General features: G+C 43.1%; 3 protein-coding genes across 9 annotated transcripts; all 3 read right to left on the minus strand.

Annotated features, from left to right (window-relative positions):
• Positions 1–833: 833 nt before the first annotated feature.
• Positions 834–73,701, minus strand: LOC129554835 (mitochondrial carrier homolog 2). Of its 5 annotated transcripts, XM_088843334.1 has the most exons (29): positions 72,753–73,242; positions 72,443–72,579; positions 72,115–72,178; positions 70,910–71,044; positions 67,701–67,754; positions 66,304–66,489; positions 64,915–65,022; positions 59,885–60,038; positions 56,081–56,863; positions 54,502–54,658; positions 52,269–52,395; positions 51,406–51,506; positions 50,234–50,364; positions 48,465–48,531; positions 47,116–47,238; positions 46,145–46,252; positions 44,800–44,889; positions 19,138–19,222; positions 18,880–18,986; positions 12,183–12,209; positions 11,926–11,988; positions 10,371–10,428; positions 10,062–10,113; positions 9,671–9,730; positions 8,409–8,502; positions 7,425–7,472; positions 4,687–4,754; positions 3,204–3,279; positions 834–1,043 (listed from the first exon to the last, which is right to left on the minus strand). In XM_088843334.1, exons 2-29 carry the CDS (start codon positions 72,476–72,478, stop codon positions 957–959), a joined length of 3,249 nt encoding a protein of 1,082 aa, XP_088699460.1. In that variant the 5' UTR covers positions 72,479–72,579; positions 72,753–73,242; the 3' UTR covers positions 834–956. The 5 variants fall into 5 exon arrangements, with proteins under 5 accessions (XP_088699460.1, XP_055280088.1, XP_055280090.2 ...); XM_055424115.2 differs by lacking the exons at positions 834–1,043; positions 3,204–3,279; positions 4,687–4,754; ... (7 more) ...; positions 18,880–18,986; positions 19,138–19,222 and adding an exon at positions 41,756–42,834 and having other exon boundaries at positions 72,744–73,701; XM_055424114.2 differs by lacking the exons at positions 834–1,043; positions 3,204–3,279; positions 4,687–4,754; ... (7 more) ...; positions 18,880–18,986; positions 19,138–19,222 and adding an exon at positions 41,756–42,834 and having other exon boundaries at positions 72,753–73,700.
• On the minus strand, positions 12,218–18,872 carry LOC129554833 (bifunctional phosphoribosylaminoimidazole carboxylase/phosphoribosylaminoimidazole succinocarboxamide synthetase). The gene is given in 2 exon segments (XM_055424112.2): positions 12,218–16,190; positions 16,193–18,872. Coding segments are annotated over 2 exon segments (1,293 nt in total). The 5' UTR covers positions 17,337–18,872; the 3' UTR covers positions 12,218–16,041.
• A 2,224-nt stretch (positions 73,702–75,925) lies between the features above and the next one.
• FNBP4 (formin binding protein 4) lies at positions 75,926–104,809 on the minus strand. 3 transcript variants are annotated; one of them, XM_055424122.2, is made up of 17 exons: positions 104,482–104,807; positions 103,450–103,548; positions 100,336–100,472; positions 99,842–100,025; positions 99,099–99,246; positions 98,873–98,993; positions 97,538–97,873; positions 96,757–96,967; positions 93,367–93,491; positions 92,299–92,403; positions 91,018–91,151; positions 89,834–90,021; positions 84,844–85,157; positions 84,589–84,733; positions 83,857–84,179; positions 79,500–79,657; positions 75,926–76,983 (listed from the first exon to the last, which is right to left on the minus strand). In XM_055424122.2, exons 1-17 carry the CDS (start codon positions 104,705–104,707, stop codon positions 76,893–76,895), a joined length of 3,045 nt encoding a protein of 1,014 aa, XP_055280097.2. In that variant the 5' UTR covers positions 104,708–104,807; the 3' UTR covers positions 75,926–76,892. The 3 variants fall into 3 exon arrangements, 1 of the variants encoding a protein (XP_055280097.2); XR_016039017.1 differs by lacking the exons at positions 75,926–76,983; positions 79,500–79,657; positions 83,857–84,179; positions 84,589–84,733; positions 84,844–85,157 and adding an exon at positions 90,589–90,691 and having other exon boundaries at positions 89,878–90,497; positions 104,482–104,809; XR_016039018.1 differs by lacking the exons at positions 75,926–76,983; positions 79,500–79,657; positions 83,857–84,179; positions 84,589–84,733; positions 84,844–85,157 and adding an exon at positions 90,589–90,691 and having other exon boundaries at positions 89,884–90,021; positions 104,482–104,809.
• Positions 104,810–106,670: the final 1,861 nt, after the last annotated feature.

Here is a 106,670-nt window from a genome sequence, read left to right on the forward strand (position 1 = left end):
TTATGTTTGAGTGGAAATTTATTTCCTTCTAAAATGATTTTATCCCCCTACTATGAATGTTAACATGCCTAACTGAGGGTATGACATGCGAGCTGGTCAATAGTCAGACGTGAGGTTACAAGTACACCTTCCAAGGGTGTCATGAGGAATGAAAAACGAACTATTCACCTTCTGCAATGACAAAATGCAAACAAAATAAAAAACTGAAGAACAAAAGGTTATATACAATTAGGGCTGTATGATGGTGTAATTTAGGGGCCAGCAAGGCTAATGCTACAGTGTTTGCTTTTCATGCTTCGCCTGACATAAGAATTTCTTTGAGGGGCAAAAAAGGAGACATTACACTTCCTTTCCAAACCCTGCTTATTCTCTGTAACTGTCCTTTTTTCTTGTTGTTGGCAACACAATTTCTGCTTTGCAATAATAGTGTGCAGATTTTCTAGGGTAGGTTAGCTGTGTATTGTCCTTTCTGTGAGGTATGAGAGACAGGGTTAACTGAATGTGCTAAGAAGAATATGCTGGGAGGCAGGTTCCAGTGGATGCCGCCGAGTTTTAAGGTCTACCAAAGAAAAGGTAGTTTATAGCTTCCTGTATCATTTGCCTTATTCATTTTCTTATGTTTTACAGAATTATTTCTTTCTTCATGGGACTGTACTCTCTTCATTTTACAAAGCCTTAAATTGAGACTCAAATTGCCTGACAACCTACCGGTACCTTTAGGTAAATGCAACTTAAGTAAAATAACCTGGGGTAAAAATATCTCATTTCAGGGGGAGTATCAGTGGTAAATCACGTGCTGGGAAAAAGAACAAAAAAGGCAGACACCAAACACCTCCATTTTCCCAAGATTAAATGATTATTAAAAAAGCGCGCCACACTGTATAGAAATCAACATTCTCTCCCATAATTCTGTGCGTCTGGGACTATGGAAATGTCACTGTCCCCGCCCCGCATCTTCAAATTAACATTCTCAGGTCACAACAGTAGGTCTTCCCAAAGGGGACCTTCCGGAAAAACAAGCTATTTCCTCGGCTCATATTTCCCTGAAAGAAAAATAAAAACAAATGAAGTCTAGTGTGAAAATGAGGTCAGCTAGTCCAAAGCAGCAAAGACATCCAACTGGACATATTTCTGGGAAAAGAAATGACAAAAATGACCAGACTATCACTATGGGGCCGCAACGTGTCATCTCTGACGCAAGCTGAGCCTCTGTGGAACTACCTACCACTGTGACATGTGGATAAAGGCAACTATTTCTTATTTAGATATTCCCAGTCCAGATTCTGGCTCTGCTATTTGTTAGTGAGCTGGGCTATAGTGTGTCAATTCAAATCAAGTGTCGTGAACAGTCTTAACATGTAGTTAAGCGCCAGCTTGTATTTGTATTTTTTTTTTTGGCTGTAGGCCAAATCTTAATTCCCTGATCAGGGTTGGAACCCGTGCCCTTTGCAGTGTAAGTGCAGAGTCAACCTCTGGACCACCAGGGAAGCCCCCATGTCAGCTTCTTTTGTTTTGAACGGAATGGTCAGATCTCTAGGGAGTACTTATAAAACCTTATAATTAAAGTAGTCATGTTGTGAATTTAATTGAGCAGACTCTAAGTTAGACAGCCTGCAGGTAGATCCTGCTCTCCCAAATGCAAGCTGTGTGACCATGGGTTACACAATTGGCATGTGGTGCTGGAGAAGACTCTTGAGAGTCCCTTGGACTGCAAGGAAATCCAACCAGTCCATTCTAGGGGAGATCAATCCTGGGTGTTCATTGGAAGGACTGATGCTAAAGGTGAAACTCCAATACTTTGGCCACCTCATGCGACGAGTTGACTCACTGGAAAAGACTCTGATGCTGGGAAGGTTTGGGGGCGGGAGGAGAAGGGGACGACAGAGAGTGAGATGGCTGGATGGCATCACCGACTCAATGGACATGAGTTTGAGTGGACTCCGGGAGTTGGTGATGGACAGGGAGGCCTGGCGTGCTGTGATTCATGGGGTCTCAAAGAGTCGGACATGAGTGAGCGACTGAACTGAAGTGAACTGTTCAAAGTCCCAGTTTCTTCATATGTGAGGTGGAAGAGTAAAGTATAGTATTTCTCCTCACAAGGTTATTTTGAAGGTTGCAGGAGCTGAAACATGGAGAACTCTTAGCATGATGCCTCGTATACAGTGAATGATCAATTAACATTTGCTGTTGTCTTAAGCACTTAAAGGTTCAACTGTAAAGTGTCTGATACCCTAATAATTTTCTACTTGGTTTCTTTCTATAGCAGAGGGTTGAATGTTCATGTTAGGTCTGTCTGGCAACCATCCAAGCGTCCTGGCCTGGGTTCACAGAGGGGCTTGTTGGGCCCACTGAGCAAAAGCCCCCAACTTACGTCTCTGCATTCAGAGTTCAGGCTGGGAAGCCTGAGCCCCGTGAACAAAGGCCTTTCTCATCGGTGTCAGCAGTGCCGTAAGAGCATGCAACAAAGAGCTTCCTCACACACTCTTCTCCACAGTCCTTTACCAAGGGCTTCCCACTCAAAAACAGCTTTCAACTGATGGTCACTCTAAGAGATTCCATGTTAAATTCAGCGCACAGCCACTCATTATTTTGGATCCTATTAAAGCTCTGCCTAGACCGATCAAGAATTTCTGGTTGGAGATCACCTACCCCATAGCAAAAGCAAACCATACACTGGAAGCTGGACACCGCACCCACTAACACGACTACAGAGGTAAGAGAGCAGTCCTGCTGACATCCCCGTGACAAGTAACGTCGTAAACAAACAGCGGTCTATTCCTCAGCTTCTCTAAATGCACTAGAAAATGTATTTCAGAATATATCCTGACAAGTTACAACAAGATGAGGTTGGACAAAGTAATCTGAAATCGAGGGCATCATTTTAACAACCAGAATAACTGACTGCCCAGACCTTATTTGTAGTTTGAATGTAACCACTCAAACGGGTTCCAGATCACGTCCAGGAGTTCATTCCTTCTTTACCTCTCCTGAGGATTTCTGAGCAGCATATTTTACAGCTATGCCAGAATGACATATGGACCACTGAAAAGGACACATCTAACTGGCAACTAAAGGACAACCTACAAGAATTAATCTGGGATCCCAAAGACTTTTAAGAAAACAAGCAAAAAGCCCCACAAAATATGAAGAGGGGAGAAGGAAGGAGGGAGGGAGGCAGAGAGGGAGTGGGGAGAGAGAAGTACCTCTTTCTGGAGCATGCACCAGCAGTCTATCCAAGAAGAATATATTGGGGCGTAGGGAGGGCATCCACCAGCAAGCCTGAAATAGAAAAAGGGGTTAGTTACTGAAGTCAATGTTTATAAAACATTCTCTCCAGGGCTCAATAGATCTTGGTCAAAATATTCTGCCTGGAAGGCTCCCTGAGAAGCAATTTTAGCGGTTCTGTAGAAACAAATACTGTTGGCACAGGGGAGAGACCAAGCATCCAGAACGAGTCCCACTTTCTTACATTTAGGTTCTGAATCAACACATAAAGAGAAATTTAGTGATGTATTTTCTAAAACATCTAGGTTTTAAATAGTGGACAAATGAAATTCTAGAATGCAGTAATTATACGATTAAAGAGCTGAGAAAGGGAATTTTAAACTATGTGGTGTTCAAAAGATTGCAGACACACCAATGGTCAGCAGTGTGAGCTGCAGTGACGACACGCTCTTACTCAGGGGTAACTCCTACCCACGACTTCTCTGAAAGTGGAAGTTAGGCACTGAGTTGTGTCTGACTCTTTGTGACCCCGTGGACTGCAGCCTGCCAGGCTCCTCTGTCCATGGAATTCTCCAGGCAAGAATACTGGAGTGGGTTCCACTTTCTTCTCTAGGGGATCTTCTCGACCCAGGGATCAAACCCAGATCTCCAGCATTACGGGCAGACTCTTTACCAACTGAGCCACCAGGGAAGCCACTTCTCTCAACTGCAAATAACAACACACTTAACTCATCCTTCAAGCCTACTCTGGGCTACAATGTGGCAGCCGATCCACAAATCACAGAACAAACAGAATATGGTAGCTGTGCTCAAAACTCTACCTAGCTATCAACTGGGTACCTTGTTTGAAAACAGTCGCATGCTGTGACTGGCACCCTAGTGGAACAGAATTAAATCCAGAGGCTAAAACTTCCGTCCAACCTGGTAGTCACCTGGCACCTGAGAATAAGCGGTGTCCGTCCCCACCCCCAGCCCTCCTTCCCAGTCAACACATGAAAGGTCAAGAAACTTTCCATTTTCAACCAAATTTTCTACTTTTCTTACTTTAAAACACTTTTTCCATGAAGCCCTGATGAAAAACAGGTACAGGTTGTCATTCAATCCCTAACATACCTTTCGTAACATTCATAAGAGAGGATAAGGATTTAGTATAAAGAAAAGATGTGCAAGTAGTCTGATCATTATTCCACTATTTTCAGAAAAGAACCGAGACTATTGGCAAGTACACACTATTCATAAATACTTGAGAAATATTATTTGTGCCCTTGTCTATCTCAGAACAGGACACGAAGAGACTGCTTACAATATAAATCAGTGGCATTGCTGGTGTATGGGGCAGACAGAAGAAAATTAGGAAATCTAATCACCGGTACTTATCCTTGCCAAATTGCTACCAGGACTGCTCTGCCTGTCAGGCATACAGGCAGCCAATTACTAGGATAAGAAACGCAAGGCACTCACCCACAGTTGTTGACAGCCATGAGGTTAGAGACAAGCACAAAGGGGTAGGTCAACATACTGGCGAAAAACTGCGAAAGAGGAAAAACAGCCACGTTACGAAACCACTCCTAGTCCCCCCTTCCCCACCCTCAGGCCTAGGGCCACTGCGGTCAGATACGCCGGCACCGCTTCTGCCTTCTCTGCATCCCAGGTGAGGACTAGATTACACACTTTTGAGTCTGGAGATGTCTCTCCCCTTACCATGCAACCTTTTAACCAAAGGTCAGAGGACTCCTCTTATTCTGTGACTGAGCCTCGTTCAAATACAACTGAACTTCAGCATTTAAAACTAAGTACAATAAGCATTTCTAAACAGCCCTGAAGAAAACAAGAAAACATAAACATCTTTTCAAAGACAATGGAAGCTACTTCAAAAGTCAACCACTCCACATGAGTAAAGAGACTGAAGTTTTCAGCGCACGTTCAGGACACAGAAGGAAACAGGGGCAGGTCTGTGTTGAGAAATGCCCACTGATTCCCTCTGAAAGCTGAACAGCACCAAATTATGTGGGCTTGTTATTTCTACTACTGTGATGTAGGGACTCTGGGTTATTCATCAGTTCAGTTCAGTCGCTCAGTCGTGTCCGACTCTCCGCGACCCCATGAATCACAGCACACCAGGCCTCCCTGTCCATCACCAACTCCCGGAGTTCACTCAAACTCATGTCCACAGAGCGGTGATGCCATCCAGCCATCTTATTCTCTGTCGTCCCCGTCTCCTCCCGCCCCCAATCCCTCCTAGCATCAGAGTCTTTTCCAGTGAGTCAACTCGTCGCATGAGGTGGCCAAAGTATTGGAGTTTCACCTTTAGCATCAGTCCTTCCAATGAACACCCAAGATTGATCTCCCTTAGAATGGACTGGTTGGATCTCCTTGCAGTCCAAGGGACTCTCAAGAGTCTTCTCCAACACCACAGTTCAAAAGCATCGATTCTTCGGCAATCAGCTTTCTTCACAGTCCAACTCTCACATCCATACATGACCACTGGAAAAACCATTGCCTTGACTAGACGGACCTTGGTTGGCAAAGTAATGTCTCTGCTTTTTAATATACTATCAAGGTTGGTCATAACTTTCCTTCCAAGGAGTAAGCATCTTTTAATTTCATGGCTGCAATCAGCATCTGCAGTGATTTTGGAGCCCAAAAAAATAAAGTCTGACACTGCTTCCACTGTTTCCCCATCTATTTCCCATGAAGTGATGGGACCAGGTGCCATGATCTTCGTTTTCTGAATGTTGAGCTTCAAGCCAACCTTTTCACTCTCCTCTTTCACTTTCATCAAGAGGCTTTTGAGTTCCTCTTCACTTTCTGCCATAAGGGTGGTGTCATCTGCATATCTGAGGTTATTGATATTTCTCCCAGCAATCTTGATTCCAGCTTGTGCTTCTTCCAGCCCAGTGTTCCTCATGATGTACTCTGCATATAAGTTAAACAAGCAGGGTGACAATATACAGCCTTGACGTACTCCTTTTCCTATTTGGAACCAGTCTGTTGTTCCATGTCCAGTTCTGACTGTTGCTTCCTGACCTGCACAAGGTTTCTGAAGAGACAGGTCAGGTGGTCTGGTATTCCCATCTCTTTCAGAATGTTCCACAGTTTATTGTGATCCACATAGTCAAAGGCTTTGGCATAGTCAATGAAGCAGAAATAGATGTTTTTCTGGAACTCTCTTGCTTTCTCCATGATCCAGCAGATGTTGGCAATTTGATCTCTGGTGCTTCTGTCTTTTCTAAAGCCTGCTTGAACATCTCGGAGTTCACGGTTCACATACTGCTGAAGCCTGGCTTGGAGAATTTTGAGCATGACTTTACTAGCGTGTGAGATGAGTGCAACTGTGCGGTAGTTTGAGCATTCTTTGGCATTCCCTTTCTTTGGGATTGGAATGAAGACTGACCTTTTCCAGTCCTGTGGCCACTGCTGAGTTCTCCAAATTTGCTGGCATACTGAGTGCAGCACTTTCACAGCATCATCTTTCAAGATTTGAAATAGCTCAACTGGAATTCCATCACCTCCACTAGCTTTGTTCGTAGTGATGCTTTCTAAGGCCCACTTGACTTCACATTCCAAGATGTCTGGCTCTAGGTCAGTGATCACGTTATCGTGACTATCTTGGTTGTGAAGATCTGTTTTGTACAGTTCTTGTGTATTTTTGCCACCTCTTAATATCTTCTGCTTCTGTTAGGTCCATACCATTTCTGTCCTTTATCGAGCCCATCTTTGCATGAAATGTTCCCTTGGAATCTCTAATTTTCTTGAAGAGATCTCTTGTTTTTCCTATTCTGTTGTTTTCCTCTATTTCTTTGCATTGATCACTGAGGAAGGCTTTCTTATCTCTCCTTGCTATTCTTTGGAACTCTGCATTCTGATGCTTGTATCTTTCCTTTTCTCCTTTGCTTTTCGCTTCTCTTCTTTTCACAGCTATTTGTAAGGCCTCCTCAGACAACCATTTCGCTTTTTTGCATTTCTTTTCCATGGGGATGGTCTTGGTCCCTGTCTCCTGTACAATGTCACGAACCTCCGTCCAGAGTTCATCAGGCACTCTATCTACCAGATCTAGTCCCTTAAATCTATTTCTCACTTCCACTGTATAATCATAAGGGTTATTCATACCTCTGACCAAAAAACAGTAATGACACATTCCAAATTTCAAAGAAAACAAAACTACTACTAAAAGGTTAAGAGGATGTTTAAAAACTTACCCCTGTGACAGCTTGGGAATAACTCTTCATTTCATTCATGGTGGAAACCTGTAACAGGAAGAAAGCCTTTATTAGAACAAGTGAGAAAATTAAGTAACAGCTAATTGTCCCCCCCATATCAAAACAGTCTATTTCTGAATTCAAGTTCTTTGACAACCTGAAAATTAATTTACAGCATGAAAACATAAAAGACTGGCTAGGAGCAGAAAAAGGCAGTGGTCAATATGATCCCCTTGACTCAACATTAATAGGCAAGTTCCTATAAGACTAGGAGGGCTTCTAGGAACTAGTATAATGGCCTCAGGATTTCAAAAGCACCAGGAAGTGAGATTGGGAATCTTTTCCCATGTCCTAGAAACACAACCCCCGGAAACCACGCTGATGACACTCTGAGGGCCAAGTCACTCCTTCTGTATACACCCAGCTGTGTCCCAGATGCTGTGGGGAAGATCGGTCTCTATAAACCGAGCACATGGGTTTTTGGTCCTGCCTCTGGCCTGGGTGTGTGCTCGTTTCCACCATGCTATGGAACTCTCTTGTGCTCAAAGAGGTCTACGGCTGCTGAGGCTACAGAAACATGACTTTTAGGGAAAGCTGATTCTCAACTCCCCGGCCCAGGCTGAAGTTTCCAGAAAGCCCAATACGAGAGGCCCCTTAGCACTTCCAATTAGATGAAACATCTGAATACATGATAGAACTACCCTGCTTCATGGTGTCCTCTAACATTGGGTGTCAGTAAAGACGAAATCTCCTTGCAGACTCAGGCTCACTCTGCCACACCCTGCCACACCCTTTCTAGGAGCCTCTCTCTGAGGTAAATAGCACAGATCATTCCATTAGCCTTTGAAAATCTGACTGTTCATATTTAGCTATATAATGGCGAGTCTCATATAACCAACTGCCATCTTACTGTAAAGCTAACCTAGCTGCCAGGTGGGCACTGTGAAGTCAGCGCCAGCACAGCTCATCAAGAGCCCAACCTACCCCACTGTCCAGTGCATAGGTATTGACGAGGTAGGCCAGCGAGTTACAGAGCCACAAGGAAATGATGTCACCGAGCAGGCGAGGAATAAGACCCCTGCAGGAAGAAACAAGAAAAAGAAGAACCAAGAGGTGTGATCAGTTGAAAGATAATTCACTCATTTACATTTATTTATATAAATCATACAATAATTTATTTATCCTTCAATTAAAAAATAAATAAATAAAAGATTTAAAAACATTCTAGAGAACTGAAAGGAACCGAATACCAGAACGTAACCAGTTCACTCTAATTAATACAACTGTTCTTGAGGCTAATCTCTAATTACTTGTATTCTCATTTTTAAAATGAGAACTTTAAAGGCTACATCCCTCTAAGCTATGGCCAATGGCTCAACTTACTATTAAATAAGTATAATCAGGGAGGCAAATAATTTGCCTACTTTAGAGAAAAGACTTAAATATGATTATTGCTAGACTACTTGATATCTAAATTTGGCCATGCAAAAGATGAGAAAAATGACAAAATGAAAATGGCCCAAATGTGGACACAGGTGAGAGGCATCAGAATACACATTTCCAGGGCCTAGGTTAGCTAGGCGAGGCAATGTGGAACAATGGGACAAGTGTTACCTCACAGACTGAAGACCAAGGGTTATATGCCACTTCTACCACTTATCAGCAAATGAACTTTCCAGAGCATCAGTTTTGTTTTTTTTAATCTCTAAAATGAGAATAATAATAGCTATCTTGTCTATTTCCCAGAATATTTATGATACGCAAACAAAAATCAACGATGTGGAAACACTGAAAATTAAAAAGCACCACTTGGTTAATAACGCAGTTTTTGTCATCAACAGAACTGAGGTGGTGGCCTAAGTTCTTCTAAAGCAAATTCTAGGGGATGAGCACAGCGCACAAACACACTCTGAGGACAGGACAGACAGCGACTAGATGGCTGCCATGCCTCCAAAGCAGACTGTCCTCCTTTCACCACCTGTACGCAGCTGAGAGCCACCTCTGAGGGCAGACGCCTGGCATGGGTTTACTCACTAAAGGCCTCCTCCAACCATTCAGGTGTGCAGAGCGAAAGTCTGCGCTCTCCTACAAGAGCGTTTAAGTCCGAGGGGCCAAAGCAGAGTTCAACATGAAATAAACCCAGAGGTACATCTTCCCTGAGGCTGAAACAATGAGTCGTGTCCTCGTTCTCATTAGAGCTTCCTACTCACACAAAGAATCACACCACAAATCAGTAATTTACTCACGCAAAAAATCCTAGGATGCCCTCTTCCCGATAGATTGTCACTATGGAGTCGCAAAGTCCACTAGGTTTGGGAGGAGGGAAGGAAAAGGACACTCAGATTACAAGGCTTGATCTCCACTTTGGACAAGGTGAGATTTATACCCCCTCCCCTCCGCCTCCTTCTACCTCCCTCATTCCGCAAAGACAGATGAATTCAGAAACAGAAGGGGAGATGCTGCTACCAAAGGGTGTAGGCACATGGAGTCAGGGTGAATTCTGGCTTCAGGGGTTGTGTGTGTAGTCAAATGATGTAAGATATATGAATTTGCTTTGCAAGCTCTAAGGCATCACAGACATATAAAGTATTTGGCATCAACAGATCTCCTTGAAGACTTGAAAACAGAAACACTTACCAGTACTTGGATTCTCTGCCAATGAATTGTACCATAGATCTCAGAGTGATCACTAAAGAATACAGAGCAAAGATTTTTAAGCTACATCCAGATACATTTTAATAGCCCTGAAAAAAAAAAGTTTTGCCCACCTACAGACACTTTTGGTATCTGGATAAATTGGATAAAAACCAAAATAAGCAAACCAAAAACACACAGGCAAGGCAAGGCACTTTAGTGAACCCTCATGTCAACCTATGGAAGTAGACAGGGGAGATCATGATACAGAGAGAGAAAAAGTCGAGTTTCAGTTGTCCCCTGCAAACCTACCGTGGAAGGGATGAGTGATAAGAGTAGCAGCAGAACGAGCCATCATCTCCCGAGTTGTCTAGAAACAATCAACACACACACTTGTGAAATCTGAATAAATGACACTTAAATTCCTGCGAGAAGTCACGTGGGTGGACACTGCAGAGTACGAAAGTGGGTGACACAGCACTCCTGCCCTTCCCGGAGTCAGGTGAGTAGCCCGGATAGGATGCAATATGATACAATATCACTCTAGCACGGCTTTCACCCAGGGATTTCAATGCTATGTCTCAAAATTTCTCTGTAAAGCAGATTTCTATTATCATCTAAAGAAAAACAAAAGCAAAGAAACAGGTAAAGGGACTTCCCTGGCCGTCTGTGCTTGAAATGCAGGAGGTGTGGTAACCTAGCTGGAATAAAACTATGAGGACTGTATTTAGATTATTAAGTGGCTCTCTCATTGTGAGTGATTTCAGAGACTCTGATATCCACACTAGGCAAATGTCAGGCTCTATTTAATCTACACCAACATCTTGAGGACAGCAGAACAACTCTGGTTTGGTCTTGCGACCACCACCCTATAACTAACTGCGCAGCATCCTGGAGCTCCTGTATTTATCCCAGTTTATCTTTCTTATGCAGGAGTCTGTAAAGAGGTTAGTAAGAAAATTCAGTCACAATACTTGGAGGCAGGCTGTAAACACAGGGGGTCTGTCATTCATTTCTGCCCTTAGTTGAGACCCCTCACCTCTACTCTAATGGTAGTTCTCAGAGCCACAGGATGAACTGAGTTGAGAAAATACAAAACACATATTAATACATGTATCTCCGTGCTCCATGCTCAGTCACTACTCAGTCGTGTCCCACTCGTTGTGACCCCATGGACTACAGTCCGCCAGGCTCCTCTGTCCATGGGATTTCCCAGGCAACAATACTGCAGTGGGCTGTCATTTCCCTCTTCAGGGGATCTTTCTGATCCAGGGATTGAACCCAAATCTCTTAAGGCTCCTGCACTGGCAGGTGGATTCTCCACCACTGTGCCATCCAGAAAGCCACAATATATGTTTCTGAAGGCAGCTTTTACTGAAAATCATGACCTCACTATAGACAATTAGATAATGTCAAGACTAAGAAATAAAAAAAAGTATTATTAAGTTAGGCATGCAACCAACTCCAATGGCAGAAGACAGGGGTGGGAAATGAATGATGAAGGCATTTCAAAGTCAGAATAATGTTGTAAAAGCATTTCTAGATGTATAATGTCCAACACACGCAGGGCCTCGGCTGCTATATGCTAACACTTTCGGGCCAGAGATTTTCAACTCTATTATAAGAAGTTTCAATAGAAACCTCTTCAATATTAAAGATGAAACGAGTGGGCAAAACATGTTTCTTTGAAATGCATCAATTCCAAACAGCAAGTAATGCTTTTTTCTCTCTTTCTATTCTGCATGCAGTAAAGCCCGTATTAAATCGAAAGTTTAATTTCCCCTGGAACACTGGACATACAGGCCTGATGATCCTGATTCCATAACTGCCACTTCGCTCCGATTTAGAAAGAACATAATCATCTCACCTCCTTGATAACCCGGTCAAAGGAAGATGAAACTTCTTTCTGTACATTTCCAGATCCTGACTCCTGGAAATCAAAATGAAAGACCACTGCTATCGTGATGGTTTTCAAGAGAACTGGTCAAACTGGTGGCCACCCTATATAAAAACATTCTTCACAATGAAAGGAAAGCTGACTGCTTGTCCCTTTTCCTAAAGAGGACAGAGCAGCAGTGGCTCACGGGGAAATGGGCTCAGGCACACACACTGGCTTCAACATACCTCAGCCTTGTCACATTCCTGGTAATGCTACAAAGGAAGAGAAAAGAAAAGAATGATTAGGCCTATCAGAGTGCCACTGAGACAGGACACAAAAGGAAAACCCTACTGATTGGCAGAAATTAAAATGGTTGATTTTCGGGGCGGGGTCTGTAAATTTCCCATTAACTTCTATTTCTAATTAACACTTGGAAATATTAACATTAACAAGCGTGTTTAAGATGATCCTGATGCTAAGTTTAACACACTGATTGGGCAACTCATAAAAACTCATATCGAAAAGAAGAAAAAGGAGGGACTTCCCAGGTAGTCCACTGGTTAAGACTCCATGCTCCCAGTACAAGGCCCGTGTCCTGATCAGGGAACTAGATTCTCCCGCTCCAACTAAGAGCTTGCACGCTGCAAGTAAGAGATCCCGCACACCACAACTAAGACTGTTGCCGCTGCTGCTGCTGCTAAGTCGCTATAGTCGTGAAATAAATTAAATAAATATTGAAAAAGAAGAAAAAGGAAAACAAAACTCCAAGAACATTATTTACTGAACACACATTAACAAAATTAACTGGTAAAAACAGTGCTTCCCAGGCGGCGCTAGTAGTAAAGAACCTGCCTGTCAATTCAGGAGACGTAAGTGGGCCTTAGAGAGCATCACTACGAACAAAGCTAGTGGAGGTGATGGAACTCCAGTTGAGCTATTTCACATCCTGAAAGATGATGCTGTCAAAGTGCTGCACTCTGTATGCCAGCAAATTTGGAAAACTCAGCAGTGGCTACAGGACTGGAAAAGGTCAGTCTTCATTCCAATCCCAAAGAAAGGCAATGCCAAAGAATGCTCAAACTACCGCACAGTTGCATTCATCTCACACGCGACTAAAGTCATGATCAAAATTCTCCAAGCCAGGCTTCAGCAATACGTGAACCATGAACTGCAGATGTTCAAGCAGGTTTTAGAAAAGGCAGAGGCACCAGAGATCAAATTGCCAACATCTGCTGGATCATGGAAAAAGCAAGAGAGTTCCAGAAAAGCATCTCAGTTCAGTTCAGTTCAGTTCAGTCGCTCAGTCGTGTCCGACTCTCCGCGTTTATTGACTATGCCAAAGCCTTTGACAGTGTGGATCACAGTAAACTGTGGAACATTCTGAAAGAGATGGGAATCCCAGACCACCTGACCTGCCTCTTGAGAAACCTATATGCAGGTCAGGAAGCAACAGTCAGAACTGGACATGGAACAACAGACTGGTTCCAAATAGGAAAAGGAGTGCGTCAAGGCTATATATTGTCACCTTGCTTATTTAACTTATATGCAGAGTAAATCATGAGAAACACTGGGTTGGAAGAAGCACAAGCTGGAATCAAGATTGCCAGGAGAAATATCAATAACCTCAGATATGCAGATGCAGAAAGTGAAGAGGAACTAAAAAGTCTCTTGATAAAAGTGAAAGAGGAGAGTGAAAAAGTTGGCTTAAAGTTCAACATTCAGAAAACTAAGATCATGGCATCTGGTCCCATCACTTCATGGGAAATAGATGGGGAAACAGTGGAAACAGTGTCAGACTTTATTTTTGGGGGCTCCAAAATCACTGCGGATGCTGACTGCAGCCATGAAATTAAAAGACGCTTACTCCTTGGAAGGAAAGTTATGACCAACCTAGACAGCATATTAAAAAGCAGAGACATTACTTTGCCAACCAAGGTCCATCTAGTCAAGGCTATGGTTTTTCCCGTGGTCATGTATGGATGTGAGAGTTGGACTGTGAAGAAAGCTGATTGCCGAAGAATTGATGCTTTTGAACTGTGGTGTTGGAGATGCCTCTTGAGAGTCCCTTGGACTGCAAGGAGGTCCAACCAGTCCATTCTAAAGGAGATCAGTCCTGGGTGTTCATTGGAAGAACTGATGCTAAAGCTGAAGCTCCAATACTTTGGCCACCTCATGCGACGAGTTGACTCACTGGAAAAGACTCTGATGCTGGGAGGGATTGGGGGCGGGAGAAGAAGGGGATGACAGAGAATGAGATGGATGGATGGCATCACTGACTCGATGGACATGAGTTTGAGTGAACTCCAGGAGTTGGTGATGGACAGGGAGGCCTGGTGTTCTGTGATTCATGGGGTCATAAAGAGTCGGACGCAACTGAGCGACTGAACTGAACTGAACTGAAGAGACATAGGTTTGACCCCTGAGTCAGGAAAACCCACTGGAGGAGCGCATGGTAACCCACTCCCAATATTCTTGCCTGGAGAATCCCATGGGCAGAGGTGTCTGACAGGCTACAGTCCATGGGGTCGCAAAGAATCAGACACAACTGAAACAACTTAGCATACACACAGAGAACTAAGGCTACAGAAAAAGCCTCAGGACTTTTTCGCGGAAAAACTCAGGTCCAATACCAAATTAGGGCAAGATGCTTTCCTTCCCTGTACAAAGAACAGAGAATTGGTACTAAGTCTGAATAGCTAAACCTGCCTCACTTTTCCTTTTGAATTTGACTGTTTCTGAGCCAAACAAGAGAGAAGATGCTTTCTTAATTCTGGTAAAGATACATGAAACTGCCACAGCTTAGGCTGCATTGGAAGAAGAAATATTATTTGTGGGATATTTCAGAAATAGAAGATGGGCTAGGTGAAATATAAGAACCAGACAACAGACTTCCTAGACATTTTTTAAACAAGGTTTAAAAAATAGACAACACTTGTCTTTTGCAAAAAGAACTGCACTCTTCACAGGAAAATCCGAGCGAAGAGGACAAACGTCACAAAGCACGATGATGGTTTGGGCCAAATTCCAGCTCTTTGGCCAGAAGTTCACTCTAACAGCTTTAGGCGTCTTCAAAAATCCTCACTCATTTCCAGACGTTGGTTTTCACTGTTACTAAAATTTTCAACCAGCTCTTCTACATTATCCTGAACAGATTTCAATTTAATTCTTGTTTGGATATACAGAACTCTTTCTAACAAAGTCTAAAACAGTTTCCTCAATCCTAAACTGCTCCTCCTTCTTGACTGTGTAAACTGCGCCCTGTTCTATTTCACTTATTCCAGGTACCTGGCTACCTCACGTTTGTCTTACTTTTCCTTTACATAAAGGAACTTGAGTAATTACAAGAGTAATTTCACTCTTGCTCTAAGTCACATATTAACCTCTTTGAACTAGATGACAACTGTTTTCCCACATGAAAACTTCCCAGGCGGTCCAGTGGTGAAGACTGAGCTTCCACTGCAAGAGGCATGGGTGTTTCCTGATTGGAAAACTAAGATTCCACATAGTGTCTGCAGCATAGATTTAAAAAAAAATCTAAACCTCACCTAGGTAACAGCAACACTTTCACTGCACCAGATAATGGTGTGGCTGGAAAAACAGAGTAGTAATCCACCAAAAATATCAGCCCGTTAACACTCCATCACTCTAACCCATATCAAAGTCACTCAGCTGTGTCCGACTCTTTGCAACCCCATGGACTATGGAGTGCATGGAATTCTCCAGGCCAGAATACTGGAATACCATTTTGGGTGACCCTGACCCATGGGCCACCCAACACAGTGGCTCATCAGTCCACAGGCATGATGACAAGAGTAAGTATAATGAATAACAAAACAGCTTCCACAAGAGGAACTGACTGGAAAACCTCTCCAAATCAACTCAACAAAGTCTGAAGGGAATTTAAAACCTAAGCTAATCAGATCATGAAACTGTTCAACAAAATCATGATTTGCTCATCAAATGATAATACATTTTTTTTTTTCACTTATAAATTTTATTTTTCTCTCAATGATTTAAAATCTTTTCATCTTGATTTTGGCGGAGGGGGCGCAGCTAAACTAGAAAATTAGTCTTCCTCCTAAAAAAATGCAGTGATGTTCTTTCTTATAAATTGGCCTCTCTGATTTTCTTGTCAGCCTGCTTCAAGGAAATCCATGTGTTTAATACACTTGCTTGCAGTCGGGCCCAGATCAAATGGTTATTTAATCCGAATATCTGAGCAGCAAACTGAGCTGATCCTTCTGGAGAAAGGAACAGCCAAGACCACTGGGTAATCGAAGAGAAGACCACACATCCTGAGCTCCCCAGTCTGGAGTGAGGGGAGGACAGCTGATAACTGGATATGCAGTGTTACCAGACAACACCGGCCCTAAACCATTGCTTCTGCCTGCCACTGCCACAAATACAGTAGGAATGCCATCCCCTTCATACTCAGCTTTAATCCTCAGAATTTCATCTGGTCCTTTATGGGCAGAGGTGACCGTAAGTTCACATGGAATGCCAAAATTCCCACAAGCCTTCTTAATTTTTTCACAGTGATTAAGATCAGAGGTTGAGCCCATCAATACTATAACCCTGCACTGACTTTCTGGTTTCAGAAGCAACTCTACTCTTTCTGCAACCCACTCAAAATTTTTCTTTACCATCTGTAGCCCTTCAGGAGTCACTTCCTTGAGCTCACGATACGACTGTTTGTCTTTTTGCTGGCTTCGATCTCCTGATGGCCAGAGTCTCCAGGAATCATTATCAATAACATCAGCAAGAACAATTTCTCTGGTGATTATATCAACACCAAATTCAATCTTCGTATCAACTAGTGTACAGTTCTGGGGCAACCAGGGTTTCTCCAGCATTTCAGAAACAGCCTGCGTAGCATGACTCCTGATATCCACTTCAGTTTGTCCTATAACAAGTCCAGCAAAGCAAAAATTTGCAGCAATTAGCTGTTCCTCAGACCATTGTGGATCATTATTGGCATCATCCTTAAAAAACATCTCCACTTTAGGTGGGTAGAACTTATATCCTTCCTTAACACCAGGATTTCTTTTGAGAAAAGAACCAGTTGCTATTCTTCTACAAACCCATTCAATTGGAATCATTTCACACTTAAATGCAATAAAAGCTGTCTCCCCACATTTTCTGGTGAAAGCAGTTTTGATACCTGCTTCCTGTAACAACTGAAAAATACAGTTGGTAATTTTATTTGCGATTGCAGCTTTTCCTTCAAGGTGATTCTTTCTGGCTGCATTTCCTGCTGTAATCTGGTCCTTGGACTGCAGGAGGACTTTTCCTGGACTATCCAACAATTCATAGACTTCTTTTGTTTTACCCTCATTGAGTTTTTTACCAATCTTCAGTACTTCAACTGCCGCCATTGTCCGGAGTGGCTGATAACACATTTTTATCCAGCAGAACTGCGGCACTGTTAAAGCCTACTTTAAAAAGCGCATGGAGGACTGTACCGAGTAGTGCTTGAAATAAACAGTTTGTAAACATCTGGAATTTAACACATCTGATATATAGGTTGAAAATACTACATAGATTTGGTTAGCAAATACTGCTACACTTTTAAGAACTAGAGCACAGAAGGTAATATATCTTTGGCGCCAGTGGGAGACAATAATGAACAAGAAAACCTATTAATTTTATATTCTCAACCCTACTCATCCTGAACAACCTTCCCACGATCTGTTCTAAATGGTAGAGAATCTGTGTGTGTACCACCTCTGCAAATATACCAAGAGGTGACTCTGCTGACCTACACTGCAACCGGCGCAACTGAAGACAGGAACAGTCAAAGTGTCTAAAATTCAAAGAAGACAGGAAAACACAAGGGTAACGAGGGAAGAAACGGAACTGTGACGTTTTTAAAAACACTTCACGAAACAACTCAAACACACAGAATAATTAAGGAAACGATTCATTACCTATGTATTGCCTACTAAGCTTAAACAGATGTTAACATTTTGACCTTTCTGCTTAAAATTTCTTGCCTTTGTAAAATAAACTGCCACAGATACAGCTAAAGTTCCACCCTTCATTTCCTTCCCTCTTCTCAAACGTAACCATTACCCTTGTAGTCAATGCACACTTGGGTGAGGTTTTCTTAAAAAACAAACATCAAATTTACGCAGCATAACACAAAAAGAAAGAGTGCACAAAATACAAATGCGCAGCGGAATAAATCATTAAATAACAAACATCCACAGAGCTGTGGTCCAGATCAGGGAAGGTCACTGCCATCACCCTAGTACCCCACGCCTGGTCTCCCTTCCTCTTCCCATAAAGGAACACTATCCTGACTTGAACGTTTATCTTGTTAAGTTTAAAAAAAAAAGTTTGTCACAGAAAATATTTTACTAAGAGTAATACTAGGAATAAGAGGAAAATAAAATCAGAAACGTATGTTTTAACCAGCTTCCTTCATCTTTTGAAGAAATAAGATGAGCTATGCATGAATGCTTAGTCTTTAAGTCAAGTTTGAGTGCAACCCCATGGTCTGTAGCCCACCAGGCTCCTCTGTCAATGGGATTTTTCAGGCAAGATTACTGGAGTGGGTTGCCATTTCCTTCTCCAGGGGATCTTCCCAACCCAGGGATTGAACCTGAGGCTCCTGTTCCATCTCCCCCATTGCAGGCGGATTCTTTACTAATGAAGGAAGCCCCAAATAAGCTATTCAAGAGCTCGAATAAGTGCACTTAATTTCTGCTCAGAACACCTGGTCCAGAGGAAGCTTGTGTAGATCAAAATCAATTACTTCATTTTAGACAAATTCTCCTTGCTTCCCAGGAAAGAATTAAGAATGAGTATTTCAAGCACACGTTTTTCAAGAGGAAGAAAGGCCATGGATATAAATATATCTTTGCAATCGCTCTTAATCAGTAGGACAAACTGTAGTTAAAAGGTAATCTCAATCTATGGGAAGATGGATTTTCTTATTACCTGTAAAACTTTACCATGGACCACAGTTCCAAGGACGCCTGAACACAGTCTTGGAGTTAAGCCTGTGAACAATCCACGCTTCCCATCAATGCTCGCAATGTGCTGAGCTAAGAACACAAATCAGAGATTTACATTCTAGCTGAAAAAATGGTCACACAGAAATTTCAAGAAAACATGCTCGCTCTCTATTTTTTCCAGGGACTCCTGCCTATCACACTTGCCAATGTCGTCCAGTTCTAAATAAATCAAGACACTCACCGTAACAAAAGAGACCAGGAAGTTGACAGACTTGCCGCCCAAAAATATTTCGTCCTACTGTTGGAGCGAGAGGCTCATATCCCACCTTTGAAAATAAGAGCATATATCAACACTAGGCAACATTCCCCGGAATGCCTGGGTTGCAAGGTCTTGAATAAAGAACAAACTTAGAATTACAATTTTTAACACAAGTTAAAATGCAGTGTATGTTTTCCAAGACAGTAACGAAGCTATCACCCCTGTCCATTTTTTTTTTTGTCTTGTTTTGTTTTAAATTTTGGTACTTGGTTAAGACTGGTTTCAATAAACTCCAAGTTTTCTTTCAGTTCACATTCTACAAAAAAAAAAAACACATATAGCTGTGATAGATTAGCATTAAACTGAAAACAGAATAAGGGAATTTTTGTGTTAAGAAAGTTACAGTTCACTGAGGATGCGCAAAAGTATTTTCTAAAGAAAATCTTTTTTTTTTTTTTTTAAATATTTGGACAAAGTGAGATGACTAAGCCAGTGTCAACTTCATATTTGGCTAGCAAGACAAAGCACTCAAAGGCAAACACAGATACAGCTTGAGAATTCATTTGACAAACAATTATAAGCTAAGTCTGTATTAAAGGAGCAGACAGTCATGAAAAAATCTAATCAAGGCCATTTTAGAGTTAATTTCACCATGTTATCTCTACAACATGTTCAGAGTCTTTAGTGCCAAAGAGATCCTTGAGGGAATGAATGCTGTTGGACATGGTCTTGACTCTCCACTGCTGTGATTCTCAACCTATTCAACTGAAGAACTCCGGAAAGGCTCACAGTGCAACTATTTTTAAAACTGAGTATTTGGGAATTTCACCAAAACCCCTGAGACACTTGGCAACACAAGGATGTTGTGCAATCAGAATTAAGGAGTTTCTGAGGCAACAGTTCTGATTGTCACTAGAAAACCTTGCCTCCTGGATAATGACTGGGTAATGGGCTTATACCAGATTTATGGCAAAATGCTTTCATCTCAGATATTACCTAGCTAAAAATGTGCCAATTTTGTTTTACATGTCAGAGGACATTTCAAAGATTTGTTCTTTTTGTATTTTTTGGCCACGTTATGCAGCTTGTGGAGGATCTTAGTTCCCTGATCAGGGACTGAACCTTGGCCCTAGGCAGTGAAAGCGTGGACCTCCAGAGAATTCCCTTTGTTCTTAATTTGAAAAAATATTTATTTACTTGGCTGTGCCAGGTCTTAGTAGTAGCACTCGGCAATCTTTGTTGTGGCATGCAGGATCCAGCTCCCTAATCAGGGATCCCCCAAGGGGGGACGGGTGGGGATCTCCAAGACTTAGCCACTGGACCACCAGGGAGGTCCCCCCACTATTCTTAATTTAAATAACTCATTTTACAATAGTTTTTTATTTACAGGTTCTGAATCCACATGGGTCAAGTCAGCAACATGTTGTATGAATGAGTATCACAAACTCAAAAATAAGAAATGGGGCCTTCCCTAGTGTCATGCCTATTTTTGACAGAAAGGTGGATGGCGGGGTCAGGGCTTCTATCCTTGGTACCATGCATGATGTAATGACCTCAACACACAACAGAAGTTTCAAAAGTTAAAGACCTGTCCAGGAAAGTCTAGAAAGGCAATTGAAAACACTATCATCAGTTAAAACCTGGCATACCTGCCTGTGAATAGAAAATACCCCTTAAGAATTTTTTCACAGAAGATTAGAAACTAATACATATACTTAAAACTCTCTAACAAAACTGATGTCCAGCTCTGACAGATGGGATTTTCACTGTCATGAGCCACATGGGCTGCTGTTGGAGAGCGCTCAGTGCATCCTTCCGAAATTTGACTCAGCAACCACTTGATTATCACTTCTGAATGAGCTCCTTGTGTTTCTCTGGGTATCTGGTGCTAAAATCTCGGAACAGAAAAGCAGCAATAACAGTAGCCAAAAAAAAAAAGAAGAAGAAGAAAAAGAGGAAACAAAAGCTAATAAAACGTGGGCTCCCCTTACATCTCAAATTTGTCTTTAACAGATTTCACACCTTGCGTTCGGGGCGGGGGACAAGAGAAGAACGCTCATTTCAGGGGAGCGGAGAGGGAAAAGGCTGGGAAGTCCTTGGCGGCGCCCGGCCAGGATCGACCTCGGGGAAGAGAAAACAAAGTTCAGGGGAGCCACCGGGCAGGGCAGGGCAGGGCGGCAGTTGGGCTACCGGGAAAGGAGCGGGCCTCACGGCTCGGCTGGAAGGCGAGACCTCGGGAAGGCCCACGGCAGTGGGAGCTCCGCGGACGACGGGAGTCGTCCCTGCGGGGAAGGAAGCGGCGAGCAGCAAAGGAGCAGCAGCATCTCAGGAGACTGAAGGCCCGGAAGGCTGCAGCCGGTCCTCGGGCGCCCTGGGCAGCGGCGACCGAACAGGGTGCCGAACGGGGCAGGGAATGGCGACGACTCATACCTGGATGAGCACCTTCACGTACATGAGCGGCTGGGACAGGATGGTGAGACCGGAGCCCAGGAGCACCTGACTGGCCGCGTCCGCCATGATGGCACCCGCGGACGGACAGACAGACCGAGCCACCAAGCGACCGAGCCGGTCCCGGGTCACGTGCCTGGGCCGCCGGCTTCACTGGCCCGCCCGCGGCGCGCGCGCATGCACGCCCCGGCGCGCGCCTCCCCGCTCAGGCCCCGCCCCCCGCCCCGCCCCCAGAAACGGCAGGCTCTCGCGAGCCGGCGCGGACGGCGGGGCGGGGCTTGCGGGCCCGGGCGCGCGCGTCACGTGCCCTCCACTGGGAACGGGCCGTTTCTCCTGCGCTTGCGCAGGCAGAGAGCTTCCGGGTGGGGAAGAGTGGGCGTGGCGATGGGGCCTGACCCTGTCAGCCACCGCAAGGTCAGCGGAATAAAAGGAATTGTAACAGGATTCTTCGACGTTCTGGCCTCTGCACTTGAGCTTGTGGGATCAGCAATGTAAGGTCCAAAGAATATTCAGCGTCAGAATCGTAAATAATCTCAGTTCAGTTCAGTCGCTCAGTCGTGTCCGGCTCTTTGCGACCCCATGGACTACAGCACGCCAGGCCTCCCTGTCCATCACCAACTCCCGGAGTTCACTCAAACTCATGTCCGTTGAGTCGGTGATGCCATCCAGCCATCTCATTCTCTGTCGTCCCCTTCTCCTCCTGCCTTCAGTCATTCCCAGCATCAGGGTCTTTTCCAATGAGTCAGTTCTTCGCATTTCAGTTTCCGCATCAGTCCTTCCAATGAATATTCAGAACAGATTTCTTTTAGGATGGACTGGTTGGATCTCCTTGCTTGCAGTCCAAGGGACTCTCAACAGTCTTCTCCAACACCACAGTTCAAAAGCATCAATTCTTTGGCACACAGCTTTCTTTATAGTCCAACTATAAATAATCTAATGACCAGCAAAACCTAGATGAGTTTGAATAATGAACCCATCAGGGGGTTGTTATTCATGAACTCATTCATTCAAGGTTAGCTTCTCGGAAACATCTTCTCTGACCTGTATTTAAATTTACACCTCCCCCCTTTATTCTTACCACAGCGTTTTGTTCAGTTCAGTTCATTTCAGTTCAGTCGCTCAGTCGTGTCCGACTCTTTGAGACCCCATGAATCACAGCACGCCAGGCCTCCCTGTCCATCACCTACTCCCGGAGTTCACTCAAACTCATGTCCATCGAGTCAGTGATGCCATCCAGCCGTCTCATTCTCTGTCGTCCCCGTCTCCTCCCATCCCCAATCACTCCCAGCATCAGAGTCTTTACCAGTGAGTCAACTCATCGCATGAGGTGGCCAAAGTATTGGAGTTTCAGCTTTAGCATCAGTCCTTCCAATGAACACCCAGGATTGATCTCCTTTAGAATGGACTGGTTGGATCTCCTTACTTAGAATTATCTGGAATTTATCTTTTAATCTCCTCCACCAGAATATAAACCACCAGTGAGTTCAGGAGCCAGGACAGTTTTTGATCCTTGTCTAGCCAGTGCAGGACACATATGAGATGCTCAGTAAATACTTATTGCATAAACAAACAATTACTAAAGTGACTACCAGGCCACAGGTTATTAGGGGCAAAAATTTAAAAAAAGCATTGTCCTCGACCTTTCAGTCCCAGCTCATACTTTCTAAATCAAACAACACTTAGAACCTGGTGCACGAAAGAAGAGGAGACTCGTATTTCAGTCCTGGCTCTCCTTTGCATCAAAATGATTCAAAAGTCATTTCATCTTCTATTTTCAGTTTTTGTATCTAAATCTAAAACTACTACCTGCCTCTCAGGATTATTATGGAGCCTTAAATGAAATTGTGCATAGGATAAGATTTTTAAAAACTGTATATTGAAATCCAAATGTTAGTTTTAATTAATATTGTTCTGTACTCAGCACAGTGCTAGGGAGGCAGTTTACAGAGTGGGAGGGAGAATGGACTTGGAAATCTATGGTCCAAATTTCACCTCTACCAATTATTAACCGTGTGACCTTAGGCTGATCACACGATGTCTTTGAACCTTAGAAAAATGAGTATAGTACTATCTACTTCATTCCGTTGTTGTGAGAATTGAGTGAAATGATATGCCTACACAACTTGGCACATGAAAGTATAATATCAAATTGTAACTTTTTGAGTTATAACACACAAGTTGATTCTAATTAAATCCAGAAACTGTTTCGACATCAAAATGATTAATGTCTAACAGCACTGTCTAACCAGAGGATGTTTGATGTCTAACCATAGAGACCATTTAGCAAGAGGACTTTTTTTTCTGATTTTTTTGAAGTGTAGTTGATGTACAAAATTATATGTTACAAGTGTACAACCTAGCGATTCACAACTATTAAAGGTTGTACTTTCTGGTTTCCCTGGTAGCTCAGCTGGTAAGGAATCTCCCTGCAATGTGGGAGACATGGGTGCGATCCCTGGCTTGGGAAGATCCCCTGGAGAAGGGAATGGCAACCCACTCCAGTGTTCTTGCCTGGAGAAATCCATGGACAGAGGAGCCTGGCAGGCTACAGTCCATGGGGTCGCAAAGAGTTGGGCATGACTGAGCAACTTTCACTTTTCACTTTCATACTTTATTTGTATAAATAGTTATTGGGCTGGCCAAGGTTTTTGGCCAGCCCAATATTATAAAATATTGGCTATATTCCCTGTGTGGTACAATATATACTTATAGTTCACTTATTTTAATCATAAAAGTTTGTACCTCTTAGTCCCCTACCCCTACTTTGCCCCTCCCCGCATTGAGTGGACTCTTTATTCATGGATTTGTGCATTAGTGGTGCCCAGAATGCATGTTTGCCTTAATGATGTCTGTGGGCTCTAGGAGGTACAGAGACTCTTGCAAGAGCATGTGGTTGAGTTGGGGTGTTGCAGGCTGCTGCACCACGTTCTCCAATGGTGTAGGGTAGAAGCTGCCCATGAAATTTCGGGAAGAACCGGTTGAGAGGGAACTAAAGTCAGTGGCATAGATAAGGGAAGTGCAAAAGTATAGGGCTGCCGTATACAGCTCCCCAAGCTGTGCACTGTACGGCTCCAGAGCGTGCCATTCTCAAGGACTGTGATTCAAATGAGTGGTGCTGGACTTGCCCCGGGGTTCAGTGCTTAAGACCCCACCCTTCCAATGCAAGGGGTGCAAGGTTCAATCCCTGGTCGGGAACTAAGATCCCACATGCCGGAGGGTGCAGCCAAAAAGTAAGATAAATAAAATAAGTAAATAAAAGGTGTTCCCAATACAGTTCAATATGGTGACCATATTTGGTGACCCGTATTCAGGTGATGAGAGGAAAAAGGGAAAAGAGGCAGAGATAATTGGGAAAGGGTTAGGACAGAAAAGAGTCACTGAAGTCAAAGGTTTGGAAAAGAAAGGAAGTGAGTAATGTCAAAAGCTGCTGAGAGATCTGTAACAATGATGGAACCCAGAGAAAGATTCGGGGACTTGCCAGATAAAAGACTCCTGGGGTGGAAGGCAGTTTGAGAGAGATCAGAACTCCTGTACCTTTTTTCCCATTTTCCAAATCTGATTCTTCCACTTAGCTAGTTGACAATCTTGGGTAAGTCATTTAAACACTTTGTGCTGTAGTTGGGGTGGATAAGCCCTCCTCCAGTGGCTCACTGTGATAAATTTCAAAAGCTACCTGGCATTTCCCTATTTCCCCTCTCTTCTTTATTTTTCTAGCCTTTATCACCTTCTAAAGAATTATATAATTAATTTTAAAGTTTGTGCCCTCCCACAAAATACTAAAATATGAGCTATTCTAGGAGGGCAGGGATTTTGTCTTTTTTGTTCACTGCTCCATTCTCAGTGCCAGGCACATAGGTACTCAGGAAGTATTCACTGCAATAATTATTACAGTGGAAACCTCTAGATTTTACTAGACAATGAGTGTGTCAGTTTCCTTCCCACTGGATCACCAGGGATTTCTCTCTGTTGGCTTTTCAATGGGGAACAGACAGTAGATGGGAAGCCCACATGGCTAGGAGTCAGAAACCCAGAAGTGCTGAACTTATTAATAACACTTGCTTTACGACCTTGGGTTCATGCCCCTTGCCAAGCTTGAGTTCCCCCATCTGACAAAATCAGGAGGCTGAGGAGCTCCAGTATTCCGTGCAGGTGAAGATCTCTTGAGTCGTAGGACTTTGGCAGAAGACGAGTCCTGGGCTTATAAGAGGGGTGAACGGGACAGCAGAGATGTGGTCCTGCTTCTTTCCCAAGAGCACCCTCACCTGCAGGCTGGCTTTCCAGCCCTGCTCCTCCCGCTTCAAAGAGGAGCCGTCCTCTCCCTGAAGCTCATCTTGCACTGTCTCCAGCACTAACACAGTCAGAGAAAGACAAGGGTAGGGGGGTCTTTTTCTATGTCTCTCTTTTTGGAGAAAGAAAACTTTTCCTCCCCTGGTAGACTGCTCATAAATCACAGGGCAGAAGTGGGTCATCTGCCACCTGCTGACCCAGTTGTTGGCAGGGACCAGTGATTCTCAACAAGGAGTGATTTTGTCCCCTGGGGGATATCTGGCAATATCTGGACACAGCAGGAGTGCTGTTGAGAAATCCTGGCCTAGTCTAAGGTGTGTTATTCTTTTAAATTCTCTTAGATTCAATCTGATAATATTTTCTTTGGGCTTTTAGAATTTGACACGATTGATACTCAAAAGTGTGGCTGGTCGTAACTTTCTTTGTGTGTGCTGGTATTGTCATTTGGCATCAGTGTTATACAATACAGTATTTTTTTTTAAAGAAGATATTCTTTTTTAGGGCTTCCCTTGTGGCTCAGTCAGTAAAGAATCTGCCTGCAGTTCAGGTAGACCTGGGTTCGATCCCTGAATTGGGAGGATCCCCTGGAGGAGGGCATGGCAACCCACTCCAGTATTCTTGCCTGGAGAATCCCCACGGAGAAAAGAACCTGGTGGGCTACAGTCCATGGGGTCAAAAAAGAGTTGGACACGGCTGAACGACTAAGCACACACACAGCACACATTCCTCTTTAATCCTCGACAACATTTAAAATAATAATTCTTAAAGTTGTGGTAGAGTAACCCTATGAAACTGTCTGGACTTGGTGCTATTTTTTTGGGGGGGGGATTGCTTTCTGACAACATTCCTTATTTCTTTTAAAGTACTTTGTTCTAATTTTCCATCTCTTTTGATAATTTGTATTGTCTAGAAAATTATTTCGTCCATGTTTTCAAATTCAATCACATAGAGCTAAGCAAAATAGCCTCTTATGATTCTTTTTTTTTCAGTTCCTATAACTTCTTTTTCATATTCTTTTCCATTATGGTTTATTATCGGATATTGAATATAGTTCCCTGTGCTATACAATAGGATCTTGTTTATCCATCCTAAATGTAATATTTTGCATCTGTTGTTCCCTAACTCCCAATCCAGCCCTTCCTGACTCTGCCCCACCCTGGCAACCACAAGTCTGTTCTCTATGTCAGCGAGTCTGTTTCTGTTTCACATATAAGTCCATTTGTGTATGATTTCTTCTTAGTATATGCTGAATCTGTGGTTATTTCCCATTGGAATCATTGTTTCTTTGGTGTCTTTATATGCGCTCTCTTTTTTTTTTTCCTGATTAGGTTTTCCAACATTTTAACTCTTTCATTGCCCCTTTTTTCTCCCAAATGATCAGTATACTCTCGGAAAATCTCAGTGAGGGTAAATGAAAGCTCTTGAGACTGGCAGATAAATACAAAACAAAAATTTTAGAAATGTTTGTTTATTTGGCTGCACCAGGCGTCAGTTGGGGCACGTGGGACCTAGTTCTCTGACTAGGGATTGAACCTGGGCCCCTGCATTGGGAGTGTGAGTCTCAGCCACCGGATCACCAGGGAAGTCCAAAAACAAAAGTTTTAATACAGGAGACAGAAAAGTTAGAAAGAAGAGGGTTAAATCAACTTGCTAGAATCAGAGCCCATACTCACAGCTCAGAAAGACAGAAGACCATATAGCCGAGTGAGTGGCACTTACAGTTCTTCTCTCAGCAAAGAGAGAAAAACTGTTTAAGCAGCCTACCTACTAGTTAGGCTTACTTTAGAGATTACCAACATGGCTATTTTTAGAGCAAGCTTGCCTGTTTTATGAAGGCTTTTCTTCTTTAAGAATATGCATTTTGTCCTTTACAGTTTTGCCCGTCCTTGGCCACTGGTGCAGTAAGGTTCATGAAACTGAGGAAACGCGCTGAACTCCCTGCCAGGTTGTGAGGTTCGTTACAGTTCAACCAGCTCTGACACATTGACTGCTTTCCGTTGGCCTCCCAATTACTTATGTCTGTTACTGACTGCAGTAATTCCTTCCACCTGCTTTCTTTGACTTCATTTAGTTGTTCTAATTCCTTCCGTTAGATGCTGTATTCACTGTCTATTGCTACCATAATGAATTGCCACCGATTTGGTGGCTTAAACAATTCAGTTTATTATCTGACACTTCTGCAGGTCAGCAGTCCAGTAGGAGTGGCGGACATCAGCTCTGGGTCCCACAAGGTTGAAATCAAGTCACTGACCCACCGGGTGCTTATCTAGAAGCTCTCGGGGAGAAGTTACTTCCAGGCTCATTCAGGTTGTTGGCAGAATTCAAATTCAGTTCTGCATGGTCACAGGACTGAGGTTCACATTTCCTTGTTCGCTGTTGTCCAAGGGTTTGTCTCAGCGTCTGGAGATTGCTAACATTCCCTGACTTCATCTTCATAAACTGGCAATGATGGATCCAGTCTTTCTCATCCTTCAAAAATCTCTGGTCTCCTGTCTGCTAGGGCTTCCCTGGTGGCTCAGATGGTAAAGAATTTGCCTGCAGTGCAGGAGACTTGGGTTCCATCCCTGAGTCTGGACAATTCCCTGGAGAAGGGAACGGCAACCCACTCCAGTATTCTTACCTGGAGAATTCCATGGACAGAGGAGCCTGTGGGGCTGCAGTTGATGGGGTTGCAAAGAGTCGGACACCTGAGTGACTAACACTTCTACTTTCTACTAATCTCTTCTCTGTCTTATTCTACCCCACCTCTCTGATGAAGTCTTCTGTTTTCCTCTTCTAATTTAAGATTTCATGTGATTATACTTGACCTACCTGGATAATCCAGAATAATCTCCCTATTTTAATGTCAACTGATTAATAACCTTAATTCCATCTGCAAAACCCTTTTATAGCAGTACCTAGATTAGTGTTTGATTAAATAAGCAGAAGATGGGGATCTTGGGGGAGACTTTTACTTTGGGCCACATGGCATGTGGGATCTTGGTTCCTTCTACCCGGGATCAAACCTGTGCCACCTGGAATGGAAGCACAGAGTCTTAGCGACTGAACCGCCAGGGAAGTGCCACGCAGACCTTTAGCATTCTGCCCACTGCTCTTTGTTACCCTCACGCCATTCACTGTTGCCCTTTCGTGCTCATTACTAAGAATTGAAGTGTCAATTTCCTTTCGAACCCTGCTTTAGCTTACATATTCTAATACGTCCTTCAGTAGTTAGAAATTTTGGTGTTGACTCTTTTTTGACAAAAGATTTGCTTGAGAGGACTTTTTGATAGCTGAATGGCAGATCAAATTCACGGATTGAAATTTTCTTTTAATAGACAAATTTGGTCAATTTACATTTCTTGATATGACAGATACTTTTGGTCATAGTTATATTATTATGTTTTATAATTTTTTTAATATTAAAAAAGTGTTTACAACTTTAAAAATAGGCTTTTGTGGATAGTGTCAAAATAAACTTTTACTATATGAACTATTTCTTTTTGAGTGTGCATAGGTATATTTGAAAGGTTCTGTTGTATGCATATGAAACAAATTTATACTCATTGTTTTCCCTTCCCCATCTCCATCACCTCCCTTCCTTCCAGGTCCCACACAACTGTATTCTTGCATTTCACAGTGTTCACACAGAGTACCCATAGTGTTCATATTTATATCTTTAAACATACTTACCACTTATCAACTTTACATTTCTTTCTATGAATCAGCATCATCACAGTACTTTGCACCTTTACTCCTCCTTCTCTCTCAACTATTATTAGAAATATAATTAACATATTGCTGCTGCTGCTGCTGCTGCTGCGTCACCTCAGTCGTGTCCGACTCTGTGTGACCCCACAGACGGAAGCCCACCAGGCTCCCCCGTCCCTGGGATTCTCCAGGCAAGAACACTGGAGTGGGTCGCCACCTCCCTCTCCAACGCGTGAAAGTAAAAAGTGAAAGCGAAGTCGCTCAGTCTCGGCCGACCCCCAGCGACCCCAGGGACTGCAGCCTACCAGGCTCCTCCAGGTTTGGGAATTCCCTGACAGTCCAGTAGTTAGGATTCTGCACTTTCACTCCTGGGGGCACAGGTTCAGTCCTGGTCGGGGGACTAAGATTCCACAAGCCGTTTGGCCAAAAACATATTGCTAGGTTTATAATATTTTCATTCCATTTTATAATAAAAGTCATTTACATTTTTTAAAGACTAGAATAAAATAAAATGGCTTTTATATTCTCTACGAGTTCTTTCGGTGAAGTTGTCTCTATTCATGTCTTGGTTGACTCAAGTTTATTTTGTAATAGATTTTTCAAAAAAGGAGTATGGAAAAAATATATGTTTATAATAAATGCATATTAAAATTTTAATATTTCTGCCTGGATGCCTTACTTTCACCTTGAATTTCAATAACCTCACTAAGGCAAGTCTTACTTTTGTTGTTGTCATTAATTTTTCTGAGAGAAGGTGTGATCTCACTATGCAGATTTTTTAATACTGGTAGATTGAATTATATCTTTTTAAAAATAATTTAAGGCTATATTTTGAAAGTAGGTGATAAAGCAGTGTGTAGAATATGATCTTATTTAACAGAAAACCATTTTTACAAAAGATTTGAAAAGATTAAAAATAATTTGTTAACTATGATCATCTCTGGGTGACAGCGATATTGTGTTTTTATTTCCTTAATATTGCTTAACTGATTCCTTAATTTTCTGTAATAAACCTATATATATTTTTACAGTAATAAAAGGCATGAAGGGGACTACCCTCGTGATCCAGTGGCTGAGCCTCTGCGCTCCCAATGCAGGAGGCCAGGGTTTGATCCCTGCTCGGGGAACTAGATCCCACAGGCCACAGTGAAGATCCCACATGCTGCAACTAACGCCTGCAGCAGCCCAATGAATAAACCTTTTTCTTAAAAAAAGGCATGAAAGGCAATCCTCTCCAAGGCTTTTGGGAAGGCTTTCTCAGCCATCACCACTGATGTCATGTGGGCAGCAAGTGTTCCTGACCTAACATGATGAGAAGGGCACTTCGCCTCTATGGCATTCTTTCTAAAAACCCCTGAAAGTGAAAGTCTCTCAGTCCTGTCCGACTGTCTGCGACCCTGTGGACTGTATAGTCCACAGAATTCTCCAGACCAGAATACTGGAGTGGGTAGCCTTTCCCTTCTCCAGGGGATCTTCCTACCCCAGGGATAGAACCCAGGTCTCCTGTACTGCATGTGGATTCTTTACCAGCTGGGCCACCGGGGAAGTCCAAGAATACTGGAGTGGGTAGGCTATCCCTTCTCCAGGGAATCTTCTGGACCCAGGAATCAAACCAGGATCTCCTGCATTGCAGGTGGATTCTTTACCAGCTGAGCTACCAGGGAAGCCAAAAACCCATCAGTTCAGTTCAGTTGCTCAGTCGTGTCCGACTCTTTGCAACCCCATGAATCACAGCACGCCAGGCCTCCCTGTCCATCACCCCAATCAAATTATAAGAAAATCTTTAGACTAGACCAACTGGGGGAATCATTCTACAAAACACCTAACTGGTATTCTTCAAAACTGTCAAAATCATGAAAAATAAGGAAAGACTGGAAAAGGGTCACAGACTGTGGAGATAGGACAGGGAAAAGCACTGTAATGTCTGGACTGTATCCTGGAATAGAAAAAGGACATTAAAGGGAAAACTGGTGAAATTCCAGTGCAGTCTGGAGTTCAGGCCATAGCAACGCAGCGGTGCTTTGTTGGCTGTGATGGGCGGTAGCGCGAGGGGAAACTGAAACCGCGTGGGGGGTGTAGGGAGCTCTACAGCTGGGGCTTTTCTGTAAATTAAAAATCAGTCCAAAGTAAAATGGTTACTTTAGGACTTCCCCGGTGATCCAGTGGTTAAGGATCTGCCTGCCAATGCAGGGGACCTAGTTTCAATCCCTGGGCTAAGAAGACTCCACACGCTATGAGGCAACTCAGCCCTGCACACCACAGCTACTGAGTCCACACCCTAGAGCCCGTGCGCCACAACTAGAGAAAGCCCGCTCACAGCAACAGGAGCTCAGTTCAGTTCAGTTCAGCCGCTCAGTCATGTCTGACTCTTTGCGACCCCATGGACAGCAGCACACCAGGCCTCCCTGTCCATCACCAACTCCCCAGAGCTTACTCAAACTCATGTCCATCGAGTCGGTGATGCCGTCCAACCATCTCATTCTCTGTCGTCCCCTTCTCCTCCTGCCCTCAATCTTTCCCAGCATCAGGGTCTTTTCCAATGAGTCAGTTCTTCGCATCAGGTGGCCAAAGTATTGGAGTTTCAGCTTCCGCATCAGTCCTTCCAATGAATATTCAGGACTGATTTCTTTTAGGATGGACTGGTTGGATCTCCTTGCAGTCCAAGGGACTCTTGGAGTCTTCTCCAGCACCACAGTTCAAAAGCATCAATTATTTGTCACTCAGCTAATACAGCCAAAAATAAGTAGGTAAATAAAATTTTTTTAAAGAAAAAGACATCCAGAAACAGAGGTTCTTTCACTAGGTGTTTTTGGATCTGGTGGTTTGCCTGGATTTGCTATAGCCATACAACTATAGGGCAGAGTTAACTTGAGAACAAAGTTGGCATCAAAGGTGACAGATGGAAGATGGTAATGCCTGGATCTTTGATGGTGCTAGTGAGCTGCTAAATAAATTAAGCACTCCTGGAGCTGCCTGACATCTAGACTGATTGTATGAAGTAACAACTGTTTTGTTTGAAATTTGTTTTTCTTCCTGTGGGCTGTGGTTGAAATCATTGTAGTTGGGAAAGGCAGCTGAGTAAACAAATTGGTACAGTGAAGTGTTTCAGGTGCAGAGGTCAGAGCCTCCAGGTGAAGGAAGGACTGGCAAGTTCTGCCCGCGAAATAGCATCAAACAATTTCGCAGGGTCAGTTACTGTTTGACTTGGTCTTGAAAGGTGACAGGTGTTTGCTAAGTGATGAGGTGAGGGGGTGGTATGCAGGGATCTGGGAGGGGCGGTTAATGTTCCTAGAGAATCACAGGGAGCCTGAGGGGGCAGAAGGGCCCTGTCAGAGATGGGCCCCTGCGAGGGGACCAACGCGATCAGACAGCCTTGTAATGTGCTCATCTTGGCGGCTCTGCCAAAGCTTGGATGGGAGACCAGAGTTAACAGTGGAGACACCTTGAACCCATGCGTGTATCCTCCTGTATTTCCTTCTAAATGTAGCTTCCGTTGATGACTCCTGCCTGACCCTCACCGTGGTGCTTGTGAGGCGTCGGCCCCGTCTCCAGCGCCCCGTCTGCGCTCACTGGCTCACTCTCACCATTCGTTCTGTTGGGTTGGTCAAAAAGCTCATTCGGGTTTTCCCATAAGATATGGAAAAACTTGAGCAAACTTTTTGGCAACCCAATACTTTCTTTCTCTTCTCCCTCTCTCCCTTTTTCATTAATATGAAATCATTGATTCCTGATTTTTCTAATGGGTTATTATTTATAAATGTCCTTAATCATTTTGGTACCTAATATCCCATACAACAAACTGTGGAAAATTCTTAAAGAGATGGGAATACCAGACCACTCTACCTGCCTCCTGAGAAACCTGCATGCAGGTCAAGAAGCAAGTTAGAACCTTTGGATTGGTTCAAGATTTCAAAAGGAGTATGCCAAGGTAGTATATTGTCACCCTATTTATTTAGCTTATATGCAGAGCACATCAAGTGAAATGCCAGGCTGGGTGAATCTTGAACTGGAATCAAGATTGCTGGGAGAAATATTAACAACCTCCGATATGCAGATGAAACCACTCTAATGGCAGAAAGTGAAGAACTAAAGAGCCTCTTGATGAGGGTGAAAGAGGAGAGTGAAAAAGCTGGCTTAAAACCTCAACATTCAAAAAACCTAAGATCATGGCATCTGGTCCCATCACTTCATGGCAAATAGATGGGGAAAAAAAGTGAAAACAGTGACAGACTGTCTTTTCTTGGGCTCCAAAATCACTGCAGACAGTGAATGCAGCCATTAAATTAAGACTCTTGTTCTTTGGAAGAAAAGCTATGACAAACCTAGACAGCATATTAAAAAACATATCATTTTGTCAACAAAGGTCCTTATAGTCAAAGCTATGGATGGAGAGTTGGACCATAAAGAAGTCTTGAGTGCCAAAGAATTGATGTTTTCAAATTGTGGGGCTGAAAAGACTCTTGAGAGTCCCTTGGACTGCAAGGAGATCCAGCTAGTCAATCCTAAAGGATATTCATTGGAAGGACTGATGCTAAAGTTGAAGCTCCAATACTTTAGCCACCTGATGTGAAGAGCTGACTCATTGGATAAAACCGTGATGCTGGGAAAGATTGGGGGCAAAAGGAGAAGAGGGCAGCAGAGGATGAGATGGTTAGATAGCATCACTGATTCAATGGCCACGAATTTGAGCAAACTCTGGGAGACAGTGAAGGACAGGGAAGCCTAGCATGCTGCAGTCCATGGGATTGCAGAGTTGACACGACTTACTGACTGAACACCACCACTACCACCACCTAATATCCCAGATTTGGCTGGTGGCAGCCTCTTCAAGCTGGCTCCTTTCTCTTGTGAAATGCTTCCTAATATTACTAATTTTTTAAGTGCTTTCTTACGTTTTGGCATAACAAAATGTTCCAGACTGCTCATCTCATATTTGCAATGTACTAGCCCCTAGAGAAGGAAATGGCAACCCACTCCAGTGTTCTTGCCTGGAGAACCCCAGGGACGGGGGAGCCTGGTGGGCTGCTATCTATGGGGTCGCACAGAGTCGGACACGACTGAAGCGACTTAGCAGCAGCAGCAGCAGCAGCCCCTGGAAGCAGCCATTTCTCTAATGAACCCTGATTCCTTTAAGTGCAAAATGGTATGGAAGAACAAATCTCCGTGCAAAATATGCTTATTGCTAATGAGGTGTTTGGTTTTAGACCCTCCTTCCTAGCAGACACAGCTGAATATATATACTTGTGAATATACATCAGTTCAGTCGCTCAGTTGTGTCCGACTCTTTGCAACCCCATGAATCACAGCACACAGTCTTATGCCTATACAGACTTGCAGTGTCCTGTCCATCACCAACTCCCGGAGTTCACTCAAACTCATGTCCATTGAGTCAGTGATGCCATCCAGCCATCTCATTCTCTGTCGTCCCCGTCTCCTCCCGCCCCCAATCCCTCCCAGCATCAGAGTCTTTTCCAGTGAGTCCATACATATTTTAGAAATCATGAATGCACACTGATATCTCCAATTCCAATCCATTTCCAGAAGGTTTTTTTTTAATCGGTTTGTTTCCTTCTGTTAAATATTTGTGTTTCTTCTTCCAGAGTAAACACTCTGGCTCTTAAAGCATCAACACATTTATTGATTTGCCCAATCACATAATATATCAAACACAGTTTCAGAACCATTTTGCCAGTACGAGTACATAGACAAACCTGCACAAAGGGTTCACAATTCCTTAGCAGTTTTCTCCCTATCCCCAGCCCACCAGCACTTAGCTTCTAAACCATTTCTAACAAGATTGTTTGCCATGGGGCTTCCCTGGTGGCTAAATAGTACGGAATCTGCCTGCTAATGCAGGAGAAACGAGTGGGATCCCTGATCTGGGAAGCTCCCACAGGCTGCAGAGCAACTAAGCCCGAGCACCCTAGAGCCTGTGCTCCACAAGAGAACCCACTTCCATAAGACCGCGCGCTGCAACTAGAGAGGAGCCCCTGCTCTCTGCAGCTGGAGGACAGCCTGCAAAGCAGCGGAGACCCAGCGCGGTCAAATAAATAAAATTAAACAAAAATTACTTTAAAAAAAGATTGTTTGCTGGAAGGGGGCAGGGCACTTGAGGAAAGGGAGGAGGTGTGAAATAGCCATGGAGGAGGAAGGGAAGGAGCTCTTCGGTTTCAGAAGCAGAGGCTACACTTCCGAGGCTGGAGGAGACACACGAGCAGGGGCCCCGGTGCACTTGACGCTGGTTTTGCTGCAGCCATTTTGGCAGCCTGGGTGTGGGAGTAGAGGAGACAGATGGTCAGTGGGGGCAGGGGGGGCTGGAAGGATCCAAAGCTGGGGAACCGCCAGAAGGATGGAGGGCGAGGAGTCTGGAGCACTGGCAAGAGAGTGGTTGACGTAATGCACCCTGGGCTCTGGGTCAGAGAGAGAGAGGAAGGGGAGTGGCTGGAGCTGGAGCTCAGCTGAGAAGGTGTTTACTGACTTCTGGTCACCAAGTCCAATGGCTCAGGGGACTTGTGGGAGACATGGCTTGGTGGGGACAGGATGGGAGGGGATCTACTTAGAGCAACCAAAGTATCTTTGTTTCCCCAAGGACCAGAGGCCGTGAGAGAGGGTCTAGCTGGCCCAGGCCAAAGAGGGATGTTGTTTCAGGCACCTTACTGCAATCCCTGATCAACAGCTGGGAGAAGTATTCAAACCATCGTGATTTTGTGAAAAATGAAGGGACCTTAGGGATCATTTCACTTGGACCGTCACTTCACTTTTCAAGGCAGAGAATGAAGGTTCAGAGCTGCTGTTAAGCAACTGCACTCCCTCAGCCCCGAGCCTGGGTGGGACTCAAACCCAGGTATCCGACATTCCAGTTAGTGGCTCTCTCTAACCCGTGACGGCGTTCTCGAGCTACAGCAGAATGTCTTACTGGCGGGCTTGTTTGGGTTCACTGGTCTTTTCCCAGCTGGGCGTGGAGCAGAGGAGTGGAGTCTGACACAACACTGCCCTCTCTGTGGCTCCTTGGCCCCTGTCCCCTGCATTCTTTCTGACCAAAGAGTCTGGGGGAAGAGACGATGACTTGGGGGAGGAGTGCCAACAGGAAGCTGGAATTTTCATGGAGCACTATTTCCTTCTATATTCTGAAGGGTCTTCCTTTCTTTTGACCCTTCCTAAGCAAGAATTAGTCGGACACGCGGTGCACACTTTGTCAGTAGGGCTTTGTCTATAAACGTACTAATTCAATACTGCCTTCCTGAATATCATTTCACAAGAAACCTTGCTTCTCAGAGACCACGCGACTCAGCTGCACAGAGTCAAGGTGAAACACACTGAAAGGGGAAAATAAATTCCAAGCTTCTTTTGAGCTGATCAGATCGCATCGAGGTGAGGAGAAGGGGTAACGTTGTCAGACCTCGGGAGGCTTTCAGAGATGAGCTCATCTTCCCCAGGAAGATTCCACTAGGAATGGACAGAGGTGTCACTGGTGGGATGCAGTTCAGTGAAGCCGAGCCAGGCCACACAGATTTATCTTTGTTGTTTACAAGGGACAGAATAGGCTTTGCAGCTTCCAAGCCATCCTGGGCAGGTGCCACCAAGTCTCTGTGCTCTGGGAACATCGCTGCTATTCTAGGTAATTAACACTGAGCTGGTCTGAGAGCAGCCTGGAAAACCAGAAGTTAGCAGTTCTATTTCCGCAAAGCAGAGTCTTTCGTGTGACAGTTTTTGTCAACAGCTGGGATCCAATCTGGTGACCGTAGGGACTTCCCTGGTGCTCCAGGGGTTAAGACTCTGTGCTTCCACTGCAGAGGGCATGGGTTCAACCCCTGGTTAGGGAACTAAGATTCCACATGCTCCACAGCCAAAAAATAAAACATTTGGTGACAACATCGTTAAACCAGTGAGCAAGGGTAGTTTCAGAGTGGCTGGGTGCCAGATTTCTCAAATTCTCGCACTTTATTTGGGCCACACCACACGGCTTGCAGGATCACAGTTCCCCCATGAGGATTCGCACTTGGGACCCTAGCAGTGAAAACTCCAAGTCCTAACCACTGAGCCACTAGGGAATCCCTTAGTACTTGTACTTTAAAAATGGCAAATGGGAAAAACACCTAGACTTCTTGCTTTCGAGGAAACTCTTATGCCTATACAGACTTGCAGTGTTTAAGTGGTCCATCAAGAAACTTCTGAAGAGTAATGGTTACCACGATCAGCTTACCTCATGAGACTTCTACCAATGTTGTCACGTCTCAAAAACAGAAAGGGGTATGCTGCCATCAGATGGTGACAGGAGCTCAGCTGTGACCACATGGCCCAAAAAGTGAGGCTTCTAAAGAAAGCCTGTTCACCTGAAATCCATTCTAAATCTTAAAAACACTTTTACTGACTATGCACTCAGTTTATAAAGAAAAAGTTTACTCAAAAAGCATGAAATAACTAAAAAGAAAACCAAGCATAAAGCGCATTATTATTTCCCCATACCTTCACCTTTGTTTATAACTGTCCAGCGTAGGCTTTTTGTTTCTCCTTTTCTTTTTTTAATTGGAGGATCATTCCTTTATGTTCAGTAAAGTCGATCTTGTTCTCTGACCCAACTAAAACGCTATTTTTCGACTTCTCTCATTTCATTCTCAAGGTTCACTCTTAGAGGTCAAGATGCTTTGTGCTGTTTCTCCTGCACCCTGAGACTTATCATAGTCACACAGAATTAATTATCTGTTTGTCATTTCACACTTTCTTCCCAGGGTCATCTCTCCCAGCTTCCTATCAAAAGCAGGAGGAGAAATGACAGGCATGGTGGTGGCTTAGCTGCTGCAGCATGTACATTCCCTGTGGGGCACTTTTTCTTAATCTAAGCAGGAAGATTTGCCCATCTTTTCTAAAGAAAACAAGTAGCTTTTCCTTTCCGGAGCTGACTGTGGGCTGGGCGGGGTCCAGCACTGAATTGCCAGTGTCTTTTCACAATTATTGGATGTGGAGATTGTGCCTGGACTACATGGATTCTCTCTTTTTTGCTCCTTTGGTATCTTAGCAGCCAAACCACAGCTCTTAGGAAACTTTTCACTCTCAAAAAGCACTTCTAAAAATCTGATCATGTATTCTGACTTTTTATTCCAAAAATATCATACAGGGGTGCTTTTCTAAAATTCAGTCAGTTCAGGTCAGTTGCTTAGTCATGTCCGACTCTTTGCAACTCCATGGACTGTAGCACACCAGCATGCCCCACAGGGAATGTACATGCTGCAGATAGACAGGCTTCCCTGTCCATCACCAACTCCCAGAGCTTGCCCAAACTCATCTCCATCTAGTTGGTGATGCCATTCAAACATCTCATCTTCTGTCATGCCCTTCTCCTGCCTTCAACCTTTCCTAGCATCAGGGTCTTTTCCAATGAGTCAGTTCCGCGCATCAGGTGTCCAAAGTATTGGAGCTTCAGCTTCAGCGTCAGTCCTTCCAATGAATATTCAGGACTGATTTCCTTCAGGATGGCCTGGTTTGATCTCCCTGCTGTCCACGGGACTCTCAAGAGTCTTCTCCAACACCACAGTTCAAAAGCATCAATTCTTCAGGGCTCAGCTTTCTTTATAGTCCAACTCTCACATCCATACATGACTAATGGAAAAACCATAGCCTTGACTAGATGGACATTTGTTGGCAAAGTAATGTCACTGCTTTTTAATATGCTGTCTAGGTTGGGTCACAGCTTTTCTTCCAAGGAGCAAGTGTCTTTTAATTTCATGGCTGCAGTCACCATCTGCAGTGATTTGGGAGTCGAAAAAAATCAAGTCTCTCACTGTTTCCATTGTTTCCCCATCTATTTGCCATGACATGATGGGACCAGATGCCATGATCTTAGTTTTCTGAATGTTGAGTTTTAAGCTAACTTTTTCACTCTTCTCTTTCACTTTCATCAAGAGGCTCTTTTAGTTCTTTGCTTTCTGCCATAGGGTGGTGTCATCTGAGTATCTGAGTTTATTGATATTTCTCCCAGCAATCTTGATTCCAGCTTGTGCTTCATCCAGCCTGGCATTTTTCATGATGTACTCTGCATAGAAGTTAAATAAGCAGGGTGACAATATACAGCCTTGACATATTCCTTTCCCAATTTGGAACCGGTCTGTTGTTTCATGTGCAGTTCTAACTGTTGCTTCTTGACCTGCATACAGATTTCTCAAGAGGCAGGTCAGGTGGTCTGGTATTCCCATCTCTTGAAGAATTTTCCACGGTTTGTTGTAATCCACACAGTCAAAGGCTTTGGTGTAGTCAATAAAGCAGATATTTTGCTGGAACCCTTTTTTTTTTTGATGATCCAATGGATGTTGGCAAATTTGATCTCTGGTTCCTCTGCCTTTTCTAAATCCAGCTTGAACATTTGGAAGTTCATGATTCACACACTGTTGAAGGCTGGCTTGGAGAATTTTGAGCATGACTTTGCTAGCGTGTGAGATGGGTACAATTGTGCAGTAGTTTGAACATTCTTTGGCATTGCCTTTCTTTGGGATTGGAATGAAAACTGACCTTTTCCAGTCCCGAGGCCACTGCTGAGTTTTCCAAATTTGCTGGCATATTGAGTGCAGCCCTTTCACAGCATCATCTTTTAGGATTTGAAATAAGTTTAACTGGAAGTCTATCACCTCCACTAGCTTTGTTCATAGTGATGCTTCCTAAGGCCCACTTGACTTCTCGTTCCAGGATGTCTGACTCTAGGTGAGTGATCACACCATCGTGGTTATCTGGGTCATGAGGATCTTTTTTGTACAGTTCTTCTGTGTATTCTTGCCGCCTCTTCTTAATATCTTCTGCTTCTGGTAGGTCCCTACCATTTGTGCCCTTTGCTGTTCCCATCTTCGCATGAAATGTTCCCTTTCGATCTCTTGATTTTCTTGAAGAGATCTCTAGTGTTTTCCATTCTCTTGTTTTCCTCTATTTCTTTGCATTGATCACTGAGGAAGGCTTTCTTATCTCTCCTTGCTATTCTTTGGAACTCTGCATTCAGATGGTGTATCTCTCCTTTTTTCCTTTGCCTTCAGCTTCTCTTCTTTCCTCAGCTATTTGTAAGGCCTCCTTGGACAACCATTTTGCCTTTTTGCATTTCTTTTTCTTGGGGTGGTCTTGATCACTGCCTCATGTACAATGTCATGAACCTCTGTCCATTGTTCTTCAGGCACTCTGTCTATTAGACCTAATCCCTTGAATTTATTTGTCATTTCCACAGTATAATTGTAAGAGATTTGATTTAGGTCATACTTGGAATGGTCTACTGGCTTTCCCTACTTTTTTCAATTTAAGTCTGAATTTGGCAATAAGGAGTTCATGATCTGAGCCACAGTCAGCTCCTGGTCTTGTTTTTGCTGTTTATATAGAGATTCCCCATCTTTGGCTGTAAAGAATATAAGCAATCTGATTTCAGTATTGACCATCTGGTGATGTCCATGTGTACAGTCATCTAGAAATTAATTTTTAAAGTTAATTTCCTCCAATTTTTAGAGTTTTTTAAAAGTAATTTTTAAAGTTAATTTTGTTACAAATAAAATTATTTGGAACAAAAACAAGTGTTTCTGAACAGCTTTCAAACAAGGTTTTCCCTGAGCCGTTTGTTTTGGGACTTGTCCTTTAACGATATCCTTTTCGGAACAAAAAGTGGGGTTTTTGGTGATTTCTAGATAGAATGTTGACTAGTTGACAGTTTCAGGGGGTAAGGTGTGGACTAGAAGAAGGCCATTTGTAAACTCCTATGTAAAAAGCAAGGGCAGATATTCCCCCTAAAAACACACAGTGTGTGTGAGGGGTTTCGGGGAGGTGGGCAGTATATGGGAACTCTCGGTACTAAAATCTTCAATTTCTCTGTAAACCTAGAACGGTTCTCAAAATAAAGTCGCCTGGCCTTCCCTGGTGGTCCAGTGGTTAAGAATCCACCTGCCAATGCAGGGGACGTGGGTTTGATCCCTGGTCTGGGAAGTTTCCATGCGTCTCGAGACGCCCAAGTGCCACAGCTACTGAGTCTGCGCACCCTAGAGCCCATGCTCCGCAGCAAGAGGAGCCCCCGCGGTGAGAAGCCCATGTGCCCCCACTAGAGAGCAGCCCTGGCTCTCTGCAACTGGGGACAGCCCACGCGCGGCCACAGAGACCCAGTGCCGCCAACAATACACAAATAAATAAATCACGTAAGAATCAACTGATTAAAAAAAGAAAAGACCCTGACACTGGGATTCTAACAAAATACGTTGCCATGTGGTTCTAATCTCTAGTCATCCAGGTAGTGGTGGTGGCTGAAAGGATTTAAAAGTGATAACACAAAACATACTAGGAAACTTTCAACCCAACATAAAAGGAAACAGGTAAAGTCAAAACAGGAAGCCTGGCATGAACTGGAGTAACCCTTCTTAACATGACTCCAGCACGTTGACATGACAGGCTGAAGTCGGCAGATGGGGCCTGGTACCTGCCGAGGACAGAAAATCTAAAGTATCTATTCACATGAGATTACGCAGTTAACCAATCAAAGGGAATAACTTGTAGGAGAGAAAGAATTTTAATCAATGGGTTAAAAAACTTACATAACCATGCTGAGCATAATATATGCAACACTGACTTCCAGGTAATAACACGAGTTTTTTCCTCTGTTTGGGAACACCTCACCCTGAACAAACCTGATATACTGCAGCCTGACTGATCATTCGTCACTAGGAAGCTCTGATGCAAGACTTTTTATTTAATACAGCAAACTCCCAGAGTACGTTTAAAATAGTCTGCTCTTTTAAAGCTTATTTGCATATAATTTTAGAGAGACTATATAAACTGAGATATATCTGTGTTATAGTTTCATGAGCACACACTTCAATTTTTGATAAGGGAAGCTTTTCGATACATCACAATAAAATTTCACTTCATGAAAAAATAATTTAAGGCGTGAGGTATGCGTCCTGAGATCCTGCATGCAGTGTAAGCTCCTGGGGTGAGGGTGGTTCACTATGGACACACAACACAGAATACAGCAGGTGAATGGAGTTCCTGAGCATACAAATCCCTTCGTTACAAAACGTGCCTAGCCCAAAACACAGCAAGGATGTGCCTGTGTGGCGTGGTCCAGGCACTCTACGGGTAGGTGTATATGTGCAAGGATGGGTATGCCACGGCGGTCCTGTGGCTTCCCTTTGTGCCAGGATATCTATTCCTGGACCAGCTTGGCTTCACTGGTGGAGGTGGCTCTTGGCTGGGGTTGGTGCTTCTCTTTGGATTGCAAGATACTGTAAATCCAGGCTTCTCTTTCTGTGCAAACAAGATAGAAGAGTTGAATCACTTTGTGCTGCAATTCTGAGAATTATAGTTAGGATTGGGGTTGCTGTTACAAGAAGTTAGTGAGACGTAGTTGCATTTCTCCTCAAATACCAAAGTAGCTGACATTGTTAAAGGGCAGAGGTGAATCAAGCATTTGCCCTAGTCCCTGAGATGGCCAAAGAAAAGTCCACAGGTAATAGCTTAATTGCTCCGAGAAGCTCAGGGATTGCATTTTATAAGCTGTTTAGAAACATTACACAAAGAAAGAGAACTTGATTTACAAGGCTGGAGACTGCCCAGAGTTTTTAAACTCTTCTCTGACATACCATGGAAGTTAAATGCCTACATCTCTGTTACAGGAACATTAGAAATTTAAAGAAAAACGAAGTAGAAGTAAAGGCTTGGGTGGCAGTCAGCTACTCTACTGGGTTTAAATGACACGTGAATCCACGCCTCCGTGGTGGGATACGGCTCTCGCCACCTATAGACGCCTTGCGGTGGACGCTGCATGAGGAAAGGGGACGGTCCACACTGACCAGCGCGTCAGGACAGGGGCCTCTCTGAGCTGACTTTACCCGCCTCTCTGCTCCCTGCTCTGGTTCGTGATATCATGGTGGCTGGACTATCGACCTCGTTACCCCTCCTAGGGGATCATGGCCTTAAGGGAGGGTTCATGTTGTGCAGCCATCAGAGGGCCCCACATGGTCGGACCTTCATAAGATACTGATGTGTAAATGAGAGCATCATTTTCAGAATCCCCAAGCAGCAGACTTGAGAAGACGGCAGGGATCTGATCTTGAGAAAACCATCCATTCTGTACCTCTGAGCGTGTGCATACTTCAGCTGTGTCTGACTCTTTGCAACCCTATGGACTTATATCCAGTCCGCCAGGCTCCTCTGTCCATGGGATTCTCCAGGCAAGAATATTGGTGTGGGTTGCCATGGCCTCCTCCAGGGGATCTTCCTGACCCAGGGATCGAACCCGCATCTCGTATATCTCTTGCGTTGGCAGGCAGATTCTTTACCACCAACGCCATCTAACTACAGTAATCCAGTGGTCCTCAATTTTTGCTACACCTGGACACACGTGAGCAGCACTTTCCCAGAGACACAGCCAGGGCTATTTGAAAGCACCGTTTACCAGCTGTTTCTCTATTTTTTCTCCTCCCCTCTAAGGAAGAAAGGGGCTTCCCTGGTGGCCTAGTGGTAAAGAACCCACCTGACAATGTAGGAGACACAGGTTCGGTCCCCGGGTCAGAAAGATTCCCTGGAGAAGGAGAAAGCAACCCACTCCAGTATTCTTACCTGGGAAATCCCATGGACAGAGGAGCCTCGAGGGCTACAGTCCACGGGGTCTCAAAAGAGTTGGGTACAACTGAGTGACTAAACAACAAGGAAAGAATATGCAGGTACAAATGGGCAGGAGAGGTGTTATTACAGGGGTAAATATGAATGTATTCAAACTTATTCTTTTAAAAAAGCGGATCATTCACACACCTCTGCACTGAACGGTCACTGTAACTGGCTGTGAGACGCCCCTCACAGCTGACGGTGGCACCCCAGTTCATAGTTGCCACCTCCTGGGTTGAGGATCGCTGCATTCACTGTCACTTTTTACTGGAAGCGTTGCCATGGAGTTACAAAACAATAGTGGCCTAACAAATGTTCACTGAAACAAAATGAAATTCGCCGTGGCAAGTGTCCAGCCCTGGGTGAGCTTCCTCAGTCCTGAGGTGCCTTGTGGGCTGTGCCCCGGGCTGGTCAGGTGTTTGCACCCTGAGGCGGCAAACCGCCTGAGATGTTCGCCTTAACAGGACAAATCCACAGAGACAATACTGTGTGGACTGTGGATCACCACCCTCCGAATCATATAATACATTTGAAAAACAAATACAATTAACTGCGGGCACACACACTCACACACGCACACACACACACGCACATTAGGTGAAATACCTGTATGCTGTCTTCATTCTTAGTCAAAATCAAGGTGGTCATATTTGCTGGGTCCACGGAGGTGCTTTTGCCTCTTCCGTTTAGCTGGGACTAAAATAAAGGAACATATTCTCACTAACTTTTCCACTTGGACATGTGTGTGATTGCATGAAACACACAGAGGGCTTTCTGTTCACGCGTGTTGATTCATCATGGTCCTCTCACTTTGGAAAGAGAGGCAGGATGCAAATACAGCAATTCAAAGAAAAGAAGGAAACTCTTACTGAATGCCTACTATGTGCTGGGCACTTCACACATGGTTTCACATAGAATATTCTCAACAATCTCATGGTGTAGATACTACAACCCCAGCATTTTAGATACAGGAACAGAGCCCCCGGGGGGTTAAGAAACTCCCAGATGACACAGGGGGGCTGGGATTGGAACTGAAGGCAGCCTCCACAGCGTGCGCTCCTGCCGCTATCACACTGGGCGCCAAGTGGCCCTCGATACTGAGCGGAGATGGCCGTACTCTGCTCCCTGCGTCGTAACGCTATGGGGCCTCATTCCATCATCCTCACCCGTGGGGCAGCACTCTGCACAGGGAAGGCCGCAGGCACGCTGTTTGGCTACTACCGTACCCAAACCCACTTTTATACATAGAGGAATCGAGGATTTTACAGCCACGCTCCAAAGCACTGAAAAGTTGGTTGGATCTGTCTCTTCTGTTTCCTACCTCAACCTACTCTGGACCTCAGCTTCCTGCTTACTTGTTAAAGCCCCCAGCAGACTCCAGGGTCCCTGAGGCAGGGAGGGTGTTTCGTTCGACGCTGCCCACCCGGTGTTCAGTAGATGGCCTGTAGGTAGCGGCTGTACCGTACAGTTTGTTGAATGGATGGATGGGGCGTCCAGCAGCCTGCTCTTATGATTTGGGTATAAAAATCACAATTCACCAACGCGTGTTATCAGACTTCAGTGGTGTCCAATCCAAAGCAGTGTCAGTGTCCCACCAATGCTAATGTCCCCCTGCTCCCAGCTGCACTGTCAGGGTGACGGCGGCGATGGCATTCGTCACCCTGAGGGGGAGAGGCACTAACAGGAAAAATCAGAGCAACTGTGTGACAAAGACTAAAAACGGAACAGAACAGACAGCCCCAAACTTAAGAGTTTTCAGGAAAAAAAGTCATATTGGAGGTGATGGATGTGTTAATGAACTAAATGGTGACAATCCTTTCTCAATGTGTATATGTGTGTTGTGTGCGTGTGTGTATAAAATCACATTGTACACTTTAGACATATTACCAAAAAAAGTTTTAATAACTTTTCTATGAGTGAGTTAAAAAAAAAAGTCAGGCAAAAATCATACCTTATTCAATCTTTGTTTTTCATATTTCATCATTGAAGAACTGGCATTCTCTGAAGTTCTGAAAAAGGCAGGATGTTTTTGCAGAGCAGAAGGAAATCCTGCCCTTTCCTAGAAGGATTGCAAAGAGAACAGTTTTCAGTTGCTCTGTTATAATTCATCTACTCATAACAGACCCAATTCACCAAAGAGCAAATCTCCTGCCTCTGAAGGCATTTTCATCTTTAGAGAGCAGGGGTTGTGGTGTGGGTGTGGCCGGGAGGAAGGAGGTGCCCAAGTGACCTTGGCCTGCACCAGGCCTGATCTCTCACCATCCAGCCACTCTGGACTGGCTCTTGCCACCACTTTTCCATCACTACCTCCTTCCTTTGCAAATCCAGACTTGGTGGACTCCTGGACTTGCTGTGCTAGAGTCTAGTGGAAGGGCCAAGCTGAAATATGCTCCGGGATGTCCAGAGGACCCAGGTCAGTCGTGTCCCACTCTCTGCAACCCCATGGACTGAAGCACGCCAGGCCTCCTTGTCCATCCCAACTCCCGGAGTTTACTCAAACTCATGTCCATTGAGTCAGTGACACCATCCAACCATCTCATCCTTTGTCGTCCCCTTCTCCTCCCACCCTCAATCTTTCCCAGCATCAGGGTCTTTTCCAATGAGTCGGTTCTTTGCATCAGGTAGCCAAAGTATTGGGGTTTCAGCTTCAGCATCAGTCCTTCCAATGAATATTCAGGACTGATTTCCTTTCGGATGGACTGGTTGGATCTCCTTGCAGTTCAAGGGACTCTCAAGAGTCTTCTCCAACACACAGTTCAAAAGCTTTTGCTTTTGAGGACCCAGGTAAGAGCTCTGAAATCCACATAGAAAACGGCTCCCCGTCCCATCTCCCATTCCCTTTCTGGTTTAGAGTAAGCCTCAACTCTGTCTTGCACCCACTGTGGAACACTCTAACCAGACAGCAGACGTTGGCTTTCTTACTGGGGCATCTTCAGTCAACTTTGACTCTGGCATCAAAGTATTTCTCTGATACTGTTTGTTTCGCTGTTTTCTCGACTTAAGTGGCTTTTTTTTCTTCTTATACATTGTCTTCTTCTGATTCAACTATTTCAGAAAATACAGAGAAATTAGCTATTGAGAGTTTCAGAGAGACACCCACCCATCAGTTCAGTTCAGTTCAGTTGCTCAGTCGTGTCCAACTCTTTGCGACCCCATGAATCACAGCACACCAGGTCTCCCTGTCCATCACCAACTCCCGGAGTTCACTCAAACTCATGTCCATCGAGTCGGTGATGCCATCCAGCCGTCTCATTCTCTGTCATCCTCTTCTCCTCCTGCCCCCAGTCCTTCCCAGCATTAGTGTCTTTACCCACCCATAGGGAGCACTCTTTTCACACAATGCTCAAGACATCATTGCTAACCCAGTATGCGGGCCCTCACAGTGTGTTGAGTTATTGTTGGTTTAGAGAACCACAAAACAGTTCAGTTACCTCATTACTAGAGATCCCTCCCCACTTAACACGCCTAAATCCCCCTATTATAGATATACTGCCAAAGAGGCACCTATACCAATAACCAACTTAAGGCAATATTGGCAAGTACACATGATACTGATTATTAGCTGTGTGGTCGACTGATATAGTTTGCTTGTTACCATAAGGCAACTTTAATAATTAAGCAAATAAAGCTTGGTACTAATTTTCCAGTTACTCATGGTGTGGTGAAGCTTATTCTGATGCTGCTGTAAATCTAGCTGAAGAAATTGTAGGGTCTAGTCTGATATGGCTGGCTCATCCGACATAGCCTTAAATTCACCCTAGGATGAAGATATTTCTTAATGTAACTGGGAAATCAGGTGCATAGTGAACCACAACAAATATTTTGCTGTCTCTAAAGCTCTTATAATATCTAAGTAAAAAAAAAGTCTGTGAATAGACAGGGCAAAAATATCACTTAATATATAGGAATATAGAAACCTACCTAAGACCATGTAAACAAAAACACTTTTCAACACTTTTTAAAATGTGTGGGTCGTTTTTAACAACCTCTATCTCTGAACATGGTTTTCACTTTAAGTTAAACATTTCCCCCTCACTGTTTGTTAAATTTGGAATATATGTGGAGTCCTCACATTTTTCCTCTCTAGGTTTTAAAGAAGAAAGTTACAAAGGACAAAGAGAAAGACTCCAGGGCAGGGTAACCAGTTAGGATGCTATTACTATATTTTCTGCAGATATTAGGACAGTTGCAAACTCCTCCAAACTATTCAGCAGTGTCAGGCTTTTGTTTAGGCTGCTGCTTCCCGGGTGTCAGAGCCTCTACAATCTCACCTCATCTGCTATGTTCAGTAGGTGAACAGGGAGGCCATCTGAGAGGGAGCTGTCAGAACCGCTGGTGCTGTTTCCAGAAGGAAAGGAAAACGGAAAGACCTGTCATTAATTTCCAGCATGTATAACACCAACCAGAATAGTGGCATGGGGTGAGGACACCTGGTCTGCTATTTGCCCGCAATGTGTATTTCAATTACTAAGAAATCAAGACAAGCACATCCATTCATTCACTGCGAATACCTCCAGCATGCCAGGCAGTGCCTCAGGCACAGGAAACAGAGATGACCCGTGTGGCAAGACAAATGCTGGCCAGATGGACAAAGCTGCCCTTGGCAGTGACTGTGAGAGGCTGTGGGATTCTTAAGGAGCAGCCCGAGAGAACAGCAGGGGGCTGTGGTTTGTCTGAAGACAGGGGCTTTCTCCAGTGTGCCATGCCTGCCTAGTCAGTACCAGCTCAGAGAGCAAGGAAGTGACTAGTTACTCTTTCAGAATGCGTTGAAAATACAAATAGACACATTTAATAACAAAAGATCTGTAGGTCACAGATTAGGAGCATTAAACACCCCAAATCCCCCTTCGAAAGTTCCGGATGAATGTCTAGACTGATCTGAACTCCCCCTCCCCCCGCAAACCGTCCTCTCCCCCTTTCTTCACAGGCAAGGATGAGTGAGGACTCAGATAACCCATCCTTTCTCCTTTCATTGGTTTCTGTGCCGCGTTATATTTTCCCCTTTCCAGGGGTGTGGTTGGCGAGAACTGAAAGCTGCGCCCTGTGACACGTCCTGCGTGTATGAAAAACGTCTCGCGCACAGAGCTCAGCTCTCCTGGGACAGGACGGCATCTCCAGCCGCTGTGCTCCCTTCCAGCCCTTTCATCCGGTTTGTGCTCCCCTCCCTCCCGTCAGTGCACAAAGACGAGCCCTGCAGTGAAGCAGCGGGGAGAAAGCTCTCGCTTCTCTCGTTAATTCCCAGCTCCCTGTTCTCACCGGGCTTTTCCAGTCTGAGCAGCAGCCTTTGAGGCCGCTAGATAATAGCCTCTGAAGTCCCTTTTGGAGATAACACAAAACATTAACAAAGGGAGTAGAAGCGTTAGATGTGGTTCTCCCCAGAAGATGCCTAAAACCATGTCCGTGCACACTGAGACACAGGTCGCACCGGGCCTGCACACGCAGCCCGCTGTTCAGTGTGATGCCGGGAATGGACAGAGCCCCATGGAGGCTGGTGCCGAGGCTGACAGACTGGATTCAGTAATCCTTCACTAAATCCATCAGGGTATCCCTGCTGAGCCTGTCGGGATGCAGTCAGGATGCTTTTGACTCAGTCCCCACTGGGCCGGATGTGTAGGAGTTGATATGCAGGAGGTGCTTTGTTGCTGAGACTGCAAGTGAAGGGGCCTTGGTGCAGTGGTCCTTGTGGGTTAGGCAGAGGCCTCTGGGAGAGTGGAAGAGGCGACATGGCGAATGGGACGCCCCCCGGCCTGATGGTCTGCTTTTCAAGGTTCCTAAAGAGACTTTTAGGAGACTGAGTCGACAGAACTACTTTGGGGCCACAAATCAGGGCTCTATAACCCTTTCCAGAGCCTAGAGGAGAGGCTAACGAGGACCAGGCACTTAATACCTAGCTGTTCAAAGAACGACGTGTATCTAAGTGTGCCATGATTTTATTCAATACTTTGCATCCGAGGTTCAAAACCAACACAACAGAGCAAGCAAGACAATGATTTTAAAAAACAGACCCTCTCTGGGTTTACTTTGAAATGAAGTTTGTTACCTGGATTCAACATCAGACAAAGAGATGTCACTCCAGCTTCTTTCTAAATCTGTGTCTTGTCCAAGTTCCTTGAATTTCTTATGGATTTCCTGTTGTAAGAGCTCTTTAAGCTCTGCCAGACACTGCATGAACTATGGAATTGAAAAAAACAAAAGCTATTCTTGATTATTCATTTATTTATTCACATACTAACTATGCTGAAAGGCACTTTGTTTATTGCTGGGAACATAAGGATGAGTAAACTGTAGCCTCTGCTACTAAAGGCATGTTAACAATAAGTTACATGAGCTGTGGGAACAGGCAAACGCATTTTTAGGGAAGAATGTCAATGAATACTGCTTTAGCCATTCCCGTGGCCAGAGCTAATAATAAACTTGAACAATGCAAAGGTCGGATTTGCTTCATTTTTTTGAGTAGCAAAGAAGGAAAGTTAGAATGGGGTTGTTCAGATTTTGGCCTCTGGCAAATCTGATTTAAAAGGCCCTATGCTGAGGTCAAATTCTCCTTTAAGTATTTTTTTTTCTTATTGTACAGTTGCATCCAGAGTGGTGTACATCACGTGTTCCCAGGGTGGACATTTAAGAGGAGGCATGAGAGATGAGTTAGAGACCATGAGTCCAGGCTCCCTTTTAAGAAGGTGAACAATAAAGGGAAATAGAAATAAGCTCCTGGAAAAACAAGGCCAAAGGAAGCCTCTGCGATTTAGGATGGGGGCAGCTTGAGAACATCTGCAGTTGAGAGGAAGAAGGAAAAAAAAACAGGCCCAGAAAAGAAAAGAGGTAATTAATAAGGCAAGACCTCAGGGAGACCACAGGGGAGGCTGGCAAGTGCACCAAGGGCAGAAACAGGTTTGGAGAAGAGAAAGGACACCTGATTTTCTGAAACAGGAGGGAGGGAAGCAAGCATTGGTGCTGCCACAGGGAAGGCCAGAAGTGAGGGAGAGGTGGCTGCACAGAAGGGGTGCCGGGGCCCCCACTCCCGAGGAAGTACGAGGTCTTACCGTCGGCTGGGAGTGTGCAGACTGAGGTTTTCTTACTTTCTTTGATTATAAAAACTTCAGAAAAATATGAGAAGGAAAATAAAGATCACCTGTCACCCCACTGGGCTGACTTTGGACCGGTGTGACAATGATCACGGTGACATCACTGCACGTCTTGAAAGCCCATCTTTACCTTGCTTCGGTCAGGATCACAGAAATCCAGAAGGGTGTCACAGACATGATAACCCAGGGACTTCAGATCCTCAGTGGTAAAGTGAGTGTCTCTTTTATCGCCTGGGGACAAAAAAAAATCCATAGGACTTCTCACTAAGTCTTCATGAGCAAATGCAAATCTAATTTATGAATAATATCTCATTGAAAACACCACCTCTGATTCTAGAATATTATGCTTCTGGTCAGGGTCTCTCTCTTAGTCCATTTCAGGAGAATCTTTGACAATGGTCAAGTTTACAATTATGATGCCTAAATTACTGAGTTTTTGCTTTGTGATAAACGCTAGGCCAAAGATATACTATCTCATTAGGTGGTACCTGTAATACAAGTACTATTATTATTGCCAGTTAAAGGAAATGCACAGGGCTTCCCAGGCGGCTCAGTGGTAAAGAACCTGCCTGCCAGTGCAGGGGTCACAGGAGACGTGGCCTTGATCCCCGCGTCGGGGCGATCCCCTGGAGGAGGAAATGGCAACCCACTCTAGTATTCTTGTCTGGAGAATCCCACGGACAGAGGAGCCTGGCGGGCTACAGACCATGCAGTCGCAAAGAGTCAGGCACGACTTGAGTGAGTGAGCACGCACGCAAAGGAAACCCAAACTCAGACCTGCTGCATTTCCAGGCCCTGAGCACCCACTGTGCTGTACTGCCCCATCAGTATGATATTTCACACTCGTATTTTGGGTTCTCAAATTTAGCATTAAAGCACAGACAACAAAATCTTCTAGGTCAATTATCTCCCCAGCATTCAAAGGGATTTCACCTTGTCAGTGCTTGGCTTCCTCTTGCCATAGTGGCCCGTGATCTACGAAAGACAGCTTACCCAGGGTGGACCCGCCAAACGTAGACTCCATGGTGTAGCTGTTTAGGATTCCCATCCGCCACATCACAACTCGTCCTGTTCCTTCTTTGCACTTTTGGACTTTAAAGTTACAACTGTGAAAAGAGAACTAAAGAGAAATCCAAACCCTCTGTTAATCATGAACTGGCAAATATGTCTAAAATTCACTAATATGGTTAAAACAAAAATGGAAGTCTCTATTAGTTTCTAACATATGCTCCATAAAATACCAAGGGGTTTCAGAGATATTACAGAAGGAACAATGAGTCCTGCAGTCATGTTGCTCGGGGAGACGAAGGTTTAACCCAATTACACAGGCCTTCTCTGCAGGACCTCTCATTGAATGTGTTATCGTGGACTGTGGCTCTCACTAGGGGAGAAGCAGATTCTGATTTTCATCGCCTGTGAACTCTTCCTTTCCTTTCCCACCTTCCCCAGGGACATTCTGTAGGACTAGGGTTCCTTCAACACCTGTGTGGGAATGCTGGCTTACTTTAGTATTCAAGGTACCAGCTAGCCTGAGATTTACTTTCTACCCCTCCCCACCTTGGATCTAGAACCCTTATCCTCTGTCTGTGATTTGTGTATCCCTCACCCCATAACCTCTGCCCAGACTCTCCCACCTCCTAACACTAATGTGGTCCTGGCTTGGAGTTCAATAGCCTCCATCGTATTTCATGATCACCCCCAACTCTTCCCTCATTTGGAATTTGTAAACATATATTGGGTTGGCCAAAGAGTGTTCAAGTTTTAGATGCTGGGTTCTGGATGCAATTTAATTTGAAGAAAGAAGGAGATTCCTGGAAAAAATAGGAAGGTTAAAAAAAGAAAAGAAAGAACGGAGGCAGGGAGGGAAATAGGGCAGAAGGAAGAAAAGCTTTTCCTTTTTCTCACAAATAAGTCACAGATATAAAAAATTTGTCCTATTTGTACTTTTTCCAGCCACACTGCACAGCTTGTGGGATCTTAGTTCCCTGACCAGGGACCGAACCCAGGCTACAGCAGTGAAAGAGCCAGGTCCTAACCACTGGACCCCCAGGGGATTCCTTTGTCCTATATCTTTGATTTTTTTCAGGACTAATTATTTTTCAAGGGCCATTTTTATTCCTATTCTATTTATTTTGACTGCACCAGAAGCATACAGGATCCTAGTTCCTTGATCAGGGATCAAACCCTCGCCCCCTGCAGTGGAAGTGTGGACTTTGAACCAGAGGACCACCAGGGAAAGTCCCTGTCTTAAATCTTTACGTGAGAAAAATCTACACTATCATTTAAATACTTTTCTAAACCCAATCTAACTTCTTCTTTCCAATGCCAGTTACACTTCATGAGTCTATTTATGATGCTGAAAACCAACTTTTAAATCAGGGCAGATACAACGTCACAGAGCTCTTACTCAACCAACTAAAGATTTTTAAGTTGTTTTTATTAGTTCTCTACTGTCTTACAGTTATTTGTGATCTTGTATTACACAAATGTTTCTGTAGAGGCTCATACAACATGAGCATTTTGTTTGTCTTTCAGTCCCTTCTTCCATTGCCAGCCACAGGATGGAAGATGGTAGAGAATTCTACCTACTGAGAGTTTGAACTGACACCCAGGGCAAAGCAGCCAATAGCAATTAAAAAAAATCATCTTTATGGAGATATTATTCACATACCATGCAATTCACACATTTGAAGTACACGATTCAGTGGATTAAATATATTCACAGAGTTGTGTAACCATTACCACAACCTAAGTACAGAATATTTTCATTATTCCAAAAACAAACCCGGAACGCATCATTAGCTGTCACGCCCCATGCCACCCTCAGCAATCACTCAACCACCTTCCGTCTCTACAGATTTGCCTTTTCTGAATGTTTCTTAGGACAGAATCATATAACATGTGGCCTTTTGTGTCTGGCTTCTTTCATTTAGTGTAACGTGTTCAAGGTTTATCTCAGTCCGAGTGTATAACGGCTCAGTTCTTTTTAATGCCAGATAACATTCCATTGTGTGGATACAGTACAGTTTTATTTATCTTTTCACTGGTTGATGAACACAGTGTTATTCTTAAACCCACACTTTTCTAAAGTCTTGAAGTCCAGCTTTCTGGGATTTACCCAAGATAATGAAGAGCAACAAAGTGGCAAATCAGACACTGCATTTAGGAATGGATGAGTTATCCTTCTCCCCTAGTCAGTGGACAGGAAGTTACCTTTCATGCTTACCTTATCTGGTGCATTTTTGCTTAACATTAAAGGAAAGACTCGTTCATGAAGCCAGAACTGGCGATTGGTGTTACTGCAACCATACAGGAAGATGTTATTCTTCCGGCTGTGGCCATGGAAATCACAATACAAGAGAACCTCCCTTTCTTCAAGAAGTCTATGGGGGGGGTACAAACACAGGACTCAGTGGGTACACAAAGGCATGAGAATAGTCAACGATCCCTTGGAGTCTCTTCCTTAAGCATGTCTGTTGATACTTTCCCTCCTAAGAAAATTTCAGCCCCTAATGACCTTCAAAGGACCCCTAACCTCATCCCTGATGGAAACGTGTCTGCAGCACTCTTTGCCCTGCCAGCCACGGAAAGCAGATATGGGTAGGCCTTGTGGAAGGAGAGGAGAAAAACCACTGAAAGAAAGCCCACCCTGGTGCAGCCCTGTGGAAAGAGGGAGACAGGCAGAGGGGGAAAGAACCAAAGACAGCCCTGGTTTCTGACATTCCAGCGTTAGTTCCTCTAAGACTCAGCTCTTGTCTCTGGATGACCAGGACACCTATTCAGTCTTCCAAACAGTCACCGTTTCTGTGATGATGGTAACAACGCCACACCTTTACACCATGCAGGGGACTGTGCTAAGTAGATAACATGGATTATCTCATTTAAGCCTCACAGTAACCACCCAAGGCAGGTATTATTATCCCCACTCTACAGATAAGAAAACTGAGGCTTCTGTGGTCACAGACGCAGTCAGTAGTAAAGCCAGGTCTCAGACCCAGGCCTGCCCACCTCCACTATACACTCTGAGCCGTTCTGCCTATCAACCCAAAGCTACGCTCAGCCGTTCACACAGACGCGGTGAGAAGGTGCGGGAGTCCACGTATCTCATGTGCTGCAACTTCAGGTCCAGCGAAACGGAGGCTCCTTTAAGGAGGCTGCTGTTACATCATCAGCATTTAGCTACTTTTACGTTGGCTTGAAAAGTGAAATCGCTCAGTGAGTCCGACTCTTTGTCGACCCCACGCACCAGGCTCCTCCGTCCATGGGATTCTCCAGTAAAGAGTACAGGAGGGGTTGCCATTTAATGCAAGTTGATTTATTATTCTTTCTTTTATAAAAGAATAACAAGGAATTCAGACTCTGCAACCAGAGAACTAGCGGTACAACCTTGGGCAAGTCTTTTAACTTTTCTGGGCCTTAATTTCCTCATCCTATATAAAACGGGGACATCGACTGTGCCCGCCTCCCAGAGCGAATGTGAGATTCCATGGGGCATGTGGGAAGCACTGAGAATATTGCCTGTTGTACACAAGTCTCATCACGAAGACCTATGAACCCCCTGACTTTTGACCTTTTACATTCAATCATTTCACTTATAAGTAAAGCACCTCTAGTGAAGTACTGCACGTTTAGTTTCAATCCAGAGATAAGACATGATTTAAAACTGTGAAAACTAACAAAGCCACATGGCTGCAAAGAGAACATTACAGATGTCCCCCAAACCATTCCTGACTCCTATGCCATTGGGAAAGATGTCACACATCAGATAGAGCGGACAGGGTAAGACCAATGGCTGGAAGCCTCACCTCTTGATCATATTCCTGGTGTGCCAGATGCAGGGGAAGGATTCCTTCAGAATGGTTTTATAATGCCGGTTCAAGTCCCTTCCAGCCAGCGAACACCGATAATTCCCCACGATCACTCCGTCTGGATTTAACATGGGGACCACTTTGAAGATAAAGATATCTCTGAGGAGCTGAGCATCTGGGGAGTTGCTTAGGATGAAGTCCAAAAAGCCTTTCATGATCCAGGAGCCATTGCTTTCTCCGGGGTGCACGCGGGCAGTCAAGACCACAGCCCTCTTCGCAGCTGCCTCTTGAGGGGTCCGGGCCGGGTTGGTGATGGTGAGCAGGTAGACGGTGTTTCCTGCTAGGCTCCTACATAAAGTGCGGAGTTTGCAGAACTGAGATTTGACGGGGCTGTTTGCCACCGACAGGAGGAAGCGCTGCAAGTCAGTGTACGTGTATGGGTAGAAGTGTGCAAAGAAGCAAGTGTCCTGGTCGTGTGGAAACTGAATGGTCCACGTGAGACAGTAAAAGGGCTGCTGTCCGTCATCCGTGTTGTTCCTGAAGTACTTGATTTCATCTCCTTCTCTCCGCCAGCCAATGCTGTGGGTGCTGGCATCCAACTGGGAGTACATGAGCGGCTTCATCCCTACAGTATAGAGGCTCTTGGGTTTTAGCAAGTTGACGATGGTGAAGCGATAGGTAACATCTTTTCTGGTGTTCTGAACTCGAAAATAAAACCACTGAGTGTGCTTATTTGTGTAGAGGTCAGTTCGCAAGGTGAGTTCATACTCAAAGGTGTTTCTGTAATAGAGAACACAGAAGCATATCTCTGTAGCTCTACCCGCCCCTCAAAAAACAAATACTGTTTTCTTCTGATAAAAACAGATCTTACTACAACAGAAAAGCCTGCTATGTCAAACATTTATTTTCTATTTTCCCCAGTTTTCCAATTCATGTATCAGGTTAGCAGGAACTTGGAGAAAGAAAACTTATGCAGAGCAGGACAGGAAGAACCTCAAAACTGCCACTGCCGTGCAGCATGGTGGGGAGCATCGTGAGCTCCTCGGTATCTTCCAAGAGTACCCAACAGCAGCCTCTAACTACCTCAGCACCTCTCCCTGAGACACACTAAGCAGCAGTGAAGCCAGAGCCAGTGCTGACGTGAGTGACGCTCTGGACACCCTCTCTGCAGAGAGGCCTGTGAGCCCTTTGCGCTATCTTTAGGTCTGATCCTCACTTACTCGAAGACGAGGGGACGTTTCTGGAAAGCGTTCACCTTGTTGAACTTGCAGAAGACAAAATACAAACGCCAGAGATCATGGAAAGATACTCGTCCACAAGCATAACTCGTGAAGTATGGACTAAAACGGGATGTCCCTTCCGCCTCCATCTCAGTGGCATTCCAGAGCTGGGAAACAAGCACTCTCACACACTGCTGGTGGGGACTGAAATCATGTTGGGAGGAAAACTGGACAGAAACTAGCATTACTGAAGTGACCAAACCCTGACCTACCAATTTTACATCTAGAATTTGTCTCATGACACCACCAATACTTAAAAATACGAATGCAAAGGGGTATTAATTCATTAAGCCAAATATTGTAAACATCTTCATTTCCCATCAGTTGGGGAAAAGGTGAATAAGATACAGAGCATCCATATGATAGGACAACACGAGCTATTAAAAATAAGGAGATGCACCTGTGGTAAGGCCATAAAAACATCTAAAATTCATTAAGTGGAAAAGAGCAACATGCAAAACAGTACATATTTAAAAAAAAACAGTATGTGTTACTATTTTTTAAAACATGTAATCTGTATATATTACATCTATCCAGAGAGAAAAAAGTTAATGCACATACACAAAAATTAATACATATAAACAGTTGCTGCATCTGGGAGGTGTGATTATAGGACTTCAACTTTTTATGTTAGGTATTTATTAAGGAGCTTCCTTCGTGGTTCAGCGGTAAAGAATCTACCTACTAACATGAGAGAGGTGGGTTTGATCCCTGGGTTGGGAACATCCCTGAAGAAGGAAATGGCAACCCACTTCAGCCTTCTTGCCTGGAGAATCCCATGGACAGAGGAGCCTGGCGGGTTAGCAACTAAACAACAACATTTTTATTAAGATTGTAAAAAGTTGTATATTGTCACCTTTGCTTATTTAACTTATATGCAGAGTACATCATGAGGAACGCTGGGCTGGAAGAAGCACAAGCTGGAATCAAGATTGCTGGGAGAAATATCAATAACCTCAGATATGCAGATGACACCACCCTTATGGCAGAAAGTGAAGAGGAACTCAAAAGCCTCTTGATGAAAGTGAAAGAGGAGAGTGAAAAGGTTGGCTTGAAGCTCAACATTCAGAAAACAAAGATCATGGCATCTGGTCCCATCACTTCATGGGAAATAGATGGAAAAACAGTGGAAACAGTGTCAGACTTTATTTTTGGGGGCTCAAAAATCACTGCAGATGCTGATTGCAGCCATGAAATTAAAAGACGCTTACTCCTTGGAAGGAAAGTTATGACCAACCTTGATAGTATGTTAAAAAGCAGAGACATTACTTTGCCAACAAAGGTCCATCTAGTCAAGGCTATGGTTTCTCCTGTGGTCATGTATGGATGTGAGAGTTGGACTGTGAAGAAAGCTGATCGCCGAAGAATCGATGCTTTTGAACTGTGGTGTTGGAGAAGACTCTTGAGAGTCCCTTGGACTGCAAGGAGATCCAACCAGTCCATTCTAGAGGTGATCAGTCCTGGGTGTTTATTGGAAGGACTTATGCTAAAGCTGAAACTGCAATACTTTGGCCACCTCATGCGACGAGTTGACTCACTGGAAAAGACTCTGATGATGGGAAAGGTTGGGAGCGGGAGGAGAAGGGGATGACCAAGAATGAGATGGCTGGATGGCATCACCGACTCTGTGGACATGAGTTTGAGTGAACTCCGGGAGTTGGTGATGGACAGGGAGGCCTGGCGTGCTGTGATTCATGGGGTCGCAGAGAGTCGGACACGACTGAGCGACTGAACTAAACCGAATTGTAAAAAGTTAATGAACAGAAACCCTAATTAAATAGAATTGGGAGACCAGAAGAGGGAGCTCTCAAGCCCTGCAATGATAGTGGAGCCCAACGGGAAGAAATCTTTCCTTCCTGGTAAGGACGCAGCCAATGAAAAGCTATGAACCTTTTACTAAAGCCTCTCAACTTTCTTCTCCTTCCAGTTAAAGTGTTCTCCCTCCCTTGCATTACAGGGCTTTCGTGGCTCCCTGTGGCTGCAGACCCTGAACTGCAATTCTCTGTCAATCTTGAATAAGGGCATGTTTGCTGGAGAAATATCTAACAGTCTATTTCAGGTCCATAAAGCAAATTTCATATGTGCACTAATTTCTTTTAGAAGTGAAGTGAAGTCGCTCAGTCGTGTCCGACTCTTTGTGACCCCATGGACTGTAGCCTACCAGGCTCCTCCCTCCATGGAATTCTCCAGGCAAGAGTACTGGAGTGGGTTGCCATTTCCTTCTCCAGGGGATCTTCCCAACCCAGGGATTGAACCCGGGTCTCCAGCATTGCAGGCAGACACTTTAACCTCTGAGCCACCACGGAAGCCCTCTTTTAGAAGAAGAAAAAACAGTCTGGATAATTTTGTTTTCTGGAGGAAAATATGAGTCACAGTTATTTCATTCTTCTTCACTGTCCTCACAATCATCTCCCGTCACTTTTCTCTTTTACATAAACACTCCTGACCCCTTAACACGATTCCTGAAGACACTTCTCGGTCATCTCACTCATCGTCCCTTTGGGAAACCCCTGTTACTCACACTCTGACAGCTTTCTGCAGGTTTCCACTCTCGAACCTTGATTCAAACAGCAGAGTGTTATCTTCTGGTCCTTGTAAGGAGACAGAAAGTTCCTTGATAAGTCCCCGTTTGCCTCCCACTCTGGAACTGGTAAAACAGGAATCTTCGGTGGGCACTGTGGATGAGATAGATATATTTAGTCCAAGTCCCACTCAGAACCCATTCATCCAGTACACGTTTATTAAGCCTCTCTGTGTTCAGCACTATTCTAGCTTAACAACAAGGGGTATTTACATAAGAAATTTCTATATTCTCAGTAGTCAGTGGCTTTGCAAGTGAAGCGAGTAATTATTAACATTCATCAACTTCATACAATCTTGCACCACTTATATGGATAATTTCACTTTGTAATTATTTTTTACTATACTTGCATTATGTTGTTAGACGTTAGGATTATCTATCAATCAACAAATGCCTGACATCAACAAAGACCCTGACCATGGGGCAGGATAGACACATGCGTTAAACAAACAGAAACATGCACAGGGCCTGCTTCTATAAGTAGGTACTTCGTTAGTAGATAGACTCACATTATGACTTTTGCTTCTATATGTAACCTTGTCACTGTGGAGACTTAGAGAGGAAGTAATTTGTATAAAATGGGAGTAAAAGCACGGAGGAAGTAAAAGCAGAGAGAGCAGCAAGAGTACGTATAACCCATTTAAGAGCTGGAGGCCCATGTTGTTCAATCTTTTCAAGGAACCATAATCAATGTACAGACCAGCAACCAGATGTCATTAATATAGGAATTTCAACATTTTCTTGAGTCTCTTGAAGTGAAGTGAAGTGAAGTGAAGTGAAGTGGCTCAGTCGTGTCCGACTCTTTGTGACCCCGTGGACTGTAGCCTACCAGGCTTCTTTGTCCAAGGGATTCTCCAGGCAAGAATCTGGAGTGGGTTACCATTTCCTTCTCCAGGGGATCTTCCCGACCCAGGGATCAAACCCAGGTCTCCCGCATTGGAGGCATACACTTTAACCTCTGAGCCACCATGGAAGCTTCAGTTCAGTTCAGTTCAGTCGCTCAGTCGTGTCCGACTCCTAGCAACCCCATGAACCACAGCACGCCAGGCCTCCCTGTCCATCACCAATTCCCAGAGTTCACTCAAACTCATGTCCACTGAATCGGTGATGCCATCCAGCCACCTCATTCTCTGTCGTCCCCGCCTCCTCCTACCCCCAATCGCTCCCAGCATCAGAGTCTTTTCCAGTGAGTCAACTCATCGCATGAGGTGGCCAAAGTATTGCAGTTTCAGCTTTAGCATAAGTCCTTCCAATAAACACCCAGGATTGATCACCTCTAGAATGGACTGGTTGGATCTCCTTGCAGTCCAAGGGACTCTCAAGAGTCTTCTCCAACACCACAGTTCAAAAGCATCAATTCTTCGGCGATCAGCTTGCTACTGCTGCTGCCAAGTCACTTCAGTCGTGTCTGACTCTGTGTGACCCCACAGACGGAAGCCCACCAGGCTCCCCCGTCCCTGGGATTCTCCAGGCAAAAGAACACTGGAGTGGGTTGCCATTTCCTTCTCCAAGGTGTGAAAGTGAAAAGTGAAAGTGAAGTCGCTCAGTCGTGTCCGACCCTTAGTGACCCCACGGACTGCAGCCTACCAGGCTCCTCCATCCATGGGATTTTCTAGGCAAGAGTACTAGAGTGGCTTGCCATTGCCTTCTCCGGGCGATCAGCTTAGGTAACATTAAAAATGATCCAATTCATAGCCCACAGAAACATATCTCAAAAACAAAACCTCCTTCTTACTTAACCCTCAACATTCCTACAGCATGCGGTTGCGCTAGGACTCCTAACTTAACTAAATCCCAGATTCTCCCTGGAGCCCCATCTTCTCAGTTTTCATTTTCTTCATTCCTCCAGGAGGGCAGGCTTAACTCCACTTGATGAATCCAAAGGCAAGATCAAGACAGCTGCCACAAATGTGTATTAATAGGACAATTCACAAAAGCTGTCGTATAAGGAGAATGAGCTCTCGGCCTCAGGGTTTCTCCCTCTGGAGAAATACATCTGGATAGAACTGATGAGGCAGTGGGGATTCATGGTCATCTGGTTTACTGAAAATGACTTCAGGGTCACTGACAGGTAAAACAGGCTTATGATACCAAGAATTTCTTGAGGTCCTAGGAGTGATACATCCCCTATTACTTATAACTCAAGTCAACTGACTTACAATCTCAGATTTTATTAAAAAAAATTTTTTTTTACATGGACCATTTTTAAAGTCCTTATTGAATTTGTTACAGTATTTTTTTCTGTTTTGGTGTTTTGGCTATGAAGCATGTGACAGCTTAGCTCCCCAACCACAGATTGAACCTGCATGCCCTATGTTGGAAGGAAACTCTCAACCCTGCACTGCCTGGGAAGTCCCCTGATCTTAGATTTTATAAGTCTCCCAAACTCCTCCTCAGACGTTCCATAAGGTGGAGCTAGGTAGTTGCTTCATCTTTTCTACCTCACTGAATATAGTAAGTTATGCCAAAACAGTGAGATGAGAGTCCAAAATCAAGGCAACTGGGAGTAGAGCGTGTATAACCACATCTCAGGTGGCCCCTCTCTGCTAAAATCCGCTCATTTTTCTCGTGGTAGGAATGTAAACCCATTGCAGCTTCCTCTTTCCTATCTCGTGCTGTTTCTTAACCTTCCCGCATGATTTTATTAACTTACATTCCATTTCTACTAATTACACTTGGTACATATTCCTCCTCTAATAAAACTGACTTCTCTTCTGACCGTTTCTACTGAGTCACAGCTCTCTAACGTGACGTCTCCGTTCTGCCTTCAAGGTTACTATTGCCATCGGCTCCGCGTCCTCCCAGCACCTGTTCCTGTCTCTGTTACTTGTTGCTGTTGTTACGGCTGTTTTAGTGAGTTTGAAGTCGATTCATCCTTTCCATAAATACGCTTTTATCAATAAATACCCAACATCAATAAAGGATATTGAACAGAGGAAGTTCTCCGTCTCCAGTTTTCGGGATGCTATCAGGAGCGGCTGGACTGTCACGCGCTTTCGCTGCGGGGACTGAGACGACTGCGAGTGCTCGCCTCTTTGCTGTTAATGTGGCCTGTCACACCAGTTGCATGCTGAGTGCTTGCCTCTTTGCTCTGTTAATGTGGCCTGTCACACCAGTTGCATGCTGAGTGCTCGCCTCTTTGCTGTTAATGTGGCCTGTCACACCAGTTGCATGCTGAGCCACGCTTGGCTTCCTATAACAAGCCTCCCCTGGTCACGGTGTACAATCCTTCCAGTACGCTGCTGAAGCTGGTGTGCTGGTATTTGGTTGAGGATCTTTGCGTTTATATTCATGAGGAATACTCATCTATAGTCTTCTTGTGATGCCTTTGTCTGGCTTTGAATACTGGCTTCATTAAGAAGAGGTAGGAAATGCTTCCTCTTCTTCTGTTTCCAAAGTTTTTGGAGAATTAGGGCTATTTCATCTTTAGATGTTCGGTACCATTCAAATAAATCCTGTTAAGCCATCTGTGCCAGGGATTTCTTCCCAGGAAGATTTTGAATTACTCATTCAATTTGTTATAATCTATTTAGACTTTTTATTTCTTCCTGAGTCAGTTTTGATAATACATGTTTTATCCAGCAACTTTTCCTGTTTGTCTGTGTTGCTTAATTTGCTAGCATAAAGTTGTTAACAGCACTGCCTTGTAATTGTTTTGATTTCTGTAGAGTTGATGGCTGTGTCCCCTTTCACTCCTAATTTTGATCATTTGTGTTCTCCTCTCCTTTTTCCTTGGTTGGTTTGGCTAAAGTTTTGTCAGTTTTGTTGATGTTTCCAAAGAACCAACCCTTGGTTTGGTTTCCTGTATTACTTTTCTATTTCACCGACTTCCATTTTTCTCTTTAATATTTCCTTCCTTTTGCCCGCTTTAAAAAAAGTATTTATTTACTTATGGCTCTGCCGGACCTTTGTTGCTACACACAGGCCTTCTCCAGGTGCGGTCATCAGCGGCTGCTCTTCACTGTGGTGCGTGCTTCTCACTGCACTGGCTGCTCCTGTTGCAGTGCCTGGGCTCTAGACCACAGGCTCAGCAGTTCCAGCTCACAGGCTTAGTTATTCTGTGGCATGTGGGATCTTCCTGGACCGTCAAACCCATGCCCCCTGCATTGGGAGGCAGACTCTTAACCACTGGATCACCAGGGAAGTACCCTTTTGCTCACTTTGGACGTAGTTTGCTCTTATTTTTCTAATTTATTATGGTGGAGGCTTAGGTAATTGATTTGAAATCTTTCTTCCTTTTAAATACAGGCACTTAAAGTCATAAACTGATCTTGCAGTGCTTTAGCTACATCTCATAAATTTTGATACGTGGTTTTATTTTCAATCAGTTCAAAATATTTTGAATGCTTATGTTTTCTTTAGCCTGTGGGTTACTTAAGAGAAATGTGTTATTCAATTTGCAAATATTTGTAGATTTCCCAGATTTCATTTTGCTGTTGATTTCTAATTTAATTTTGCTGTGGTCTGAGAATATATTTTGTATGACTTCAATCCTTTTCAACATATTACGACTTGCTTTCTAACCTTATACATGGTATATCCTGGGGAGTTTACCATGTACCCTTGAAAAGAGTATGTATTTTGTTCTTGGGTACAGAGTCCAGCACATTTTTATAAAAGACATGAATTATACCAATAGGATCCTGCAAATTAATGCAGGAAAGTACAGCATAAATGAGAGTGCTCACTGCAGCACAGGAGGTGGAGAAGACGCGCAGTTCCCCAGAGACCCAACGTCTGAGTTTCAGGAAGAAGAACAACAAGCGGGAAGATACGAAGGGGACTCAGAAAAGGTACTATCGCTTTAAAAAGGAGACTAAATATTTAAAACTGATCAGTTACGAATTTCAGGGCTACCACTCAGTTTACCGCTAAACTATGGATTTTTGAAAATCATTTTTATTATAGAAAATATGTTTATTGTAGTTTGGTCATGATTAATTACTCACTGTTTGGTGTGATATCAATACCTGAATCTAACTGATAGACAACTGTGCCTTTTTCTTCTCCTACAATTTCTGGTATCTTTTCATTTCCTGTAGGTTGATAGAAATACTCTGGTTGAGGTGGAACCCACTCTGAAAGAAGACATTGAAAAAGTACAAAATAAGAACATAAAAGGTACTTTATTAGAACTGATATAAAATAATAATAATGTTTATTCAAATGGCTAGTCTGGTTGAATCAAATCAAATTTCAATCCTAAGTTTCCAGTGTGTTTGTAAATTAACTATATCTTGCTTCTTTCTATAAAGACTATGGAGAAATTTTTAACAAAAAGCATATACAGCAGAAGTATAACACTTAAAAATAAGCCAGAAAGTCAGGACAATACGATCAGCTACATTTCTCTTATTACTATAAAGGAACAAGTACAGCAATTTCTTCAGAGGAAACAAGGCTTTTTCATTAACATTCAGTTCTGAAAGATTTCTCATATGGGACTTGGGCAACTTCCTACCATTTTAAGTACAGGAGCCACTGATGAAAGCCAAGGGCATCTAAAGACACAACTTGAATTCAACAATACATAAAAGAATCATACACCATGATCAAGTGGGCTTTATTCCGGGGTCGCAAGGGTGGTTCAACGTTCACGAGTCAGCCAACGTGATGCATCACAGTACGAAAATGAAGGGTGAAAACTGCAAGACTGCTTCCACACGCGGAGAAGCAGCATCTGAGCAACGCCCAAGCTCCTCTATGACAGAAATGCTCAGCAAAGGGGTAGAGACGGGCCACCTCAGAAGAACAAAAGCCATGAACGTCAAGCCCGCAGCTAACATCACACTCAACAGTGAGAAGCTGAAAGCTTTTCCTTTAAGATCAGGAGCACAACAAGTATACCTACTCCGACCACTTTATTCAGCCAGTACTGGAGATCTGAGCCAGAGCAATCAGGCAAGAAAAAGAGAGAAAAGCTCTTTAAATCACAAAGGAAGAGGTAAAACTACCACTGACATATATTATATATAGAAAACCCTAAAGACTCTATCAGAAAACTGTTAGAACAAATTCAGAAAACTTGTTAGAACTAATTACAAATTTTGTATTTTGCAAAATACAAAATCAATATACAAAATTCTGTTACATTTCTATACACGAATAATGAAAGAAAAATTAAGACAACATTCTCATTTACACCTGCATCAAAGAGAGTAAAATACCTATGAATAAATTTAAACATTAGTGTAACTTGTGACTTTGGGGAGTGTGTATCAGTTTCTCAGAGCTTAAACATTTTCGAGTGAGCTAACAGATAGTGAATCTGTCCTGCCTTGTACTTTAGTATGCACAGAACTTAAAACTATCATATGGACTATCCGAACAGCAAGGCCATGATGCATAAGTAACGTTACCGATGTGATGAATGCTCTCCTTGATGACCTCACATTCTATTGGCCATCTTGGAGCCTGTAGCAGCGCGCTGCCAGAGAAAAAAGCAAAGAGATCTCGGGGTTCTCTAAGACGTGGGTTTACTTCGCCAATGTCATCATAAAGAAGCTGTCTGCTCTTAACAAACGGTGAACTCAGCATAAGAGAATCTGCCAAAGGGAAAGGTAAAGAATGAGCAGTTTCCTTTTCCTTTTGAGGAACTTTACTGCTCAACTGTAACAATTAAGGGATTTTAAGCATTGTATTAACGTATTATCACAGATGTGCAATCCTATGACATCTTTCTCCTTCAGAGAGATTTAGTCCAGGCTGACAACATCAAAATTATGAAACGTTAAGCTAAAATTCCCTCGTAGCTCAGTCGGTAAAGAATCTGCCTGCAGTGCAGGAGACCCGGGTTTGATCCCTGGGTTGGGAAGATCCCCTGGAGGAGGAAATGGCAACCCACTCCAGTATCCTTGCCTGGAAAATCTCATGGACAGAGGAGCCTGGTGGGCTGCAGTCCACGGGGCCCCAAAGAGTAGGGCACAACTGAGCGACTAACACTTATTAACACTTAAGCTAAAATTCTGCTCTAAAGTACTTACATGTAAAGTTTTAGAGTTAAGTCAGAAGAAACTTTTGTTTTTTAAATCAAAGTTAATGGGTTGAAGACATTTCAACAGTGGGTGACAAATAAAAGTTACTTAATGTATGTTATTTTTGTCTAGAGAGAGGCAAAAAAAAAACAACACAACAACTTTCAATTTGACCACCAGCATTTTAGAAAAAAAGGACATAAAACTTTATTATCTACAATGTAGCAATCTACAAATTAAATTTCAAATTCTTGCTGCTGCTGCTAAGTCACTTCAGTCGTGTCCGACTCTGTGTGACCCCATAGAAGGAAGCCCACCAGGCTTCCCCGTCCCTGGGATTCTCCAGGCAAGAACACTGGAGTGGGTTGCCATTTCCTTCTCCAATGTGTGAAAGTGAAAAGTGAAAGTGAAGTTGCTCAGTCGTGTCCGACTCTTCGCGACCCCATGGACTGCAGCCTACCAGGCTCCTCCATCGATGGGATTTTCTAGGCAAGTTCTTGCTATAACCATTCAAAGGACTGAGAGAGATTTACAAAACAGGCTGGAAAGAGTAGAGGCAGGAGAGAGACGAGCTCTTAGGAAACGAAGAGGAAAAAAAGGAGGAGAAGGAAGTTTTCAAGGAGAAACGGCAGGAGAAGGAAATGGGAGAAAGAAAGAAGAGAAAGGGAAGGGGAAGGAAAGGCTCCAGGGGTGCTAACCCCCAGCTCTGGTGGGGAGAGCAGGGAGAAGACACATTCCCGAAAAGGAGTTTGCATTTTCTGGTCTGGAAGGACGTGCAGTACCTCTGCTCACAGCTCCTATCTGTCTGCACACAGTGGAAGGTAGACAGGTAGGCCCTAGAAAGAGGACAGAAGAGGCCTGGTTTGTCCTGTGGATCTTTCTTTCCTCTTCCTTTCTCCCCTATCCCTTTCCATCCCCCCACCTTTGGGTCCCTGCATTTCGATGTCTAAACATTTCCCCCACTGTTTAATGGTGGCAGTGGGGGGAAACATTTGAAAAGATGGTAAAGCTACTCAATCTCACTCAAAGCAATGTAAGTCAAAATGACACGAAGACATCAATTTTTTAGCTAATACAGAGGAAAAACATTTACCTGTTTTACACTCACCCTGACAAGGGTGTAAGTAAACAACTATCCTCAGAACCTGAGGAGAAAAAGGCAAATTTGGTGGAATCTTTCTGGAAAGCAAATTTGGCAGTGTCCAGTAAGGCTTAAAACACTTACCCTTGATTCAGCAATCCCACTGCTAGGAATTACCTTAGAGACTTTCTTACAAAAGCTTATCAGCATACATATGTAGAGATGCTCCCTGCAATAATGCTCAAATAGTAAAAATGTGCAATCAAAGCATCCATCAAAAGGGAAGTTAAAATAACTATGACATATTAACGAGATGGAAAACTCATTCATAGGTATTAATTAATAGGTACGTGCTCTTAAAAAGAATGAGGTAGATATTTTTTGTGCTCATAGGAAAAGCGTCTATTATTAAACAAAAAAAAGCCAAAGTAAAGTTTGTGTAGAGGATCCTCTATGAGCAATCAAAAAGAAAAAATATATAGATACTTGAGGGTATAATTTTTTTCCTGAAAAAAATGATTACAGTAGTGGCTATATTAAGGCTGGGGCTGGGAGAGCTCTTCACTTCCTTTTGTGTTTTTTCTACCATTTGAATTTTCTAACCTTATATTTTCTTTCTTTCTCTCTCTTTCCCCCCTCCTTCCCTTCTCTTTCCTTTCTTCCCTTCTTTTTCCCTTTTTGAAACAAGTATATTGTAACTCATTCCTTTTTTACTTCCTTTGTACTTTTCTGGTTTAAAAAACAACACAATAAATGCCTTGCTACAAAGATAAAGGAAAATATCTTCCTCATCCCAGTGACCCAAACGGGGGTGGGGGTGGGTAGGTGTCAGGTTACCAATTATACTCTAAAATTCATTTGCATTGTTGTGTTACTTCTGTAGCTTACTTTGCATTTTATGGTTTTTGTTTTTACTATATGAAGACAGGCAACTGTTTCTTATTAATGTTATTTCAAGCATCAGAAAATGGGACAGGAGGAAACGGAAGGTGGAGGGTTGCTGGCTCCTGAGCCACCCTACCCTGACAGTCTTCTTCACTCAATCTTTGCCTGCCAGGAGCTCTGGGACAGAATGGAAGAGCCTTCCAAGCAGCAGGATGAGCAAAAATGTAAGATACATATTTGAACATGAAAATGGAACTGCTACATCAAAGGTTAAGAACTGTCACATTTCCCTCCTACTGCCAAACTGCCATCCTAAAATAGTCCATCTAGGGGCTTCTCTGGTGGCTCAGTGGTAAAGGATCTGCCTGGCAATGCAGGAGACAGCTTCCATCCCTGATCTGGGAAGACCCCACACGCTGCAGAACAAGCAAGCCTGTGCGCCACAACTACGTGAGCCCTCATGGCCTAGAGCCCACACTCCAAAACAAGAGAAACCCCACAAGGAGAAGCCCATGCACCGCAACTAGAGAGTAGCCCTGCTTGCCGCAACAAGAGGAAAGCCTGTGCAGCAATGAAGATCCAGCAGTCAAAAAAATAAATAATAATAAAAACTTTAAGGTTATGTATTCACATTCCTAACAGCAGTGTGGGAGGGTGTTCTACCATCTCCTGACCTATACTAGGTATAATCATAAATATATTTTTGCCCAAGTCTCATAATTTACAAAATGGTACTTTGACAAACTGATTAGTTATCTTTAGTTAGGGGTGAAATTGAGCATCTTCTCATAAAGCTTCCTGTGTTTGCTTTTCTATGAACTCCTAGCTCGTGTCCTTTGTCCATCTTTTCTATTTGGTCATCTTTTACATATTGATTTGTAAGAGTTATTTTGTGAAGGAAATCAATCCTTAGACATGCCTGTGTGCTCAGTCGTGTCCAACTCTGCAACCCTAGGACTGTAGCCCACCAGATTCCTGTGTCCATGGGATTTCCCAGGCAAGAATACTGCAGCGGGTTGCCATTTCCTCCTCTAGGGGATCTGATCCAGGGATTGAACCTGCATGCATCTCCTGCACTGCAGGCGCATTCTTTACCACTGAGCCACCAGGGGAGCCCACGGTGCATGTTGCAGCGACTGTGTTTGCTTTTCTACGAACTCCTTGCTCATGCTCTTTGTCCATTTTTCTATTTGGCCATCTTTTGCTTATTGATTTGTAAGTTATTTTGTTAAGGAAATTAATCCTTTGACATATTTCTCACAAAAAATTTTTTTCAGTTATTTTTCTTTACTAATGGAACTTTTTTCTAAAGTTTGCTGTAAAAATGATTAGTGTTCTATTTTATGGCTTTTGGGTCTTGTGTCATTCAAAGATTTTTAACCAGAAAAGGGATACAATCAGATTTGCACATTAAAAAGAAAAAAAAAACACTGCTGTGTGGAAAGCGGATTGGAAGAGGGCATCATGGAACCAGAAACCAATGATGAGGCTGCTTCAACAGTGAGATGATGGCAGCCGGGGTCGGGGAAGGGGCATGGGAGGAAGGTCGTGCAGTAAAGTCGAGTGAATTGATGTTTGGCTGGACACGCATGGAGGGAGAAATTCAACTGCGCTCCTACCCTTGGATTCTAGAAGAAACCTGTGGAATCCCTGTAAAAAATTGTTTTTGTTCAAGTTAGCTTGGCTTGGTTTCCACCACTCCTATGCAAGGAGCCTCAACAAATATATCCATCAAAACTGCATAGAAAAAAATCAACGTGTCACTCTTGACCAAAGAGTTTTAACAAGTATTCCAACAATTTGGAGGAAGACCATGCAGAATGCAAGGTACTTTAAACCTACAATCCAAAGCAGATCTACAAAATATTTTTTTTGTTTTGTTCTTTTTAAAATTTTTCTTTTTTTTTAAGACAGAACATTTCTGAGTGACGTCAGAAACAGTGTCCGAGGGTGCTCCCCAGCTCCTCCCACGCTAGGCTCAAGGCACTGAGGGTTCCAGGGACATATGACATGATCACTACTCACATAGACGCTTCTCCTTTTGCAAGTGGTCCGGTATCAAAGCCTCTCTTTTTCCAAAAGAGCCGCTCAACAGGTATCTAGGATTCTTCTTCCAAACATGCTGGTGCGTAGCAGAGTTTGGTAAACTGCCTCTCTGAGCTAAGAACAGGCAGTTTAGTGAAAGATGTTGAAGGCTAGTTCGTCATATGCAACATTGAGGTCAACACCCAAACAATTACTACTAGCAAACTGCCTTCTAGTCACCACCTGCTACACCACAGGCCTTTACAACCGATATAACCCATTTTACAAAGAGCCTTCACATTCCAGTTTATGTGAGTTAAACATAATTTTCTCCATTTCACGCTGAGGAGAAGACTTGAGAGGCATATGGTAGAGTGGAAAGGAAGGGCTGGGGAGGCAGAAGAAAATCAGCAGCTATATGAGCAAGTCAGGGTAAGTGCTCAGAGTGGAAGTGGAGCACTCAGAATGAGAGGTGCTTTGTCCTGAGGGCTCTGCTGAATCTGGCAAACTGGGAATTCAGTTTTCAACAAGTGAGTGATCACTTACCAAATGAAACAGTTAATAAGAAAGTTTAACAAGATAGAAATAAAATCAATACAAAAACTTAAATTTTATTTCTAAATACCAAGAACGAAGTTAGAACATCAAAATTTTAAGACACCACTTATAAAAGCATACAAATAAGCAGTTCCATGAAAACAATTTATAAATCTTATTGGAAGACATTAAGGAGAACCAAAGCAAATTAGAGAATTAGAAAATACTATTAATAGATTGGCCAATGTGGTATTGGAAAATTCTCATTTCTTGTCAAGTTTGATCTATAGATTAAATGCAATGACATTTTTTAAAAAGTATCTCATGCCAATTCTAAAATTATATAAAAAGGTAAGGTTAGCCAAGACAATTCTGAAAACGACAATATGGGAGGACATTTCTTTCCAGATATCAAGACTATTTTAATGCCATGTCATGTCATTAAGAAAGGGTGGTACTGGTTCAAGGACAGACAGACAGACAGACCTCTGTATAAACGGACACTCAACAGAAGTGACAGAGCATATCAGTGGGGAAAGGAAGTACTTCTCATTAACGCTGCTCAAAAAATTCCTCATTAGTCTATCCAAGCGCAACTCTCTCAGTTGATCCAACAATTTACTTCAATGACCCAGGAAAGGTGATGCTGGATCAGAACGAGATATTACCTTTATAGTAGCCATAGTACTGGAGGTGATAGTACATAAAGTCTTCATAGGGATCAGGAAAAGTCTGTGAAACGACAGACCATCTCAATCAGGAAAATGTTTTCATAATAATCATTATTATAACAGCCTGTTACTGACTCGTAACAAAGGTACACAAGCATGGTCGCAGAGGACACCACACCTGAGAACTTCTAAAAACAAACCAAGTGAAAGACATTTGTGCAAATTATTCTCCCTTTGGGATCAAGATCTCTAGTCAAGAAAAAGGTGCCACCAGAATACACCTTCTGAGCTAGTACTGGGTTTCTGGAGAGGGGTGGGTACCGACCTCCTGCTTTAGTTCTGTTTCCAATGCTGGGAACATGTTACTTCCGCATGGTATGCTGAAGACCGGTCAGTGACACCCGCATCCAGCAACAGCCCCTGCCCAATTTCCAAAAGGGCAGTTGGATTACATAGGAGGAGCTAAAATAAACAAGAGCAGGACAACTGAAGTCACCTGTCGACATTCACTGCCGTCCCCTCCCTCCGCGCCGCAGCTCCCACGCGGCACCGCTCCCTCTTCCCTGCCACCCCGACCTCTCGTCAGGCAAGCCAGGGCCCGCCATGAGGCCCGGGCGGGCGGGCACCTGCGGCACCTGGGAGGGCGGCGAGCCTTCCGACCTCCTCCTCCCGAGGCGCCGGGACCCCTGCCGGCTCCATGCCTCCTTCTCCGGGTTGAGGGGGATGCCCGCCACCAGGACGCCGCTGGACAGTGAAGGAAAAGGGGCGGGGAGTCCGGCGGCGGCGTCTCAGGGCGGGTGGAAAAGAAAGCTCAGGGGCTCCGAAGCCGGAATTCAGGGGCTTGGGGCTTCCTGCTCAGGGAGAAGGCGGCGGAGGGCAGCTTCCCGCAGAGCCGGGGGATGGGGCGCGGAGATTTCCTGGGAGGCCAGAGGGACGGGTGCTACCGCCTCGGCGCCCCGGACCGTCCGGGGCAGCAGGCGTTGGGCGCGGAGCCGGCCGCGACAGAGGAGCGCCAGTGCGGCGGGGGGTCACCGCCCGCAGGCAGAGGCCCCGCCGCGCACCCGGCCGAGGACGCGCTGGCGGAGCTCGCGCCAAGCCACAGCTTGCGGCTGGGGCGCCGGTAGCCTAGCAACCGCGCGCCGGAAGCGGGGAGGCGGGGCGGCTTGGCGCTTCCGGGAGCGAGGCCCCGCCTCCGAGGGGGTGGGGAACCCGGGGAAAGCGGACGAGTGAAGTACCAAGGCTTTGTTACTTTTCATTACAGAATTCAGCTATTTCAAATCCTGAAAGATGATGCTATGAAAGTGCTGCACTCAATATGCCAGCAAGTTTGGAAAACTCAGCAGTGGCCACAGGACTGGAAAAAGTCAGGCTTCATTCCAATCCCAAAGAAAGGGAATGCCAAAGAATGCTCAAACTACCGCACAATTGCACTCATCTCACACGCTAGTCAAGTCATGCTCAAAATTCTCCAAGCCAGGCTTCAGCAATATGTGAACCGTGGACTCCCAGATGTTCAAGCAGGTTTTAGAAAAGGCAGAGGCACCAGAGTTCAAATTGCCAACATCCGCTGGATCATGGAAAAAGCAAGAGAGTTCCAGAAAAACATGTATTTCTGCTTCATTGACTATGCCAAAGCCTTTGACTATGTGGATCACAATAAACTGTGGAACATTCTGAAAGAGATGGGAATCCAAGACCACCTGAACTGCCTCTTGAGAAACCTATATGCAGGTCAGGAAGCAACATTTAGAACTGGACATTGAACAACAGACTGGTTCCAAATAGGAAAAGGAGTACGTCAAGGTTGTATATTGTCACCCTGCTTATTTAATTTATATGCAGAGTACATCATGAGGAACGCTGGACTGGAAGAAGCACAAGCTGGAATCAAGATTGCTGGGAGAAATATCAGTAACCTCAGATATGCAGATGACACCACCCTTATGGCAGAAAGTGAAGAGGAACTCAAAAGCCTCTTAATGAAAGTGAAAGAGGAGAGTGAAAAGGTTAGCTTGAAGCTCAACATTCAGAAAACAAAGATCATGGCATCTGGTCCCATCACTTCGTGGGAAATAGGTGGAGAAACAGTGGAAACAGTGTCAGACTTTATTTTTTGGGGGCTCCAAAATCACTGCGGATGCTGATTGCAGCCATGAAAGTGAAAGACGCTTACTCCTTGGAAGGAAAGTTATGACCAACCTAGACAGCATATTAAAAAGCAGAGACATTACTTTGCCAACCAAGGTCCGTCTAGTCAAGGCTATGGTTTTTCCCATGGTCATGTATGGATGTGAGAGTTGGACTGTGAAGAAAGCTGATCAATCACCGAAGAACTGATGCTTTTGAACTGTGGTGCTGGAGAAGATTCGAGAGTCCTTTGGACTGCAAGGAGATCCAACCAGTCCATTCTAAAGGAGATCAATCCTGGGTGTTCATTGGAAGGACTGATGCTAAAGCTGAAACTCCAATACTTTGGCCACCTCATGCGACAAGTTGACTCACTGGAAAAGACTCTGATGCTGGGAAGGATTGGGGGCAGGAGGAGACGGGGACGACAGAGAATGAGGTGGCTGGATGGCATCACCAGCTCGATGGACAGGAGTTTGAGTGAACTCTGGGAGTTGGTGATGGACAGGGAGGCCTGGCGTGCTATGATTCATGGGGTCGCAGAGTCGGACACGACTGAGCGACTGAACTGACTGTGGCCCGGAATCTGCGGATCAGAAATTGCATTGATGGGGTCTTCCTTGGCGGTCCTGGGAAGGAAAGGGCAACCTACTCCAGCATTCTTGCCCACAGAATTCCATGGGGTCTCGAGTCAGACACGACTGAGCGACCAACACTTCCACTGTTCCTTTCCTTGGCGGTCCAGTGATTAACGAGACCGCGCTTACACTGCAGGGCACAGGTGGGATCCCTGGTCGGTAGCTAAGGCACGCTCCACGGGGCAGCCAAAAAGAAAAAAAAAAAAAAGCTGTTTCTCAGCTTGAAGAAAACTGTTGGGTATTACTCAAAGGCAGCCGCTTCTCTTTCACCCTATATTCCCTCTATCCCATACCTAGAATTGAAAAATTACCTTCTGCGTTGAAAAATACAAGAAACAAAGTAAACCCCACACTTTGACTATCAAATTGTCAGATTCAAAAAAATGCTTCTGGTCTGGCAGGATAGGGACAAAGGCACTTAGTCCCTGTCAACAATTCCTAGAAATCTGGGTAACTGTTAGGCAGTTAAAAGCAAAAGCTTTAATGACTAGTCAATAGCCTTTTTTCCAGAAATGTGCTCAATGCAAATGACAAGAAAAACAATTTATATACAAAATGGTCACCCCGATTTTTGTGTAACTAAAAACCAACACACATGCATACATGACACTGAGTACAGTTAGCTGCATATAAATATACTGGAATAAAATTTTAACTACTGTTGTCTTTGGTTAACTTTACATGACTATGAGTATATATAACTCTTGTAACTAGTGAGAGTATAAAGCACCTTTGTTTTTTTTCAGAACATTAACCACATTTTGTCATTTCCAGGATTTAAGTAGGCTAAATACAAGCTAATATAGATCACAAGCTCCAAAACTTAAGTCACACCGTATTTTCTGGTACTAGAGTCCTGTTTTTCTAACCCCATCCTCCCACCCTGCAACGGGCTCAAGATCCTGACACTCCTCTTTCTTCTGAGAGCTTCTTCAATGTTTGCCTTACACTGTACTTGGTTAGAAAAAATGACTGACTTAAAAGAAGCCTTGGTGACATCTTCATGGAGTTAACATGCAAAACAGGAGCAAAAGGATAACCAATCAGAAGTATAAAAAAGGATTTATTAATGCATATATACAAATTTACAAGGTCAGAAACTGGAGAAATACAAACAGCTTTAAAACACAATTTGCTTTTTCTTCAGTTTAAAGTGACTTTTACCTGATTGTGATACAATAGAAAGTACAGAACAGTAAACTGCTTTTTTAAATACTGGAATTTTATGGAGAATACATTCACATATAAATGGGAGGTGAACTTTGGACCAAGGTCGGCAATGGAGACATAGCAATACACACAGTGGCTCGTTACATTCACTCCCACGTGTGAGGGGGGAGTCTCAAAGACAGGAACACTTGCTGCTGCTGCCATATACTGCAATTTATATGTCACCTAGTATGTGCAATGACTGAGCTATCTTTATCAGTTCTAGAATTTGTGAGAAATACTCTATAAAGAGTGTGGCCGTCTGTTAGCACAACATGAATGAGTTTGTTGTATACCTCAGCACTTCGGGGGTGGCAGACTAAGAGGAAGAGGTCAGAAGGAAATTCCTATAATCCCAGTTAAGCAAGGTAGAGTATAGAGCTGCCTTCTTAATTGCACTTGTTCTGAAGAAGTTAATGAGAGAGAGAGCCACACTAGGAACTACAAGAGCCTCTATTAGGCAGGAAAATCCTTCCCTTTTCGTGAGTGAGTCCTCTACGGAAGTGTCACGAGCCACAAGTCCAGACTGATGAGGATAATGTACCTAACATGCTGAGTTTGCCAGTGTGAGAATAAAGGCAGCCAGGTCAAATGGTTCAGCTACCTCACCTTTTGGCAAAACAGAAAAAACTACATTTCACAAATGTGGGAATTTTGTATGCTCTTGCCCAGGAAATTCATATGCTCTCCCTCATAACATTTATAGTTTACTGACAACAGTAAAACTGGTTAAGACTCTGAACTGAACATAAAAAACAAACAAACAAAACAACCAGCACACAGTAACAAAAAAGTATAAAACTATGTGTTTGGAGCCATTTTTCGTCTCTTCAGCCTTGCTCGCCAATCTTCAGGAAGGGCTTCAAAATTAGCATTTCTCTCTGCCATGCCACTGTGAAAACAACATATAGATTACTCCACTGGAAAAAAAGAAAGGAACTGTTCGTTTCCTAGCAAAGAGAAACTAACTAAACCTGCAAATTGCATCTACTGTATCTATCTTCATGACAGTTTCAAATTTCTCAGCCAGGTACCAGAATAGTTTTCATCAAATTTCTTAACTGATAGGTCAACCAAACACACAAAATACTCGGCTCTACAGTTGTATTTATATGTAAGTGCATATTTATTTTTATGTCTCCCCAGTAACCATTAAACCTACACTGAAGGAAAATAACACATGCCTGCAGAAGTATTTCTTGGCTCCAAGGAGTTAGGAGTCTTTATCCTAGATTTATTTACTTAACCTCTAAAAAGATATATTTAACCCTCAACATACCACCAGTGATAGCCTAATGTTTCCGAGATCCTCTTTTCATTAGTTCTAACTAGCATTGATCTCTCACGGCTCATTCAAATTCAATTATTTGAAAAGCTGATTAAAACTCAAGGTTCACCTGGCGGGTTACAGTCTATGGGGTAGTAAAAGAGTCAGACACAACTTAGGGATTAAACAACCACCATATGCTATCTGTTCATAGGTAAACCATATAGTATGCTATGATTTAAAAGAACAAAACAAAACTCAAGATTCTTGGGAATTCGCTGGCTGTACAGCAGTCAGGACTCTGCGCTCTCACTGTGGAGGGCCCGGTCAGGGAACCAAGCACCCACCAGCTGTGTGGCACAGCAGAGACAAAACAGAAACTCAGATTCTCTCTTGCAATAACCAAAATGAGTGCATAAGACCCTTTTATAAATCTAAAATAAGATAAATTACAAGATCTTTGTGACTTCCCATCATCTTGGAATAGTTTACTATTTCATCACTGTAGGAATTAATCATTAATCAACTGCCAGCAACACTAAAAAAGCACTAAAACAGTAAGAAAACTCAAGAATAATGGAGTCATCTACAAGGATGATACACAGGTAAGACTAAATTATCATTAATACCATCCTGCAGTTTTCTGTGTTGCCCCAAATCCTGTGCATCACCTTTCAAGGAAGTAAGGTCTGGAGACAACATCTTCATAGTCTCCTCCTGGACAGCCCCCAGTATTACATAATTCAAATGAATATAAAGAGATAGCAGCACTGTACATTCAAATTGTGATGGTAAAACTGACTGGATAAGTAAAATCTCAGGCTACGAGTGTTAAGAAGACCATAATCTAGATGAATTTTCTTAAATTCAAGATTAATGAGTGAACAACATATAGGTCAAAAAGGAAATATAATATTTGCGTTATCACGTTTTATGCTGCTGTATGCTAAAACTTATTTGATCAAGTTCATAAGTGGGACAAATGCTAAAAACAGGTGTGTAGTAGCTAGACAGAAACATATTTTAGGAACAAAAATTTCACTGGAATGACTATACCATTGGTATTTATGGATCTAAAAATGAAAAGAAAAAAAAAATTAAAAAGAAAAAAAAAAAGAAAATGCTTTGAATTATGAAGCAAAGATGGCTATCCTCTCTCAATTTTTCTTTTTTGCCACAACATGTGAGATCTTTCCATGACCAGGGATTGAACTTGGGCCCTCAGCAGTGAAAGTGCAAAATTCTGACCACTGGACTGCCAGGGAATTTCCTCAAACATTTCCGTAAGTACTGCATTTACGGATGTTGCAAGTGTAAGAAGCAGAAGCAGTGATACGCCAGACCCTATTGGAGATGAACCTGAAGTCTGGCGTCACTATCAGTCTGTCCCAGGTAATAATGCACAACCGAGCGACTGGTTACACTGAAGGGATGTCGGTCACTTCAGTGTGCGCACCTTCAAAATCACAAGCATAAAGAAGACTGAGGTTAGCTATATTTAAATTCTTATTAAGTTTGGTCTCTTGGAGCTACATGGTAAATGTAGGGGATGACTATTTCCCCGTGTATGCTCAGGGTTAAGACAGTTCTTTGCCTAAGATGAACAATTAGTGGGAAGTATTACAACTCTGATGTCTTTGAAAAAAGCTAGACTGTAATTTTTATAGGAAAAAAACATTTCTATGAATTAAAAACTGCTTGGGATAAGTTTGTAAAGAAATCAGGGCTACGACTTTAAGGACATGGGGGCTTCCGTGGTCGCTCAGTGATAAAGCAGAAGGTGTGAGCTCAAATCCCTGACCTGGGAAGACCCCGCAGGCGGCAGAGCAACGAGGCCTGTGCACAGCCACTGAGCCTGGGAGCTGCAGCCCGAGACCCGAGTGCCCCGGGGCCGGCCCTCTGCAGCGAGAAGCCGCCACGGGGGGGTGGGGGTGGGGGGGGGTGGGGGGTGGGGGGGGGCTGCCCCGACACCGCGGCCAGGGGGCGGCCCCTGCACTCCGCAACTAGAGAAAAGCTCACGCAGCAGTGAGACCGTAAATAAATAAAATAGAACAGAAACAAACACTTCAGGAATACAATGGTTCTAAAACCACAGCTACAACCACCACACCCTGCCCCACCTGAGACCCCTCTTCCCTTACCTGACCAGCTGCTGCTGTTTCCACTCTTCAATGCGTTTCTGTGCGGTTGACTCTCGGTCCTCTTCGCTGGAACTAGAGTTTTCCTCTTCATCTAACTCACGCTGGATACTCTGCCACTTCTTTACTAGAGACGGCATTTTGGTTTTACTTTTCTTTGTCTGTAACAAAGGTTAAAGGTCAGAAGGAATGCAATACACAAAATAAGAAAACAAGTTCTTCACATGAGATCAAGATCTCTTCCTTAGTTCTAAGGAGTAAGTGAACTTCAAAATCAACCAAACACAAGTACCATTCTAAATTTTTACCAAAAATTTCTACCAAGCTTGGTTAAAAATCTGAAAACTGTAAATGGGATATTTTTTCTTTAAAAAAAAAAAGAAAAAACAAAAAACTATTTTAGTTGGAGGCTAATTACAACATTGTGATGGTTTTTGCCATATGACAACATGAACCAGCCACAGGTACACGTGTCCCCTCCGTCTGTAAATGGGGTATTTTATGAAATCAGGTAAGAAAAATTTCCTTTAGCCGTATTCTATGGAATTCAAACCTCTTGCCCTTTCTCCTCAGAATCACAATGTGCCCTTTAATGAGTTTAAATGGAGTAGTGTTCGCATCAGGTGAGACACAGTACTAACAAACACATGGTCAGCTTTTCTGGAAAGAGCAACAGAGTCAAATGCGACTAAATACGAAAAACGCAAAGAGGAATATTAAAACATTAATTATAAGATCAGTTCTAAGAGAAGATACTACTTACAATTCAATTTTGTCCTATTAGCTTACCTTCAGTTTCAAAATTGCCTATAATAAACACAGAATCTCACAGTTACGGAAAAAACCTTGTGATATTTGCTATATACACAGTATGGCTTGCTCTATCACTACCTTCAGAGTTCTGATCAATGGCACTCTAGCAAAGATACCTTCTCTGACCACACTATACGAAACAGTACCGCCTCTCAAAGCCCACTCACTTTCAGTCCTGACACTTTTTTCTTCATTGAATTTTTAAACATTGAACATATATTTGCTTATCTGTTTCTGCAACCCAGTTGCCCCCTACCCTCTCCAAGCCCACCAGAAAAGCTCTACAAAAGCAGAGATTTGGTTACTGAATATGAAGCTGTTACAGAGAATGCTTGACAGACAGTATGTATTAAAAATAAAACCTTCTAATATTTGTGATTAGTTCTTTGAATTTAGAGAAATATTATATTAGACACCGATAAGAACTAATTTTCACCCCTTTGTTTTGAGGACGTGGCCAAATCCCACTCTACATATGACAAGCAGGCCCTCAAGTGGCAGGTATGAAGGAGTGCTGCGGTCTACGTATAGTGGCCCAGGCTGTTTTCCCAGCCTGCAGTTAAAACAAACACATATCGTGATTTACCACCCAAGAGTTGAGAAAACACGCGTAATCTTTTCCGTCTTTTAGAATTACTTGGCTCCCTGGCTCAATACCCTATTCTGTCAGTAACAGGTTTCTACCCTTCCGGGGAAATGCCCACATGAAATGCTTAGGCCTTCTGCTCCACACAGCTTCCCACACTTCATTCTGCTATGTCACCTGTGGTTCAGTCTGACCCACTGCGTACACACCCTTCCCGTAAGCTCCAAACACAACCTATTCTGGGTTAGAATGCAACCGAGTACAAGGTAATAAGAATTAATGTAGTAATGGTCACTACGCAAAGAAGGCTCACTGCAGTATAACCTCTCACCGTATTTCTGCAAATGATTAGAAACAATATAAATCTAGGTAGAGTCTTTGTGGTTTCATTTTGACTTCCATATGATTTTGTAAATTCGAAGTGTATTTTGATTCCTATTTATCATAGGAAAGTAAGTAATGTTTTAGAAGTTAGGCATTCATTATCACGTTCAAAACCATGGATCCAGAGTTGCACTGCCTGTTTGAACACATTTTAAATAGAGGAACCTTGCAGTGAGAGGAAAAGATTAAATGGCTAGAATTCCTTTTTTTCTAGTAAACTGCATACAAAACCTGAGCAAAAAGACTAAAAAAATATACAGGTCTCAGATATTCTTGAAATCAGGTATTTCAAGTAAGTACATATCTTGCATTTTAAAAAATGGCCTGTAATTCCAAAGAGATGAATCACTGCTTTCAAATAAGTCCATAAAAATGACATGGTAACATAGAATACTAGACTTTCAAAACTATTATTTAGGGACTTCCCTGATGGTCCAGTGGTTGGGAATCTGCTGTGCGACACAGGTTTGACCCCACATGCTGTGGAGCAACTGGGCCCGCGTGCCACAACTACGGATCTCACACGCCGTAATGGAGATCTCATGTGCTGCAACTGAGCCCCGACGCAGCCAAGTAAAAAAGTAAATATATTTTTAAAAAAACTATTACTTATACGACCGTAAGACCATGACTGTCTAAAAAATTACTTGAACGCATGGAGGTGGAGATGATTATCTCTCTTGGAAGACGGAAGGAAGAGCGGCAAGGAAGGCTTCCTAAGAGAAAAGATTCCTGAGCACGGACATTCCGGCCTTGATTACGTCGAGAATGAGCAGTAGGGGCACTGGCAGACAAAGACGAGACATGTGGGTGGGCAACAGCACGCTGGCTTGGGAGAGCTGCACGTGGTACGGCTGGCTGGACAACAACCTACTCAAGACACTAGCCTGTCACTGTTGATTTTTCATAACACTTCATTTCCAGATAATTTCTGGAACGTACCAGCTTGGACAAGTGGGTCAATCCAGAAATACTCTATTTTTTGTATAACTCAAACTTCTTCAAGAAGGTCTCTTGAACCATGTAAAGCAAAGAATTTGCCCCACTGACCCCTGGAGCAAAAAATGACAAATGAGACAATGGAGCAGTAGCACAGGGAAGGGAAAAGCTGATGAGGAAGTTTCTTTAGGTGATTTAGGGAATTCAAAGGGTCCATGAGGGTGATGTCAGAAAGCTGGCAGACTACGAAGCTCCAAGCTCTTGCTTATCCCATGGAAATATTATATGAACAAATAAGAAATGGACTAAGATGGTTTTGTGGGAACTCTAGAAAGCAGTCAAAGATCTGCAGCAACTAAGACAACAGCCAATCGAGAAAAACCTACACTAAGAACAGCAGGACATTCTGTGGCATGTTTGCCTGCCCTTGTTCCACACTCTCCCCAGTGTGGCTGGAACGAAATGGCCCAATTCTCAGTTCCCTCCCTCCAGATGGACCTAAGTCAGTGGGATGTCTGAAATGGTCTAGACTGTGGTTGCCTTAGGGACTGGTTCAGTGCTGTCTGACTTCAAGGTCAGCCAGGAATGGTGGTATATTTTGGATCTTGGGTTAGAAGCCATGAAAGGCAGTAGCGGCAGTCGTGGCCTGTGAAAACCACAGGAGGACAGAAGTCATCTGGACAGTCGGGGGCAAATGCTTCTGTGCAGAAGAATATAACATAAAAAGCTCACAAAAGAAGTGTGAAATCCTAAGAGAAAAGGAGGGGGAAAAGAAAAACAACCACATACAAGTCCGTGTCCAGGGAACATATATGCCTAGAAAAGGCCTGCAAAGATCTTGTACCTTCATGCTGGGCGCACTGAGGAAGGATGCAAATAGAAGATGCTGAACACACTCACTCACTAGAGAAACAGAAATCAACGCCACAGTGAGGTACCACTTCATACCTGCCAAGACCGGTATGGCAACTTTCAGAAAATGGCAAGTAACTAGTGTTGGTGAATGGAAAATGGCTCATTCACTGCAGGAAAATGGTTCCTCCAAAAGTTATCAACAGAATTACCGTATGATCCAGCAATTTCACGTCTACTAAATACACACACAGACACACACACACCCAAAAGAAATGGAAACAAGTACTCAACATGCACGTACTTACATACATTATTACACAGATACTGCTTAAAACAGCAAAGAGGCATAAAACAACCCAAATATCCATCAACTGATGGATGGATAAGCAGACTGTGGTACATACCCACATTAGAACGTTATTCAGCCATAAAAAGAACAAAAGGATTGATGAAAGCTACAACATGGATGAACTTGGAAAACACTGTGCCAAGTGAAGGAAGCCAGACGCTGAAGCTCACACAGGCACCAATGCAGCATGGGTGGCCTGGCGGAGATGGAGAGCTGGCCGGTAGGCCCCTGAGGCCAGGGGAAGGGGTATTGAGGTGTGGCTGTGCAATGGGTACAGGCGCTCTCCCTTGGAGTAATGAAAATGTTATGTAACCAGCGAGGGGGGGTGGTTGCACCCAATGTGAATATACTAAACGCTGCTGAGTTTAAACTTTAAATACCACCTCCACGGAACAAAATATCTACATACAAACGTAAGATGCTGTGTGCTCTACCTTATCTTTCTTTCCTTTTTTCGTCTTCTCAGGCGGTGGCCCTTTGGGAGCTGGTGGTGGTGGTGGGGGGGGAGGAGGAGGAGGAGGAGGAGGAGGTTCGATGATGGCAGTGGTGGGCACAGCAGCTCGGGCCTGGACCGGCTGCAACGTGGGAGCAGTCACTGCCATCGGCACAGAACACTCAGCATAGCCCAGAAGTGCAGAAGCCGAAGCCAGGCCTAGGTAACTCGACTGCAGGCTCATTCCTCTGGCCTGATGGCCCACTCCTGTTGCTGGATGGCTAACTGCCATTGCTTGGTGTCCAACCCCTGCCGCCTGCTGACCTAACACAGAAAATATAAAACGAAACAACTATAAAAAAACACATTGTGATAAACCCAAAAACAAGAAAAAGAAGGAAAAGCAAAGTGGGAGTTAGATTATCTACAAAGCGATTCTAATGTACCTTCCCCCTTTAGAAAAACCAGAACAAAAACCAGTCACACTTTCTGGTGGCTAAATATGAATTTCTCAATGTTTTAGCATTAAGGTACTTAACATCAAAATCACTGTTATGTAAATGCACAGAAAAGAATCTGGAAGGATCCATGTCAAACTGTTAACAGTGGTTTTCAGTAACTGAAAGAAATGGCATACAAACAGTCTCTGCATGAGAAGTCTTTAATTTAGGAGACTAGTTCTGGAAACAAAGAAAACACACGGGGGAAAATACACTGCAACCACAGTGCTGACCTGGAGCTACAGCTGACTGGCTGTAGAGGACTGGAGAGCTACCAATGGTGGCTGATCGCTGCACTACTGCAGTACTCATCTCTGCAGCTTTTCTCTTTATCGCCTTAGTAGAAGGAGAACTAGAGACGGTAGCATCGGCTGAACTCTGAAATGAAGAGATTCCAGTCAGTGGCTGAAGCATCCTCTTCTAAAGAAACTGTATCATTCACGCCCCAGGGCCCCAAACGCTTCTGAATGCCAAGCGACGGTTCGCACCTGGCTAGTGACAACTGTGGTCTGTGCCGCGGGTTTCAGTGGAGTGTCCTCCTCCGTTCCTGGAGCAGGCGGCTCCTCACTCCCCTCGTCTTCCATCTCCACCTCCTGAATCTCCCCGTCTTCCACGGGCGGAGGCGGGGGAGGAGGAGGGGGAGGGGGGGACTCGGGGGGTGGAGGCGGAGGGGGTGGCATCTCCAGAGGTAGCGGAGGCTGCAGCACAGGCACGTTTGACTGAAGGACAGTCCAGAAGGGAGTGAGTGGCATGAGTGATGAAGAAGATACTTGACCAGAAAAGGACTCTTTACACAGAGAACCTATGAAAACAAACAGGAATCAGGGAGACAGCAAGACCAGAACTCCCATGAACTGACTGCTGACACACGTCCCCAGGCAGCTATTAGTTAGCGCTTGCCCCATCTGTGTGGCACTAGCCTTGTTTTCTGGGTCCAGATTTATGGCTGAGTAACGAAGCACAGCACATTAACGCAAAGAGAAACTCAAATCATCTGAACCGGAATGTTTTTTTATTTCAAAGATACACAACTACAGAAGGCAATATTATGGGGTCTTCTTTATCTCAAAAGTGAAAAAGTGAGTGAATATTTGCAATATTAATTCCACATATATAATATATTCCACATATATTAATTACATATATATGTGGAATTAATTCCACATATATTAATTCCACAAATATTAATATTTGCAATATTTGCAATATTAATTCCACATATTTTATTTTTTAGTGAGCTAGGTAAGTGATTAGGATTACCTAGAGAAGCACCCATTCAAAACACTCACACAAATTCTACCCATTTCAATTAATCTGGGTTACTAAGTTTAAAAAAATCCATTTGCAAAGTGGTATTGTCAACCCTATCATTCCTTCGCATCTTTGTGTGAACTACTCATTTGCTAAATCACAGCAACAAACCCGGGAGGGTAATATTTTATTTCAGTGATGATAAATGGGAAATTAGAATGAATCTTCAAGGTAAATGATGATTAATAATAAATATAACCCAGAAAAGAGTTGTCTTAAGATATGGAGAATTTGAAATTGCTGCTGAAGAAATTAGAGCTGAGGAGCTGCAAGGTTTGCTTTCCTCAAAAGCTGCAAAAGTCACAGTTAATTACTGTCCCTTCTCTGCTGGGAAAAGCTTTAAAGATTAGAGAAAATAGGAAGATATACTTACTTGTAGCCTTCCCCATCCCTCTTTATCGTCAATAGGGAAGTTTCACATTATTTGGGACTATTAGATATATATCCCAGGAATGCTGAAGGGGATTTTCTCCCTAAAAATCATAGAATTCAGGAGCAGAAGAGACATGAGAAATCATCTAGTTTAACCCTCTCTTCTTAAAGGTAATGAAACCCAGGAGGGAAACGACTTGCCCAAGAATACATCTCTGTGGCCAGGTCTGACCCCTAGTCTAGTATTCCTTTTTGCTAATGCTGTATGGCTTACGTGCGGGAACTCAGTTTCTCCACCAGGAACTGAACCCAGGCCACAGCTGTTAAGAGCCCGGTACCCTAAACACTGGGGCACCGGGGAACTCCCCTACTGCTCTCACGGAGCAGAGGTCCAGAAGCCGTCACCTGTCAAATGTCATTGGCAAAGCAGTAGATTAAATAAGGACTCTATCATAAAAGGCTCAAGAACAAAGATAAGGCCTTTTACCTTACTTTGCACAAAATACACCACACCGGCACTCAACAATGTAAAACTAAAGCAACTGTGAGCCACTAGGCTTTTAGAGCAGCTTCAGTTTTTATGGAACAGATACACGACGTAGAAGACTTTAAGAACATGATTCGCATGACTATTCTAATTATTAAGAAACTTCGTGCTACCAAGGAAAAGGGACTGAAAAAATTCACCATAAAGCAAGGCTGCAGTTTTCCAGCTAGAAGACTCCAAAGGTCTCATTAACCTTTTCCTCGTGCCGTATCCAACACGAATTGTTACACTAACTTTTAGACAAGTTTATGGGCAAGCAGTCTACTACATTAGAGTACATCAAGATTACATAAGAACTAAGGCAATAAACACTGGGGATTATAGTTTATTACACCTCATTATACTAAACCAACCACGATAAGTGGTAGGTAAATAAATGTATCAGATTTATATATGAGTAGGTTTCTCATCTAGAAGCATAATGCAGCACTGATACTTTTATGATGGTGAAAGTGCTGTGCAGAGGAAATCAAAGAAACACAGCACGTTTAAGATTAACAACATGGTTTACGACCTTCAACAAAGTTTTAATCAGCAGTAACTGAACTCTGTGTAAATATGAAACACACTAGACTTGATAAATTTAGATCACACAAGTAGCACTTTTACAGTTAATGTTTGCATCCTAAACTAAGTTTACTCAAAACATAACAACTGTGTCTTAACATTGATAATTATAAAAAAAAAATTGATAATTATCTCCTTTAGCTTAAATATGAAAACTTCCCAGAAATGCTAGCTTTAATATCCATGGGTGTCATATTACATAATGCTTCTCATCATTTCCAAATTTAACCCAGCTGGTGTACTTTGCCATAGTAAGTCTGAAGTCCTAGGACAGATTAAAACGGCATATACATAGCTTTTAGGCTTCCCTGATGGCTCAGATGGTAAAGAATCCGCCTGCAATGCAGGAGACCCAAGTTTGTTCACTGGGTCAGAAAGTACCCTGGAGAAGGGAATGGCAACCCACTCCAGTATTCTTGCCTGGAGAAGTTCATGGACAGAGAAGCCTGGCAGGATACAATCCTCGGGGTCGCAAACAGTCGGACAAGCCTGAGCAACTAACACTTCACTTCACTAAATTTTTAAAGTATTAAGCTAAAAGACAGAATCCTGTGGGGACACAAATTTTTAATTCCCCAAGAACATGTTTTTCTATGCATCTTCATTTCTATATAAATAGAAAGGCAAATTTTCTTTCTTATAAAGGCAGGCTTTCTTTATTATTTTCCTGTATTCCCCTCAAAAGTATTACTGCTTAGTATTTTGAGGCAGGAGGGCAGTTTATCAGTTTAAATCAGAAGCTTTACACAAATAATAGGTCCATGGAGACTTTTTGGTTAAGCAGCAGAAACCTGCTTTAACCTGACAAAAGCCCGACACTCAAATATGTTGGATACCCTGAAACTGGCTTATCTTAGAGATATGTCAAATTCAAACATGGAACAATGAACAAGAATTAAAAATGAGAACTGTGAAACTGCCTTACTCCTCAGTGGAGTTTTTCTACTTTAAAAGATGATTTTAACCATTGTTGGGTTGACAGGAAGCATACATTATAAAATTTGTTTATTGGCTTAAAATAGTGATTGTCATTTCTTTCCAATTCCAAAGACCTCAGTACAAGACTTGGATTTGATTTAGATCACGTTTTTCATATGGTTTTAGCAGTTCCTAATCAAGGGACTGAGAATATATTCAACAGAATAATATAAGCTGTTTTGCCAGTGGTATTTTCCTTGACCAGACAGTAGCCAACTGTGTGTGTCATCAACAACGGGAGAAAAAGGTATTTAAGGTGTTCAAACAACACTGGCAATTCTAGAATATTCAGCTTTGGAATATATACAAAACGGACATTAAACAGTGGTCAAGGAAAGAATCATCAAACCAGAAACACCACCAGATCGCTTCAGTTCACTAACTACTGAACAGTAAAGAGCAAATCAGGTTTCTAGAGATATCCAGCACTGCTGCCCAAAGAAGGCAGAAGCACTCTAAAGAAAATCTCTTCATGAAAAGGTACCTTGTAACAAGGTATTTTTTTCCCTGAAATATGAAGTAGAATACCGCTTTTTTTCCTATGTTCTGAAATTATCACTGCTGTCATACATGTCTTTTTACTCTGAGTGACTTGACAGGGATTCTTAGGTTATTTAAGAAGTTAACAAAACCACTGGTACATGCCCAGTTTCATCTGGCATACAGTCAGAACTTTTCCACTGGGACTGGGGAGCCAGCAGACTATAAAAACATCATGTTTGATAGGCAGAGGACATGAGAATACAGCTCTTTACTCCCCATCTTACAAAAAATTTCTTTTTATCCTCAAGGTTTAAGACATTCAATTATATACAAATTTTTAACATTCTTTTCCATAATAGGTTATTACAAAATATCAAATATAGTTCCCTAAAGTTTATGGCTTTCGAAACCATTCCACACACTCTTACCTTAATATGACACCATTTAAACAAATGTAAGCTTTTCGGATCAAAAGGCTGTTTGCTCACCACAGTCTTGACTATGCCTCATTGTCTACTGATTTTTGTCTTTCCAAAGATGGAGTTAGAGAAAAAAAAAGGTGTCTTCTCTCATAATGTATAAATCAAGTGATGGCTCCTCAGATGCTCAGAGTGACCGAGAAACTATGAAAAGATTTTCTTTTTAAAATCTGTATAACCAAAGTCCCTTAAGAGTATTTTAACTGGACTGAGCCATCTTGATTATTTTATACCAGAATAGATGATTTGCAATGATCAATTATTTTGCTTCTCTGAAACAAGCATGGTCCTAGTTTCACAGTGTTTATTCACATTATTTTGGTTTGTAACAAACATACTTCCTAGGAGACTAGTGGAGTAGAAACATGACGTTGCAAAATCAACAGACTAAATATTTTATGAAAAGGCAGAACATATCTCTTATTACTCCACACAAACAGTGACAACTAAATATCCAATTCCTTACCAATTCACAGCTGTCTGTGGCATGACAGAATAGTTACAGGATAGAATTTTAAAGTCACGATACACTGGCTCATAATTTTATTTTTTAGCAGAGTCTGGTATCAATAACATGGTTATTTCCGACTAACACTAACTTTAGTTTCTCAGTATAAATCCTGCATTAATTTTTTTAGTTAGAAATTCATGACTATATTTTCTTCTTTTATATGTTAATACAAGTCTTTTCCCCCCACTCCAAAATCATCTGTCCAATTAATACCAGGTAAATTGTCCCACCTGTGGAATTCTCAGAAGATTCTGTAGAATTTGAATCAGTGCCAGTTTTGTCTTTCAAGCTCTGCTTAGGAAGAGTCTCGTCTCTACTTTCTTGGGCTTGGCTTTCTTCCTCTTCCTCCTCACCATCTGGGAACTCCCACTGAGACTCGCCCGACTGTTCGTTTACATAGAAATATCGTCTATGATCCCTAAATTACAAGAAAGAAAACACATGTTTTAAGACCCATTTTCCTACAAAGACACTTCCATTTGGTCCTGTCCCAGGACAGCAGTCTGCTCTCACAGGGACGAACCGCTTCTTAATGGACTGCTATTCACAAAGGCAACAAAGAGCTTTGACAACTGAGGATGGAGAACCAAGGATAATTCAAAGCTATTTGCACTGCCAGCAGCTCTGTGAATACAGCCCTGAACCCTCTTATTCCAACAGATGACTTAGAAAAACACCTCTCATATGTGCTTTTTTTTTTGCCAGTGCTTAACAGGGTTTTCAAGTTTCATTAGTGAAGGGACTCAATCTCCTAGAACACTAAGTTCCCTTCCAAAGAAGAGAACCACGAAGTTTGCGAAAGGTGACTCTTCCCCTCTTGAACCGTGGAATTCACATTTCATACTCTTGATATCAAACACAGTGAAAGCTAAAGAGAGGGAGAGGATCTGGGAGCTGAAAAATAAAAGAGCAAAGATTTCAAATAACGAAAAAAAAAAAAAAAATCAAGAAAAGCCAAATATAAAAAGAAATGTTTTCATCTGACCTGCTGGCAGAAGATAGTAATCTTGTTCTTCATTCACATCTTCAGCCACGAAGCTTTCCTTAACTTCACCGAGGTTAATCAGGAGTAGTTGCTTCCAGAGGTCCTGTAAAGCGCACAGAGCTCTCGCATGCGCTTAACCCCCAAGCCCGCCCTACTCCGTGCAACAACGCTCTGGAGTAAAAACCAGCTTGGTCCAATCTTGGGAAAAAATCCGTTACGTGGAACACTGTAAACACTGCTTCTGGCTCCGCCGCCGTGTGGCTGGCCCAAGCTCTGTGAGCTCTCCCGGGCGGTGCTCTGCCCGCCCGGCACTGCTCAGGCCGCTGCCCTCAGGCTCCAGACAGGCTGTTAGGTCGTCAGGTGGTGGCGATCACAAATCAAGTCTGAGATGTCAAAGGTGAAAGGTGAAAAGGGGAGAAGAGTGCGTACCTGTCCCAGTGGCAGGACCAGCCTTTAGGAGTGGCGTTTATTTCATATTGTTTTAGCTGTTCTGCAGCATCCTGAAGTTTTCGTTTAAGGTAGTTTCCATTAAGAGCCCCTTCCCGCCAGTCCGCAATCCGAGTCTAAAATCAAAGAGCAGCTTACGTTAGAGACTTCTTCTTATGTCAACAGGAAGAGGAAAAGGGACTTAAAGTCTTCTGGTCCATGACTATATACTCTGGCAGGAGAACAGACCAAAGAGAAAGAGAAATCCCATCCTAATTTCTTAAAAAGTCTTGTTTGCTCTGTAGAGTTCTGAAAAATGAGACTGGAACCCAATACTGCCAAAGCTCCAAAATCTGTGAAAACGAGTAGCAGTATTTTGTTTTTCCCTGTGAACTATATTAAGATGGTTCCCTAGTAACTTTACATTTTCGGTAGATACTTGATTCAATTAAGTCATGTAATAAATAAATTGTGCTTCCCAGGTGATGCTGGTGGTTTAAAAAAAAGTTCTGCAGAGGAATGCAGGAGATTTAAAAAACATGGGTTTCATCCCTGGGTTGGAAAGATCTCCTGGTGACGGAACTGGCAGCCCACTGCAGTGTTCTTTTCTGGAGAATTCCATGGACAGAAAAGACTTGTGGCAGGTTACAGTCCGTGGGGTCACAGAGAGCAGACAACTGAGCACACACGCATGATTAATCAAAATTAAAGGTTTAGTTCTTAGGGAAATCGGCCAACTTCCTACAGGAATTCCTTACCTAATCCTACCCTGCTACTTACTGTAAAGTACACAGGTTACACACAGGATTCAGAACTTCTCTTTTTAAATAAGTCTATGGGAATTCCCTGGCAATTCAGCAGTTACAACGACTCCTTCTCACTGCCGAGGGTCTGGGTTTGACCCCTGGACGGGGAACCAAGACCCCACAGGCCTCAGGGAGAGGCCAAATAAAAAAAGTCTGTAATGCTGTAATACTCAAAAAGTACATTCACTATAACAGGGGTCTCATCATTATGAACAGAAGCTTAGTTTCTTACAAAAAAAATATTGGAATATACGCCTATTGAAGGGAGTTAAGTATCATCCTTACACACAAACTCTCAGTTATTTATTTCCACGATTATGTTTTGCTTTGGCCAAGACACAGTTTTGTTTTCCTGTGTTGGTTGTTCAAATATATATCAAGATTAATAATTTATATTTAGGATTGAAACATAAGTAAGATTCCTCACACAAAAAGCATTTCATTCAAACACTGTTTATATTAAGACTGGCTTAATTACCTCAGTTTGTAAAAGCAGCACATGAAAGTTGGAGATGGACTGTCTATTAATGCCTAAAAACTCAAATTTACTTGTCAGGGTATTTGCCAGTTCTCCAATCTGAAACTGTAATGCAGGAAAGAAAAAAAAGCAAAAATTAAGAGTCAGAATGTTTTAAGTAAAACATATCTTTCATTTTTCATTACAGATACTAGAAAAATGGATCTGCCTATAATTCACATAAAAATTATGTGAAGAAAGAAAGAACAAATAATGACACAAGGTCTAGAGAAGCTGGATGCAATATCTACTCTAAAACAATATGGAATTTGAAAAGAGATCCTAAATGACATACCTCCTCAATATTGTCCCATCATCACTCGAGTGATGTCCCCCATCACTGTCCATTACTAATTAACTGCTTATACTAGCCATACACGAAACAAAATGAATTCTCCCAATTCCACCTGCACAGTTGTACACTAGTTGGTGACTGGAGAGACTTTTTAAAGTCAAAACAGGCAAAGTGGTTTTTCCAAAAGACCACACTTAAAGAGCCACATACTTACTTGGTCCAATTCTTCTCATGACATTAGGAACAGAAATGAAAATGGAACCAAACGTGCCGTTTGTGTAAGGGTAAGTATTGTGTTGGACACAAAGTTCGTTCTGGTTTTTCCATAAGCTGTTATAGAAAAATCTGAATGAACTTTTTGGCCAACCCAATAGTTCATGCAGATTAAAACTGTTATTTAAATTTGTGACTTTAGCTTCTTTTAATGCTTCCAAACTAGAGAGGCCTATATTTGATAAGCTACTGCTTTCCAATGGAGACTTACTTATAAGCAGTTAAGCATTTAGAATTTATTTTTAGATTTCCCTACATCAAGTAAGTCTCATTTCAGCCTTAAATATAACCTTTTCACTCAACCAAATGATTTATATTTAAAGACAGCAAAGATTACTTTTTTATTACTTCCCAGAAGAAAAAGTTTATTACTTTCTAGAAAAGAAAGTAGGTAGCCTATTTAAAATGGTTGGCCAATTTAAAAATATGATTTGTCAAGTTGCATTAAGTAATTTACATACTTTCAAGTCCTGTTCTTCTTCTACTTTAGGTACTGTCTGTACTTTTAATTTTTCTGGAGATTCTTCTGCTTCCATCTCTTTGTCTGAGTTTTCATCCATTTTTTCTGAATTTTCAGCACCAACTGCTGCAAGAGAAAATATGTGAAATTAAGTTAAAAGGACCATAAACAAAAAGGACTTACTCTACAGTGCAGGGGATTATAGTCCATATCCTGTGATAAACCATAATGGAAAATATTAAGAAAAAAAAAAAAGAATGTCTATATGTATATAACTGAGTCACTTTCCTGGATAGGAGAGGTTGACACAAAACTGTAAGTCAACTATATTTCAAAAAAATGTAAAAAAAAAAAAAAAAAATCAAACAGACCAGTACTAACAGAGCCCCAAATATCCTTTCTTACCCCTACAGCAGGGATATCTGAAGGTTATCAGAGCTCTCCTTTGCCTATGTTTTCCTCAGATGTTAAGGAAGCTCTAATGACTTATCAACCTACTGTCTTTACAAAGCCAAAAAAAATTATTCTGTTATAACAGGCATCTCCTATCTTGAGGGTCTAATGCCTGATGATCTGAGGTGGAGCTGATGTTAACAGTAATAGAAATAAAGTACACAATAAATATAACTTGCGTGAATCATCCGGAAACCATCCCTTGCCCTCCCTGCCCCCAACTGGGTCCAAGGAAAAATTATCTTCCACAAAACGGTCCCTGGTGCCAACAAAGTTGGGGACCACTGCTTTATAATCACATTTCTTCAAGTGCATCTACATATAGGATTTACTTGTTTTATCACATTACCCAAAAGTTTCTGCTTTTCCTTTCTCCATCTATTAATCTTTTCTGATCTTTTCATTTTTTTGGTCACACCAGTGGCCTGTGGGATGTTAGTTTCCTGAACAAGGATCAAACCTGTGGTCCCCTAACCACTGGACCACCAGGGAAGCTCCTTTTCTGATCTCTTCCAAAAACTCATGGCTTCAATTACTTATGAAAGCTAGATATCAAACCTGGATTATGTGAGGATTCTTTATCAAGGGGGTTTTCATAAAAACGCTTTCATAATCAGAGCAGCGTATTAAACTCCCAAATAACTCCCTTCGTGGTTAACACCTGCAGACAACCTTCACTGGACCTACTTATTCCCCTGGTTGGTGCTATCTGCTGGTGGGGGAATCTCCCTAAGAGAACAGGTTTACTACATATTTAAATGCACTAAAAGTTCATAAAATATATGAACTCTTTGTTATATTTGATTAACACCTGCTTATCAAACTAATCCATATATCCAGTATAAATCACTCTCATGAGGATCACAGATAAAAAGAACAAATCTGAGTACTCTTTAACTTCAGTTAATCTTTGATCTAAAGAAGAAATGTGACTTTAACACCACTCTTAACAGCTTTCATAGAAAGTCTGAAATTTAGTATTAAGTACTAAATCTTATCATACAATGGCCTTGTTCTTTTCATTTGATCATTAACATTCCTTCTGCATTTTCAAATTGTCTAAATCTACTCTCCCACTGACTAATTTCTAGTTTATTTATATATCAGACATCTTACATTTAATGACAGGTTTAAGAATTTAACAATTTCAAAGAACTGCTAGAGCTCTAAGATATGATTATTCTGGAGGGCAGTTAGGCAGGATTTATCAAATTAAAATGCACATACCCCTTAACCGAGCAATATACCACTAGCAGTCTATGATACTAAAACCTGCATAAAGACAGATTTCCCAAGATGTTCGCTAAGCTTGATTTTAATTGTGAAGCATCGTAACGAGTACACTATATAAAGCACATGAGCCCTCCAGTAACTACAACCCAGCTTAGCAGAGACCATTAGTAACACCTTGAAGCTCCCTGTGCCTCTCTCTCAACATGCTCACACCAGACACACCCTGATGATGTTAATAAGCACCTATACTTCCATCAGGGATAGATTCTGAAGCACAGTAGTTTTGCTTATTTTCCAACTTACATACATGGAATTTTAACATATGCATTCTTCTGTGGCTTTTTAAATTCAACAGTATTGTTTCTGGTGATAATTCATGTTGATGTATGTAACAATGGACCTTTCACTTTTCACTGTTATTCTGTATTCAATTTCAAAAATATATCACAATTTATCCACTATTCTTTAGTGGACATTTGAATGGCTTATACTTTTTTGGGATAATATAAATGCAGTATTACTTTTAACAGTGGAACAAGGACACAAATGGCGATCAATGAGGGAGGACTTAAATGAAGACATCTGTTAACAGTAGTGAAAACAATTTTCATGTTGTCTAACAATTTATATGGTTAATCTCACCTATATGCCCACTTCACAAACACACATAAAAATAAAACAGAAAGTCGAGAATACATGTAGACGAAAGATACAGAAAATGGACCTCGGAGTAGGGAATGAGAATAGTGAAAAGACAAAGGAGGGAGAGGGGTCCTTTAGAATTCTACTTTATATTCTTCTGTACTGTTCACTGAAAAGAAAAATTCAAACAAGGATGTTTTGCATTTACTTATTACCTATATTTTTGTTTACTTATTATTTTAAAATCATAACTTATAAGGTCTCTTCTGCTAGGTACACTTAACTAAGATTTTGGTGATTAAAACTAGTCAGTTCTGGTAACAGATTGGAAGAATGCAGCAGGTGCTCTTCTGTATTACCCTGAAGGTAACTTGGATCCTCATGATAGTACCAAACTATCTACACATCCAACCAAAGACTGCCCAACTTGGGGACATCCCCAGTGGTCCAGCGGTTGAGAATCTGCCTTGCAATGCAGGGGCAGGTGCAGGTTCGACCTCTGGTGGGGGAACTGGGATCTCACACGCCCCAGAGTGACCAAGTCCTCAGGCTGCAACTAGACAGCCCATGTGCCACAATGAAAGATCCCTCATGACGCAACAAAAACCTGAAGCAGTCAAAATTAAAAAAAAAAAAAAAGACTGGGCGACTTGTACACACAGAGAGAAGATGAGGCTGGGATTGCCAGAGGTGGTCCCTGCCTGCTTTGCTTACCAGCTGGAAACAAAGAGATAAGGAGAACCCATGGTCTTCACGCAGGTTATAAGATAACTGTAGCAAGTGATTAAAACAGGGAAAGAGGGACCCAATCTTACTTTTTTGTTTTTGAGGAAGAAGTCATCTCCAATCAGCAGCGACTACACAACCCAATGGATTTCAGCCTCTTGAATTCTGACTGCTCCATTAGAGGTGGAGCAGGAAAAGGTAGAAGTTTCCTTCCCCATATTTCCCTAAAAGGGTAGAAGTGCAATACCCTTCTATTTGCTCCAGAGGGAACACAAAAGGGGTAAGGATTGCTCCTCTAAATCTCCCCACTCTCAAGTTTAATTAAAGCACCAATTACCAGTTTCTCCATTTTCTGGAGTCTCTCGTCCAGTTTTGCTAGAACTCCGGCTGGTAGACTCTGGACTGGTTGCGTGAACAAACATCTTCCATTTTCCTCTTTTAGACATAAGTCTACGCATTCCATCTTGAGATGCTGGCTGGCTGCTATCAGAACATGGACTAGACCCTGACACACTACCATCTCCTTCCTCCAAGGCTCGCAATTCTGCCTACAACGAACATGAAAATAGAGTGTCATTAACTGTTTACCAACATGTATTTGTGAGTAGCAAGAATGACAGCCATGTGTTTTTGGAACTTAAGTACTTTGAGGACAAGAAGTATTTCTTAATACACCTCTCCATCAGGACTGAGCATTAAGCTCCACATTCTTTTGCTCCTCTGTCCATGGCATTTTCCAGGCAAGAATACTGGAGTGGGTTGCCATGTCCTACTTCAGGCAATCCTCCGAACCCAGGGATCAAACCTGAGTCTCCTGAACTAGCAGGCAGGTTCTTTACCACTGGGCCACCTGGGAAGCCCAGCCACTCTCCGAAGCTTCAAATTTTTCAAAAGGGTTAAGCTTCGAAGTTGTATTACTGTTACAACAGCTGTCGAGACTCTGCTTCACACTCAGAGAATCAGTAGATCAACTCCAGAGTTCAGGTTTTTATTGCATAGGCTTAAACATACCTACATGAAAGGATAAGAGAAACAGCCTCCCTCCCCCACCAATGGAGCACAATGATCCCAGAGTATGACAGTTCTGAAGGAAGAAAATATATTTAACAAAAACTTACTTTTTTCCTTTCCAAAACCAGCTCCAGCTCAAGGGTATCTTGCTCTTCCTCCTCTTCACTTTCTCCCGACTGAACAACACTGCAAAGATCCTCCTGAGTAGGGTCTTCCATACTGTCCAACAGAACTCCCGGTGGCTTCACCGCTGTTGCTGCTTCTGCTGTACTTGTCTCTTTCTCTTCGGAAACCGTCTCTGCTTCTTTACAAATTACTTTTCTTCTCCACCTCTCTTCTTCCTCTTTTACTCCCTCAGGCAGTAGAGGAGCAAGCAGTGATGCTGCCACCCCTTTCTTCTCCTCCTCATTATTTGAGAGAGCCTGAATTCCTTCATTTACTTCCTATAAAGAATAAAATAATCTCCCTTAACTTTCAAAGAAATTTCACCTGAATATACAGTTTAATTGTTCATGTTAAAAACGACCATAATATTCAGTCCCTGGATAGTCTTCAAAACCACTGCCTCCCAGAAGATCAGTACTTATTTGCACCATTTTCCTTACACGCGTGTAATGTAAGCAAAGAAACAATGTTACTTTAGAAAGGCAGTATTATTGTTCTGGGTGGAACTCAAACATATCTTTTATCCTCTGTATGTCAAAGGACTAGTAAGAAACAGAGCACATTAAAATAAAATCCTAATTTTGTCAGTTCAACACATAAGTGGATAAATCTTCACCTTCTTCTTCTGTATGAGATAACTTCACAAATATGCTGTGAAGGTGATTGAGAGGTAAGTGAAATATTTCGAAAATGAAATGTGTGACTATATTTCAATTGTCTACTTCCTCCACTGGGATATCTACTCTACCTCCCTCTTAGAGTTGTACAGATTATTTTATAAAAGCATTTTTTTGATACACCTCCCATCATTTAAAAATTCAAGATAAATTAAAATTCAACACACACACACACACTCTGAGTACAACTTACTTTTCTTATTGATAAGGCTATAAAAATGCTTGTTTCATTATCAGTCATTTGTAAGGTAGCTAATCTTTGTATTAAAGTAAAAAAACAAACAAACAAAAAAAACTCAAGTGGAACTCCCAAATCCCTGAAGCCCTCCCTGCTTGCTTAGCTGCTCCCATTTCCTTCACAATGACCCAAGGGACCGCTATGGCACCCTAAAGCTCCAGAAGAACCACTGAACTGGGGAACTGCTATAAATGCCACACAATAAACAGAAACAAATTAAGTAAAACTTCAAGAAACAAAATGTATTCTGTTTCATATCTACGTTGCAAAATATTAACAGAAGGGTAATACACCTGTCACAAAGTAGCATTCAAGCTCTTTAGATCTGAAAATAGGCAGAAGAGGTAAGTCACAACACTGACCTTTTTAACTTCTCGCTTGGCTATGACTGGTCCACTTTTACTACTAGAAACAGAAGTATTTTTCTCCTTAGTATACATGTCGGTATTTACCACAAAACTAGTTTCAGCACCTGTTACAGAACTAAAAAAAAAAATATACTTAGCAAAAGCAACAGAAGGCAAATATCAGCAAAAGATAAGACTCTGATTTCCTTCTATGTTCACTTCTTTTTGAGTCTGTTCTTACCTGGGCTGGTAATGTTGTAATCCTTGTACCTGAGTGGCAAGATACTGGGGTAATTCCCAAGTCACTTCATTTGTTTGTGTGTTCCAATAATAATAGCATCCTGTATTCTCATCCCAGACCTCCTGCCAATCTCCCATCTCAATTCCAACTAGAAGAAAATGAAATAAATTTTAAGCAGCACATATTTCTGCACAATTCTGACCTTGTATCTCAAGTCATAACCATCTAACCCAGGGTTTCTCAACCTTAGCCCTTTTACCGGGCAGGACAATCCTGTGCTTTAGGGGTAGTTCTGAGCAGTATTCAGCAGCATCCTGGCCGCTACCCACTGGATGCAGCAACGCTCCCCGCCACCCTCTGCTGTGACAATCAAACCCTCTCCAGACACTGTTCAACGTCTCCTGGGGGGGGGCAACTCCTCCCTCCTAAGTTGTCTTTGCAAACATGGTTTAAAAAAGCAGTTTGATAGTTGAAAGATATATTGCAAACCCCAAAAGACTTTTAAAAATAATGGTTTTATTATTTACTGAGCATAATCTGCCACTGGTTAAAAGGCAAGCAATCATCTTCTGATAAAAATATAACCGAGCAGTTAGTTATTTTCCAAGTACTGTATTTAAAAAGCCAGAATTCTAAAGTCTGGCACTAAGGTATACAGGCTTTCACCTTTGGGAACCTCAATGCCTAGAACAACTTTAAGAACCACACTTCAGGTTTCTTTAAACTCAAAGACTCAAGCTCACCTCCTGCCAGTGAACACTGAGTATCATACTGCCACCCTGCAGTCTGGGTTGAGTCTGTCCCATTAGGAGTAGTGGAAGAAAGGGCGGGCGCCAATTCCTTTGGTTCTGGCCGGGGTGGAGTTGGGGGTGGAGCAGAAGCTGCTCCGGGAGCCGCAGGCTGAGGAGCTGTTATTGCATCAATTTCCTTCAGGGTGAAAAGAACAAGCATTAATGACATAAACCCCAAAAAACAGCAATAATGAAATCAAACCAACCAACCAACCCTCCACTGCACAGGGTTTTGACTAAGAAGCTTGCGTCTCTGCTTCTCAAGCCAAAACTCTCCGCTTCTCCGTTTCTGTCCTTACAAGTGGCACAAAGGAGAGGTGAGAGAGAGGGGAGGGCCCAGGAGGGAAGTGGAGCGGGAGGCACAGACTGAGAAGCGGGCCGCCACCCGAGAGTCAAATCTCAAAGTGGCCTCAGCAACCAAAACCCAACGCAAAAGCTCTTCTAACCGCCAGGAAGCTGGCCAGTGTGCTATCAATGTCGGCTGGCTGGTTTCCGTTCGCTTCCTTAGACTCTGCTGGTTTTTCTGGAGCGTCACTCTCTTCATCATCACTGTCAGCGTATGCACCAAGCAAGCACAGACCTCCTGGGGACAAAAAGGCAAAACACCACTTCTAACAATGCCAAAGTCCCACGAAGCATCCAACAGAAAATACGATTCTTTAGCCATTTAGTTTACTTACAGAACCTCAAGAAATCTGCAGCTAACCAAGAGACATACAAAATTTTTATGCGCTTAGAACAAAATCAACCTGCATAGATAGCAATTTGACATCCTTTCAAAATACGTGAATTATTCAACTACATATTCCCTCTCTCAAAATAACACACAATATATATCATTTTAGAATCTGTTGATTTAGGTCTCAAACAAGTAAACCAATTAGAGTTTAGTAAATGAAACAAGCAGATTTTTCAAAGTGGAAAACAAAGCTCTTTTCAATGATTTTTTTCCCCCTCAAACAAGTGATGAATTAAAACAGAATAGAAGATGTTACAACCAAAACAAAGAAAACAAAAATCACAGCTAAAACTGAAAATATTAAGTATGTCCTCTGTAATGCTGCAATGCAATTCCCTTCTTAAAAAAATGAAACAAACCTGAAACTGTTTATTAGTTGATCAATGTTTATTACTCTAATGTTAAAATTAAGTGAGCATATATACTCTTTATATATTTTATCACAATAGGCACATGAACTATCTAACTCTAACTTGACTTTTCAGTTAATAACAGGACTAAATTTTCCAGTGTTGTGGAAACTAAAAAGATTTATCAAGAGGTAAAATCTAGTTTTCTTTGTTATAATTCCATAAACAAATTCAAAGATTCACCTAGGTGTGAGCATAAAATTGCTTCATTCATATACAAAAGTTCACATTCAACACTTTAGTCACATAAATCATGTCTTCATTATTTTTTAGTATATAACTAAGTTGTTACACTACCAATCTCCAAAATATTATTTTAAACTGATTAAAAATATTTTTAAGTGGATATTTATTAGACAGTATCTCCCCTTTTCAGTTTCTAAATGTTATCTCACATTTGGTGGTTGGGGGAGGGGCGGCGTAGATACCAGTCAATTTCCCACACTTCCTGAACAACAGGTAAGGGCAGGAACTACATTAAGACATTTCTGTACAGAAAAAATCTGCACCTTAGAATTCAGCACTGATGGGTTTCTGGGGGAAAGCGGAGGATGGGAAATTTATATTTTTACACAGAAACCCTTCTTAGTTTAGAGACAATAATAAACATTGGCTTTAATTCTATGTACTCTGGTAAAAAGTTCCAGCCAGGTGAGCTGAGGGGAATTTGGATTACAAAATTCCCTGGCAGGGTTAATTACCCAGGCTCAGAGTGGGTCTTACAGGCAATAGGTTTATTCAAGGCTCTACCTAGTCTTTTTCTCTTCAATTCAGTTTTTCATACCATACTACATACATAAAATCTCTTCCAAACTCTTGAAAACATAACGGTATTTCCTTGTTCTGAAATTTCTTTCACAACCCGTTTTACATTTCCTGTGTGTGTGTTAGTCACTCAGTAATGTCTGACTCTTTGTGACCCCATGGACTGTAGCCCACCAGGCTCCTCCGTCCACAGGATTCTCCAGGCAAGAATACTGGAGTGGGTTGCCATTCCCTTCTCCAGGTTATCTTTTCTAATTCACACTTTTCTTAAAGTGGTAAATGGGGTATGGGGAGGAACAAGCATCTATTACTTCAGGTATAATACAAAAGGTCCCTCAAATTCAGAAGACCAAAGTTATTACCAATTACAGAATATTTAGAATGAAAACACATTTTAGTCTCTCAAGATACACAAAGAGTAGAGAAAAGGAACATTTTCAGCACTTGTGGGTTAGAAATTTATATATGTTATTCAATTTAATCATCAAAACTAGGACTGAAAGATCTGTTTTACAGATAGATGAATGATGTCATGAGGTCTTAGCATGAATGCTAGAGTGGCAACAAAACCACTGTTGCAAATATTCTTTCATGCTTAAAAAATATTCAGTAAGAGCAATTTTCAGCTGTGCAAACATTTGCTAGGTAACTATCAGAGCAGTTTGTTAAAGAAAAAGACAAAAAGACATTGTAATGGCAACCCACTCCAGTGTTCTTGCCTGGAGAATCCCAGGGACAGCGGAGCCTGGTCGGCTGCCGTCTATGGGGTCGCACAGAGTCGGACACGACTGAAGCGACTTAGCAGCAGCAGCAGCATTCCCTAAAGAATGCCAAGATACTGGGGAAGCCAGGAAACAAGTTACAAAATAGCTTTAGTAGGATAAAGAAGTTGTTGTATATACACACAATGGAATGTTACTTAGCCATAAAAAGAAATGCATTTGAGTGGGTTCTAATGAGGTGGATGAACCCAGAACCTATTATCCAGAGTGAAGTGAGTCAGAAAGAGAAAGAGAAATACAGTATTCTAACACATATATGCGGAATCTAGAAAAATGGTCCTGAAGAATTTATTTACAGGGCAACAATGGAGAAACACATAGAGAAAAGACTTCTGGACATGGGGAGAGGGGAGGAGAGGGTGAGATGTATGGAAAGAGTAACATGAAAACTTACATTACCATCCATACAATAGATAGTCAATGGGAATTTGCTATATGGTTCAGGAAACTCAAACAGGGGCTCTGTGTCAACCTAGAGGGGTGGGATGGGGAGGCAGATAGAAGGGAGGTTCAAAAGGGAGGAGATATATGTATACCTATGGCTGATTCATGTTGAGGTTTGACAGAAAACAGCAAAATTTTGTAAAGCAATTATCCTTCAATAAAAAATAAATAAATAAAATAGCATTAGTAGAAAAAGTAGTAGAAATTAATTTGGGTACAGAGAGACAAGAACAGCAAACTTTACACTGCTTCAAGTGTATACATACAACTACAAGCCCTCACAAAGATGTTAAATTTCCATTTAACAGGAGTATAAATTTGCTGAAACATTCATCAAAACACCGTATACAGAAACAATTTGATTCTAAAGAAAGATACTGTAGAAAATGAATTAAAAAAAAAAAAACCACACAACTATACCTGTTGCTTTAACAGCAGTGGGCCGGGTGGTCATGACTGGTTTGGGAGGATTCTGAACAACTCTGGGAACCTCCACCACCACCTCCTGTTCATCTGGATCTAAAACAGCGAACAAAAGCAAACAGTCACAGATGACCGAACATAGAAAACTAACTACAGAGGTGACAAAACAATCTGACTCGACCTCTCAAGTCTAGATTTCATCAATTTCAAAACAAAGTGGCTATAACCCATCACTGACCCAAATAACTGAGAGGCGAGAAACAGCTAGAACCTTCACTCTGCCTAGCGGCGTTAACATTAAGAATGTGAACACCATACATAAAAATCATCTGAAATAATCCAAAGTTAAAACACATACACGTACACGTTAAATTCTCTCCAGGTTAACCATACGGCTTTTACTATAAGCATAACTAGAGCATTTTAGCACCCGAAACGGTCGGGGCTTTTCCGGCATATGGCTCCTAAAGTAATTCTGTCTGGTTCATCTTAATCCAAGTACCATTGTGGGGATCATCAACACAAGTGATTGGGAACCCAGGAGCTCCACCTCTCCAGGAATGTTGCGGAAACCTGCCAACTAGGAGGATCTTACGCTTGAGCTGGCCTAACAGGAGTATGGTTACTTCTAAAGCGTCTCTCTCAATTTCAACAAAAACGGAAGCAAAAGCACACGACGTGTAGGAAACGGCAGGTTCCACGGTCACCGAGGCTAGCACGCGGAAACGCACCGTCTCCATTTACCCCGTGCAGTTAGTCGAAACCGAGAGCAGACGGCGAGGAAGGAGCACGGGCGGCGCGGGCCAAGCCCGGCACCCGAGATGGCGCCTCTGGGTCGGCGCCGGCCGAGCGCACACGGCCCCGTGGCCCTTCCGCCCGCCAGGCCCACAGCCCCGCGCAGCAGGCCTCGGGGGCGGCGCCGCCCGCCCGCGCTCCTCGCAGGCCCCGTCTGGCAGACCTAGGCCGCAGCCCCGAGCTCGAGTTTCGGGCTGGCCGCAGTCGGCGCCGGGGCCCTCGCGCACGCCTTACCTTCTGGGGGCGAGTCCTCCGGGGCCGCCGCGGCGGCGGTCACCGCGGTCGCCGTCGTCGACACCGCTGCCGGGACCGGCTGGCTGGGCGCCGCCGCCGCCGTCGAGTCCGGCTCGGCGTCGGGCTCCGGCTCCGGGTCCCTGCCCGGCGTGCTGCTCCGGGGCCCTGGCGGAGAGAGCTGCAGGATGGGCCTGCGGCCGGGTACCGCCCGGGACTTCTTCCCCATCGCGAGCCCGAGCGCGAGCCGCGAGCGCCGGACGGCCGAGAGGGGCGGGCGCTCGGCGCGGAGGCGCGTAATCAATATTCATACGCTGCGACGCCGCCTCCGGCAGGGATCCGCTTTTAACCGGCGGAGCGCGCGCTCGCGCAAGCGCTCTGAACCCGGTGTGCTCTTCTGGCCCCGCCCCCCGGGCGGGTGGGCGGGCTTTACCCATAGGGCTAGGCGATTGGTTATTTTGACACATTGACGGAGCCGGGAGCCAATGGAAAACGAAAAAGGTTAGCGTTAAGCCAATAGTACCGAAGAGTGTGAGTTTTGACTCGCTTCCAAATTACGTCACGCTCCACCCCTGCGTTTTTTGCGGAGTCTTTTCTCTGCCGCCCTGTCCTCCATTTTGAGCCTGTTCTTGGGTCTGTTTCTTATCGTTTGTCATCTAGGGTGCGCTTTCCTGGTCTTTCCCCTAGTTTCGCCTTGTTTACTGGGGTTTAATTTGGGTCTAACATTGAACACTAAATAGAATAGTGGGTCTCTTATGGTTTTGTAAATTTTTTCTTGGAGCACAAAGATGATGGCTCATATTGTTGCTTATCAGCTGAAAAAAAAAATCACTTGACGTACTGCAAAGGAGGAAAAAGCTTAAATTTTTGCGATGGGGTCCATGAACCTTCCCAATCTAGTCGCTTTATTGGTTTAATCTTTCTTTAGCACTCTCTTCTCCCCTGCCCTGTTTCCGAGGCAGCCACACGGCGCATTTCTCTCACCTTTATTCTTTCAGACCAGCTGGAATAACTACTGCATCACATGGCAAAGTTGTTTTCCTTACTCAAGACCCATTGCGGGGGTTACATCTCTGAGTCTTTTTATCTCACTGCTGAGTTCCTCTCTAGCACTTAACCTGCCATTGAGTTTAAGAAATCCAGGGTTCATCTATAAAAGAGGAATATGATGTATAAACTAGAAATAACGGTATAGATATCTATCCTATAAGGTTGTTCTGAAAATCAAATGCAGTTCTACATATGAGCTTCTTATATGGTACCTCACACATAATAAATGCTCAGTGTTACAAATTAGAGTAGACTCTTGAGAGCCCTTTGGACAGCAAGGAGATCAAAGGAGACTCTTGAGAGTCCCTTGGACAGCAAGAAGATCAAACCAGTCAATCCTAAAGGAAATCAACACTGAATAGTCATTGGAAGGGCTGATGCTGAAGCAGAAACTGGAATACTTGGGTCACTTGATGGGGAGAACTGACTCATTGGAAAAGCCTCTGATGCTGGGCAAGATTGAAGGCAGGAGAAGGGGATGACAGAGGATGAGATGGTTGGATGGCATCACAGACTTGATGGACGTGAGTTTGAGCAAGCTCTGGGAATTGGTCATGGAAGCCTGGTGTGCTGCAGTTCATGGGGTCACAAAGAGTCCGACACGACTGAAGAATTCCAGTGGTATATGTTTTTATATCCCTAAGGCCCACTCAATTCTTGCTTGAGCGTACACTAATAATTTGTAACATTGAACACTTACTATGTGTGACGTACCATGTAAGCAGTTTATGTGTAGAATTGCGTTTGATTTTCACAATAAACCGTATAGGATAGCTATCTATATGGTTATTTCTAATTTTAGATCATATTTCTCATTTATAGATGAACCCTTGGATTGGTTGTTGAGTACAAAAGCCATGAAAGCAGTGACTTGTCTGCTTTGTTCCCTGGGTTGAAATGTGCTTTCTGGAACATAAGCACTCAGAGTTTTTGAATGAATATAGCACATGAATATATGCAAACGACACAAGTAGCAATGTTTTTTGTTTTTGTTTTCCCTTGCCTAGGGGAGGAATGACTGGATTAGAGTGTCTTGAGGTTAGACTCCCAAAACTTCTGAAAAATTAACAACTAGAAGCTGGTGAATATGCTGTTTTGAAGCTGTCATCAAAGTTTATTATTATTTTGGCTGCACTGGATGT

Source organism: Moschus berezovskii, chromosome 14 (assembly GCF_049115385.1).
Source record: "Moschus berezovskii isolate FMDL1 chromosome 14, NW_MosBer_1.0, whole genome shotgun sequence".
Classification (NCBI taxonomy): domain Eukaryota; kingdom Metazoa; phylum Chordata; class Mammalia; order Artiodactyla; family Moschidae; genus Moschus; species Moschus berezovskii.

Excerpts from the sequence above, each read along its gene's own strand:
- LOC129554835 (XM_088843334.1), bottom strand. The coding sequence starts at position 72,478 with ATGTTCCCAGCATTGGAAACAGAACTAAAGCAGGAG. Across the intron at positions 54,659-56,080 it reads ACCAGGAATATGATCAAGAG|ACTTCTTGAAGAAAGGGAGG; the intron begins GTGAGGCTTCCA and ends CCCCCCCCATAG. Across the intron at positions 18,987-19,137 it reads TCCTGGTCTCTTTTGTTACG|CTCAGCACATTGCGAGCATT; the intron begins GTGAGTGTCTTG and ends TTGTGTTCTTAG.
- FNBP4 (XM_055424122.2), bottom strand. The coding sequence starts at position 104,707 with ATGGGGAAGAAGTCCCGGGCGGTACCCGGCCGCAGGCCCATCCTGCAG. Across the intron at positions 98,994-99,098 it reads TTACAACATTACCAGCCCAG|TTCTGTAACAGGTGCTGAAA; the intron begins GTAAGAACAGAC and ends TTTTTTTTTTAG. Across the intron at positions 96,968-97,537 it reads TGGTTTTGGAAAGGAAAAAA|GCAGAATTGCGAGCCTTGGA; the intron begins GTAAGTTTTTGT and ends TGTTCGTTGTAG.